Genomic DNA, 144,179 nt, shown 5'->3' on the forward strand with positions numbered 1-144,179 from the left:
CAATATCAAATGGACAAAATATCGAGTTAAAAATATCGAATATGATAAAATATCGATAACAAAAATATCGTTGTGAAAAATATCGAGTACAATAATGATAATAAAATATCGAGTACAAAAATATCGACTCAAAAATATCGACATGACAAAATATCGATTAATAGTCAAAGGAAAAAATATCGATATTATGTTGAAAAAAGGTAAAAAATATAAATAAATTTTAATAGTAATATAAATTGTAGTTAATGTTTAGGAGCGGGATGTTGGGTTAATAGGGGATAAGGGTGGGGAGTAATTTAAAATAAATAATTAATTTATATATGTTTGTAAATATTTTTATATTTTAATTAATTGGGAAAAAATAAATAATAATTAGTTATTTAATTACTATAAATATCCATAAATTTTTAAATAGTAATTAATTGGTAATTAAATAATATTAATTAGTTAATTGGAAAATACATAATATTAATTAGTTAATTAAATCATATAATTGGAAATTAAATATCAAGTAGTAATTAATTGGTAAGTAATTATTATTAATTAGTTACTTGGGAATAGAATATTGTTAATTAATTAATATAATTGGTAATATAATATTAATTAGTTAATTGGAAAATAAATAATATTAAATATTTAATTAAATCATATAATTGGAAATTAAATATCAAGTAGTAATTAATTGGTAAGTAATTATTATTAATTAGTTAATTGGAAATAGAATATTGTTAATTAATTAATATAATTGGTAATACAATTTTAAGTAGTCATTAATTGGTAATTAATTATTATTAATTAGTTAATTGGAAATTGAATAATATTATTTAGTTATTGAATTTATATAATTGGTAATAAAATTTTAAGTAGTAATTAATTGGTAATTATTTATTATTAATTAGTTAATTGGAAAATAAATATTCTTAATTAGTTAATTATTATAATTTTGTTTAAATTTTGTATTACTAATAAATTGATAAATAATTAATATCAATTAGTTAATTAAATTATTTAGAGTAATAGTTATATATATACAAGTTGTTATAGTTAGTTACATAATTGGGGGAAATTCATTAATAATTAAATAAAAAAAATTACAGTTAATGTGCTAAAATATTTTTATCCTTGTTATTGGTATAAATTGTACATAATGTTTGGAGCGGGATGTTGGGTTAATAGGGGATAAGGGTGGGGAGTAATTTAAAAATAAAAATTGATTATGATATGTTTCTGATAAATTTAAATTATCAATTATTTGGTTATCAATAAATATATTTTTAATAAAATCATATAATTTGGTACATATTTATCATTAGTAAATAATTAGTAATTAATTAATAATAATTAGTTAATTTTATTATTATTTATACAAATATGTTTTTTTATAATTTGTTATTATTAAATATTTGTTTGGGAATAAATATTATAAATAATTACATTCAATTAATTACAGATACTTTGCTAATATATTAACTTATTATTTTTTGTTAATAATACATTAATAGTTAATTACATAATATTATTTACATTTGGGTACAGGAGGAATTTTTGTTTTCAGGGTCAGTTTTCTCTCTTTAGGTAAAGGGTTTTTTTTATGTTTCAGGGTCAGTTTTCAGTTTTCTGGTAAAGGGGTATTTTAAGAGTTCAGGGTCAGTTTTCAGTTTGTAGGTAAAGTGGTATATTTAAGGGTCAGGGTCAGTTTTCAGTTTTTGGGTAAAAGGGTATTTTAAGGGTTCAGTGTTAGTTTTAAGTTTGTGGGTAAAGGGGTATATGTAAAGTTCAGGGTCAGTTTTCAGTTTTTGGGGGAAGGGGTATAATTAATGTTCAGGGTCAGTTTTCAGTTTTTGGGTAAAGGGGTATTTTTAGTGTTCAGGGTAAGTTTTCAGTTTGTGGGTAAAGGGGTATTTTTATGTTTCAGGGTCAGTTTTCAGTTTTATGGTAAAGGGGTATTTTAAGAGTTCAGGGTCAGTTTTCAGTTTGTGGGTAAAGTGGTATATTTAAGGGTCAGGGTCAGTTTTCAGTTTTTGGGTAAAAGGGTATTTTAAGGGTTCAGGGTTAGTTTTAAGTTTGTGGGTAAAGGGGTATATGTAATGTTCAGGGTCAGTTTTCAGTTTTTGGGGGAAGGGGTATAATTAATGTTCAGGGTCAGTTTTCAGTTTTTGGGTAAAGGGGTATTTTTAGTGTTCAGGGTAAGTTTTCAGTTTGTGGGTAAAGGGGTATATTTAAGGTTCTGGGTCAGTTTGCAGTTTTTGGGTAAAGGGGTATTTTTAGGGTTCAGGGTCAGTTTTCAGTTTGTGGGTAAAGGGGTATATTTAAGGTTCAGGGTTAGTTTTCAGTTTTTGGGTAAAGGGGTTTATTGAAGCTTCAGGGTCAGTTTTAAGTTTGTGGGTAAATGGGTATATTTTTAGGTTTAGGGTCAGTTTTCAGTTTTTGGGTAAAGGGGTATATTTAATGGGTCAGGGTCAGTTTTCAGTTTTTGGGTAAAGGGGTATTATTTTGGGTTCAGGGTCAGTTTTCAGTTCTTGGGTAAAGGGGTATATTTTGGGTTCAGGGTCAGTTTTTACTTTTTGGCTAAAGGGGAATTTTTAGGGTTCAGGGTCAGTTTTCTGTTTTTGGGTAAATGTGTATTTTTTAGGGTTCAGGGTCAGTTTTCAGTTTTTGGATAAAGGAGAATTTTTTGAGTTCAGGGTCAGTTTTTAGTTTTTGGCTAAAGGGGTATTTTTAGGGTTCAGGGTCAGTTTCCAGTTCTTGGGTAAAGGAGTATATTTTTGAGTTCATGGACAGTTTTTAGTTTTAGGTTAAAGGGGTATTTTTAGGGTTCAGGGTCTGTTTGGGTATATAAAGTGTGAGAAAAATTATTATAAATATTACAAATATTTGAAATTTTTGAGTGACAAATACTTGCTATTTTAAATGCTAATAATAATTTTTGGAACTATTCAGCAAAAAATATACAAAAAAAATATGTTTATAATATTTATACAATATATATAAATATTTGACAATTTTTACTCAATAACATTATACTAAAGTAGCTATTCTAATTTATACATGGTCAGTATTCAGCACCTTTCAAGATATTCTTTTCACTTGAGTAGGAATAGTAAATAATAATTGGTCAGTGTCCAGCAACTTCTCTGATAATACTTTGACTGGAGTAGGAATAGCAATTATTAATTGGTCAGTGTCCAGCACATTTGCATATAAATTTATTTAGTGTGTTATTATATTACAAGAAAATGCAAAATGGATGTTTTCACAAAACTTTATTAAAAGTTTTGTTATTTTTTCATGTGTAATACAATACAATCACTATCAAATATAACATAAAGATTTTTGGAAAGGTTGTATTTGCAGAATAACACATTATCATTTATGTACATGTTTTAATTTGTGACACAAAAATTTTTCACAACATTTTTTATGTCAAAACAAAATCTTATTATCAATCACTTTCTGTTACAAGTATTTATATTTAAATAAATAAAATACCTGTTTTTTTCTGTTTCTTCCATTTATATTTAATAATGTTAATATTAGATATTAATATTATTAAATATTTATTTTAAATATTTACATTTGTATAAAGTATCATGACAATTATTATATTTGCTCAAGATATGGAAATACTAATTAAGACATTTTTTTACACATATTTCTGACAATGTTGTTTTTAAATTATACATATAAATATATAATGTTGTTAACTTTATAACTGTAAAGGGGAATAATATGTATAATAATAATATCTGGTATTGGTAAAAGATTATTTATGCTATTATATACTTTTATAATACTTAGACATTATTATTTAAAATTTATAATTAATTAATAAAAATAATAACACATATAATTATTATTATTATTATTAATTAATAAACGTAAACATTTATCTTTTCTTTTCAGAAATACATACATTCAGAGAAATAAAAATACATTATTTAAGGCAATTATTTATATAGGAAATGGTTATAAATTTTATATTAATAATAATAAATAAGTTATATTATTTATTATTATTAATTATTAACAAAAAAATTAATCATGTTTAGTTATAAAGAAACACAAATTTGTTCCTATTAATGTACACAAAATTAAATTTTTTACATATATTATTTCAAGTGTTACATAATTATTTAATATTATTAATATATATTAATTACTATATATTAATTAATATTTTTTTTTTTTTTTAAACAGTTTAAATTATAATGAGTCTACTGTATTAATTTGTTACAATAACAATGTGTATGTATTATATTTTTAGACTATAACATTGTATTTTCTATGATACCTTCTCAAAATTGGTTTAAGGGGACTACTTTTTTACCGCGTAAGGTTATTGCGCTTCATTCAGGACTGGAGAAGCTCGCGGTTGGGTGTTGCTTCGTGTGGAGAGAGGTAAGGTAAATTTTATATACTATTTATGACTGAGTGGTAATGTGAGAGGGTATATTCGAACTGTGTAGTGTTTTTGAGTGTATGTATGAATTGTTTATGTAGCGTTTAGGTGTAATGTCGTCGTTATAGATGCGTCGTGTATGTTTTAGTTCTAGTGTTATTTGAATTGTTAGGAAATGTTTTCTTACATGGTTAATGTTAATTGTGAGTGTATTTAGAAATTTTAAAGGCTATTTGTGGGTGGGTTTCGTTATGTATGTTTTTTTACAGGTTCCGGTTCCTCGCATGAAAACTACATGGAAGGAAGCGTGTTTTTTTTGGGGAGATACTAATGTATGACTTATTATGGTTATATTTTAACGTGTATCTCCTATTTTTCGTGTTTGCCAGGAGCGGATTTTAATAATTTTTACCTTTATTTCGGGTTTTTTGAGGGTTTCGTATTGGATTGATACATTGGTATGCGTCAACGTTTTTTTAAAAGTTGTGTGTATATCACTTTAAATAATAAAGTGTCCACACTACAGTTTTCGGGATTTCCTGGAGCGTTTATTTTATTTTAACATTATTTTCGAGTTTTTGATCGTTTCTCATATTGGATTTCTCTTACTTTGTAATGGATTGTATGGATTGTATTTTGCTTCATTACGTCTCTGTCATCTACAAAAATAGTACGTAATTTTATATTTCTATTTATTGGGTGGGAAATGTCGATCTTTATGTAATGTGTATGTGTGAGGTAATTATAAATATTGCATATTTGTTCTGAAATAATGTCCAAAATTTTGATAAGTTTGTAAAACAAATATGTATTATTTATAATTGTTTAGAAATGTTTATGATTGTTATATGTACCATTATTGTAAGAAGATATTAGTATATTTTGTAGACATTTTTAAAGTAGGGTTTTAGCTATTATTGACAGATATTCTAATCCTCTAGTTGTAGGGTATAGTGTGACTTGACTTTGCAGTTGTCGGAACATTTGTTTAGTTTGTTTACTTAGTTTTGGACCAATTTGGGTCACTGATTGTTCCATTCTTAGTTCTTGATAGCTTTGTTCTTTTATCAAAGCTTCTAGTAGGTTAGGGAATGTGGGTCTTGTTCTGCTTGTGGTAGCTTGGAAAGCATTATGCCACCCTTCTACACTGTTGTTGGTTTTTGCCTCTTTGTTTAAAGTACTAAGATAGACATTCCACCAAGGGATTTGGAATTTGGGTTGGCGTCGATGTCCAGATCTGTGCAACCTTCCCACCCAAGTATCTTCGAAATAATCCAGTAATGGGGTTAGTTTATCTTCATTTCTCTTGTAATATGTGCTGTCAATTAATAAATTATAGTGTTCCGCTACATCGGTAACAGGAACGTAGGCCAGTGCTATCAATTTTTTAATTTGATAGGCAAAGGTGCTATCTGTTGAGTACAAAATACTTAAAGTTGATTTTTGGAGATGTCTCCATATGCTCTGATTGAAATGATAGTAACAACTCTGGATTGCTGTGTGGGGAAATATTTTCAAAATGCTATTTATCATAGCTAATTCGAAATCAATAATTATTTTTTCTGGAAAATAATTATTGATTTCATTTTTGAGAACATTTAATATTTCTGTGTAAGTGTTTTGCTGTTTGTTTGGTAGCAAACAGTAAATGAAAGGGATGTTATAGTTATGGTATAACCCGTGGATGGAATATAGTTGATAAAAAGGTTTTGGGCATGGTTTAAATGTTCCATCCATCATCCATTGGGGACACTGTTGGATTTTTCTTAAATTACTTGCAGTTGCAAACATTATGATTCTGTTTGTACTGCTTTCATTGTCAAAAAGGATAAATTTGTCTTTATTGTGTGTGATGGACATTTCTGGTGAAATAATAATTTCCTCAAAAGTAGTAGGGTTGGGTGGAGTTGTGGAAGTGCGTCTTTTAGTGTATGCAATTGTGCGTTTTAGTGAGTCAATAGAGGGTAGTTGACCTGAAGCATGGGCTGGGACTTTTAACAGTTCCTCTTTAAGGATTTGTGTTGTTGGTCTATCACTTTGTGTGCTAGCAGTCTTTAAACTTTCTAAAGCATCTCTTATTTCAATTTCTGTGACATTGGGGGGATGATTGTGTTCCCTGGTAAATAGCACATTAGTTTCCTCTGTAGTAGCCCTTCCATAACATTTGTTTGAGTAATATTTTGTACATTTCCAGAAAACTTTTCTACCACTTTGTCTTTCCTGACTATAAACATAACCCATATAACATAACAGTAATTTATTTTTCTGTGACATTACAAATTCTGCACCTTCTGTCATTTTGTTTTACTTGTTCTAGGAAAGAGTAGAAAGAAACCAAATCAAATTACATATATTTCACTTAGTGGTGCAAACATAATTAATGTTGTATTTATACTTACGTTTACTAAAAGTAGTAATCACAAATGCAGTACTGTATTTAGAAGGACTTTCTTGTATGTATTTCTTTATTAACTGTTGGTATGAAAATATAGAAATGCTAAGTTAATGTATATACATAACACACGTTTTTCCTAGGAGAAAGCAGTTTTTTAATTTGCTTAGTACTACATTTGATGTGAACATTACATATACTTACTTGTTTAAATAGTTGAGTTGTAGTATTTGGTGGAGTACATCAAGGTAGTCAAGTTTAGATCTGTAGAGAAGATAGAATAAATACATGTCACATATTATAAAAATTATTTTTAACGTTGGGAAATTGGAAATATTTAAAAGTATACTAACTTCTAAATATGTACTTTTCTTTGCTGTAGGTAGAATAGATGTATGATGTATTCACAATATCTGTAGAGGAAACATAAAATACATAACATGGTGTTAAGAACATAGTTCTTGTTTATTTCTGAAGTTTTACACTAATTGATGTATACTTACATTTTTTACAAGGGTAGTCTTGTCTTTTGGTATAGTTGATGTAGGATGTATTTATTTGATCTGTAGGGAAGATGTAATATGCAAGATATGTTGTTTAGAAACTAGCATTTTACATTTTGGTTGTTTAATAACAAAAACATATATACTTACATGTTTATTTAGTGTAGTTCTATACATTTGTAGTGTTGAAATCGGAAAATCGCTGAATATCTGTGAATAAAATGTTTTAAGTAAAGTATGAATCTTGTGAAATAGTGTTTAAAAACAGCTGTTGTTGTAGAACAGAGCATTAATATTTACTTACTATCTTATTTTGCAGGGGAAGAAATAGGAGCAGGTATTAGGATTTTGTTTGCAGTAGTTTCTATCAGAAAAGTAGGAGGAGATAAAAATTACATAAGTGGAAGAGTTAGGAGATATAAGTAAAATAGTAGACTACTAATTTAGATTTTTAAATAATGCAATGTAACTTACTTGAATGATTAGCTAGTGAGCTGGATCTTTAAAGATGTTTGTTCAGGAACAAAATCTTCATAGTGTTGGCATCTTCTTTCTATAGAGTTAGCAGCAGCAAATGGTAGAATGGATTTATCCTTTTTATAGTATGTGTATTTTGTGTGCTTGGATTTGATTGGTTGTAGGATGAAAGGAAGAATTGTATAGGCTAGTTTGAAATTTTTTTAAGTTAATTGGTGTGTTTGTTGATGTGAGAATGGTGGTATGTGGTGGTTTCCGCATTAAAGCAGGTTAGTTGTTAAATAAAATAGATGTGTAAGTATAAAAATATTATGAAAATTTTAGTTACATGTAAAGATTCTTTTTCAAATGATATAACCAATTTAATATAATGTATAGGAAATGATGATAAATAGTAATGTTATAAAAGTAACAGGTTTTATATGTAAAATGTTTTTTGTATAGAGCAATGACTTTTATAGATGAGTAATATGGTATTTTAGACATGAAAGGGTACAAAAAATAACTCGATATTTGTTTAGAAACGATATTTTTGTACTCTATATTTTAGTAGTCGATATTTTGGTAGTGTTAGGTGTAATTTCATGAACAACGATATATTAGTAGTCGATATTTAATAAGACAATATTTATGTACTCGATATTCTAAGTACTCGATATTTTGTAGTCGATATTTTTGTATTTTGTGTAATAAGTATACAAAGTCGATATTTTTGTAGTCGATAATTATTCAACGATATTATTGCTAGTCGATAATGTGACCGTCGATAATATTTCAGTGATCCGAAAATTACGTCAGGTTCCCCGCTGATCCCCTTAAACAGACCAATTTAGGAAAGTGCTTCCTGCTATCATGTCCCCCTTGGGGAAGGTAATAAACATGTCACTCACCACGGCAACCATGTCCAGAGCTTGGAAACAAGCCAAGGTGCTATCTCTGCTTAAAAAGCCCTTGCTGGACCCGGCCAAACCAGAAAACTATGCCCCCATTTCCTTACTCCCCTGGGTAGCTAAGATCACAGAGGCTTATGTCAACTCTCTCCTATCAGACTTTCTGATCAGGAACAGCACGTTGGACCCCTACCAGAATGACTTTCGACCTGGCCACAGCACAGAGTCTGCCTTCCTGGCTGTGACAGAACACCTCTGGCTCAGCATTGGATGCTACGCAAACGTCGGCCCTGATTCTTTTGGATCTCAGTGCCGCGTTTAACACAGTGTCTCGTGCCATTTTGTTACAATGCCTGGAGGAGGCAGGGAGTGCCGGTCCGGCCTTGGAGTGGCTCACCTTGTTCCTCAGTGAGAGGTTGTTTGTGGTTACTGTCCCTCTCTTTGCCTCGGGCATACATCCCATACAAAAAAGGGGTCCCATAGGGTTCCTCCCTGAGCCCCCTGGTATTTATTCTCTACGTTCAACCTTTGGCTGAGGGGGCTAGGAACAGGGGACTGACCATGGTCTTCTACGCTGATGATACTCAGTTGGTGGTAGCACTCTCAAATGACACCGAGAGGGATGTCCTGAAATTTCGGGGCGACCTGGCAGCAGTCGCCGAGTGGATTACCATCAACTGCCTCCAGCTGAATGCCAACAAGTCAGAGGTATTGTTGGTAGGGAAGGACCAGGGTCTGTGGAGTGAACTCTGGGGGCCGGAAAGGCTTGGTAGTACCCCCCCTCCCAAGCAGGGGGTGGCTTGACTCATCCCTGAGCTACCAAGTTCAAACCAAAAAATGTGTCAGGGATTGCTTCGGGCTTTTACTGGGGCTCAGACCACTATTGGGCTTCTTTGACCCACCCACACGTCAGACCATCATTCAGGCCTCAAAAATGACCAGATTGAACTATGCCTGCTCTTTGTATCTAGGGTCAAATAAGGCCAAAATTGTGAGGCTACAAAGGGCCCAGAACGCAGCAGCAAGAACCCTGCTTGGCCTGCTCGGGTCCTGCCCGGTGTCAGACACCATCCGCAGGCTGCATTGGGTGCAGGTGGCCAGGATAATTGAATTCAAGGCACTTTGAATCACTTTCAAAGCCATGAAATTGACCACCCCTAGTATCCTGGCCAACCTAGTTTCTCCCTACATCCCCGCACGTCACCTCCGCTCAATAGGTCAACCCCTAGGTTTCGGAGAGTGCGGGCGGGAGGCTGCTCCTTCCACAGTAGGACGCCCTACCTCTGGAACTGGCTGCCTATCCGGAATCTTAGCAACTAGTTAGAATTCAGGAAGGTCATTAAAACACACCTGTTTCCCGCAGTGTAGCCTGTGCCCCTACTCCACCCTATCGTGTCAATTGCTCTGCTGTCAGCGCTGGGATGCCCCCTTTGCTGGGGCAGCTGTTGCACTATACAAATTGTGGTAACATTAACATTAACAGTAGACGAGCCACAGCATCTTTGACTTTACATGCTTTCTCTATCCAAACCCCCTTCCCCCTGGAATTTACCACTGTGACATTGTCTCCTACCGTAAACTGAGCGCAAATCTCGTGAGGATTCAGGAACTAGCGCTGCCGCCCCATTGAAATCATCTGGGAGCTAGGTAGGTGGCCTATGACAATTGTGCTTGACCTTAATTCAATACAAATCAAGTGCAAGTAGTTGACGGCGGTTGGTGCTATTTTGACTTTTAAAAAATCACATCTTCTGTTTCCCTTATCAATGTTGGTGTCATTTTATTTATTAGAATCTACTATATATTTCTACATTCATTTGGGATTTTTCTTGGGTTGTGTTTTGACTTCATTACTGTTTTGGCACTGCATAAATACTTATTGTCCTGTGCCATAGATAACACAGAGGTTGAGTTCAGATTCATTTATTATCTTTAAAGGTTCACCATGACAAGGTTTATACTTAATATTTGACATAAGTACTCACCTCTCTCAAGTAATATCTACTTGTCTTATCCTTTCCATCTGTACTAATAATGTTATTGGCAACTTATGATCTAACTAGTGCACCCAGGGTGTCACCGTGAAGCTCACCCCCCACTTATCACATTGCCTTTATATATAGCTCTAAGTAGTCTACTAAAAAGTCTGCAAATTTCCAAGCAAGTCCGGCAAGTAATGCATTGTCTGCGATGCTAGTAAATCTCCTCTGTCGGTCTTTTATCTTGTCTTATAGCCTGCTTAGATGTTTCCTTAAAGTTCCTAACACCCCAGCATTCTTTGCAATATATTTAACCTGCATATTGTTTTTGAGTGCTTCCCATAGCATTCATACTACAATCTACTAACTCCTCAGTCAGCTTGAAGTATTCTATATTAGATAATTTCAAATCATCTTTTAAGAAGCTGTAAAATAAAGCTGTAGACAGGAAATATACTGAATGAAGATTAGACGGTCCCGCCAGCTTGAACCCACCCTTCACTGGAACATAATCTGATAATATTCATGCAAGTTTCCCTAATCTACCAACCCAAGCACTAAACTCCCTACTGGCAATATATAATCTAGTTGTAATAATGTACCATACAATGAGGAATGAAATGTATACTCTTTGTTGGTATTGTGTTTGCAACTCCACAACTGCTTCAATCTTCTAGGGCCTGATTCACAAAAGTAATCTGAGACATAATCCTAACTTTACGACTTTAGGTATTCATAAAAGGCATTTAGTAGTAGCAAAGTTAAGATTCCTAACTTTACCACTAATAAATGCCTTTTGTGAATACCAAAAGTTGTAAAGTTAGGATTTTTCTCAGTTTAGTAGTAGTAAAGTTGGGAATCCCAACTTTACTACTACTAAACCGAGAAAAATCCTAACTTTACAACTTTCGGCATGCACAATAGGCATTTAGTAGTACTAAAGTTAGGAATCCTAACTTTACTACTACTAAATGTCTTTTGTGAATACCAAAAGTCGTAAAGTTAGGATTTTGCCTTTGTTTAGTAGTAGTAATGTTAGGACTCCTAACTTTACTACTACTAAATGTCTTTTGTGAATACCGAAAGTCGTAAAGTTAGGATTTTGTCTCAGATTACTTTTGTGAATCAGGCCCCTAGTTATCACCATTAGATGCACAGCTGCCAAATGTCATTTATCCAGTTCCACAGTCACATGCAAACTGCCTGGTAGAATTCAGGTGTGTCATCAGTTGGACCGTAGATGTTTAAAATATGGGTGAGCTATAAACTTCCTTGAACTATCAACGTACACCGTTCTTTATCCACCACTCCCCAAAGAGGCCTAAAGGCAGTGGTTCATTTAATAATGGTTATCACCTCTCTTGTATACCTGGAGAATAAGAATCTATGGGTGTCCATCTGGTCACAAACACTTGCTCGCTGTTAATAGCCAGATGTGTTTTTTGTAAAAGAGCAATGGCAATGTAATGTCAACGAAGATATGCTAATAATTGTCTTGCCATTCATTGGTTATTTAAACTATAATATTCCAAGTAAGTATGCCGTATTTCCTTTCCATCTAAGGATTCTTTTGCACCACAGTTTGCATCTTACAACTGCCTAATTAGATTCTACATTACAACAGCAAACATAATATACATTTCTTATCTGCACTATGCACATGGTACACAATCTTGCACAGCACTAAAGTATTCACCCTGGTTCTCTCCTTAAACTACCTCACTATTTCCCTGATCTGTTTCATCTCCCTTCACATGTAGCATCACCCACAACATTCCCAACTTAAAGCCCAATTTAGCTCTGCTAACTATAAACTGTGAATTTAAGCGGTTTTTGTAGTTTGAAAATACATGTTTTAACTGAGATTTTTACCTAATATAAAATCTCTTTCTGCCACATGCATCAACATAAGGAATTGCGATTCCTAAATAGCGATTTTTAAGGAATCATAAGGAATTGCAATTCCTTATGCATGTAGGAATCACAAAATAAATTGCGATTCCTACACATTACCTATTAGCGATCCGCAAATTGTGAATTGCTATTAGGTAATGTCACTCCATTCATTGCCCATAGGAATGAATTGGAATGCATTTGCAAATTGTGATTACCAGATTGATAATCGCAAATTGCAAATCCAATTCGAAGGGTGCCAGGGGGTCTAAGGCCCCCCTGATGCACCCCCTAAAAAGGTAAGTGTGCACGCGTGGCGCATACATACACCCTAAGGGCATCTGTGTGCACCAGGTCACTTTGAAAAATGCACTTTTGTGATTTTTTCAAAGAATTTGCAAATTACCATCACATTGAAGTTTATGGTAATTAGCATGTCCTGAATGCACAGTTTGCATTTAGGGAAGTCTTGATGCATCGCAATTAGGGAATGGCAAATTGCGATTCTCTATATGCATTTGCAATTTATGTAATAGCAAATATTTGCAATTACCTAAGTTGTGAATGGAAAGCCTTTGTTGCATCAGAAAAAGCCTTTTTACCCTCGCAAACGGGACGATAGTGGCGAATCGGCCCATTTGCAAGGGCAAAAATGCTTGATGCATGTGGCCCTTCAGTACATTTCTAAGATTTTGTATAACATACCTAACTTTACTTTAAACTTAATTTCCTTTCAAAGACTTTCTAGTGTGTGAGTCACTCTCAATATATAAAAGGCAGGCCTATTAGCTCTGGCAAGGGTCGACTACATCAATAAACAAGACATGCCCATTGCTTTTGTTCTGGGATCATCACATCAATAGATAAAGGGAAGTCTGTTAGCGTTGAAATGAAGTCTGGACATCATTATTTATAGGTAAGACTGTATCAAAAGGTCTTTATCTTAAAAAATAACTTTGGCATTTTTTGCATCATCTTTAAAACGATTAAATTGCAAAATCTAAATCAAACACATTCATAATTAATATCAATGGATGCAAGGTTTGTCAAGAAACATTTAAATTAAGTATATGTATTCAAAACAACATTAAACATGTGTAAAAGTATTTATTTTACACTCCTCAGGCCACATAATGGAGTCACAAGAACAACCACATGAAACCAAAAGCTCTAGCTGTGAGAGAGCTTGAAAATAGCATAAACGTTTCCTGTGCTCATCTTCTATAGCCAGCAGGAAACATGGGGTTAATTTTTCAAACATTATCTCTTGGGGATTACTGCACAACCTGGAGCTCCGCAAAACACTGCCTGTGTGTGGTGGTAGTGGCCCTGCCCAGATTTGGGCACCAGAGCGCAAACACCTTATGGAAATAGCAGCCAGATTCATCGATGTCCCGTTTTGCGAGTCCTTAATAGCGATTATTAAGGAATCGCTATTAAAGACTCGCAAAACGGGATTCATGTAGAAATCGCAAAAAAAATTGTGATTTCTACAGCTTCCTTATTTGCGATTAGCAAATTGCTAATCGCAAATAAGGAATAACTCCCCATTCATTCCTATGGGCCTAAAGGAATGAATGGGGAGTTATTCCTTATTTGCGATTAGCAATTTGCTAATCGCAAATAAGGATGCGATTTCAAGGGTGCCAGGGGTGTCCAAAGGACACCCTGTAGCACCCCTGAAATGAAAAGGTAGACTGATGTTGCGCACACACATGTCCAAAGGACATGTGTGTGTGTAACATACAACTTAGAAAAATGCACTAAAGTTCTTTTTTCTAAGTTTTCGCTATTTACCACGAAGCCAGACTTTGCGGTAAATAGCGGCCAAAAATTGCGAATTTGCAATTCTGAAATGGTTCATGAATTGCATTTAAGGAATCTCAAATAGAGATTCCTTAAAAGCAATTCCTCGCAATATAGCGATTTCGCATTTTGCGAGTTTTGCATTTGGGATGATGAATCCCAAATGCAAAAATTGCGCTCGCAAAGGGCCAGATTCCCAGAATCTGGCCCTTTGCGAGCCGATTTTCCCTTGATGAATCTGGCTGTTGGTCTACAAAGGGCGTTATTGGGCATTCCTTTGCTGGAGTCATGAACAATAATTGAGCAGCTCTGACCACTCATTTGTCATTCATTTTGACAGACTCATGTCAATTTGTTTTTGGGAGGTGTCCCGGTCCCACCTAGGATACTCTCAGCTTCTTTTGTCTTTGAGGGCTAAAGGGGAAAGCACCAAGGCTTCTGTCGTGTCGTGATGCAGTCTAGTGGTTGGGGGGCGGAGCTAGGGAGGAGGAACAGGAATAGGAGGGACAAGGACGGAAGGATCAGTTATGAGCAGGCATGATAGAATAAAGGTCATGTTGCAACCTGCTCCTGGCTCCTGTAGTGATTAAGGGGAAGGCACGACAATGGCGACGAGGATGGGATAAGTACTGAAACCCACAGTGCCTATAAACCCCTGCCGCCTGTAAGCGGCCGTGAACAGAGAGCCTGCAGCCTGTGCCAGCGTGGCGCATGTGGAACGCGAAACCCGAAGGACTCACACGCTGCCCAAAGCGGTGTCCGGCGGACTCCACCAAGCTGCTTGCCTAAGTGAAGAAGACACCCGGCGTGCGACGCCTAAACCAGCCAGAAGTGTGTCCAAAGTGGAAATCCGCGCGGAAACGGCGCGAAAATCGGGAAGCACCCAACAAACAGCTGCACCGATTGCAAATGAGAGGGTAAGTCAGCCTGGTCCAAAGCTCCGTGGCTGGAAAGCTGCGTGGAGCGCTGAGGAACTCGCAAGATAGACAAGCGGTGCGATTAACACTGCAGCTGGAAAGAAGCCCTGTCCCGGGCACCAGCCAGGACGTGGTCACCGTCGTGACCCGTGTGCCCCACGAAGCCGCCGCCCATAGACTGAGGCCAGCTGTAAACGAGTAGCCCCACGATCAGGTGATCGTGTAGAGCCCCGCATGACCAGCGTGGCTGAGCGCTGCAACCATAGCCCGAGAGCGCTGGTTCGCGCCAAAACAGCGCGAGTGCACCGTGAATACCCCTGGAGGGTTTGAGGTCAAAGAGGAAACTGGGAGCCCAATCCAGCCCTCCTGAAGCGCCCTGAGGAGTGAGGGGAGTCCAGAGAAGCGAGGGACCCCTGTGGAGGCGCCGGAAGGAAAGCGCCGATTTGCCGACATCGGGGCTCACCCCTGATGCGTGAGGGACGGCACGTGGACAAAAGAAAGACGTCGGGAATCTTTCCCTGGCTTACCTGCAGGGTGGAAAGTGGCCAAAGATCGTGGACTGCGCTGGACAAGACCTGCTGGGCATGTAAGAAGCTCCCGGTGAGTGTCTGGTGTGACTCGGTGAGCTGGAGACTGAATGCATCTCAAATCTCGTGGAGAGTGAGATTTCTGGGCGGCCATCTTGGAGTCAGGCGGGTTTTGTCCCAAACCCTGTTAAGCATCCAGAGCAGCCATTTTGAGGTCAGGCAGGCTGAGGTGGAAACAAGCATTGGCAACTGTGAGGCAAATTGTGAAGCAACAAACCCAAGCAAATACAAGCCCTAAATGCAAACTTGAACACAAGAAGCACAAGTCAAAGACAACGCAACGCATCGAACACTGGCATAGGTAGATGAACGGACATTGACAAACGTACAATCTCAAGTGCAAGAATTACAACAAGACAAGTACAAGCAAATGCAAGGCGCAATTACCAACAACGCAGTTTAACACAAACTGGCTGAGTGACGACCAAGTTGATCTCAAGAAATCAAGTCCGTCTACTTGAAGCCTGCGTACCACACCATCATGCCTGTGAGGAAAGACACGCATAAACCCAACCCCTGCATTGGAGTACCTCCTCCAGTGGCACAGACCAGCGCCCACTGTTTAGGTCCTGAATGGTCAAGGTGGCTGGAGTCATTGGACGACTTCCTCACAACGACCGGTGAGCAGAGGGATAGCAGACGTCGACTACTACTGCTTCAGCTGGTGGGTCACGAAGGCCGACGTTTAATCAAAACATTTTTAGCAAAAGACACAGAGACATATAGAGGACTCAGAGAGACGCTGCTCGCTCATTTCTACGCGAAGGAAGACGTGGATCATGAACGCACTGCTTTCAACGCAGCACGGCAGGAACCATTCGAATCCTTACCAAGCTTCATTACCCGGCTGCAACGTCTAGTGAAATGTTGCCACTTCGACACCTTCACAAATGAAGATGCTATCCGACTGCGGGTGATTGAAGGCTGTTCAAAACCTGACACCAAGCGCAAGATCATTCAAGGGCGGTTCTCGCTAAAAGAGATCATCAGGAGAGCCGAAATTGGAGAGCGGGTCACAGCGAGGGAAGCGTCCAAAGAATTCCACCAGGACGCAGGAAACGACAAGAGAAGAAAAGAGTCATTCTCCATGTCCGCAAGGAAAGCTCAGGAGTCAAACAAAACCCGAGAGAAGGAGGGCGAAAGCGGACTAGAGGCAAGATGTCATGAGAGACAAAGTGACAAGGAAGCAGGAAACACAAAGAGAAGAAAGGAGACATCCAAGGAGACATCCTCCATGTCCGCGAGGAAGGCCCAGGAGAAGAACAAAACCCGAGAGAGGGAGGGCGAAGGCGGACCAGAGACAAGATACCATGAAAGACGAAGTGACAGGGCACTCCCTGAGTCACCAACACAAAGGACAATGGACAAGGGTGTACGAAAGACTGGGACAGCCAGGAACAACCGGATTGACATATCGCCGAGAAGTCACTCAACACACTACTCTGGAGACAACTACTCTGGAGACATATCAAATAGTGACACAGACCACACAGAGGAGACCGAGACCAGTCTACTCAATGGTCATGATGAAAATACCAAACACCGGCGAGGGGACAAGCCACGTTATATTCGGAAACTAACATACTACTCTGGAGAACCATCAAGCAGAGACACAGATCACACAGAGGAGACTGACGACAGTCGACTCAACGACTATGAGGAAAGGACCAAACACAGGCGAGGGGACAAGCCACACCACCCCCAGAAACCGATATACACATACACTCGAATGACTCAAGACGCAGACGCTCAAGCCATCTGTGATCAGGAGGAAACAGAGAAGAGTCGAATATTATCCCAAGACCAAACCAAGAAAGTAAATACGGAGCTAGCAAACAAACCCGTCACAGCAATAACACAAAAGACACTTCAAAAGATGCACCCAGAGGAATGTCTCCTCGATAACATCGACTCCAAGAGTGTGTCATCGCTTCAAGGGATGCACCCAGAGGAGTATCTCCTCGACAGCGTCGACTCTAGGAGTGCGTCATCGACCGATTCAGAAAGCATGTCCGGACAATCACTTAAATCAACAGAATCCTGGTACCGACAACGGTCACGGTGTCCACCACTTGAAAACACAGGGGAAGCAAAGACCGTCGTCCCAGTCCGAAACAACACTCCTCAGGCCAACAACCTGCAATGCCTGAACTCTCCACAAGACACCATGCCATGCCAGCCCCAGGAACATCATGACATGAAGAATATACCGTCACCGCTGAAGGGGTCAGCAAGGCTTACACAAAAGGGACACAAAAGAAGCACAGATGCCGGTGACTGTACTCACTGGGCGGGAAGGGACCACCCAGTCACCCTACCTAGAGGGGCCAACCCGTTGAGAAAGAGAGGTCACTATCATCAGTCAGAAGGGAAACGTGCACCTGGGTCGTCTGGTATGCCTGTCCACGGACAGGAAGACAGGGAGGCCCCTGACCGAATAAGACAACGAGAAATAGAAGTGCATGCAGGCACTCGGAAGAAAACGAAAACAACGGACACACGTGTAAGAGATCAATTGCCACTCAAACAAGAACCACAAAAGAAAACGGACAGCCGACATCTAGCGGAGCCATCAACAGCCACATCACAAGAAGCGACACCCCTGTCAAGACAGTCGGAAAGACACAATGAAGTACCTCCAACAGACTGCACCCTGCTGACACCTGAGAAACAGACCGAGTTTGAGTTTGTAATGGAGAGGTGTTTCATGACTCAAACAGACGGGCCGCAGCCCTGTGCAGCTGATCACGGAACTATAGACACTTTGAGAATCAACTTTATTTGTTAAAAAGGGGGGAGATGTCGTGTCGTGATGCAGTCTAGTGGTTGGGGGGCGGAGCTAGGGAGGAGGAACAGGAATAGGAGGGACAAGGACGGAAGGATCAGTTATGAGCAGGCATGATAGAATAAAGGTCATGTTGCAACCTGCTCCTGGCTCCTGTAGTGATTAAGGGGAAGGCACGACAGCTTCCATGCACCCGCTGGCTCCCCAGCCACCCCTAGTGGTGTGTGAGCTAGCTCGCACAAATCTTTTTTTGTTTTGGGATGCTGGGAGGGCTCATGGCCCCTGCTGCTCTGCCGGCTCCCCTGACAGCACCCTTCCATGGGTGCTGGTGGAATTTGCCTTCTCTTCTTTGCTCCAGCCCCAGAAGAGCAGCTCCTATTGGGCGGAAGCAATCCTCTGATCCTCGCCTGCCAGTGTGGGCAGGATGATGGATTTGTGCTCTCACTCGGAGCCTTTCTGCTTAGCCATTCCTTGGTGGCCCATTTTGAAAGATGCTTCAGGTGCCTCTGTCACTTTCCCCAGAGCCTGGAGGTTAATGACAGCAGGCACAGGAAGGTTTCAAGAGAGAGAGAAAGAGAGGGAGGGAGATGAAAGTTAGAGAGGAAGTGATCAGAATGGAAGAACGAGAAAAAGAATGGATTGATGAAAAGAAAGAGATAGCGCAAGGATACGGAGACAAAGCTAGCAGTAAACATTTGAGCATTCTTGGCAGTCTGTCTTTGGTTCCCTAGTCAGGCCCTGATCACTGTGTTGTGGATAGACTATGCCATTAATAGTGTTTAAAGGCATCTTGTGAAGAAGAAAATGTGGGTTTTAATACCAGGTCTAATATCAAAGGTAATGTGGCCGGTAAAAAGCGACATAAATTGCAGCTTTTGTGAGCTCACATGCGGCTTTTTGAATACCTCACTGGAGTTCTCATAAACTATACAGCAACAACATTCTTCTGTTGCATTTGACATACATTTTCAAGCTAACTACTGTTCATGTAATGGGTCTGACCTACTAGAAGGCTTGCAAAGCAGTGTTTTTTTAAGATAATAAAGCTAATTATTTGATATTTCCTCCTTGTAATATCCATATAATGGGTGCATTTGCAAAATACATTGAAAAATATGAAAGTCTAGTTAAGAAAGCTCAGTAATGTTACATGTTTGGAAAGCCTCAAAAAGCTCTTCTGTACTCTATTTTCAACGTGTCCTTGCGTTTTGTCCAATATGCCTTCTGTTCCGCAGCTCATATATTCAGAAACCTCATGTAATGCGTTTTCTGATTAGCATAATAGACATGTTTGAGTTTATTTTTTAATGTTATGAATCCTTTCCTTTGAGCAGAAAAGTAAGTTCTCTGTATAACTAATAATTTACAGACTGACACAGATTAAATTCTAAGAAATTGAATCTGCTTCAGTAGAGATAATCATGTTACTGAGTTTAGAAATGAAGCTTTTGGTTTTTGTCAAAAAGTATTATCTTAAGAAGACTAAAATGTCACTGACAAGTTCAATCTCCTGCCACCTCGAAATCCACAATGCAGCCAAACCATAACTGTTATTATTTTGGAAAATATGTCAATGTTTTTAACCCTTTTTCTGCCAAGCCTCCCCCGCCTCCATGCTAAGGCTTTTTTTGCTATTTGGGGTTGTTTGTACTTAGGCTTCCCTTAACCTTTTGTCTACCTAAGGTATCCAAGTCAAATTTGCTTCCTTTTTTTCCACAAGCTGAGTGATTTCTCTGGAGGAGCCTGAAAAATTAGCCAAATACAGCTAAAAAAAGTGCTGCAGAAGAAAGTGTCTGTTTTTTTCCCTGCAAATGGTATCAACGGAGTGTTTGTGGTGCTAAATTCACCATCTTTCCAGCTTTGAGGAACCGGCAGAGTATTTGTAAGAAAACCAAGACTTTTTACACAGTTTTGGCATTTTACTGGGACATAGCCGATTTTTCTTATTTTGTCACTTTCAACCTCCTTCCAGTTAGTGGTAGAAATGGGTATGAAATCAATAATGGATCCCAGAAAACTATACATTTTTAAAATGAAGACACGATTCTGTGAATTCATCATTTGTGTAGATCCTTCAAGGTTTTCCTATAAGTAGGAACGGTTGAAATAAAAGTTTTGAAACTTAGTTGAAAAAAACAGCCATTTGTGCCTCAGTTTTCAAAGCTATAAACTGTTACCTCTGCAGGACCCTTCTGGTTGCTTAGCTATATAGGACTTGTGGGTTCACCAAGAACCCAAGGCACCAGACCTAATAACTAGGCTGCGCTTTGCAATGGTTTTTCATTGTGTACCCAGTATACCTCAATTCATTTGGTAAAATATAAAGTGTGAAAAATAGGTATCAAGGAAGCCTATGAATTTCTGAAATGTGAACAACATATGGAGTTTAGAAGCAGTGGTTATTTGCACATCTCCGAATCTGTGGGCGCCCATACTAGCATGTGAATTAGAGGGCATTCTTCAAAAGGATTTCTTTTTTTGCACACTGACTTACATTTGGAAGGCAGAATTTCATTGAGAGTGCATTGGTAATAACACTTGTTCTACTAGTCTGTGTTCCCGTCAGTCTCCTGATAAGAATGGTAACTCACTTGTTTGGGTAGGCCTTGTGCCCGTGACAGGAAACGCGCTGAAACGGAACGTATACACACCACACTTGTCGAGTGAAAAGTGACCCTTTTTTGCAAGGTGCTTAGCTGTGGATTTCGGACCCTAGGTCATCCCGCACCAAGAGAAACCAGCAAACCCAGAGAGGCACTCAGAGAAATCCAGGATCTGGTGCCTTGAGTGGTTCTCATCATGTTCTGTTACCTAGAATCCCTTGCAAACCTAAAATTTGTCAAAAAAACAAATTTTTCACACATTTCTGTGACGGAAAGTTCAGGAATCTGCGTGAGCTACAAACTTCCACCTACCGAACATTACTCTAAGTCTCTTAATAAAAATGTACCTCAGTTGTGTGGGTAGGCCCAGTGCCTGTGACAGGAAATGCAGCAAAACGCATCATTGACACATCACATTTGCCCAGTGAAAACGAATTCTTTTTTTCACAATGTGCCTAGCTGTGAATTTTGGATTCTAGCTGAGCCGGCACCTAGGGAAACCTAGAAAACCTGCGCTGAGGAAGATGGCCCAAGTTGTTCCAGGCTCATTTGAAGTAGAGTTGTCCACTGGGGCTCAAAACCAGATTGTGCATGTTGGGAATTCTAGCTCAGACCCCGATGATCTGGCCATTTAAACTGACAAACCCTTTTCTTTGATGTCCCTCGTAATTACATTGGGCCACAATCAAAGTGCGTACAGCCATCAGTTACTGTTAATAACGTGCAGCACCATCAATTCCTAAACGCAAAAGAAAACAAATGCAGACTCCACTTACCCCCGAGGCTACTCTCTTATCTGCTTTGTTAGTAGGGTGTCCCTTATTTAAAAATTAATACGACTGAATTCCCAGATGACCTAATCCGTAAGGTCAAGCAATGGTGTTCAAGGTTTTCTGAGGAAGGGGCTAAAGCTGCATCATACGTTATTATGAGTCTGGGAGAAAAAAACGAGTAAAATCAAGACGTTTGGCTGTGACGGTGATGAAATAACCAGGGTCTCCTCATTTCCGAATCTTGGCGTCTTATTCGATAAGAGATGCTCTTGGGTTGCACAGAGGAGGGCAAAAAGAATAGCCATGGCTCGCTCCTCAGTCTCGATACTTGACTTCACACGAAGGGTAGGTGCTAAACCAATGAAGGCAATGTTAAACATATATAAATCTAAGTGTATAGCTATCGCTTGTTATGGCTCTGACATCTGGGGGTTCACAAATTGTCCAGAGATCCAAACTGTAGAAAATAAATTTCTAAGAAGCCTGCTTTCAGTTCCTCAGTCTACATCTTCATATATTATACATGAGGAACTGAGTGTTGGCTATGTGACTGATGTAATCAAAATGTCCCCTTTTATCAAGTGGATCTCTATATGGTGTAACCCAGAACTGGAGCTAAATCGCAAGATCATTAGAGATTGTATGCCACTGGATAGGGCCTGCTGCCTGTCTCTGATCATTGGCTGGGTGACAGCTCACTTTGTGCATGCCCTCTAGACAGCCACAAGCAAAGGGAGGCTGGGTGTGACTTCAAGCCTTTTCCTGGGAAGAAGGGAGGGCGGAGCTGGGCACAGCCTCACAATTACATCTAGATAGACTGGGACCTGTCACCATACAAAGAGCTGTATAGCCCCTTGCGGTGCGTCTGGAGCCAGGGCAGAAAGAAGGGACCTGTTTGCTCTTTTAAGACCATTCTTTGAAGCCACCCTCACTTCAAAGGCACAACTAGGTATAAATACTGGACCTCTCACTCTACCAACTCAGTAAACGTCTGGACCGGAACACCACTTGCCAAGAAGAAAAACTGTTGAACTACGGACTGCCACTCTACTGGACTGCTGCTCCGGAAGACTGCTGCCTTGCTGTGCTGCCCTGCTGCCTGGTGCTCTTTTTGACTGGACCTTCATTACTTGACCCAGAGTAATGCCGAAGGCTAGCTTATTAGCCTCCTCTTCCTAGAAGACTCAGTGGCATCAAAGTCTTCCATCCTGCTCCTGTGCCTACTTCATTAGAAGTGGACCCATGTGCTTGGTCCATCAGAACTGCTGCAACCTCTGATGTGAATGCAGAATCTGCCACATCAGAACCACTGCATTGTTGCAACCACGTAAGGATGGTCAACGCAGCCCACAGCCGCCGATATTCGGCGCAAATGGCCTCCATCTTACGAACCCTGGCCCGGACAGCCATCTCCTTCCGGGTGAGCTTTTTTGGTTGCGGAGCATCTATATGAAGAACGGAAGAAAAACACTGTAGCCAATAGTCTTTAACATTAAGTCAAAATAATTCAACAGAAAGTTGTCTCACAGTAACACTAGCAACTTGCAAGCACAGTATAACATTTTGCCATGTATCTTTCCGCCATCTTTGTAGGCCTGTGACATTAGTAGGAGTTTCAGGAATTCTACTAGCAGCACTGTATGGACTCACTACTACATATCCAAATAAACAAAAGGATTCTATCAAAGTGTGCTGGTGATAGATTTTAATTTTTGGGTTTTAGATTTTGGTGAATTTTAAGGTGTGGTGTTTTTGGCTCTCTCTCAGATTGGTGAGACAAAGGCACTATGTGCTTTTAAAATACCCCTCACACACTAAGAATCCCCTTAGTGTCATGCTTCATCATTGGGGTCTTCCCGTCCCTCTATGGGGCGGGGCGTGCTACGACCTACGAATTGCGCGGGAGCACTGTTGTTGTGACGAAAGGCTATGTGTTGGTGCAGTGTAGGTGATATCAGTGAGGTGTAGGGACCTATTTGTGTGAGTAAAAATATTAAAAATTCCCTGGCTAGTAGAAAAAATGATTTAATCGCTTCTCTGGCTGGGAATGTTAAAAAGGGGTTGTGTGGTAGAGCTGTTAGCTAGCTACAAGGTCGACATGTTTCACAGGCAGTCCCCTACTGCCTGCTCATCAGGACCTCTGGTGGTCCCTACTGAATGATACTCAGTTCTAAAGTTTGCCTAGCGTCCTACAAACTGGTAGCAAAAATAAGCTATTGGTTTGAGCTTCAGGGCATGAGTTGGCCCTAGGCCTCACTACTACATAGTCAGAGAGTCAGAGACTACACCAGTCTTCTTCTTTTTTCTCTTGTTTTGCAAAAGAAATTACTTGTACGTGAACTTGTGGTAGCCGGCATAATGCCAGCTCACTCCGCTTGCACCCAAGAAAAATAGACACAAGCCATGATGACGCAAACTCACATTACTTTAAGCAGTACATGCAGGTGGGGATAGGAAGCTCTTACTTTTCTATAGGGGTGGCACTGGCCATACTCGGTTACATCAAGGGCTACTGCTCAATGTTATTTATATTTCGCACTGCCCCCCCGGGCCTTGACTACTACAAAAGGAAAATGAAGATTATTCCTTTCTGATCATATATCCTGCTGGTCACATGATCTTTGCTTATATGATGGATGACTTTAGGTGCTTTGTTCTAATAGATTGAGTGAACAACAGCAATAGTCCACCCATGACACAGCTGAAAGAAAATTATTAACATAGGGAGTGAGTGTGGTACCCATAATTGCCGGAGGAAGGGACTTGACTTGATATAATGTCAACTATACAATACACACAATATGTGCTGTGCTTTCAAAGTAAACTACTGTACTGTTAGTCAAGGGAGTATTTACATTTTCTGAACAATCACAACTTCTAGTATTTGGATTTCCTCAGCTTTGCTATTCTGGCACGGACATGCTGTTCAAAGTAACACTGTTCATCACTGAGCGTCTGCTCTACTACATACACCTCTGCTATCTATGAGGAAGAAGAAGATACCATCCAGGCTTCCAAAGTAAATGTCTATCATTCTTCTTAATGTCTTAACTGTACCAAGTTTACTTTTTCTCAACAACCAACTAACACCCTTTTCATTTTATTTGGTAAACCACCGTCTTGACTTGAATTTGAGTTTGACCCAAATGATATATTGCAATGCACACCACACATGCATTTTGTGATTCACCCACAAAGGCAGTCATCTTTTCTTTCTCCTCCAACCATCCTTGCTTCAAGCAGCCATGCCTGATTTCTTCCCATCAGCCACCTCTGTCTGCATTCAAAAACACGTATCATTCTTTACACATAAATGTTACGACTCACTCGTCCTTCCTTTCACCCTTTTTTCCCTTTTCGTTCTTCATATCCCTCAAGTTCATCTGATATGACTTGGCTTCACGATAAAAGTTTCCCAGCTGAGTTGAAGTCAAATAGAGGGGGCCATTGCTTACCCGAGAACTACCGCCGCTAATGCTATTACTAAGTCAAGGTTGACTGTCTTCTCCGTGATTGGCAAAAATGTAGTTCTAAATTAGTAACTGTTCTTAACAGTACAGTGTACTTGTGCTAGTGTACTGTCTACTGTACAGTACATCATGCACTCCTTTGCGAGCCTACTCAAAAATGTCAATAAGTAAGGAGTATGATAACTTACCACCGTCCGCCGCCGCTGAGCCATCCCCCACAGCTCCTCCTGGTGGCACTTGTGGCGCCGCCGCATCACCCCCTGGAGTGGACCCCTCCGCACTGCTGGCCCCATCACTGGTGGTGTTAGGTGCCGCATCTGATGTTGTGATGCCTAAAAAAAACATGTTATATTTTTAGATGCCATACACCACCCCCATTTCGTCTCGTAATGGAAGAAAATGTTATTACATAACATAACCAATTTTTAATTATTGGGAATGAAAAAAAGTGACGGTTTTGGGGAGGGTGTTAACCTTTTATATGGTTAGCCATTAAATGCTACACTTTTTGGCACAACTGATGAATGCTTGATTTTTAACGTGCACCATTTGTCTAATTACAAACAGAAGATTCCATTGCCCTTCTGCCAACAGGAAAATTCACCACCTACTCCTCATCACCAGCAGTACTTTAAGTACTTTAAAGAAGGTGGGGGCTCCCACACAGTTATGTTATTCTAATAATTTGATGTGTTAACTGTTAAGTTGAAGTATATTTATTCAAGGGAATGTTGTTTAAACTTTAACGTCATCTATCACCAGTGTTCGCTCGGAATACTGCCCTAATAAAAATAAAGAAATAGTTTTTTATTTCTTATTTGAAAATAAAACTTTAAAACTAACAAACACTGTGTGGTTTTTGTTCACGAGTGAGTGAGCTGAAGGGTTTGAACTACTGCACTTTGCAGGCATGTTTCCGTGACTCTGATAGGTCGGGACTCGGCGGTAGTCTTCCTCTGTTCTTCTGGGTCGTAATCATTGGTCAGACACACTAGATAGTCGGTCAGGGGATTGGGGGTTCTGTTCGAACTGAGGTATGTGGAAAGTCGAACTGCACCTATCATCAACAATGTCATATTTCTCTTGTCCATACTTCTGTATGTGCAGAATAGTCCCTGAAACACTAGCGGTATGGTATGTGCTCCTATCAAATCAAAAAAGATAACTACTAGCTTTTTCTTGGTGGACACATTGACATTTTGTTGTTGAAAATTGTCAAAGCACTTACATTAAGAAGACCAGAATAGACAGCAAGGGCAACCCGGAGGACTGCACTCAGTGCTAGAGCTATTGCTGGATCACAGTTTTGTTTAACACCGACTGGGCAAGCTTAGCTACCTACACAGACTGACTCATAATAATAATAAATAGTAGTATCACAGAGAGTGATGGTAGAGGCAGGATACGAATGTAGAAACAGTCTAGAAGAAGGTCAAAGACTATTTTGTAAAAAAATAGAATTAGGAAACAGTTTGAATTGAATAGGAGCTGTAAAAGTTAGGGAAGTATAAGTATTAATATACCAATAGAACAACTTACTGGGGCCAGCAGAAGAGCCTGCAGAGGACCGATCCTGCTGCCCACCTTGTTCCGCCGGAGTCTCTATTGTGGAAGTCTCCTTGCCCATGGGAGGTGCTGATGATCATGAAATAAACACAACATGGATGATTGTTTTCTTGAAAAAGCCGCAAATTTGCACGAATTCGCGGATTATGCAGAACGCGAATTCGCGCATTTCGCCCATACTTAGTAATTGCCAAGGTGTAATAGTGGCAACTGGTGGTGTTTTGGTTAACAGCCCATCTAGATTTTGTCGCGCATTTCTGGATGCAATGTTAATGGAAATAAATAGTCATATTTATTTTCTTCTCAATGCACAGGAATTTCAAAATATAAAATTAGAGTTCCATAGGATTGCCAGCTATACACATTTGATTGGCTGTACAGATGTGCCTATCTGCCCACCATCTGAAATTGAGCATTTTTTCTGCAACAGTAAAAATACTAATTCGCTAAATGTTCAAGTGGGGTGTGGTGTGTGGTGCAAATGACTTGATTACTAATATTGTATCCTGATTTCCATGGACAACAAATGATTCTTTCATTTTATATCAATTGTGAGGTAAACAAAAAAAATATGTTTCAACTTTAATAAAACTATTCTAGGCTTGTGTTTGCCGCCATAACCAGATATTGTAAATTCTACATTTCCCAAACTCCATTGCAACTCCTGCTTCTTTGCAGACTCATACTATCTAGTGCATAAATACTGCTGACTGATGCTCACTTTGGCCTGCTCCTACTTGTGTGTCAATTGCAGTGTCTGGTGTTGGCAATGTTTCCAAAGTATTAGTAACATGACTGAGACCTTGAGCTACATCTCTGCTGCAGTGCCATATTTCAACTTGTAAGCTCAGAATGTGGCAGGACAAAGTGGATGTGGCATATTCGAGCCAGTTTATTGACATACTTAGTACTTACACCATCAACACTTGCTGATTAATGACATTCCCTATGTCTTTGACTCATGTTATCCTGATAGAATGATAAGTATCAACTCTTCATTATGCATCCATGGAATTGTGTTTTTTAGTAAAAGTATATGCAACGTTTTGTAAACTAGATGTTATGTTTTTCTCCATGGTTAACAGTTTCTGTTTGATTGGTTGGATTATGTGTTAAGAACATGGCGAGTGAATCAGGGGGGGCAAGGCTAGCCAAGATGGCTGAGCAGGCATGATCCACCATGGCTCCGCTATGGCTAACAGCAAAAGTTAAGGCAAATTGCAGTGATTCAACCCGAACCCCACTCAGAAGTCCACCACTTGTTGTTAATAGTTCTAAGTGTAACTCATTATGTTTATGCAGTTAAACCTACTAATGTGTACATGAGTACATCTATTGAATTAACAAGAGTCCCTGGAGAAAATAAAGACATTAAAGAACTAACAAGTAGTGGCTTAAACCGAGATAATTCAATGTATTACTTTTCATTAAATGTATTTTCCAAACTTTTGTATGAATATTTTGACACAATGGATGCAAGAAATAGTTATGTGTGCATGCAATTTCCTTCATCTCTGTTTGAAGGGGTGACCGACCATCACCTTCCTTTAACATATGGTATTTCTTGTAGTGTATTAACAAGTTTATTCTATGGGAAGGAGCAGTTTCAGTATTATTATTCCAATATTGACCTAGTGTTTTCTGAAATTTCTATTAACAAGAACTTGAATATTGTGGAAAGTGCGAAAAATGGTGAAGTAATGGGAGAATTTTTGTCATACTGTAAAGCCTATAGATATTGTACATGCACACAGAAAAAATGTATTGCGCATCTTACACAGTGTAGAAAAAGAATGTATTAATACTGCAGAAGATAGACAGGAAGAAATAAAAAGAAAAGCTGCTGAACAGAAAGTATGAATACCTCTGTGGATTCATAAAGAAGGTGATTATAAAAAGAGTGAGACTTACGCTGCTATGTCTCTGGATTGGCAACACAAGGGAAAGCCTTGCATACTAAGACAAAAGACGGAATCGAATAATACATGTATCGGTTCCAGTGAGTGTGAACACACCTTCCTATTAACAGGAAGTTGGGGATTCACCCCTTCCCTGCGCCGCGAATTCAGACGTGGCGCGGGGGGATAGGGGATGAGCACGGCGCTTCGGTGCTCATGATGGCTCCACGCCATCATGAGTCACAGGCTGCGTGTGCTCATGAAGGAGTGGTTCCTTTATGACCATGCCCGCTCATTCATTCACACGCAGCCCGTGGCTCATGACAGTGTGGAGCCTTCATGAGCATACAAGGGGCTAAAGCGTATCACTGACCAAGTGTTTCCGGGAGTATATTATGTGTGTGGGAGAAATGCTTATTATAAATTGCTGAAATGTTGGTATGGATATTGTTACATGGTAATTGTTGTTCCTAAAATATATCATTTTAAATGATCATCATGGAATCATTGTAAAGGAACTAACGTAATGAAAGGGGAATAAGTCCTGCAGAGATTATTGGTGATATATTTGGTGCAATGATATCATCAGTAGGGGTAGTATTGACCTCGCATAAAATTAGAAAACTATCTACAGTGGTTGATTATCAGCAGATACCGCTGGTGGGCTCTTAGTGATTGATACTGAAATGGTTGCTATTAGGTCTATGGTTTTGCAGAATCGACTTGCCTTAGATGTATTACTGGCAAAAGAAGGTGGAGTCTGTAGCATTTTGAAACTTCATCAATGTTGCACTTATATCCCTGATACAAGTAAGGTTTTGCGGGGATATATAAGTAACATAACTAACTTGAGCAATCATTTAACCAAACTAAAAGCTGATGGTGCATGGGAGAGAATTGGGAAAGGATTTTCCTCAGTGGTAAGTTGGATTGCAGCACTGGGGGATAGCTTGGTTGGGCAAATATTAACACCATTAATAGTTATTTCAATTGGCGTATTAGTACACGAACTGATATATATTGGCTTTTAAGGCAAAGTGGAAATAAAGGAAAATAGAGGTGGAAAGAGAAAAAGAGCTGAAAAAGAATTAGAAGATTAGAAAGTCTTTATTACAATGTTGTAAATGAAATGGAAGGTATTAGACTGAAACAAATGAAAACAAGTACATTCTTAGAATTATCAGATTGTTATCAGATTGTCAAACAAAGATTATGTGATGGCTTAATTTGCCATCACAGGGGGAATTGATGGAGTGTAATTATCTTGGAATCATTTGTCTTGATCAATTTCTGCTCAATGGATAGTGTGATAATAATACATACTTAAGAAACAAGACTAACAGTGTGATTTGTGAAACACATGGGAGTTCAGTCTGCATTGTAAAAGCATGCAGTGCAGTTGCAAACCAGTTCGATTTGAAACCTACTATGGAACTGCTTACAGCAAGATGTGAGAAGGAACTAAATCCGCCTAACAGCTTGATAAATGCCAACGATCTCACTGAACACTACACTAAATCAACGACGGATATTGTCAATTCCACCATGCCACTAAAACTAAAAGGAATATCTGAGAAGGATAAACATCCTTGGTTTCATGAGACACTGAACGAAGATAGGCGTAAATTAAGGCTGGCAGAAAGAAGATGGAGACAGCACCCATCATCCCCCCAGCTTATTACACTCAGAAAGATCAGAAACGAGTACAACAAAAAAGTACTCAATTCCAAGAAGGAATTTGTTAGATCTGAACTAGACAGCGCCAAAAACAGACCACGGAAACTATTTGAGATATTAAAGCAACAACCAAATAAGCTGGCCAAATCCTCAGAAGAAAATACTAAAACTCACCTGAGTTGCGAAGAATTCTCTACATTCTTCACTGACAAGGCTAACACGCTGGAAAGAGAGCTCAGGTTGGTAGCCAACAACCTGCCTAAGAACCTACCAACTCAAAACAACGACACCAGGACAATCGATCACGTTATGTTGAAAAAGAATGCACATTGGGCAACCTTCAAGTTATATGACCAGAATTCCATTGACAAATCTCTATCAAATATTAAACCCAACAATCACTACAATGACCCTCTTCCATCGAAATGTTTAAAAAGAATCAATCATATCATCATCCCAGTATGGACAAAGATAATAAATGCCTCAGTCTCTCAAGGGATCCTACCAGATTTCCTAAAAACAGGTCAAGTCCTCCCCATCATAAAAAAACCTACAGTGGACCCAGCAGAGCCGAACAACTTTCGACCAGTTTCCAATATCCCATTATTCGCCGAACTAATTGAGAAATGTGCACAAAATCAGCTGAGCAACCACATCGCCAAGTTCAAGCTGCTGGACGACTGCCAATCCGGATTCAGACCGGGCCACAGTACGGAATCAGCAATCCTACACAATGTGGATGATGCACTGCAGGCCCTAGACCACAATCAAACATGCCTATTAGTACTTCTTGATACAAAAGGGGATGATGGACGGAGCGTTTGAACAAATCAAACACTCACCCCCAGTCAACTGATCTGGGTTTAATCCATCACCATTCTTTAGTTCACTCAGCCACCCCAGTTCAGACATGGCTATATGCAAATCAGTCTGACCCTGTGCCTGATGGAACAGTCCAGCCCGAACTGCCAAGCCATGTCTTCCCTGGACCGGAAACAAGCATCCTGGGACCGGTTTCGGATTCATAATCCTCATCAGCCAGGCTATCTTGAATCCAGTGGCCAAGTGAACAAGGGACTCACGTCTGAGTATACCCTGCCACATTTAAGGCGAACAAAGCGATACAAAAGGGGATGATGGAAGGAGCGTTTGAACAAATCAAACACTCACCCCCAGTCAACTGATCTGGGTTTAATCCATCACCATTCTTTAGTTCACTCAGCCACCCCAGTTCAGACATGGCTATATGCAAATCAGTCTGACCCTGTGCCTGATGGGAACAGTCCAAACTGAGCTGGGGTGGCAGAGTGGGCTAAAGAACGGTGATGGATTAAACCCAGATCTTTTGACTGGGTGTGAGTGTTTGATTGATCCAGATGCTCCGTCCATCACCACCCCCTTTTGTACCGCTTTTGGCCACCACAAGTGTGGCAGGGTATGCTCAGACGTGAGTCCCTTGCTCACTTTGCCACTGGATTCAAGCAAGCCGGGCTGAAGACGGCTGGAATGCCAGAAACCGGTCCTCGGAAGCTTGTTTCCGGTCCAGGGAAGACATGGCTTGGCAGTTCGGGCTGGACTGTTCCCATGAGGCACAGGGTCAGACTGATTTGCATATAGCCATGTCTGAGCTGGGGTGGCAGAGTGGGCTAAAGAACGGTGATGGATTAAACCCAGATCTTTTGACTGGGTGTGAGTGTTTGATTGATTCAGATGCTCCGTCCATCACCACCCCCTTTTGTACCGCTTTTGGCCACCACAAGTGTGGCAGGGTATGCTCAGACGTGAGTCCCTTGCTCACTTTGCCACTGGATTCAAGCAAGCCGGGCTGAAGACGGCTGGAATGCCAGAAACCGGTCCTCGGAAGCTTGTTTCCGGTCCAGGGAAGACATGGCTTGGCAGTTCGGGCTGGACTGTTCCCATGAGGCACAGGGTCAGACTGATTTGCATATAGCCATGTCTGAGCTGGGGTGGCAGAGTGGGCTAAAGAACGGTGATGGATTAAACCCAGATCTTTTGACTGGGTGTGAGTGTTTGATTGATTCAGATGCTCCGTCCATCACCACCCCCTTTTGTACCGCTTTTGGCCACCACAAGTGTGGCAGGGTATGCTCAGACGTGAGTCCCTTGCTCACTTTGCCACTGGATTCAAGCAAGCCGGGCTGAAGAAGGCTGGAATGCCAGAAACCAGTCCTCGGAAGCTTGTTTCCGGTCCAGGGAAGACATGGCTTGGCAGTTCGGGCTGGACTGTTCCCATGAGGCACAGGGTCAGACTGATTTGAATATAGCCATGTCTGAGCTGGGGTGGCAGAGTGGGCTAAAGAACGGTGATGGATTAAACCCAGATCTTTTGACTGGGTGTGAGTGTTTGATTGATTCAGATGCTCCGTCCATCACCACCCCCTTTTGTACCGCTTTTGGCCACCACAAGTGTGGCAGGGTATGCTCAGACGTGAGTCCCTTGCTCACTTTGCCACTGGATTCAAGCAAGCCGGGCTGAAGAAGGCTGGAATGCCAGAAACCAGTCCTCGGAAGCTTGTTTCCGGTCCAGGGAAGACATGGCTTGGCAGTTCGGGCTGGACTGTTCCCATGAGGCACAGGGTCAGACTGATTTGCATATAGCCATGTCTGAGCTGGGGTGGCAGAGTGGGCTAAAGAACGGTGATGGATTAAACCCAGATCTTTTGACTGGGTGTGAGTGTTTGATTGATTCAGATGCTCCGTCCATCACCACCCCCTTTTGTACCGCTTTTGGCCACCACAAGTGTGGCAGGGTATGCTCAGACGTGAGTCCCTTGCTCACTTTGCCACTGGATTCAAGCAAGCCGGGCTGAAGACGGCTGGAATGCCAGAAACCGGTCCTCGGAAGCTTGTTTCCGGTCCAGGGAAGACATGGCTTGGCAGTTCGGGCTGGACTGTTCCCATGAGGCACAGGGTCAGACTGATTTGCATATAGCCATGTCTGAGCTGGGGTGGCAGAGTGGGCTAAAGAACAGTGATGGATTAAACCCAGATCTTTTGATTGGGTGTGAGTGTTTGATTGATTCAGATGCTCCGTCCATCACCACCCCCTTTTGTACCGCTTTTGGCCACCACAAGTGTGGCAGGGTATGCTCAGACGTGAGTCCCTTGCTCACTTTGCCACTGGATTCAAGCAAGCCGGGCTGAAGACGGCTGGAATGCCAGAAACCGGTCCTCGGAAGCTTGTTTCCGGTCCAGGGAAGACATGGCTTGGCAGTTCGGGCTGGACTGTTCCCATGAGGCACAGGGTCAGACTGATTTGCATATAGCCATGTCTGAGCTGGGGTGGCAGAGTGGGCTAAAGAACGGTGATGGTTTAAACCCAGATCTTTTGACTGGGTGTGAGTGTTTGATTGATTCAGATGCTCCGTCCATCACCACCCCCTTTTGTACCGCTTTTGGCCACCACAAGTGTGGCAGGGTATGCTCAGACGTGAGTCCCTTGCTCACTTTGCCACTGGATTCAAGCAAGCTAGGCTGAAGACGGCTGGAATGCCAGAAACCGGTCCTCGGAAGCTTGTTTCCGGTCCAGGGAAGACATGGCTTGGCAGTTCGGGCTGGACTGTTCCCATGAGGCACAGGGTCAGACTGATTTGCATATAGCCATGTCTGAGCTGGGGTGGCAGAGTGGGCTAAAGAACGGTGATGGTTTAAACCCAGATCTTTTGACTGGGTGTGAGTGTTTGATTAATTCAGATGCTCCGTCCATCACCACCCCCTTTTGTACCGCTTTTGGCCACCACAAGTGTGGCAGGGTATGCTCAGACGTGAGTCCCTTGCTCACTTTGCCACTGGATTCAAGCAAGCCGGGCTGAAGACGGCTGGAATGCCAGAAACCGGTCCTCGGAAGCTTGTTTCCGGTCCAGGGAAGACATGGCTTGGCAGTTCGGGCTGGACTGTTCCCATGAGGCACAGGGTCAGACTGATTTGCATATAGCCATGTCTGAGCTGGGGTGGCAGAGTGGGCTAAAGAACGGTGATGGATTAAACCCAGATCTTTTGACTGGGTGTGAGTGTTTGATTGATTCAGATGCTCCGTCCATCACCACCCCCTTTTGTACCGCTTTTGGCCACCACAAGTGTGGCAGGGTATGCTCAGACGTGAGTCCCTTGCTCACTTTGCCACTGGATTCAAGCAAGCCGGGCTGAAGACGGCTGGAATGCCAGAAACCGGTCCTCGGAAGCTTGTTTCCGGTCCAGGGAAGACATGGCTTGGCAGTTCGGGCTGGACTGTTCCCATGAGGCACAGGGTCAGACTGATTTGCATATAGCCATGTCTGAGCTGGGGTGGCAGAGTGGGCTAAAGAACGGTGATGGATTAAACCTAGATCTTTTGACTGGGTGTGAGTGTTTGATTGATTCAGCTGCTCCGTCCATCACCACCCCCTTTTGTACCGCTTTTGGCCACCACAAGTGTGGCAGGGTATGCTCAGACGTGAGTCCCTTGCTCACTTTGCCACTGGATTCAAGCAAGCCGGGCTGAAGACGGCTGGAATGCCAGAAACCGGTCCTCGGAAGCTTGTTTCCGGTCCAGGGAAGACATGGCTTGGCAGTTCGGGCTGGACTGTTCCCATGAGGCACAGGGTCAGACTGATTTGCATATAGCCATGTCTGAGCTGGGGTGGCAGAGTGGGCTAAAGAACGGTGATGGATTAAACCCAGATCTTTTGACTGGGTGTGAGTGTTTGATTGATTCAGATGCTCCGTCCATCACCACCCCCTTTTGTACCGCTTTTGGCCACCACAAGTGTGGCAGGGTATGCTCAGACGTGAGTCTCTTGCTCACTTTGCCACTGGATTCAAGCAAGCCGGGCTGAAGACGGCTGGAATGCCAGAAACTGGTCCTCGGAAGCTTGTTTCCGGTCCAGGGAAGACATGGCTTGGCAGTTCGGGCTGGACTGTTCCCATGAGGCACAGGGTCAGACTGATTTGAATATAGCCATGTCTGAGCTGGGGTGGCAGAGTGGGCTAAAGAACGGTGATGGATTAAACCCAGATCTTTTGACTGGGTGTGAGTGTTTGATTGATTCAGATGCTCCGTCCATCACCACCCCCTTTTGCACCGCTTTTGGCCACCACAAGTGTGGCAGGGTATGCTCAGACGTGAGTCCCTTGCTCACTTTGCCGCTGGATTCAAGCAAGCCGGGCTGAAGACGGCTGGAATGCCAGAAACCGGTCCTCGGAAGCTTGTTTCCGGTCCAGGGAAGACATGGCTTGGCAGTTTGGGCTGGACTGTTCCCATGAGGCACAGGGTCAGACTGATTTGCATATAGCCATGTCTGAGCTGGGGTGGCAGAGTGGGCTAAAGAACGGTGATGGATTAAACCCAGATCTTTTGACTGGGTGTGAGTGTTTGATTGATTCAGATGCTCCGTCCATCACCACCCCCTTTTGTACCGCTTTTGGCCACCACAAGTGTGGCAGGGTATGCTCAGACGTGAGTCCCTTGCTCACTTTGCCACTGGATTCAAGCAAGCCGGGCTGAAGACGGCTGGAATGCCAGAAACCGGTCCTCGGAAGCTTGTTTCCGGTCCAGGGAAGACATGGCTTGGCATTCCGGGCTGAACTGTTCCCATGAGGCACAGGGTCAGACTGATTTGCATATAGCCATGTCTGAGCTGGGGTGGCAGAGTGGGCTAAAGAACGGTGATGGATTAAACCCAGATCTTTTGACTGGGTGTGAGTGTTTGATTGATTCAGATGCTCCGTCCATCACCACCCCCTTTTGTACCATATTAGTACTTCTTGACCTCTCGTCTGCCTTTGACACAGTGAACCATTAAAAATTGCTCGCCTGGCTTCAAGACAGGATGGGACTAACTGGAGTGGTTCTGAAATGGTTTGAATCATTCCTACAAAACAGAACTCAAAGATTTATAGTCAACCAGACGCTTTCACCATCTTGCCCAAATTCAATTGGAGTCCCGCAAGGATCAACACTATCCCCTTTACTATTCAACCTATATGTCGAACCCCTCACAGAAATTCTCCGAGATGCTTGCATATCTTATCACATGTACGCTGATGACACTCACAATTACATCAAGATAACTTCAATAGACGACATAAAGAAAATGAATGAGGCCTTAAAGATGTCATTGCACTGGCTAACTAGTAACCATCTGAAACTAAACGCTCAAAAAACTGAATTTCCCTTAATATCACCTCCGAAGAAACCCACAGAAGTGAAAGAATGGACCAAAATTATCACAGCACTAAACTGCACCCCTACACTAGTGGAAACCGTAAAATCTCTGGGAATCACACTGGATCAGAACCTAGACATGAAAGCACACATCAAATCAATGACAAAATGTGCCCGGTTTCACCTGCACTATATTAGAAAAATGAAACCACTCATCACTACAGCGGACCTCAAGCTTGCAGTCCAGTCCTTAGTTATCTCAAGGATTGAATACGGTTGCACAACTCTAACAGGTCTATCAAAAATTTCCACAGCCCCACTAAAAGCATGTCTAAATGCGGCAGCAAGACTCGTTACTGGATCCAGAAAATATGACCATATCTCCCCCCATCTGAAAGCATTAAACTGGTTACCTTACGAAGCCAGAATTCAATTCAAGCTGGCATGTACCACTCATAAAGCGCTCCACTACAAAACACCAAGGTACCTAGCTCAGAAAATAGAGCTGTCATGGGGAAGCAGACCAGCTAGGAGTGCCAGAGATCTGCTGCTGAAACCACCCATCTTTCGAAAGAAGAAAACCCACGACAGAGCTTTCTCCGGAGCAGCCCCTAGAATCTGGAATTCACTCCCTCCAAACATCAGAAAAATCCCAAACATAGCAACATTTAAAAAGGAAGCGAGGGGCTTCCTAATGAGCAAGTCCCTTCAATAAGACTAGACTACCCTTTAACATGGAATTCCAACATCAATCATGAACCAGTCTTGTGGTAAAACCCACAGAAAGCTCTTCAGAACCTTGTATACAAAACACTGTTGTTCAGCTGAAAGGCATAAGAATATCTCGTACCGAAATGTTACTTGCTGAATCGGATAAGAATGTCTTGTACAGGAACATTTATATAGGAAGGCTGACATGTGTGGAAAATTATAACAAAATATTGTACAGAAAATGGTTTTATACGGCCAATCAAAAATGAATCACTAATGTTCAATATGCATCTGTGAAGTGCTCTGATACCCAAGGATCAAGTCCGCGCTATACAAAACTCTATAAATAAATAAAATAAATATATGCTATGAAAACCTATACAATGTTAAAATGTGTGACGTGATGACATAATTTTTAACGAAATGATTATAAAAAGTTGGAAAATGACTCATTTAGTAGAAAAAGTGGATTAACATAAGTTGTTGAAAAAAGGGAACAAGAAGTGACTTTTGTTAACAAAGCAGGATTATCATGAAAACCTGCAATTTCAAAATGTGGAGAGAAAATGTTTTCACTCACATAAATTATTTCACAAAATGAGCTAATACTTGATGGGCCACAAAATTTTGTTTGATTATCAATTTTTATAGAATATTTATGACAAATGAAACAGCTTTATCAATACTCAATTAAATGTTGGAAAAGTTAGTACCTTTTTCAATAAATAATAATGATTTAGTAGGTTTTCTTGAAGGCCTTAATAAGCATTTTCATTTTTTCCTTCGAATAAGCCTAGAATGTGCTGACATGACTTCACTACCAGTGGTGAGAACTTGTACTAAAGTTTCTTTTCTCTAGTTCTGAACAAAGGACCCTCCCTCCTCAAGTACAAACTGTGCCAACTTTGTTGCAAGCTCAGATGTGAGGGCTTGGAACGGACATGATATGATACAAATGAAATTCCTAGTTCCGAGGAGAAACTAAATGGAATTTTCAATAAAAGGATGCACATTGGACGAATGGTATTACTTATCATTTGTGGATCTTTTGGGTAAAAGTGATGATCACCACATGGACAGACAATAAACTTTGACTAATGGAAATCGTGCAAATTGCATAAAGGTTACTTTTGTGCGAAGGAACTATGCATAATTGGAAGTATAACTGCCCTTTGGATAAAGGGCCCTGCCCTTGGCTATCTTTGAAATTTCCTATATACCAGGCATGCTGTCGGCCTGAATTCTGATTTTCTCTGAATCGAATTTTCGTGACTACCTGCAGTTTGCCAGCTGGCGAAGTCGAACAGGCAAACGTTTAGGCTGAAGCATTGAATGACTCCAGCTATTGCACACTGAGCACTAGCATCTCTATAGGCTCACTTTGAGTCTCTGTATTCCTCACAATATGCAACTGATTCTTAGTTTGTATAATTCATATCATGTATTTCTAAAATTGCGTTTATGTTTCTCTCTCGCTCTCTCTCTCATTCTCACCAGGTATTTGAATTTAGAAGTATTTGACTCTGAAATGTGTTGTGATTTTACCTGTACTAAAAAGATAATTGAAACTACATGATTCTAAATGTATTTTTGTGTGCTTTGACCATTCAACCTGAAGTTTAGGTAAAGTTTTGCTTGTCATAATCATACACGTGTGCGTTATTTTTGTTTTGTCTAGTCTTTGAAAATGTTATAAGGTTTATGATTATTAGCAAGGCACTTCTTTATTCCAGGTCCTCAAAAGAAGTGGCCATTCATCTATGATTACCCGAGTCCCGATTAGCTTGATTATAAGACCTATCGGAGGACCTCTATGGTTTATGAAAATATAGACCTTAGTGTTGTAGAGTTTATATGGGCCAAACTCTGTGATATCGTAGTTTATGGTAGCTGAGGTGAATATAACATATATCAGTGATGAGTAGTTATTGAAGTAAGTAACCCGAACAAAATCGTTTTTATTTATATGTACTTCCGCTGCATCACAGTGGTCCACCAGATCAATCGTCATCACAAATGTTGTGTTAAACAGGACAGGAGATGGAAAGATGTGCATATATTCATGTATTAAGTGAAGAAGGGGCTGGGGCCAACACGTCCAATCTCCTCAGCAATGAACCAGTAACTGTCAGAAATGGAATACATGCGCTCACTCAACAATGACCTATTCACATTCCAACCTGTATCATAGCCAACCACAATGGCCCCAAATGTGTTTAAGTAAAAACACAGCAGCATGTTTCTACACATTCTGAGCTTCTGCAGGTTTCTTTTTTTTTCTAACATCTGGTTGCAGAAAATATATAACATGTTTTTGATGCATTTAATTTTGCACCAGCGGTTTTATTTTTATTTATCATGTCTGGAAACATGCTCGCTCTTTCATTTAATAGAGTTGTACATGCATCAAGGTTGTAAGTGGTTTGTGGGAAAGGTGGGGCTGTGACCATGTATTATGTGGGACATAAGTACAAGGTAAGAATACTGCAAGTTACCTCGGAGTTCCATTGCCTCATAAAGGAACTTGGCCTTCGGCCTTGTTCATCTATAATGGGTATGGAAATCCTCAGGGACAGATTTACAAGCCCCTTGCTCTGCCAGTATGTCACTTTTTTGTGACGCACTGGCAGCACATTTCTCTGCCCCATATTTACAAGGACAGAAACGTGGCTTTTCCTGTCCTTGTAAATACGGCCCCTTTACACGCAGTACTTTGCGTGAAAGGGGCATTCCATGTCTGTTGTTGTGGATGTTCCCACACAACACCCATGGAACAAGACACATTTTCAGATTCACGAGGAATCTAAAAACCTGGAAATGCGTCAGTATGCTACGCCACCCTAGGGGTGGGTAGCGAGGCGCAACAAGGAGAAATATTTTCGTTTCTCCTCGTTTTTTTCCTCTTTCAATGTGTGCTGCATTCACAGCATGCATTGAAAGAGGAAAATACCCGTAGTGACTGTTTTAGTGCAGGAAGTTGCCCCTTCCTGCACAAAAACAATCTTCCCATGACACAGGCATCCTCGCACCATGGTGCAAGGGTGCCTGTGCCGGCCCATGACAGCTGTTTGTGCGGCAGCGCAGGGGGAGAGCACAAGAATGCAACAAATTGTAAATATGTCTCATTCCTCTGATCTGAAAGTGCCGCAGCGTGGCACAGGAAAATGGTTTGCGGTGCCTCGCTGTGGCCCTTTTCTTGTAAATCTGCCCCTCAGTGACTTGCTATATGTGCAATGTGGGGCAGGGGATACTTGTTTCCCTAATATATTAAATCATATTCATTGTAGCATTTAACACATGGAAAAAGGAAGCCTAGCTTGAGATTCGTGTTTGAAGCGGGCATTTATGATGACTTCACGAGGTAATAAAGCATGTGTGTCACAGAACTGAATTAGGCCTGCGGGGACATGAAAGTCCAACCAATTCGATGCAAAACCTAGCAGCAAGCCTTCTAGTTCGGTCCGCAGATTCCTGGCACTGGCAATGAAAGAGCAGGAAGATAACGGCACGTTCTCAGGAGATACTGCACAAAAAGAAGAGAAATGCTTCAAAGACCCCATTGTCGGTGAACGTTTTTTTCCAGTGCCCCGGGCTAAAAAGTTGAATGACACGGACTTCGATTCCAAGAACAGTAACACAAAAGCTTGCAGTCATTTGACAGCTAAACTATGCAGCTCAACTCAGAGTGAAGCCTGAAAATGTATTCGCTCGAGAGGAACTCAAAGAAAGACCGAAAAAGCAGGGGAGCAGGACAAGACAGGGAGCTGAGCAGAGGCAAGACCCCTGATAATATTTCCTTGAAGGTTTTACAGCACAGGACGTACTGAGCAGAATGTTTGTATTCTAAGTCACGGCACTGCACCATGTGGATAGGGAAACACACACGTCAAATGATGAGCAGATTCGATGGAATGACTTATAGAAGACGTAAGAAATGCTGCTTTTAATGTGCAACCAAAAATAATAGTTTGTCTCATGGAGTAGGGTGCCTATTTGCAGGTAAGTTTTGGACACGTTTTACATTAAATAAACACAAAATAGTAAACAAAGAATATAAGCCCATTGCCACAATAATCCTTTTATTTTAGAAAATGAAAAAGTACTGGTTCTTTCTTTTCCTCTCTCACATTTGTACAATTTCTACTCACATCTTAGTATATATTGTCTGAGATACTATTGTTTTTATAAACTGAATGTTCAATGAAGCCAGCATTTAATAGTAGAGGTTCATGGATGCTGGGAGTGTACCGTGGCTAAGGTGAGCAGTACACTGCTGAAAATTGTGCCTAAAAGCCTTGTAATGCTATAGTAGCTGGGTGCAGAGGCTGGCCGCCTGTAAAGCCCTTCTATCATCCGCCTCTGTGCGCAGCTGAAGACCATGCACAGTCACAGGTGGACACATGGGCAGTTAGCTACATGGCTTGGCTGACGTGGCAGGTCCTGTACTCGACCCCAGTTGTATATGGCTGATGGTTTTGCACAACAGAGGTTGACCCCGGAGATGAAATTGAAATTGAAATTGAAATTAAAATATTTATAAAGCGCACATCCACCACGCGGTTTCTTGGCGCTAGGGACACAGACCATAGGGCAGCGGGAAGGACGAACTACTGTGTGGGAATGAATGTAATCACCCCAAACAACTCAAAGTCACAAGCTTTGAGATTGGGAAAGGGATGGTTAATTTTATATTTTAACACTAGAATCACAAAATATATCCATACAATAGATTTAACGCGAAGCTATGGTTGCAAAACATAACCTAATCCTGCAGAAATTGACACAGTATGTTTGGATGCGCAAACTGTATTTCATGCCAACAATACACTGATCATAACATCACATATGCTAAGCCTGATGACATGCTGGTATGTATATGCACGCATAGGTTTTACATATACATGCCTGTGATATTTTATGCTGATTGCATCCATGTATGAAGTGACTGTAGCATTTACATAGTAACAACAATAGAACCAGTATTGCATGTCTTTGGTGGAGGCGATGCGGAGTATAGCCCCTTTTCCATCCCCTTACCTCTTTCTGACATACAATCATCATATCACAACAAATGACAACAGGGCATTTACCTATGCAAAAGCCATCATTGAGCACCACTGAGCACACGAATATCATCCTCAACTCACACTTCAGATTTCCTCAGGAAGTAGAAGTAGTGTCCAAGATCAATATAGCGTTCATGTATACTTTATTTCTAACTACGGCCCCTCCCAGCTTATTTATTTCTGAAAGTGAAGGGTAAACATTTTGATATTTAAATAGAATTTGAATTTTTTTAATATTTAAGATTTTGTGTTTGAACTAGTTACATGAATAAAAATAAAGAGACGTATATTGTTCCCAAAAACAAGAGCTCATGCTCATTTTCACAATGGTAGCATACTGTTATAAGTGGGTATCTATGTTATTTTTTAACAGAACAGATCTTCACAGCGCATAGCAGTTGCCCATGCAACTTATATTATTGAAATTATGTGCCATCCTACACTTTAGGAAACAGTGGCTTCATCAACAGGCTCTTTGTCCCCTGGTGTTGCAAGGAAAGGAAAAATAACCTCTACTTTGCCATTAGACAGGTGAGAAAGGCACATTAACAAAAAGGGACAGATGAGACTTCAACAAAGACAAATGAGGAAATTACATTGGTATATCAGAATATCTGTTGTTTAATATATTCCCATGCATATGATGTTCACTTTTCGCCAACAGACCTTTTCAACATATCTAAGTGCATGTGTCTCCTGATGCAGCAGCTGGAGAAACGTGTAATGGCTACCGTTAGAACCCGGAAGGAAAGACTGAGAATACCTGTGATTGGGATGATAAGTTGTGTGATGCTGCTAAATATAAAAGAGGGACTGGCACATTGCTAGACAGACATTTGTTAGAAGTGATAAAGGGGGAATGAGATGCAAATGATTCTAAATAGCAGGATATATATATTATGATGATCAGACTTACATGACCAACAGATGGCAGATGACTGAATTCCTGCTTGCACAATGTCCCCTTTGTGGTGTATTCGGTGCAATATTATAGGAATGTTGTATTAATTAAATTGTGGAGAGTAATATAAAGAAAATCAAACACAAACAGTATAATGGAATGAGGGCATGTCAGTGCTAGGCAGTGATTAAACAGCGACAGAGTCATAACCTGGGTGACAACTGCTGAGGGATTGATGTCAGGAATAGTCAAATATTAACATAAATCTGAGAGAATGTTAGGTGCTATGACAAAGGACATGTCACTCTGTGATTAAATACAATGGAGGTGTGAGTGGGTGATTGAAAACATATATAAATAACAATGAAATAGCACAATTGAATGATTTATTTTATTAAACGGTTGTATGTTCTTACAACGCATTCAGTTGCAACGCATGCCTTTACCACGCATGCGTTACAACGGAATGAAATTTCTACGCATTAGCTTTTCATCGAATACTTGCGTGGTGACGTCATACGTCGTTAAGAGGAAACGGAAGTTTTTTTCCGTTTTCTCTTAAACGACGCTGATTATCTGCATATCCCGACGTGACTTCTGGTGAGTTTTTTTTCTTGGGGGGAGACCCCCCCAAGCCCCCCAATTTTTTTACTTTTTACCTTTACCACATATACCTTTACTACAAACCTCGCAGTAAAGGTATGCGTGGTAAAGGCTTTCGTGGTAACCACGCATGCGTTGTACTGCATGCGTGGTTAAGGTATTCGTGGAAACGGCCGCGTTGTAGTGGCCGTTTCCCTTATTAAACACACCAACATCTTATAAATCACCCTTTGCACCTATTGGTGAGACATTCCGATCACGGGGTTATTTCTGTGTTATAGAATGACATGTTGACCATCCTCACATCTATACAGAGTGAAATATGCATAAATAATTCACAACTGACATGGATTCTGACTTACCAGGCCTTGCCATTCACCTAGTCTCTGAGGTCAGTTCACATCTCGGCACAGTCAATGCAGCATCAGTGGAGGTGATGGCAGGTGAGGAACGGGATGATGAACTAGGAACTGCAAACGAAATAATTACATGATAAGGAAGAGCATATGTGAGGGCTATTTACTAACAATATAAGTATGTGATTAGTACATTGTCTCAGCATCTATATAATTCATTTAATAATGCTACGTTGAGCTCTGGCAATCGAAGATATACGTTTCTAAAGAATGAGGCTGTGATATTGACAGAAATAAGACATCTCTGGCTGGATGCCATGAGATGCTAGGCTGGGTTATCACCCACACACATGAGGGGCTGCTGCTGCTCCAGTTGTCGCAAGTAATTTACAAGAAATGGGAACAATAGAAAGGACAATTAAATGGTGTCAACATTACTATAATCAGTGTCCACTCTGAGGTAGGGAGTTGTGTTTGAGTGACACAAGGGACAAATGAACCTTTCTATGAATGGAGAACGATGAGAATGAATGTCTGAGAGGATAAGCTCATCAAAGGGGGTGAGACAGAGGTGTGATTTAGGTTTGCATCAAGGAAGAGCTTTGCCATTTATATCCTGGAAAGCTTTTATTTTACCCAGCCCCCCAATAATCCTGCCATGTTTATTTAATTTCCACACACTGTTTGCCTCAACCCAAAGTGCATTCACTTTGTTGGTGACCTCCTGCCATGTGGCTACTTTCTCCTTTCCATTGAGGTTGTGTGGAGGCTAACCATGTACTTCTTTTAGTGATCCACCACCAAGGAAACTAAGATGCCCCCTCTTCAAAGCTCCTCTTCCTCTGGAGTAGAATAGACTGCATTTTGAAGGCAAGAGCACATGTCTGTCATCCACAAGGAATATTGTACAAGGGGAGAAGGCAGAGCCCTGGTTGTGGGTTGTACATACGTTCTGCCAGGGTTATTATTTGTCCTGTGCGTCTGATTTTCCTCAGGTGAATGCTGGTTCCTTAATCCCTTCAATTTGTTCCTTTCCTGAGATTTCTTCCTAAATTGTGTAGAGCTACACTTACAGGCATTTCTAAAAATCCACCTGTGAATTATGGGTGTTCGTAACAGGCATAATTCTCCCTTGCGTATTTACTACAAATTTCTGCAAAACTAATTATGCATAATTATGTGAGAAGCATAATCAGGCATATATTGCTATTTTCTTGGTGCACCCTCACATCCAAATTTAGACACGAACAGTGGTAGCCAGCAGCCACCTTGGTTAATTGTTCCTTTGCTCCTGCTGTATAATTTCTGCACCCACATTACTCTTGATCACTCAAGGTGGTGTAATAGTGTAATTTCCAGTGGCAGCCGTTAAGTATTGGAGGGAGGGGGGGCGGACGGGTCATACATTCTTAAATGTGGCTTTTCTGTTCAGTGCCTATATAAGTATAGAATTGTTAGTGCCCTCTCTCTGTAGATTCCAAATGAATTAGATAGGAGTGAGTAACAAGTTCACAAATCATTTGCTATAGGAAAGCCTGTACAGCTGTGCAGAGTCATTGACCAATACAGACCCCCCAATGGGTCAGCAAGGGACGGGGCAGTCTGCCCTGGGCGGCTCGAGTTTTGGGGGTGGCAACCTCCCGCCGCTCTTACTTGCAGTTTCAGGACAGAGCCCCCACACTCCCACACTTCAATCGGCCACTGCAGGTGGCAAACAAACTGGAGATCTCACCAGCACCCCCCTCCCCCGCTCTTCACTCCGGCAGCGCAGGCGGCAAAATCATGGACCGCCACGGGCAACCATGGGTGCCGCTAGCTATGTCACTGAGAACCCCCAGGCCTGCTGTGGAATTTCGAAGTGAGAACCATGGAAAGCTAAGGCAACATTAAAAAACACGTATTTCTGTTTTAATGTCCAGAGAGTGAGAAAGTTCATCTTGTCAAATGAGAGGGACTTATTGATGTCCGTTATTCTGGTGTTAATGGTTCTGCATCTACAATTACAAATCCATACCTAAATGTAACACAGTGCAAAACAGACATGCGCAGGTCTGACAAACTGAGATGTCTGCTAGCTCTCCAACTTCAGAAAAATAAATAATGAGAGAATCCAACCAGTCATCCTGTTCCTCACTAAACAGTGTTTCATGATTTCCAGGAACACAGTCAACTTTAAGAATATCCTCATCTGCAGGCACATCTGTACGTCCTAATTAATGTTGATGCATCTTATAGAACTATTCGTAGACCGACCTTCTGCATCCACGACTGAGCTACAGCTGTTCACTGTTCTTTTGTTTCTTTTAGGAAGCATATCTACCACGATGAGCCGCTGGTATAATGATGGATATGTTTTTTTTTAGAGGTGAGCAAGCATGCATATTCATAGAGATAGCTCAGCCACAGCAACAATAAACCATTGAAAGATCTGGCACGTAAATCTTGGAAAATATTTCAAGACTTCTTCAAGTTTAAAAAGGCTAGTTCTTCAACATCTGTACGTGCTTCACATTAATACATTAAAATAGATCTCTAGTGTAACTAGAGTGACATTGAAAGTTATAGTTTCTGAACATGAGCTTGTAAACAGTCAAGGATATGTTCGGGCACTAATGACATTATCTTGAGCCAACCAACAAAAGTATTGGTTTGTCATGTGCCCATGCTCCCAATGTTGTTATTTGTGTAGCAACTTTATTGCCTTTTAAAGTAAACAGGAGTGACATTTTGTGTAGCGTCAATTCTGAAATAAAATTCTTAATGACGTTCTCAAATTGGTCATTCAAGGAACATGAGGCACTGTAAAGTGATTGGTCTAAGATCAAATAATTGGGCGAAGTGAGGAAGATGAGATTTAAGTCCAGGAGTCGAGGTTACACATTGTTCACTTCAGCCCGAGGATAGAAATGTCTTACATTCTCCTATTTAGCAACACATGATCCAGGGGCATATGTACAAACCCCTATTGCTACCATAAAGTCACCTATGGTGACGTTGTGGTGACGATAGGGGCTGTGCCTTATGTACAAGGCAGAGTTAAGCCACTTAACGTGGCTTAGTGCTGCCTTGTACATAAGGCACCCTTTCATTCTATGGTTAGCGTGAAAGGGGCATGCAGTGCGTGTTGTGGAGAGCGTTCCACTGCAGCAATCATTGTACTTTAAAAAAAAATTGTATTTTTTATTTTTATGCTTACCATTACCCATGATGGGCCATCTTATTTATTTATTTAAAATCTTTATTTTTGGTTTTACACATATATACATTAATAAACAATGCACATATCGGGTCAATGGCAAGGTGCATTTGTACATATAAGGTCATGAAAACATGAAAATGAAAAAGAACATAACGTGGAACTATCCCAGGTCTCTGAAACAGATGGGAATGATATGCAGGCAAGGCCACAGTGACTGTGAGCTATCATGAATGTTCTCGCCTCCTGGAACCATACCGCCACCCCTCCTAATGCAAGCCCAAATCAATAGCGACAGACGGTACATCACATAGGTAAAACCATTTCTAAAGAATACAAATATTGCAACCACATTTTCTGCCCACTCCTACGGGGACAATGCCTCTGGCAGCTTGAGTATATGTTTTGCTACGCCTACGGGCAATGTATGCTCTATATGGGCCCCAAATGTCCATCGGGCGGGAGGAGCTGGGGAAAAGAGTTGCATATTCCTCGCAGTTCACATTACAATACACCAGACTGAGGAAACAATCATTATATTTGACTTTGCCCCCTATGTACAAGGGTGGCGTACATAGGAGGTAGTGAAAAAAATTAAGACCACGAAAATCCTGGACTTAAAATGCAGCACACATGGAAAAAGCAAAATCCCATGGTTTGTTTACGTACAGTGACAGACTGGCATTGTTTATGTGCAGGAAGGGGCACCTTCCAACACATAACAAATCCTCCCCTGCACGCAGACACCCTTGCACACTTGTGCAAGGGTGCCTGTGTTGGCGCTCAGTTGTTAAACTTAGCGCCATCGCAGGGGGAAATGCAAGGCTGCACCACATTCTTGTAAATATGGTGCAGTCTTTCGTTTTGGAAGTGCCGGAGCATGTCGTAAAGCCACAAAGGCTAAAGATACGCTCCGCCACTTACTAGTACATATCCCCCTCAGTTTTGTGTTCAGTTCTTTCGTGAGCTAAATCAATATGTCATGTTCCTTAAGTGTCGAAATCACTTTATCTCAATCTGATACATATTTGTATATGTCCATGTGCATGCATCTGTATTATTGCTTTATGTTACTATCACTGCCTTGTGCTAACTTGAGAACAACAGACTAATTTTCGGACACTACTCAACACCTCAGTGATATCATTCAAAACAATTTGTCTTTTGTTAGGACAGTAGTCTAAGTTTTCAAAATATGCGGTATGGCTCATAGCTCTGTTTCCATTTTCTTCTGCAAATGAGCTTTGTTCACTCTTTAATTAATATGTATGCTTTAAGTGAGTGTCATTCATACCATTTCAGAGCACAGAAAGGTGGGTGGCTTGTCAGAGTGGAGAATTGCTCAGCATAGTGTCTGGGGTCTGAGTGGGGGTGCAGGAGAGGTGGAGTTTTCTGCATCCTAGATTAAAATACACAACGTGCTCTGAATTCAAATGTTCCCATATTCCTTGTCTTCCATTTTCATTGGGGAATAATGCAGAATTTCTTTGTTATATCTTTCTCATATTCCATAGGGAATAACATAGCATATATATCCTTCTGTTCTATAGTGAAAAATGCAGGCTCACCCTTTATCCTATTCCTGGTCAGTAGGGAATAATACATCTATCCCACCTGTCTGTTCTGTGGGGAACAAAGCAATCGTTCCCTACTCCTCATTACTCCTGTATAATAAGGAATAACTATGCCTTTCACTTTTAGTTTTTTTGGCATTGTAGGGAATAATACAGCCTCTTCTCATGTCACACTTCACAGCCACACTTTAGCAGTTCTCCCACATAAAAGAGATTGCTTGTATTAATGATACAAAGTGGTGAGCCTTAAGAACAGAACATTTCAATGTTGCTCCTACACAATGCATAGCATTTCTTCTTATTTGTACAGGAGTGCCCATACAATCTTCTCGGAGATCTTTGAAAGACGTTAGTCCAAAATACTCTTTTAGGGTTATATGTTAATTGTATGCTTATTTAACATCAGATTATTCAAGTGTGTTTTCCCTCTCACTTTGCACAGGCAATTGACCATTTTTGGGTGACTAGAACACATTTGTATTTCCACAAATTGCAGGATATCTACACAGATGAGTGCGGCCCCGGTGGTTATCATCTACTTTAAACTCTTTTAACATTGAGTTAACTGAAAAAAAGGCTCTAAATTATGCTACATATGAGATGCCACAAAAGTCTAAGGGCTTGATTATACGTTTGGGAGTCTTCATGCAGGCCGCCATGCCAGCGCCCTGAAGGAAGTCTGCCAAACTCATAGTCAGACTGCATGCAGGATTGCGAGTTATAACCTGGGGATGGTGCATAATGCGATGGTGCCTTTCTAAAGTTCAAAGGAGTGTCTTTGAAGCCACTGCTGTGGGAGCGCCACAGCACATCCCTGCACTGGAAGAAATGCACCATGGTGTGCATTTCTTCCCGTGCAAGAACCGGGGGTGATGAAATACAGGGGTACACACTATGTGCCACTCTGCATGCACCCCCATGCACAAAGGCAATTCGGGGCCCTTCTAGGCCTGATGGCCACCAGACCTCTGCTACACCAGGCATGCACAATCTTGCGGCGGTTGCAAAGCCTTCAGAGGAAGTAATATGCAGGGGGTGCTGCTGCAGCACATCTGAGCATATTATGAGTTTCCTCACCTCCCTCCTTTTCATGGAGGTAAGACCGCCGTGAAAAGGGTGGCAGCGAGGAAACTAAGGGAGCGCTATCAGATCTCCCTGTCACCTCTGCGCGTGGAAGACCCCTAAACTCATAATCAGGCCCTAAGAAAATAATGCATATTCGCATGACTTACAAGATAAAGGGCCAGATGCATCAAGCATCCATTTTGCGATTCCTTATTAGCGAAAAATAAGGAATCGCTAATAAGGAATAGCAAAATGGAATGCATCAAGCAATCACTACAAAAATAGCGATTCCTTAGAATTCCTTAATTGCGACTCACAAATTGGGAGTCGCAATTAATGAATACCTCCCCATACATTCCTATGGGCCTACAGGCCCATAGGAATGTATTGGAGATTGCATGAGCAATTAGCGAGTACCAGTAGGTACTCGCAAATTGCTCATGCAATTTCAAGGGTGCAAGGGTGTCAAAATGACACCCTGTTGCACCCCTGATTCTGATCTATGCACATATGTTGCGCACACACATGCCCTTAGGGCATGTGTGTGCGCAACATGAAACTTTGAAATATGCACAAAAGTGCATTTTTCAAAGTTTTTGCAAATTACCATGAAGTTGTACTTCGTGGTAATTTGCGTGCCCTATTAGCGAATTCGCTATTTTTGAAACTTTCATGCATTGCATTTAAGGAATCTCAATTTGAGATTCCTTAAATGCAAACAATCGCAATGTAGCGAATTCTCTATTTCCGATTTTTGCATTTGGGATGATGCATCCCAAATGCAAAAATACCGGTCGCAAAAGGGGCAGATTCTGAGAATCTGCCCCTTTGCGACCGGTTTTTTGCTTGATGCATCTGGCCCAAAATCTTGATGGATGCTTTTTCTACCTCACTCTTCTGTTCCTGCCACATAGGAACTTGTATCTTGCTTACTATGATCGCCTGCATAAGGACTCCTTGTTATGTATAATTCCACACATGGCTAATAAATGTGCAATCACAAGCATTCCATTGCTGCACAAAGAGAAAAATAATTAGTGGAAACATTGGTCACAACACCATAATATAAAAACCAGGCCTATTGACTTTACCAGGGAATCAGGCAGCAGATTAAAATATATAATGCAGACATTTTAGATTTGTCGAAGAGTCACCAAAATATTTTACCAATAATCATAAGCCAGAGGTCTACTAATTAATACTCACATGACAATGGTAAAAAAATAGTTTTTTCTATAATGTTTAAAATAAAGCATTCTTAATCCCAACAACCATAAACATGTGTTGGAGTCTTTTTTAACTCTCTTCATAAAACATTACAACGCTTTAAAATTCAGGAGGGAGAAGATTTACTAAGATAAGAATTTTTCACGTTTTCGAGAACATTTGATAATATTAGAAGGCAGAGACCAATAGACAATAGTATGTAGCTGCAAGAGTCCCAGCTGTAGGAGACAAGCTCAAAATAGAGGTCAGAGGTAGACACTGACCCTCAGGAAAGACTGAGAGGGGAAACGAATTTGTCAACACCCTCTTTCTCAATAGTAATAGATGAGTTGAATTTTTAAAGCGTGGGCAGGCACTAGAATTTCAGACCCAGGGGAGAGCCACCAAAAACTCTAAAATGAGAAAGAACCGGTGCAGAAAAAGACCCTAAAAAATACAACACAAACATCTACAAAACAGGCCTGGAGACTCAGGAAATAGAATGTAGACCTAATACAATAAATAATGTATCAAATGTTACCTTACCATGAGCTAAAGGACAAAAACTATCATTGGGATTGTCATTCTGCCCTGAAAAATCATTGAACTATGCACAGACAAGAGTTGATATCTTAATGGAAACTTAAACTCCAAAAACACCATTGCTTACGAACAACACAAAAGAAATAAGAGTGCGTAAGACTGATGATCAGTTAAAAGTATTAGACCTTGAACTAATGAAAGTACTGCAGGAATTTTATAATGATATCTTAGTCATAGCAGTAGAAGTGACAGAGGAAGGTCTAATTGAAAATCTGCAGCTGGATGTCTATGGTGAGCTTTGCACAAATTTCAAACCACCTTCGACATTTTGCCCAGTGATGCCATGGGATGCTATTGATGTTTATTCTCAGATAGTTATACAGGACATTATGGAACTCTATACCAAAATACCACTGAAATTCCTCAGCTACATTTAATAGAAGTAACCATAACTCGATATGCATAGTGGTGTCATCAATGATTTAATTTCAGATGTTATAATTGATGTTATCAATGATGTGATAGAAAATGTTATGAGTGACGTAATATGTGCGGTCATAAGCAGGGGATGTCCAGGGCAGCATTCTGAGATTTGTTTTACTGTAAAGTAACAATATAAAGAAATGTCATTTTAAGCAAGGCAGACCTACTGGACATTCCGATTTGCTTTATTAGGGAAACTGTCAGCACATCCACATATATAATTCAGATGTATTAGCTTTTTCAAAAGTCACCCCAAAAATTTAGCAATAGTCATAATTCAATGCGTTCCTGATCAATACTGACATGGGCAATGGTTAAAAATTAGTGTTTACTATAATTTTTAAAATAAAGTATTTTTAATCCCAACAATTGTATATATAAGGTGGCAGGCACCGTGCGGTGCCTGTCACGTTGTGCTTGCAAATGCACAACATGCATTTTTAACATTGCGGCGGGGGCTGCTTACAGCACCGCCTGCTGCAATGTTAAAAATGCAGGATGTGCATACTAATCTGAATGGCAGGACTGCCGCAACATGGGCTGTTGGTCCCATGCGCCAATGCGGTGGCGGGTGGACAAAGTTCGCCCACCATCGTAATAGGCCCCTAGATTATAAAATAGAAATTAAACCTTTGGCATGCATAAGTGTTGGAAATAATACGTCTTACTATAACCACATTAATCGATATACAATCAACTGTAAAGAGATAAGACACGCTGAGATTGACATGCCTGGGTTTGAAATCATAATCTGAAGATCTCAAAGATGTGAAATGTTTTTATTGTGATGTTATGTTGCTTTGTGTATGTTTTTGTGTTGTTTGGTTGTTTACTTTAGATCTGTCTACAAACACTGATATTTTGTCAGCCAACAGCTCACTGCTTGCATTATAATATGGATGGCGGTATCTTGCAGACACCGCCACCATATTATGGAGGCCTTCCGCACGGTCAATGAGTCGACCGGTGGAAAAGCAGCGGACGGTCTTTCTGCCCGCCTCGGACCCCCGGCCATCCTAATGTGGCGGGGGGTCATTCATGGCCCGGCAGCGGCGATCCGCCCTCCATCCTAATAGGCCCCCGAGTTACTATTAGTTATTCTACATACAAATAAATTATGCATTTCAAGTATTGTGCTCCTTCTTTGCCCATTAGTCTCAATAAAATGAGGCCCTTGATGACTCCTCAATTACCGTTTTCACATTCTACAGTATGAATTGGTATATTAAGTATATTTGTTCCAATTTATAGTAGCACATCCTTGTTGGCAATTTTATGGGCAAATAGGACTTTTGTCAATAACAAATGCAATCATTGCTACAGATAAAATGGACGATGAGTTTCTAGAAATAGTGGGTGAAACACTCAATTTTAGATGCAATTACACTGAGTTAAGTAAAAAGAAATTGTGCAATTTTAGTTGTATTTAAAAAGAAGACATAGTATAGTGCATTGTATTTCAGCACAGCTCCATGGGCTGTTCAGCTCCTTAGTGTCAAGCAAAGGAAAATACCCAGGGTTATTAAGAAATTGTGCTCTTAAAGCAATATCGATGAAAAAAGATAGGGGAGACAGAAGTGGAGAACTCTGGCTATAGGTTTGTGAATTTCAATTTGAAGTATTTAAACAGTACTACTGGAGTAATACTTTATGCAAATCCAAAATTTATTTTGTGAATTGGGTCCTCAATTCCTATTATAGGTTGTAGGGTTTGTTGGGGAAATGGGTGTGTAGTGACTTTTTAAAGATATGATATAATTATAGCTAATAAAAAAATGAAAATTAATAACTGCAAAATTATATGTTTTTTCAGTGCAAAAATAAGTTTTAATTTTATAACAGAGTGTAATACCTTTTGGTTAAGAGTCTGTGTTGTATGGGTGTGTTTATTTGACTGTTTTTTTTTAAAAACTTAAATAGTTTAAAAATGTGTTTTATAATTCTGATGAATTTCTAATTTCTAAATTATTTTAATGATGTTGTTAATATATATTTTAGAGAAACTTACATTTTGTTTTTACATTTCATACATACACATTAGTGGGTACTTTTATTATTTTAGTGTAGTGAAACAGATTCCACCTCCCCAATGTTTGTAAGACTGGGGTTATAACAGTAAAATTCCCCATCCAAATATACAATTACCACTATGTTTGTTTGTCTGCCTTTCTCAATGTATCCAGTTTTCTAATATTAGTAAGCTCATCCTCTCTCCCCAGTGTTTGTTTGACTGAGGTTAGAATAATAAATCTAGCCCTCAATATATGTTCTTTCACCAATGTTTCGTAAACTTGAATTAGAATAGTAAACCGCCTTCCTCCATATGCCTTTTCCCCAATATTTCATGGAGTGTAGTTAGAATAGTAATTATTACCCTGCCCCTTTGTATTCAGATCTCAATGGTTTTAGAAATTACATTTTATCTAGTGCTCCTAGGTTACTTTAATCTAAATGGTATGTCATCTATCTCTATTCTGAGTATTCTAACAAATGTATTAATATTTCTCTTGTTACATTTCTCACCTGCTGCACCCATCTTTTCTGTGCCTTCTTTGCCTCTCCCCCTTCATTCATACATTTCCATTGCCATAATCTAAGGAAATTTTCTTCTGCTGTCTTTTTTTTGTCCTCATTTATGCGATCTTAGTGGTTGTAGCAACAGTTTCACCTCTCACTTGACGCCTTTGGAGGTGAGGTAAGACCTTAACTTAAAACCAATAATTTCTTTGAGTTAACATGTCACTGTGCCACTGTGAATGAACTCATGAGGTTATGATCACGTTAGTTTAAATCATTGGACGTCCCTTACTACCCTACAGCATATATATATATATATATATATATATATATATATATATATTGCACAACGCTGAAACCCCCAAGTCATGGGTTTACAATGAGAGCACTCCAAGCCAATACGGCGTAGGTTCGCCAAGTCTTTTATTACTCAAAGACCTCCTCAGCAATCAGTCTACAAACGCGTTTCGGCGTTACCGCCTTCGTCAGTGTAAACTGACACTGTTTTCAAATTACATTTTAAACAGAAGCCGTGATTGTCATCAGTCACGTGTTCCAAAATGGACATAAACATAAAAGACGGTACTTGAAATAATTAATTCATTACTTTTGCGGCGGCCATCTTTCAATGATTAATCTATTCATTCTAATATATACATTTATAAGCAAAATCGGAGAGACAATTTATATTCAGCATACTTAAACATTCCATTCAATATTTGTCCCCTGTGCTTATTTCTTCACATGCATAGTTGGCACCTATACCGCAAGTACCTATGAATGTGACTTTGACGCCAAACTCATGGTCAAAATCACAATAAGTTCACCGAATTTTAAGTCACCTGGTGAATTAACACAGTTGAATTATTAACAATCTAGCCCTGGATGGGCAAAACGATCTAGTTATATACAGTTAAATCATTATTGTTCAATATGTCACTGTGCTTCATCAAAAAGAATACAAATTACATTCGTGGTGACGGGTCACACTACTCTGTGAATTGAAGGAACTATATACATGTCTATTCTCCAGATTTTTCAGAAAGAAGCTAAGGAAACTTGAAGGGATTATTTAGATGTGAGTCCACATCTCTTCTTCATTATTCATCCCTCCCGGGGTCTTGGTCTGTAACTGGATGATAAATCTTGACTCTAGTGTTCTAAGTCTCTTTATCCAGTTTCCCCCTCTTTCTGTTCTGACTAGTTGGTCCAAAATGAAATAAGTCAGTAAATTGCTATTGCTGTCATGTGCCTGCTCAAAATGGCGGGCTACTGGGTAATTCAGATCCTTTGACGAGATAGCCCTCATGTGTTCTAGGACCCTGAGTTTGGTGGGTTTCACTGTGCTCCCTATATACCTCTTCCCACAGGGACATGTCAAGCAATAGACTGTGTAGTCAGAATTACAATTCACCAATTTGGTTATTCTACCTTTCTTCTTCCTTCCTGGAATATAGTATTCCTTGACTTTTTGGGAATTTTTACAGGCCTTGCATTTCATACAAGGATAGAAGCCTGAAACAGTGATTTTCTTCTTTCTTCTTTTTTCAAAGTGGCTATTTACAAGGTGGTCTTTGAAAGAGTTCCCCTTTCTGTAAGTGATCAGAGGATAATCAGATAATGACTTCCCGATGACGGGATCTAATTTAAGAATCTTCCAGTTCTTACGCATTATGTTGAAGACTTCTGGAGATTTTTCCGAATAATCGGTAATTAGTCTGATCTTAGTATCTGAAGGCCTGGGTTTGTCAATCAACAGGTCCTTTCTTTCTACCAAATCACTTCTCACTTCTGCTTGTTTGAGAATTCCTTTCCCATAGCCTCTCTGAGAAAATCTTTTCTTAGACTGTTCCCTGGCTCTCTCAAACTCCTGTGGGGTTGAGCAATTGCGTTTGATTCGCAAAAATTCTCCCAAGGGGATATTGTTGATTACACTGCGGGGATGGTAACTACGTGAGTGCAATATAGTATTGCCCGCTGTGGGTTTTCTATAAACAGCGGTTTGAATTTTATTGTCTTCCACAAAGACCCGAAGGTCCAGGTAAAAAACCTCACTTGGACTTATGTTGCTCGTGAAGCTGAGATTCAAGTTGTTCTTATTCAACTCAAAAATGTATTTCTCAGCCTCATTCTGTGGACCCCGCCACACCAAAAACAAGTCATCGATGTAGCGGGTCCACAGAACAATATTGTCCATCCACCGCTCGTTCTCTCCCGCCCAGGCCACGTGCTTCTCCCACCAGCCCACGAAAAGATTCGCGTAGCTGGGGGCGAAGCACGTGCCCATCGCGGTCCCCTGCAGTTGTAAATACAATTTACCTGCAAATAAGAAAATGTTATTTCTTAAACAGAAATTTGTGAGTTCCAGTAACATCAAGTTGTGGCTTCGATATTTAATGGGTCTTAGTTCTAGGAAGTTTTTCATCGCCATGAGACCGTCTTCATGTTTAATAGACGTATATAAACTGGCAATGTCTAATGTTATTAGGATCATATCCTCTTCCCATGTCACATCCTGTATAATCCTCAAGAAGTCCTTCGTATCTTTGAGATACGAACTGAGGTCCTTCACGAATGGGGCAATGAAGCTATCGATATAGCTTGATGTTTTTTCCAGTAAGCTGTCTTTAGCAGACACGATCGGTCTACCAGGAGGCCAAATTTTGCTCTTGTGCACCTTCGGCAGGTGATAGAATGTTGCAATTTGAGGGAAATCGCAAAAAAAAAAAAAAAAATATATATATATATATATATATATATATATATATATATATATATATATATATATATATATATATATATATATATATCCCAAAGATCCCAGTGCTTCGTATGTTTATTTCCCCTCTGGACCTACCCAAATTCCTAAACTTTTCAACTGCCCGAACCAGATAGTCTACCTTTGGGGGGGGGGGGCGGGAGAATCCAATTTATGCATACCTCACGTCTAGCAAGCAACATGAATCTAAATAAGAGATATTTCCGATTTCTAGTTAAAATAATATTGGATACTTCGATATCCAAAATGCCTAAGATAATAATAAAGGCGCTTACCTTAATGCTCATATGTAAGCTCTTATCAACGATCTTCACTCCACCCACCTGAGCACCCATCTGATGAGGCACATGCCGAAACGCGTCATGCCACTTTTCTCCTGCGATAATAAATCTTCCTCCTGGCATTCCCCGCTGTGGCTCTCCGTTTCTCTTCTACAAGGAAACCTTCGTGATACATTACAGCGCTAGTCCTGGGCGCTTTGGAGAGTCCCGCTTCGTTTTGGGTTGGAGCCATAAGGACAGCTTTGGCGACAAAACTTTCACTTTCCAAGGTATTGGACGAGCTCTTTACCCGCCGCATCCAGTCCCAGCCAAGTGCCGCTGCATCATTCGCAGTCCGTGACTACACGGAGGGATTAGGATCACTGCATCCGTGGTCTCAGGCTGCAACTGAGATTGGACTCAATGCGGTTGAAGCGTTGGGGACCCGGGAGGACGGTTTACATCATCAACACCTGCCTGCCAAGCACCGCAACCCACGCTCATATTCAACTCAGGGCCCCCATGAGGACACAGGGTCGGAATGAAGCCACTTACCTGCTGGCCGAGAGTGGTGCATGCTGGTACTTGTAGTTTGCCGACGCAACTACAGTACTGTTTGAGACTTCACTCCCCCCACCTGAGCATCCACCAATGGGAGACCGAATGGGACTACTTTGCGATGCCTGTTGGGAGCTGTTGTTAAGGAGCAGGCATCTGATGAGGCACATGCCGAAACGCGTCATGCCACTTTTCTCCTGCGATAATAAATCTTCCTCCTGGCATTCCCCGCTGTGGCTCTCCGTTTCTCTTCTACAAGGAAACCTTCGTGATACATTACAGCGCTAGTCCTGGGCGCTTTGGAGAGTCCCGCTTCGTTTTGGGTTGGAGCCATAAGGACAGCTTCGGCGACAAAACTTTCACTTTCCAAGGTATTGGACGAGCTCTTTACCCGCCGCATCCAGTCCCAGCCAAGTGCCGCTGCATCATTCGCAGTCTGTGACTACACGGAGGGATTAGGATCACTGCATCCGTGGTCTCAGGCTGCAACTGAGATTGGACTCAATGCGGTTGAAGCGTTGGGGACCCGGGAGGACGGTTTACATCATCAACACCTGCCTGCCAAGCACCGCAACCCACGCTCATATTCAACTCAGGGCCCCCATGAGGACACAGGGTCGGAATGAAGCCACTTACCTGCTGGCCGAGAGTGGTGCATGCTGGTACTTGTAGTTTGCCGACGCAACTACAGTACTGTTTGAGACTTCACTCCACCCACCTGAGCATCCACCAATGGGAGACCGAATGGGACTACTTTGCGATGCCTGTTGGGAGCTGTTGTTAAGGAGCAGGCATCTGATGAGGCACATGCCGAAACGCGTCATGACACTTTTCTCCTGCGATAATAAATCTTCCTCCTGGCATTCCCCGCTGTGGCTCTCCGTTTCTCTTCTACAAGGAAACCTTCGTGATACATTACAGCGCTAGTCCTGGGCGCTTTGGAGAGTCCCGCTTCGTTTTGGGTTGGATCCATAAGGACAGCTTCGGCGACAAAACTTTCACTTTCCAAGGTATTGGACGAGCTCTTTACCCGCCGCATCCAGTCCCAGCCAAGTGCCGCTGCATCATTCGCAGTCCGTGACTACACGGAGGGATTAGGATCACTGCATCCGTGGTCTCAGGCTGCAACTGAGATTGGACTCAATGCGGTTGAAGCGTTGGGGACCCGGGAGGACGGTTTACATCATCAACACCTGCCTGCCAAGCACCGCAACCCACGCTCATATTCAACTCAGGGCCCCCATGAGGACACAGGGTCGGAATGAAGCCACTTACCTGCTGGCCGAGAGTGGTGCATGCTGGTACTTGTAGTTTGCCGATGCAACTACAGTACTGTTTGAGACTTCACTCCACCCACCTGAGCATCCACCAATGGGAGACCGAATAGGACTACTTTGCGATGCCTGTTGGGAGCTGTTGTTAATGAGCAGGCATCTGATGAGGCACATGCCGAAACGCGTCATGCCACTTTTCTCCTGCGATAATAAATCTTCCTCCTGGCATTCCCCGCTGTGGCTCTCCGTTTCTCTTCTACAAGGAAACCTTCGTGATACATTACAGCGCTAGTCCTGGGCGCTTTGGAGAGTCCCGCTTCGTTTTGGGTTGGAGCCATAAGGACAGCTTCGGCGACAAAACTTTCACTTTCCAAGGTATTGGACGAGCTCTTTACCCACCGCATCCAGTCCCAGCCAAGTGCCGCTGCATCATTCGCAGTCCGTGACTACACGGAGGGATTAGGATCACTGCATCCGTGGTCTCAGGCTGCAACTGAGATTGGACTCAATGCGGTTGAAGCGTTGGGGACCCGGGAGGACGGTTTACATCATCAACACCTGCCTGCCAAGCACCGCAACCCACGCTCATATTCAACTCAGGGCCCCCATGAGGACACAGGGTCGGAATGAAGCCACTTACCTGCTGGCCGAGAGTGGTGCATGCTGGTACTTGTAGTTTGCCGACGCAACTACAGTACTGTTTGAGACTTCACTCCACCCACCTGAGCATCCACCAATGGGAGACCGAATGGGACTACTTTGCGATGCCTGTTGGGAGCTGTTGTTAAGGAGCAGGCATCTGATGAGGCACATGCCGAAACGCGTCATGCCACTTTTCTCCTGCGATAATAAATCTTCCTCCTGGCATTCCCCGCTGTGGCTCTCCGTTTCTCTTCTACAAGGAAACCTTCGTGATATATATATATATATATATATATATATATATCCCAAAGATCCCAGTGCTTCGTATGTTTATTTCCCCTCTGGACCTAACCAAATTCCTAAACTTTTCAACTGCCCGAACCAGATAGTCTACCTTTGGGGGGGGGGAGGGAGAATCCAATTTATGCATACCTCACGTCTAGCAAGCAACATGAATCTAAATAAGAGATATTTCCGATTTCTAATTAAAATAATATTGGATACTTCGATATCCAAAATGCCTAAGATAATAATAAAGGCGCTTACCTTAATGCTCATATGTAAGCTCTTATCAACGATCTTACAGACTTCATTCCAAAATGCATCAAGGTGGGCACATGTATAAAACATATCAATATCATTTGCTTTCCTCCCGCCACATTTGGAACATTTTTTCTTCACCTGGTTATTCATTTTTGACAGCTTTTCGGGTGTCCAGTAGGATCTGTGTAAAGTAAACAAATGATTTTTCCTAAGGGATGCAGAAATTATAATATGCCATAAAAAAGTGCAGGATACTTGCCGGAGTTGTTGCAAGTCTTGCGCCGGAAAAATCTTCTTCCATATAAGGTCTGGAGTATCAAAGTTGGCCTCCTTCCTCTCCACCAGGTACGAGTACCACTTCGATATATATTTGCGCTCTGGATCTTTCTGAATTTCATCCTCTAGAGTCCCAATATGGTCTGTCAATGTCACTTGATCTCTAGACCAGCTGACCAACTGGTAATATTTAAACCTGGATATTTCATTGTTGGTTCTTTCCGCTAACTCGTCCCAAGATTTTAAGCTACCATTTTCCAAGAGATCTCCCCACTTGACGATTCCAGCTCTTTTCAGAGGAAATGCTAATGAGTCTTTCAAACATTCCAGAGTTCCGGGAGAATTCCATATCGGTGTATGGGGACTATTAAGTACTTTTGGTGGCCAAATTGACAAACGCAATGGTCATGATTGGTTACTGCTTTCCAGTAGGCGGAGTAAGACTCATGAGTTCGAAAAAGGTGCCTTACATTCTTAAAGTGGAAGGGTCCATGATTTTAATAAATTCCTCATCTCTTTGGTTTTTAACTCCAAATTTACCTGAGTAATTTCATCAATGTTTTTTTAAGAGTTGGGGCCAGATGTAGGAAGGCCTTTACCGGTCGGTAACGACCGAAAATCGGTATTTTCGGCCGTTACCGACCGGTATTGAGCTTTCGGGATGTAGGAAACCGAAAATCATCCGAATCAGTAACTTTACCGATTCGGAAATATTACCGAATCGGTAAATTTACCGAATCGCAAAGGTTTGCGATTCGGTAAATTTACAGATTCGGTAAATTTACCGATTCGGTAATTTTACCTATTCGGTAAAATACCGAATCGGTAAATAAGAAGTGGTAAAAATGGATATTGAGATGTAGGGAAGCTCTGAAATACCGAATTTGCTTGAAATTCGGTATTTAAGAGTCGGTATTTACCATGGATTGGAATCAGGTGGTAAACAGGTGCAACCTATAAAAATGGACCCAAAATGCAATTCTTCTTGCACAATGACGGCATTTTATGTCATTGCAAGACGGCTGCGGCTACAGGAGGAAGGAGAGAGGGAATGGCAGAGAGAGGAGCAGGTCTACAGACAGAGGATAACCCTGTTCATAATCACAGAGGCAGAGATACTCCAGAGGTACAGGTTGACCCCAGACACCATCACGGAACTCATCAGGGATCTTCACCCACTGTTAGAGCATACTACCCCAAGGGCACACGCCATTCCTCCCCACGTGCAGGTGCTGTGCAGCCTACACCTGCTTGCGTCTTGGAGTTACCAGAGTGTGGTTGCTGCGATAGGTGGGGTGACCCAGAGCAGCCTGTCAAGGTTTTTCCACAAATTCCTTGACGCCATGTTACAGAGGATGGAGCATTTTCTGCAACCCATGCTGAACTGGTCCAAACAAATCAGACTTCTACCAGATGGCACGTTTCCACAATATAATTGGCTGCATTGATGGCACGCACATTCCCATTTGTCCCCCTGCTGCCACCGAATATATATACAGGAATAGGAAGTCCACCCACACCATCAATGTGCAGGTGATCTGCAATGCAAAGTTCGCCATTACTGACCTTGTGGCGAAATTCTCTGGGAGTACCCACGACTCCTATATATTTCAAAACAGTGGCATCTATACACGGCTGACTGCAGGTGAATTTGGTGAAGGATACCTCCTAGGTAAGAGACAGTGTGCGACCCCTATAACACCTATTGCAGTAAGCAGTACATGTATGCATGTGAGTAAATTATACCCATTTCCTTTTAGGAGACAGTGCATATGCCCTCCGCTCCTTCATACTCACCCCCTACCTCAACCCCTCAACACCCAGCCAAAGGAGATATAACCGGGCACACAAGTGCACACGCAATGTTGTTGAGCGAACATTTGGTATCTGGAAAAGCAGGTTCAGATGCTTGCACAAGAGCGGAGGTGCAAGGTAGTATACCCCCATCACCTGCTGTAAGATCATTGCTGTCTGTGCCATTTTGCACAATCTTGCTGTGAAGAGGGGGACTGAGGTGGAGTGGTCAGACTATGAGGATCATGACGACGACATTGCTGTGCCTGAAACACAACCTGCTGGAGTGTCAACACCAAGTGATGGCAGATACAGACGTGAGGAAATAACACGCAACTATTTCTGAGTAAGTGATGACACTGAAACCTATATTGAAAGCACAAGCTTTTGTTTTATTTAGTATATTTCCAGGTATGTTAAAGAACAAAAGTGCAACAGTAAGCATTTCACAGCAATGCTCACAGTGAGCAAACCCACACAGACAGGTGTTGAATCCACCCACCGTAGTTGTATATTGTCACTAGGCAGGTTTAAATGGCACAAATGTGCAACTAAAACTTTTTGATCTATGATTATAATGTCCAATGGCAGTAGGCCATATTATCAACTGTTTATTTTCGGCCACGCTTTGCACTAGCAGGTGTATGTGGCTCAACCTGTTCACTGGGTGTTTGGCCTGTAGCCTCACCCTGTCGCCTGCTGCTCCTCCTTGTCTCTACGACATGGGGGCTTGCCGTGCTGCTCCTACTGGTGCTACCTTCAGTGTCCGGCACGTCAATCGCAGTAGTTTGTGCAGTTTGGGCATTGAGTAGAGCCTCCAGCGTACCGGTCATTCCGGCTATGCCCCTTGTCAGCTGATTGCTGTTATGAGTCAGGACTTCCTGACTATTCATGCTACGCCTGCAAAGCAGGGATGTGGCTGTTGCCAGGCGGTGGATAGATTTCTCAGTTCTCTCTGCACGCTGCTTCTCCCTGCGCCTTGATGTAATTTCAGAGTCCAGTTTTGTGCACAGTTGCTGCATGGATTGGGACATGTCATGTATGCCTGTTGCCATGCTGTTGTTAACTTCCACCAACTCCCTGATGCCCTTACCAATTTCCTGCATGTTGATGTTGAGGTTTCGCATTTGTCTTTGACAGGACATGATGCCCTTGCCCTGCATCCTCTGAATCCTGACCATGGATCCCTCCAGGCCTTGGAAGACACTGGACCCCTCCCCACGTGCACCTACACTCCTTCCTTGTACTGTGCGGCGTCTAGTGGTACTTGGTACAGGCTCTGTGCTGGGCTGCAGTGTGACAGAGATGGCAGCTTCCGCCAAGTTGTGTGACTCTTCACCCACCATTTCACCAGCAGCTGTCTCCATTTCCAGCAGTGGGGAAACGGCATGCCTCCTGCTAGGGTGTGCAGCAGGTGTTTCTATCTCAAAGGATGCTGGCATTTCGGGTGACGAAAGCAATAGTGGGGACTGTGTTGGTATTGGGGAGGCCTGCATTTCTTCACTGATGTCAGGTTCTTGGGAAGGTGGCTGCCCACTCGGAACACCTGTGTCCTGTGATGCACTGGGACCTGGCTCATGACTGTCATCCCTCTCGGGTGCCGTGCCTTCTGCCTCCTCAGACTGCCTTCTGGATGTGTGACCTGTGGACATATGAGCACATATCAGCTAGGTGCAAATGTTTCACAGCCACTACAGTTAAACATATGTAATAGCACTTAGTACATGCTGCCTGCCCTTCATTATATCTGCATTCATTTGAATAACTTGGTGGTTACAGTGCTGTGTGAAATGCTCTTTCATTAACTGACTACGTGTACCATGATGCATTGCTACAGTTTTGCACAGACACCCTGGGACTGAGGTAACTTAGCTGCAAGGGGTGAGGGATGGATGAGGGTGTGAGGGGATTGCTGTGCATGCATCTTACCTTTTTTAGTTGCAGCTTTCGCCGAGCTGTCCACTTCTCCCAGTCCATGGACGCTTTCAGGCTCCAGGGTTGTGGCTACCATCTCCTCCAGGTCGGTGAGCGGGGGGGTGCAGTGTTCTTTCATCACCTGTTTGGGAGGCCTGCTTGTGGTGGTCAGCCAATTTCTTTTTTGTGAGGCCCCTTAGGTCATAGAACCTCTTTTTTAAATCTTCAGTGACTCTGGAGGTCACTCCCACTGCATTTACTTTCTCTAGGATTTCCAGCCAAATCTTCCTTTTTGCTGATTCTGGCACAGTAAGGGACTGCTTTTCAAAAAGTCTGTGGTGAACCTTAACCACCTCCTCAACAAGGACCTGTAGCTCCATGCTGCTGAATTTGAGCTTTCTTTTCCTTTCAGTCTGCTCTGTGTCCTTGCTGCTTGCCATGTTTAAATTTGAAAAGAGCACAAACTCTGTTTGCTGCTGCTCCCAGTCTCTCTGCTTCAACTGCCTCTCCAGAACCTTCTAATTACTTGCAGCTGCCTGTGTAGCCACTTCCTTGTAGGAAGGGGGAGAGTGGTTGCACCTGATTGGCTGTTGTGTTAAGTTTCACTTTTGCTTGCTGTCCGATTCGGTATTTACCGAATCGGTATTTACCGATTCGGTATTTACCGAATCGGTATTTCCAATGCATTCCTATGGGCCTGCCAATTCGGTAAATACCGAATCGGTAAATACCTATTCGGTAATTTCCGAATGTCCAATACCGAATTTTACAGAATCGGTAAAAAATACCGATTTTCCCCCAACATCTCATTTACCGATTTTTTAATACCGAATCGGTAAAATTCGGTATTTAAGAATCGGTAAAATCAGATTACCTACATCTAGCCCTTGGATCCTAAGATATTTGGTTTTTTTGTATTCTATTAGTGGCACAGGCATGTTCCAATGCATAACCTCATTTTTTTGGTGATTAATTTGATTCCCGGAGATTTTTCCAAATTCTGTTAGTAAGCTGACTATACTGTTAAGCGACTCATTTAAGTTACTCATGTAAATCATTAATTTGTCAGCATATAATGCCACTTTTAAAATCCAGCTATTGAAGCTAAAGGGGATAAATTCTCTAGAGGTCCTGATCATGTTAGCTAAAGTTTCTATGTATAAATTAAAGGGGGAGAACATGGCGGCTGGCTGAACGCCTAGGTCGTGAGCTCAGCAATCGGGAGAGCAAGTATTCAAGCTAAAATCGGCTCGCACATGAAGTGCTTGGTCGCGAGTAAATGCTGAAATCCTGAAATTCCACTCACCGGGTAGTCACGGTCATGTTTTGGTGTGGAGTTGCTGCAGCAGTGGTGAGCACCGGCGGAGGTCTTGCTGGGTGGCGGCTTGATTTGGAGGCTGCTTGGTCTCGTCAGCATGGAGGGGGTGCGGAAACTGCGGTGCGCGGAAATGGAGCAAGAGCGGGAGCTCGAGGCGTGCTCTGCTCGGAGGCGGCCTGATAGTGGCATACAAGTAAGGAACAAGGAAGGAAATTTCTGGGCAGAGGCCGCTTACATATTTCAGCATTTACGTGGGGCATCAATTAGACTGAGTTTCAGGGGGCACCCTTCGAAATCCTCTCAATTCCCTCAGAAACTTTTAGGGGTTTTAGGGCTTGACACAACCCACTAGCGGCCCTCCGGGGGAGAAGATCAGAATAGGCAGAATAATAAAAATGAAATTGGATTTTATAATCAGCTTATAATCGTTGATAATGAAGTAAAAGTCATTGCCTGTATGAATTCAAATAAGAAAATAGGTAGAGGCAAAGGAAGGGGTCTTTCCATATCGAATATAACTTCTGGGGTTCCACCACAAGGGGATTTGTCGTGCCTGTTCAGGACAAGTTAGTTTCTTTGCCTGCTGAGGGCGAAAATAGTAATAATAGACCTACTGACCCTAATGGAATTTTCTGCACTTCAAAGAGTGAATACCCAAATTTGGACCCGGCTTCCCTAGCTACTGCTTTGACAGGAAAAGTGTTTGAAACACTTCAGGAACAACAAGAGAAGTTAATCACACCACAGGTAAGCGGCATAGCTAAGCATAACAACAAGAGACAAAGGGTTCAGAAAGCTAAAGGAGCAATAGCAGCAGTGGTCTCCACTAGAGCCGCAAAAACAGCAAATAAAGAGCAGTTAAATAAAGGACCTAATCCAAAAGTGACTCCTTCACTGCGTTCTTTTTTTAAAGTTCAATAGAAGCCAGCTCTGGGAGATGGGCCACTTAAAGTAGAGAGTAGTGTTGAGCATGATCAACCAACAGTGTCTTCGCCATCCCTAATAATAATGGAGTCACCAAATAAATATCAAGCCCTTATGACAAAAGAATCAGGAGAAGATGAAGATCTCATTGAAGGCACTGCAGTTGAGGAGACCCCACAATTCGAAGACCATTTACAACAAGGCGGGATGACCAACGCTCAAGGCTTAGCTACCTCTTGAAGTGCGACATCATCGACTTGGTAGGTTCACTCTTTAAGGAGATAAAACTCAGTTTTGCAAAAATTGAGAAAAACCAGGAGAAAATTCAGGCCACCTGTGACGCCTTAGAATTCAAGGTCAATGCATTAGTTGAAAGAGTTGTGGTGGTCGAAACAGCTTTGGAACAAATCAGGGACAAATCTGTTAGAGCGATTTTGATAAGTTATCACTCTCAGAAAGGGAACTCAGGGATAAAATTGAGATCTTGGAAAACAATTCTAGGAGAAATAATTTACGATTGTTAAATATACCTGAAGGCCAAGAAGGACAGAACATAAGGTATTTTGTAGTAAATCTCTAAAAAGATGTCATCCCTGAAATGGATGGAAACAACCTGGACGAAGATATACAAAGGATCCATAGAGACCCGTTTAGACTTAATAAAGACAGGCAAAATCTTAGCAGAGTGCTTGATAACTTCAAATCTCATACCGTAATATGATCTATTTTGAACAAGGCTTTGAACTCAGGTACCCTTACCAAAGTTTGATATAACTACAAAATTTGTTCTGATGTATCCAAGGCAACGGCAGATAGACAATTGCCCCTAGGAAAATATATGCAAGATTTGAGGGCTGAAGGGGCAACCGTTCAGATGAAATTCCCAGCCCTTCTACGAATAATGTGGTGTAACAAAACCTATAACATCAGAGACCCTGGAGAAGTGGAATCCCTCTTGGAGCGTATGAAAATAAATAGGGACAAGTAGTATTTTGAGCCTAATCTGTTAAATTAATCTCTCACGATTGAGGTCCTCACATTGGGGAACTAGGATTGCCCAATGATAGTAGGGAGGGTTCTCCAAGGTGGGGGTAAGCACAAGGTTTTCCTATCTTCTTTTGTTCACATTGAAAATTCCTTTGGGTGCTGGAGCATCTGGCAAAAAAAAAAATACATTTGTTCGATATGCAAATTTTATAGCAAACAGGGTCGAAGTAAAAAGCTGGGAAAAATAACTTAATTTCTATTGGCGATCTAAAAATTATGACTTGGAATGTGAATGGGCTAAGAGCTAGGGGAAGGCGGAAAACAATCTTTGAGTACCTTAAACTGTTGAACAGTGATATAATTATACTACAAGAAACTCATCTTCTTAGAGAAGAGTGGTTTGAAGTCATAAAACACAAGAAATGGGTTGGAGAGAGTGTCTGCACAAATCTATCTTGTAACATCAAGGGTGTTTCATTTATTCTTAAAAAATCACCTTATTTTACGTTAGTAGGACAAATTATAGATTTAAGAGGAAGATGTGCCAGAGCTAACATAAAAGTGCTAGATATTGTGTTGTACGTGATTGGATACTATGGCCCTAATATAGACAATCCTATACCTCTTCAATCCCTTTATACACAACTGATATCATTATCTACACCAATCATACTAGGTGAGGATTATAATAATCTATTAGACCCCAAAAAGACAGACACCCGCCTGGCAGAGTCTTAAATCTCCCTAGATTGCAAGAGTGTTTGAATAGGCTCAAAGATGATTTGGGCCTAGTCGACATTTGGAAACTTAGAGGAGACCAGACTAATAAATGCACCTATAGGAATCATAAATATGGCCACGATTCAAGAATAGACTTCTTCCTGATTGATAAACTTCTAAGTAACAGCGTTAGGAAAGTCCTTCATATGCCCACCCACCTCTCAAGTCACTCTTTAGTTCAGCTAGACATAGGCTTTAATACAGTGCGGGGAGAGAAAAGATGGACATTGGATCGGACTCTCCTGCTTGATCAACAAGTTATTGATAATATGAGACTAACAACAGTAAATTATTTTAAAGAAAATAGTGAGGGGGAAGTTTCCAACATGTTAGTTTGGGATGCTTTAAAGCAGTTCTTAGAGGAGTATTAACTGGTACATCAATAGGTAAAAATAAAGAGAAAAGACTTAGAATATCACAGCTAGAGGCGGACTTACTAGTAAAAATGAACAAATTCAGAAGCTGGAACGTTGGAGGAAAAACAAAATACTCTGAAGGATGATATATTAAAAAAGAAACAGGTGTTGGCATTATATTTGGAGGAAAGGATAAAGAAGAGTTGGCAATCCAGCTCTCTATCAAGTTATGAATTTGGTGAGAATAGTGGTAAGCTCTTAGCTTGTAAGCTCAAAACTGAGTCTAATAGAAACAAAATATTAGCTATCCAGAAGGGCAATGGTGGAGTAAAAGTAGAAGATAGAGCTGGCATCGAAAAAGCATTTGAAGAATTCTTCCACTTATTGTACGAGGAGGATCTCTCACCTTTACCTATATCAGTGGACCTATATCTAAATAAATCACCACTTTTGAAGTTAGATGTAGACTCTTGTGCAGCACTAAACGCAGCCATTACCCTGAGGGAGGTTCTGAAGGCAATTAATAGCTTGAAAAGAGGTAAGGCTCCTGTGGGGAACATACTCATCAATGGAAGTGTATCAAAAGGTTTTCAAATCAAAAGAGGCACCAGACAGGGGTGCCCGCTTTCTTCTGCTGTCTTGTATCTCTGAAGAGCACATCCTTCTCAGCAATTAATAGAAGAGGCAAGATTGACCCAACAATCCCTCATAACAATCCAATCCTTGAGCAAGAATATTTATACCTAGGGATGACCCAATGGCCCAAGGGGAAATGGTCAGGAACAAACAATAAACTAATCTAAAAAAAACAATATCAAAGACAAGGTTGCACATTCACCTGATCGAGACTATTACTTTGTCTGAAACATTACTTAACCTGCTTTTAATAGTCAGTTCAAATGTCCACAAACCTATTTGTATATGTGCAGTTTTCCCAATTATCACCTGTTATACCTGGCATCATTGGCATGAGTCTCTCCTCCATTTTTTTCTGTTTGCCTCCTCTGTTTACAATGTTTTTGCTGGTATATTGCTTTGGGCACTGTGCCACTGCTGATCAGTGCCACAGTGCAAGTGCTCCCTATGTGAAATTGCTGTATTGATTGAATTCCATGTTTGGCTTTTTTGGTTAAATCTCAGTCCCTAGTAGCGTGCACCAGGAGTGCCAGGGCTTGTAAATACAAATGCTGCTAGTGGGCTTGCAGCACGTGTTGTGCCACCCACAAGAGCGGCCTAGTAAAAGTATGTCTAAAGGTCTGCCATTGCTAGACCTACGTGCAGTCTTGTACTGTCACGCAGACTGCGCAAGTACACCTACTTGCCAGTCCCTAAACCTTCCCTTAACTTCATGTTAGTCACCCCTATGGTAGGCCCAAGGGCAGGGTGCATTGAAAGCATAAGGTAGGACAAGCCTGACAAGGTTGGCATGTCCTAATAGTGAATTACAGCCATATACGTTTTTCACTATTGTAAGGTTACCTGCTCTCCATCAGTTAGAATGGGCTGCCAGGATTATTAATGCTATAATCCTAGCGGGCTCGGGAAGCATGGTGCAATGTCGAGTTTGGTATCCCTGAACTCAGGGTTTAATAACGCATCCGTTTGGGTGGATGGTTTTTGGACTCTGTGTTTGAAAATAGCACTTTTAGAAAGTAGCTATTTTCTTGTCTAACTGTCTACCGGTCTCTGCTGGTTCTGGTGTGCGTGTGACAGGAGCTGGGTGGCTCCAGAGGTCTGAATGAGTCAGAGTGGGATGAGTGGGGCATTTGCATTGAGAGTAGGGGAAGAGTAGCTCTTGATAGCCTGCCCTGCCTGATACAATGCTGGCTCCGCCCCCCTGCCAGGCGACTGATGACTCTGTGCCTGCCAGGGACTTTCCTGGCCCACCTCCTACCGGGCAACTGATGGCCCTGCCCCTGCCAGTGACAATGCTGGCTCCGCTCCTGCTGGGCAGCTGAAGACTCTGCCCTGCACAGTGAATAGGCCAGGTGCCTCGGCATGGCAACACCCACAACAAACCCCAGATGGGGGGAAATTCACCTGCATGGACAAAGGGATCAAAGCCAAAAAGGGGTATAAGAGAAGGACCCCTGAACCAAGAATTTAGATCACTTCTGACAAGGAAACCTGAACCAAGGACAAGAAGCCTGCTGATCCAAGGACTGCCTACCCCTTCTGCCAGAGTGCTGTTTTTTGGGGGAATCCTGCAGTTGCTTCTTTATTTTTGCCAAGGAACCAGGAGAGAGGAACTGAGTGTGTACTCTCAAACTTGCTAAAGAAAATCTCCAAGGGTTGGAAGAGTGCCAGCCTCCTGTTGAAGTCACAGGGTCAAAGGACTTCATTTATTTGCTAACAGTGCTTGTTGCAGGAACCTGAAATCCAGCACCTCTGAAGAATCCAGCAATCTCGACGCCGACGGACGCCGCCGAATCCAGCTCGACATCGTGAGTAACGGCTCCAGTGTCCCGCACCTTCGCCGCCGGCCGCCGGGCCCGATCGACGCCAGTAGCGACGCCAGTGAGTAGCGAGTTCGGCTCCAGCTCCAAGTGACCCTGTGTCGACGCCGCCGCTGATCGCATCGACCTCGAGCCCTCTCGACGCCGTGAGCGCTGCTCACTCTTGCAACATCATCATCGACATCGACGACGACGCCTTATCCTGCTTCGCCTCGTGAGCGCTGCTCCTGCCTGACTTCGGTCGGCGCCGCTGCAGATCGCCCCGACTCCGAGGCCCGATCGACGCCGAAGACGCGACGCCGGACATCTCGATGCCGCTGATCATCGAGTGCTTCACTTTTCCAAGGTACTGTGTTGTGGGGGTCGGTGCGACTCCGGGCTCGACGTAGCGCTCCTCGCGGTCGACGCCGAACCTTTGGATTAACTTTGCCTCGCGTCGTGTGACTCCCATGTGGGTTACATTGTTGCCAAGAACTGTGTTTTAAAGAAGAAGAGTTGCTTTTGATACTAAAGACTTTGTGCTAAGAAGAAACTACGCTTGAACTATTATTTTTTCCTTCCAAGAGTATTTATTAAGATTGTGGTATATTTTTGTCGTTATTTGGTCTTGTGCTAAGCCTTATATAAAAATCCTTATTTTTATAATACTACTGTGTCGTGTCCATTTGTAGTGTATTCACTTTATTACTGTATGTGGTCATAAATGCTTAACGCACTGCCTCTGAGATAAGCCTGTCTGCTTTGCCAAGCTACCAAGGGGGTGAGTAGGGGTTATCTAAGTGTGTGATCCCCTTGCCCTGACTAGAAAAGGTGTGTCCCTATTTGTCAGAAGTGTATACCTCTGCCAACTAGAGACAGCCGCTTCTAACATTGGTGGGTCAGCGGTGAGGATTTGAACTTTGCATTTATGACCCATGTGCAGTGATTAGTGTGCGCTACATAGTGAAAGCAGACCATAGCGCATCCACAATCTGTTTTGGTAGGATATTCTATTTTTGTTCTCCGCTTTCCTGGAACTTGATTTTTGAAACTGCCAGTTTTGACTATGAGTGATGCTGGAAGCACTACCCCTGTTGTTGTGGAGGAATTTGATAGGAGTAAGATAAAGGATTACAAGTTAAAGGAGCTGAAATCCTTTTGCAAGCAGTTTAAAGTTCCTACCCCAGGCATCTCAAGGAAAGAAGATTATTTTAAAGCTTTGGAGGCCTGGTTAGAGGCCAGAGATCCTTCTAATGTGGTGGTGGTACCAACAGAAGAAGGGGAAGGGGAGGTGGAGGTGCCAGTGAATAAGCCCATATCCCCTCCTGGCAGCAGTGTTTCCTCCAAGGGTCTTTCTCCTGAAGAAAGAGAAGAAAGGGCGAAGGAGCGAGCATACAACATGGAAATGGCAAAACTTAAGATAGATGGGCAGTTGGAGATAGAGAATGCAAGAGGCAGGAGAGAAACTGATATGGAGATCAAAAGGTTGGAGTTTGAAAGAGAAAAGTTAGCTTTTGAGCGTGAGAGAATGGTGAGGGAAATGGAGCTCAAGGCTAAGAATTTAGAATTGAATCCCTCTGGTGGCAGCATCCCATCTGGGCCTGCAGAAAGTAGGTTTTATTTTCCCAAAGATGTGATCAAAGATTTTCAGAAGAATGAGGATATTGGTCAATGGTTTAAAGCCTATGAGTTAGCATTGTTGGCCCACCGGGTCCCTGAGAAGGATTGGGGAGCGGGGTTGTGGGGTCGCTTTGTGAATGAGGGAAGAGATACCCTGTTAGACATGCCTGTTGAGGATAGGATGTCTTATACTCATATGAAAGATGCTTTAATGTTAAGGTATGGCCTAACCCCAGAAAAGTACAGACAGGCCTTTAGAGAATGCAAGAAGTTGCCTGGTACTACGTGGGTGGAATATGTGTCATTTTTTTGCAGACTAGGTATAAAGTGTGCTACAGCAGTGTAGGCACATCCCTGTGTGGAGCACACTGGTGTGGTCCCAGGCACCCTGTGCCGTAGAGTTCCAATTAATGTTCAACAAGAAGAATAATTTTTCAAACGTAGGTTTATTCCATAGAGTTCATATTTTTTCATATGGTCTGTAGGAATGACGTTAATATCATGGTATTTATACAGTGCTCCGATGCATTTCGGACATTCAGTCCTTTCTCAAGGAGCTCTACAAGAGATGCAACAAAACATAGAGTCAAGAAAACAGCCTTCACGAGAAGAATAAAAAAAATGAAAAAAATGAAAAAAATGTGCACTTCTTTCCATGTCAGTATAGTAAAAGCGACCGCGTGCAGCCCAAGTTTAAAATGAAATTCAAAAACGTGACAATAGGAGTCTACAACAAGCCGTGTGAACACCGTGTTGTTTAAAATTAAATGATGCGATGTGCAGGAAAAGAAACCTAAAACGGGCGGATTGAATAAATGGTGAAATTCGCTAAGGTTGCAAGTTGCAACGTGCGTTGACGTTTAAACAGAGAAACCATCCATGCGGTACCACAGTATTATGAAAATGCCGGCTTAACAAACATGCGTGTAAGTTTGAAAACAGCGTGAATCAAGCGGGTGCTAGAGTAGCATAGCGGTACTTACTTCAATACCGGGACGTGTTGCGTGCAACGAGTCGGGGTCAGTTGTGTGGGTTCAGTGGGGGAAGTGTGTGATTGGTATATGAAAGTGGTGACAAAAATCAACAAAGGACTATACATAAGCGATGTGAATGATTGACTAGCTTGGTGATAACGGCGGCCATTTTTAAGAAGGTTAAAAAAGTGCAAAATCAAATGCAAACGTTTAAGATACAACAGCAGCAGAATGTCAGGGCAAAGCTGTGAATGAATCTTTACAGGTAACAGCTAAGTTCTGTACGATCGTTAAGACCAAGTGGTTTCTGGGATTGGAGCCTGTAAATCCACGATGTTTCACGTTGAAGCAAAGTCTTATTATTGTCTCTCCCTTCTGTTTTTGGAACCAACTCAAGGACTAGGTATTTGAGTTGGGCCACATTATGATTAGCCTCGTTGAAATGAGTGGCGACGTTGGATTTGGAGTTCTTAGTGCGGATATTAGACTTATGTTCATTAAGTCGGATTTTTATTTTTCTGCTGGTTTTTCCAACATAGATTTTTCCGCATGGACACTTCAAGAGGTAAATTAAATTGGATGAATCGCAGGTCGCATCCACATTTAATTTGATGTTAAATCCTCGCATTGGGTGTGTGATGTTGTTGCCTTTGATAATATTATTGCAGTTGTTGCAGTGGTAACAAGGGCGTGTCCCAGTGTGTTGCGTGGTGTCTTCTGTCAACGGTGGTTTCGAAAGGATTTCTTTGAGATTCTTTGGTCTAGTATATGCAAAGATAGGTGGTTCTTTGAACAAATCCTTAAAGTCAGGCTCTGAGGAGAGAATTCTCCAATGTCTTAAAATGATGTTTTTGTAGCGTTTACTTGAGGTGGAGTACCTCGACACAAGAACCATCCTATGGTCAGCTGATTTCACAGTTCTTTGTAAGGTTTTCTCGCGGGGAATTGCTGTGGTTCGCTGAACTGCGTCTTGTAAGATATCCTCAGGGTATCCTCTGTCTTTGAACCTGGTTTTCATGGTTTCAATTTGGGTCATCCTTGTAGCTGGGTCTGACACGATCCGTGTCACTCTAAGAAGTTGACTGAAAGGTAGGTGTCGCTTCAATGAATTTTGATGGAAACTACTAAAGAGTAAAGAGTTATTGCGGTCAGTGGGCTTACGGAACAGATCTGTTACGATGGACCCTCCATTTCGTCCGATTGTCCACTAGAGGCTCAATTTATGAACCCACTGGGAAATTTATAGACCGTTACCTCCAACCCATGGTCTTGCACCTACAAAGCTACATAAAAGATACGACTGAATTTTTGAACAAATTAAATTCAGTACAAGTTGGTGAGAACGAAAAATTATATCTGTGCACAGCTGACGTCAAAAGCTTATACACTTCGATTCCCCATGATGGGGGGATTAATGCCATCGAACAAGCGTTACTTTCAGCAGAGATGGATGAATCCTTGAAACCTTTCATATTGGAACTGATGATATACACTTTATATCACAGTTACTTCAAGTTTGATGACAAGTGGTACCTCCAGATGTCCGGGATGGCCATGGGCAATTGTGCAGCACCGACATACGCAAATCTTTATATGGGTAACTTTGAACTTTGTCACATTTACCAAAACGCCAACTGGATGAGCCATTTAAAACTTTATGTACGGTACATAGATGACCTGTTTCTTATTTGGAACGATTCTAAAGAAAACCTGGAATCAGCTCTCATTGAACTTAACATGAAAGACGACCGCATTGAGTTCACCTGGAACATCAGTGCCCAGGAGATAACCTATTTGGATGTTCTGATTAAACTCACCCCCCAAGGCATCGTAACAGATCTGTTCCGTAAGCCCACTGACCGCAATAACTCTTTACTCTTTAGTAGTTTCCATAAAAATTCATTGAAGCGACACCTACCTTTCAGTCAACTTCTTAGAGTGACACGGATCGTGTCAGACCCAGCTACAAGGATGACCCAAATTGAAACCATGAAAACCAGGTTCAAAGACAGAGGATACCCTGAGGATATCTTACAAGACGCAGTTCAGCGAACCACAGCAATTCCCCGCGAGAAAACCTTACAAAGAACTGTGAAATCAGCTGACCATAGGATGGTTCTTGTGTCGAGGTACTCCACCTCAAGTAAACGCTACAAAAACATCATTTTAAGACATTGGAGAATTCTCTCCTCAGAGCCTGACTTTAAGGATTTGTTCAAAGAACCACCTATCTTTGCATATACTAGACCAAAGAATCTCAAAGAAATCCTTTCGAAACCACCGTTGACAGAAGACACCACGCAACACACTGGGACACGCCCTTGTTACCACTGCAACAACTGCAATAATATTATCAAAGGCAACAACATCACACACCCAATGCGAGGATTTAACATCAAATTAAATGTGGATGCGACCTGCGATTCATCCAATTTAATTTACCTCTTGAAGTGTCCATGCGGAAAAATCTATGTTGGAAAAACCAGCAGAAAAATAAAAATCCGACTTAATGAACATAAGTCTAATATCCGCACTAAGAACTCCAAATCCAACGTCGCCACTCATTTCAACGAGGCTAATCATAATGTGGCCCAACTCAAATACCTAGTCCTTGAGTTGGTTCCAAAAACAGAAGGGAGAGACAATAATAAGACTTTGCTTCAACGTGAAACATCGTGGATTTACAGGCTCCAATCCCAGAAACCACTTGGTCTTAACGATCGTACAGAACTTAGCTGTTACCTGTAAAGATTCATTCACAGCTTTGCCCTGACATTCTGCTGCTGTTGTATCTTAAACGTTTGCATTTGATTTTGCACTTTTTTAACCTTCTTAAAAATGGCCGCCGTTATCACCAAGCTAGTCAATCATTCACATCGCTTATGTATAGTCCTTTGTTGATTTTTGTCACCACTTTCATATACCAATCACACACTTCCCCCACTGAACCCACACAACTGACCCCGACTCGTTGCACGCAACACGTCCCGGTATTGAAGTAAGTACCGCTATGCTACTCTAGCACCCGCTTGATTCACGCTGTTTTCAAACTTCCACGCATGTTTGTTAAGCCGGCATTTTCATAATACTGTGGTACCGCATGGATGGTTTCTCTGTTTAAACGTCAACGCACGTTGCAACTTGCAACCTTAGCGAATTTCACCATTTATTCAATCCGCCCGTTTTAGGTTTCTTTTCCTGCACATCGCATCATTTAATTTTAAACAACACGGTGTTCACACGGCTTGTTGTAGACTCCTATTGTCACGTTTTTGAATTTCATTTTAAACTTGGGCTGCACGCGGTCGCTTTTACTATACTGACATGGAAAGAAGTGCACATTTTTTTCATTTTTTTCATTTTTTTTATTCTTCTCGTGAAGGCTGTTTTCTTGACTCTATGTTTTGTTGCATCTCTTGTAGAGCTCCTTGAGAAAGGACTGAATGTCCGAAATGCATCGGAGCACTGTATAAATACCATGACATTAACGTCATTCCTACAGACCATATGAAAAAATATGAACTCTATGGAATAAACCTACGTTTGAAAAATTATTCTTCTTGTTGAACATTAATTGGAACTCTACGGCACAGGGTGCCTGAGACCACACCAGTGTGCTCCACACAGGGATGTGCCTACACTGCTGTAGCACACTTTATACCTAGTCATTCGAAGTCGCACTGAACGGATGCGACACCTGCGGAGCACCTGAAAAATAACTTTATCTGTGAAAACCACCCACCTTCGTCATAACCTTACTGTGCGCCAAGCCCCACTTCACATTGTCTCATTTTTTTGCAGAGCCATGGATGGTTGGGTAGAGGGCAGCAAAGTGGAAAGTTATGATGCTCTTTATGATTTGTTTGCTTGGGAGCACTTGTCTAATAACTGTTTTCCAGAGCTGCGCCAGCACCTTATTGATAGCAAGATATCTAACCCTAGAAAACTTGCTGAGGAGGCGGACCGCTGGGTCAGTACCAGGGTCCACAAGGGTCCAGTGGGAGACTCAGCCAAAGGTGGGCTGGGTCCCCAGCAGAAGAGTGGGGGGGACAAGGGTAAACAGAGGGAGTTCCAGAAAAGGCCCCAAAGTAATCCCCAAGGGAACCATGGGAAGGGTTCCCAGCCTCCCCCAGTGAAGAAATCAGAGGCCCGACAGGTAAACCTGGTCATAGGGGCCCAATGACCTGCTTCGCTTGTAAGCAGGTGGGACACCATTTTTATGATCCCCAGTGTCCCTTGAAGAACTCTAGTGCACCACCCCGTGCCGCCCCCCGTCAGTTGGCGAGTGTAGCCTGGGAGGGGAGGAGATGGTAGCCCATGGTGGGGAGGGTCCCGCAGAGATGTCCCTGGTCTCTTTAGGAGACATGGAAATGGTCCCTCCACCCCCTCTGCCTAGTAACACTAAGAAATATAGGCAGTGGGTGACCATTAATGGCCATAGAGTGGAAGCTCTCAGAGACACCGGAGCGAGTGTGACAGCTGTCAAGTGTCACTTGGTGTCCAGAGAGCAGGTTGTTCCCCACGCATTCTACCCTGTGATAGCTGCTGACAACTCCCAGAGAGAGTGTGAGGTAGTTCAGGTTTCCTTTGAATGGGGGGGAGTTTCAGGTACTCTTCAAGTTGCTGTAAGGCCCGCCATGCCTGTTGCTGTCTCCTGGGCAATGATTTGGAAGACTCCCCTTGGGCTAAGGTGGAGAGGGAGACACATTTGAAAATGTTGGGTGTGCCAGAGTGGGCGTGTGCAACCACTCGATCGATGACAGCAAGTAAGGGTGTTGATGGGGTTCTGGAGCCTGAAAGTATGGCCCAGGACCCAGCTGCGAAGAGAAGAGACAGGGGGCGCGGGAAACCGTCCCCCGTAGTTCCCGTGTTCCAGGAGGAGGCAGACCTTGAGGGGGATGCCCTGGAACCCACAGGTGAACAAATTGCTGAACTGGGAGACCTGCCCGAGCTGAACCACTGGCAGCAGGATGGTGGTCCCTCCAGGGAAGAATTGTGTGCAGAACAGAGAGTGTGCCCTTCTCTTGTGGGTATGAGGCAGCAGGCCTCAGCCCAAACAACAGGTGATCAGTCAGGATCACATTTGGTCTACTAGGAGAACTATCTCCTGTATAGCGAGCCTAAGGCTGCTGAGCCTGGGTCAGCCTGTGTGCTGGTGGTACCCCAGCGCTTCAGAGCCTTCCTACTGGATTTGGCTCATGACGTTCCGTTAGCTGGACATCTGGGGCAGGACAAGACCTATGACAGGCTTGTCACCCATTTTTATTGGCCTCAGATGAGAAGGGATACAGATATCCATTGCAAGACCTGTCAAACTTGCCAGGCAAGTGGGAAAAGCGGGCGGAAGCAGAAGGCTCCCCTCCAACCTTTTCCTGTGGTCAGTACCTCCTTTGACCGGGTGGGTATTGACATTGTTGGGCCCCTGGACCCCAAGACAGCCATGGGCAACAGGTTCATCCTGGTCTTGGTGGACCATGCCACACGGTACCCGGAAGCCATCCCTCTCAGAACAGTGACGGCCCCCGTGGTGGGACAGGCACTGATGGGTGTTTTCTCCCGGATGGGGTTCCCCAGAGAGGTGGTGTCAGACCGGGGCACCAACTTCATTTCCAACTATATGAAGTCTCTGTGGAAGGAGTGTGGGGTAACCTACAAGTTCACCACTCCTTACCACCCTCAAGGTAATGGGTTGGTTGAGAGATTCAACCGTACCCTTAAAGGCATGATTATGGGTCTTGAAGAACCAATGAGGCGTAAATGGGACGTCCTCTTGCCATGCCTGCTGTTTGCTTACCGTGAGGTGCCACAGAAGTCTCTAGGGTTCAGCCCCTTTGAGCTTTTGTATGGACACCCGGTAAGAGGACCTTTGAGTCTGGTCAAAGAAGGCTGGGAGCAATCTCCCAGGAAACCTCCCCAGGATGTATACAGTTACATGCTGGCCTTTAGGAACCAGACTAGGCGCTTCAGAGATCTTGCTCAGGCAAATCTGGAGGCCAGCCAGGAGGAGATTAAGCGGTGGTACGACCGGAATGCCACTCTGGTAGAGCTTCAGCCTGGACAGAAAGTTTGGGTCATGTCCCCTGTGGAACCTTGTGCGCTCAAGGACAGGTGGACTGGACCATTTAAGGTTGTGGAGAAAAAGAGCCATGTCACCTACATGGTGGACTTGGAGTCTCCCAGGAACCCCTTGCGGGTCCTGCATGTCAACCGTTTAAAGCCCCACTTAGAAAGGTCCGAAGTGGGCATGCTCCTAGCTACAGATGCTGGAATGGAGGAGGAGAGTGAGCCTCTTCCTGACCTCCTGTATGCAAAAGAGCAAGATGGGTCAGTGGATGGTGTTGTCCTCTCTGACACACTGACCCCTGAACAGCAGCAGGATTGTCGTCAACTGTTGGGACAATTCCCTGATCTGTTCTCCTTGATTCCTGGTGTCACTCAGTGGTGTGTCCATGATGTAGACACTGGGGACAGCACTCCTGTGAAGCACAAGGCTTACAGAGTGACTGACAAGGTCAGAGCATACATCAAGGAGGAGGTCTCCAAAATGTTTGCCTTAGGGGTGGTTGAGTCCTCTAGCAGTCCTTGGGCCAGCCCAGTGGTCTTGGTCCCAAAGGCTGCCGCGCCTGGTGCTTCACCGGAACTTCGGTTCTGTGTGGATTACCGAGGACTCAATTCAGTCACCAAGACTGACGCGCACCCCATCCCCAGAGCTGATGAGCTCATAGATCGGTTGGGGGCTGCCCGGTACCTTAGTACGTTTGAACTAACGTCTGGGTACTGGCAGAAAGCCTTGACCGATGGGGCAAAAGAGAGGTCCGCATTCTCCACACCAGACGGGCACTACCAGTTCCGGGTTATGCCCTTTAGGATGAAGAATGCCCCTGCCACCTTCCAGAGGTTGGTCAACCAGGTCTTGGCTGGACTGGAGGATTTCAGTGCCGCCTACCTGGACGGCATCGCAGTGTTCAGCGCCAGCTGGGAGGAACACTTGCGCCACCTCCAGGAAGTGTTGTTGGCCCTGCGCAGAGCAGGCCTCACAATCAAAGCCAGTAAGTGCCAGATTGGGCAGGGTTCAGTGGTGTACTTGGGGCACCAAAAAGGGAGTGGCAAGGTGGCCCCCCTGCAACCCAAGATTGATACCATCCTGGCATGGGCACCGCCCAAATCCCAGACTCAGGTGAGAGCCTTCTTGGGTCTCACGGGTTACTACAGGAGGTTCGTCAAGGATTATGGTAACATTGTGCACCCCTTGACTTCGCTGACTTCCAGGAAGCAGCCACGACTTGTGATCTGGACTGACGCCTGTCAGACGGCCTTTGACACCTTGAAAACTGCAATGTGCACAGCACCCATACTCCAGGCACCCGATTTTTCTAAAGAATTTGTTGTCCAGACGGACGCTTCAGAGCATGGCGTGGGGGCTGTTCTAGCTCAGATGAATGAAGAGGGCCGAGACTTACCTGTAGCCTTCATCAGTAGGAGGTTACTTCCCAGGGAACAGAGGTGGAGTGCGATAGAGAGAGAAGCATTTGCTGTGGTCTGGGCGCTGAAGAAGCTAAGACCCTACCTGTTTGGGACTCACTTCCGGGTTCAGACAGACCACAGACCCCTCAGATGGTTGATGCAGATGAGGGGTGAGAATCCAAAGCTGTTGAGGTGGTCCATTTCCCTACAGGGGATGGACTTCACGGTGGAACACCGCCCTGGCACAGATCAGGCCAATGCTGATGGTCTGTCCAGATTTTTCCGCCTTAGTGATGAGGACTCCCTCTCCCCACATTTCAGCTGGAGGGGACACGTGTTGGACCTGGCATCATTAGCATGAGTCTTTCCTCCATTTTTTTTCTGTTTGCCTCCTCTGTTTACGATGTTTTTTCTGGTATATTGCTTTGGGCACTGTGCCACTGCTGATCAGTGCCACAGTGCAAGTGCTCCCTATGTGAAATTGCTGTATTGATTGAATTCCATGTTTGGCTTATTTGGTTTACTGTCAGTCCCTAGTAGCGTGCACCAGGAGTGCCAGGGCTTGTAAATACAAATGCTGCTAGTGGGCTTGCAGCACGTGTTGTGCCACCCACAAGAGCGGCCTAGTAAAAGTATGTCTAAAGGTCTGCCATTGCTAGACCTACATGCAGTCTGGTACTGTCACGCAGACTGCGCAAGTACACCTACTTGCCAGTCCCTAAACCTTCCCTTAACTTCATGTTAGTCACCCCTATGGTAGGGCCAAGGGCAGGGTGCATTGTAAGCATAAGGTAGGACAAGCCTGACAAGGTTGGCATGTCCTAATAGTGAATTACACCATATTCGTTTTTCACTATTGTAAGGTTACCTGCTCTCCATCAGTTAGAATGGGCTGCCAGGATTATTAATGCTATAATCCTAGCGGGCTCGGGGAGCATGGTGCAATGTCGAGTTTGGTATCCCTGAACTCAGTGTTTAATAACGCATCCGTTTGGGTGGATGGTTTTTGGACTCTGTGTTTGAAAATAGCACTTTTAGAAAGTAGCTATTTTCTTGTCTAACTGTCTACCGGTCTCTGCTGGTTCTGGTGTGCGTGTGACAGGAGCTGGGTGGCTCCAGAGGTCTGAATGAGTCAGTGTGGGATGAGTGGGGCATTTGCATTGAGAGTAGGGGAAGAGTAGCTCCTGATAGCCTGCCCTGCCTGATACAATGCTGGCTGCGCCCCCCTGCCAGGCGACTGATGACTCTGTGCCTGCCAGGGACTTTCCTGGCCCACCTCCTGCCGGGCAACTGATGGCCCTGCCCCTGCCAGTGACAATGCTGGCTCCGCTCCTGCTGGGCGGCTGAAGACTCTGCCCTGCACAGTGAATAGGCCAGGTGCCTCGGCCTGGCAACACCCACAACAAACCCCAGATGGGGGGAAATTCCCCTGCATGGACAAAGGGATCAAAGCCAAAAAGGGGTATAAGAGAAGGACCCCTGAACCAAGAATTTAGATCACTTCTGACAAGGAAACCTGAACCAAGGACAAGAAGCCTGCTGATCCAAGGACTGCTTACCCCTTCTGCCAGAGTGCTGTATGTTGGGGGAATCCTGCAGTTGCTTCTTTATTTTTGCCAAGGAACCAGGAGAGAGGAACTGAGTGTGTACTCTCAAACTTGCTAAAGAAAATCTCCAAGGGTTGGAAGAGTGCCAGCCTCCTGTTGAAGTCACAGGGTCAAAGGAATTCATTTATTTGCTAACAGTGCTTGTTGCTGGAACCTGAAATCCAGCACCTCTGAAGAATCCAGCAATCTCGACGCCGACGGACGCCGCCGAATCCAGCTCGACATCGTGAGTAACGGCTCCAGTGTCCCGCACCTTCGCCGCCGGCCGCCGGGCCCGATCGACGCCAGTAGCGACGCCAGTGAGTAGCGAGTTCGGCTCCAGCTCCAAGTGACCCTGTGTCGACGCCGCCGCTGATCGCATCGACCTCGAGCCCTCTCGACGCCGTGAGCGCTGCTCACTCTTGCAACATCATCATCGACATCGACGACGACGCCTTATCCTGCTTCGCCTCGTGAGCGCTGCTCCTGCCTGACTTCGGTCGGCGCCGCTGCAGATCGCCCCGACTCCGAGGCCCGATCGACGCCGAAGACGCGACGCCGGACATCTCGACGCCGCTGATCATCGAGTGCTTCACTTTTCCAAGGTACTGTGTTGTGGGGGTCTGTGCGACTCCGGGCTCGACGTAGCGCTCCTCGCGGTCGACGCCGAACCTTTGGATTAACTTTGCCTCGCGTCGTGTGACTCCCATGTGGGTTACATTGTTGCCAAGAACTGTGTTTTAAAGAAGAAGAGTTGCTTTTGATACTAAAGACTTTGTGCTAAGAAGAAACTACGCTTGAACTATTATTTTTTCCTTCCAAGAGTATTTATTAAGATTGTGGTATATTTTTGTCGTTATTTGGTCTTGTGCTAAGCCTTATATAAAAATCCTTATTTTTATAATACTACTGTGTCGTGTCCATTTGTAGTGTATTCACTTTATTACTGTATGTGGTCATAAATGCTTAACGCACTGCCTCTGAGATAAGCCTGTCTGCTTTGCCAAGCTACCAAGGGGGTGAGCAGGGGTTATCTAAGTGTGTGATCCCCTTGCCCTGACTAGAAAAGGTGTGTCCCTATTTGTCAGAAGTGTATACCTCTGCCAACTAGAGACAGCCGCTTCTAACATCACCCAACGTAGGAGAGACAGCAAGAAAGAGGAGGGGGCACCCCAGGGATGCCGCAGTACTGGTAAGTGTTTTTTTATCTGTTTAATTATTGTCTAATTAAATTTTTTAAAGGGCGGTGTAGGCGGGGGCTGGCCAACTCTGCTCCGTGGCGGGCGGTGCAGAGATTTCCTGCCCCGCGTTCCATGGATAACAGGAGTAGGCAAGTCTCTGCACACTCCGCTGGCGGAGCGGAGTTCGTTGCCCGAGCCTATTGCAAACCATCCTTGAGTGACTCTGTTTGACTTAGTAAATCTGGAGTAACACGAGGCAGCACAAGTTGCAGCCTTGCATTGCTCTGCCCTGTTAAGGCATTCCATAGGTGATGCAAGGGTGTTCGACCAGCATCCATTCATGAATTGTGTTGCATTCCCGGAATTACTATGACTAGCAAACCTGGGAATGCGTCAAACTGTTTGGCCTTCCCAGGTGAGGTGTAAAATTAAGAAATATGTATATTTTGCCTTGCTTTTTTATCTTTCTCTGTGAGCTCTATTCTCCAGCACACAGAAAAAGAGGAAAAAGACTCACAGGATTGTTTTTGTGTAGGAAGGTGTCCCTTCCTTCACAAAAACATCCTGGTTGTAATGTAGGTGCTATGGCACCATGGCACATACCTGGGTTGGCGCTAGGCTGCACTCAATGAAACAGTAAAAAAAGAGACCAGGAGCCCACCATATCGAAGTAAAAAAGGCGTATTCCTGCCATCACCTAGTCATGCGAAATGGCGCATCAAGTTGTTTTGCTGTTTTGCGTTACATCTATTAAACATTTCTTTGGCCAGTCATTGCAGCGTTGCCGACAAGCAAGTGAGTAGCCTTGAGGCAAGAGGGATTACAGGCGTCCCTTCCCACATATGGTCTCATGTTACAATTAAGAGGCAACTAATATTTAATATTAATCTATTGAGATATTGACACCAATGGGTGCTGTATCCATTTATTTTTCACATACTTGTTTTTCCTTCTAACTATTAGTAGTTGTAAGAGTGGTATCAGGGAACTCACTAATCTTTTGTCCTCAACAATAGCTTTGGTGTAGGGCTAGAAACATGTCTAGCAACTGAATTAAGGCACATTATCTCCTTTAAGTTCCATTTTTTTCACCATATTTTAACCATACCGGACAGAGGTAATAGTATAGAATCTGTATGCCACCAAGGGGTAACCCTGGTGGATGAGGGTTATCTAAGGAAAACGCATTGTTTTCCAAACAAAACATCAAAGTGGAAAGAAAAAAACCCTTCTTGTAACAGAGGGGATTTCTATGATTAATATGTGTTAGAATTGGAGTAGAGCCCTCCTGTTTCTATTTTTCGTCTACCTCCCATTTTTGGGGGGAAATACTTGAAAAGATGGACATGCACTTCAATTTTTCATGTCTTGCAAGGCCTACTTCTTCCATATGATAACATTATTTTGCTTTATTATGTTTAATAAGTGGAAACTTTCAATTTGGAGCAAGTGGGAATAGTGAGGAATTGTGATTTAAACCCTCTTCAATGGTGATTTTGGAAAATGATACTTTTTAAAAGCTGGAATGTTCTTGTCCCAACCATTTGGGTAGTACTCCCAGGCTGTGAGACAAAGGGGGAGTAGGTGTTGGCACGGTGGGCCATCTCTGATTTGATAGGAAGAAGACCTGTCATCTACCACAGTTGCACATCACAAATACTGCCTCAGCACACTCACAAATGGTTTCACTCTAGTCTTTTGTGCCCCAGACATGGGGCCAGGGCAAAGAGGGAAAAAAAATCAGACACCTCTAGAAACATCTCCTACTTCAAAGCTGGCACCGATTATAAATAATTGCCCATCAGATCCAACTATTCAGTAAACAGCTGGTTCTGTAAAAGGCTCAAAAGAAGGATTGCTGTGCTGTTCTGATGCATTGACGACTGCCACTCTACTCCCTGCTACTTTGCTGCCCTGTTGCCCTGCTGCCTGAGTGAGGAGAACTAGACCTGCTTCTTGAACACAGGATCATCATAGTGACTCCAAGGGCTATTTGGCTGGCCTCCCGACCGGAGCCTCAGGGACAGAAAAGGCTCCACCGCCCTGAATCCTTCACCTGGACTCTTCCTGTTGTGTCCTAACCCCAAAGTAGTGCCATCCCAGCCCTGGACCCTTGGAAGTGGGAATGGGCTTGCCAGCCCAGTTGCGGTATTCACTAAATCTGGTGTGCAGCACAGAGGCCCCACAAAGCCTCACTGCAGAGGTGCGAGCTTAATCAGAACTGAATCCGAGTGACGCAGAGACCCACAGAGTTCAATTGCACAGTTACCAACCTCAACGAAATTGACACCGAGTGTCTCACAGCCTTGCCATGGCCCGCTGCCTAGCTGCCAGCTTCATTGGAATCAAAGTAATTTAAAGCAAAGTCTCACAGTATAGTTTCATAGGAACCAATACAGCACAAAGCAACCTGATGCAGGACCTCGCATTGCAGCACTTTCCTCCCCTCAGAACCAATGTCTGATGATGCAAAACCTCACAAAGCAATGCCATGCAAACTGCGCACTAGGGTTTAAAGAACTTTGATCAGCCAGCCTAACTTGGTCTCAGCATTGCACTCCATCGGGGTCAGCCTGAATTTGTGTCTTTGGGCGTGATTTAAAGCTTAATAATGGCGGTTTCCAGTACTCCCGCCTGCTGTATTTAGAAGTGCACTGGCTGAACCGATAAGGTCTTTTCTACTGTCAGGCCAGCTGTATTGTGCAGAGCACATTTTGATGTTCCCATTGTGCTGGTGGTGTCCTAGCGGCAATTTGCTGTCAGAATTCATCCCTGGTGGAGTGGAGACTGGTAAGTACCACTTATTAATGTGTCGACACACAATTGTGTCATGTGTGTATCAAAAACATGTGGGCAATGTGTTATGGTCTTTTGTCTTACATATTGCATGCCACACATACAGCATATGCACACTATGTAGTGCAAACCCACAGGCACCACAAGCACAACACCAACAACCACCAAAACAACAAATATTTTTTGTAAGTCTCAAATCAGGTGTGTTCAATTTACCTTGATAGATAGGAAAATGAACACTACTGCATTATACCTAAACAAAATATTGCATGTAAGAGCAATGCAAAATTACATGAAGCTACAGCAATTGTTAAAACACGATTCATAATGGGACAATTTTTCAAGTAGCTTACCTTGGATCCCAGTGCCAACTAAGGCATTTGACATCATGGTGGAGTTGGAAAAGCAAAGGGGGGACATGGGTGATGGGGTCCAAGATGGAAAAGGAAGTGGGAAGCAGTAAAAAGACAAGTTATTACCTCATTACCTTCGATTCCACCTACTCAAAGTAGGAGGGATTCCTGCCACAGTTGTCTCAAAGCAAAGGCATCTCGTAATTAGCTCAGAGGTACTCTGGGCTGGAGCTCCGCCAACAGTTGCTTCTGTCTATGACGCTGTCAGTGTGGGAGAAGATTCCTTGCGACACAACTCTGGCGGCCTTTTTCCCATGGACCCGCGAACATCTAATTAGGACGGGCAGACCCCCAAGAAGGAGGTCAGTGAATCTGTCAAAAACATGGCAGTGGGGCCTTTAGGGACAAAATCTAAATAAGTCCTTTTTGTCTTGGTCCGGTGTGAGCACATTACCAAAATAGCCGCATTGTGCCTTTTAGTACAATATTTGCCTACATCTTTAAATTTGAATGCTTCCTGTTCTATTAATTGCATTTTTGTTGATTTGGTCTCAAATAATTTATTAAATTTTACTCTATTTTTTAAATTGGTGTGGGATTTTCCTTTATTACTGCTTGTGTGCTGTATAAATAATTTACACATTGCCCCTATGTTAAGCCAGTCAGCTTTTGTGCCATGCTACCAAAGGGTTAAGCACAGGTTAATTTGGGGTTTGCTTGTGTTTCTCCCTGAAAAGAATTGTTGATGCTGCTATTGTAGAGTTTCACCCCCCTCAACCAGTAACTTAAATTTCTGCAATTGCTACTCAACTTCCCATTTTCTTAAGTTGATGATGCATTGAATCTACCATTAAATATTAGCACTTTATCTCTTCTACTCTCATGGCCCTGCTATCACGTTTACCCACTTTGACTGGATAATATAGTACTTAGGACCCTGCTCCTACAGCTGTCTGTTTCCAAAGTGCATTACTTTGCATACTTTCTGCATTTCATCTTATTGGCTATCATCTCCTTCTCAAGAATATTGAAACCTGATTTCATTGGTTTATAGTACATAGTCAGGTATTAGCATTATTATTTTATATGTAGTATCATTCTCTACAAGAGGACAAACCTCTCCATTAGCACTCCAGCAGTACTACTTGTGAATGCTTTGATGAAAACCCATGTCCAAGAACTTGTTCAATGTATATGATACTAGGTTCTCCCTAGCCTATCAGTTTTTTAATCTTTTTTTCCAGTGGTAACTCACCTTTGTTGTGTTGAATTGCAAGGTTTGTGCTGGTCCTTTGGAGATGTTTGAAGTCAAAATGTTTGTAAGTCACAGGTGTTTGCAGTATGTAAGGAAGAGCACACTTTGACACAGCAGAGGGCTCCTAGACCCATAGCTTAACAGGAGGTTTGCCAACTGACCCTAGGAGTACACCTCTTTGTCATGGGTACAAGTGGGAGCTGTTCCAGATTTCCAGATCTTCTCACAGGTCTAAATGGTAGGTGCTGTTCTTTTGTCTTCTAAATGTCCAGTAGTGCTCTGAAGAGGGTGCCTAAGGGTACCACATTTTTGCCTGGCAGTAGCCTAGGTGTGTGGCTGTCTCCTGGCCCCTACCTAGTCTATAGGGAAAGAGTTCTAAGGGTTACCCTATCCATTTGTACTGCAGTTTTTTTGTGTCATACTGCAAACAATCTTACATTGCCCCTCACTACCTAAAACTAAGATGGTAGAACCTTTCTTCTCCTGGTGGGCTATGGAAATGATCAATCCCCTCATCTCTAGTCACTCTAAACCACTTCTGTGGGCAGCCCCTCTCCCCCTGGGTTTGGGGCCTGGCTGATTGGGGGGGGGGGGGCAAAGGGAAGAGGCAAGCCAAGGTGTTAGCTACATCTGACACAGTAGGCCTCTTTGAAGTTCTTGGGCCCAGTCCACAGGCCATTCTAACAACAGAAAAACAAGACCTCCCCACATCCAAAGCCTTTTGTCCCTGCTCTGGGAGCAGAAACATACACCATCAGGGCTAATCAGCTGGCAGGTGATAATTGGGACTCTTGCAAATAGGCATTTTAGGGAGGAAATGTAAAACCTTTTAAAAGTACTTTTCACAAAATATGTATTACAAATCCAACTTTGACAGTGAATTGGGCTAATAATACATATTTCAACATGTCTTATAACACCCACGATAACTATGAGAGTAGGAATTTGTATCCTGTCTTCCTCCTTGTATTAGAAATTTAGAACACTGATTTTAAAAAGAAAGTAGAAGAGAGCCTGGTGAAAAGACTGAAAGACAAAGAAAAAAATACCAATTGCCTCCAGATATTGACTAGGAAATACTGTGTGTAGTACTTATTGAATAGGTAAGTGTAGTAAGTTAACAGCTAGGCCTCATTATTACAGCGGGAAAAGGGGACCTATGGACAGTGTCTTGATTGGCAATTTGTATTTTATCCCAGAGGGTACCTCCACATATAATATATTGGAAGTAGAGTTTGATTTTATGGAAGTAAAGAATACTGGGGACATAAAGAAGGCTACACATTAAAGGTAATGGATTGCACTGGGAGTGGTTTACTAGGTGGTGCGATTGTAACCACAAACATGAGTGACATACAGATGATGTTACTTTATTTTAGAATATAACATATCCCGGAAGTTCTCCCGGAACAAACATGCATACTTTGGATAACAACTAACAGGTATCCCAATAGATTATGATTATATGTGAGGGTCGATATAGATTATAAATGTGTAGGACTCCATTCTAATAAAGGAAAAAAGAACATAATTGGGTGGTTTGCAGTGAATCATAATAAAACACTAACTCCAAAATGATGGGCGTATTGTTTAGTCCATCTGTTCTTTAATTGGAATAGCGCTTGAAACAAATAGTACAAATGAAGACATGTAGTAGTGAGTAGAAGTCAGCAAGAATGTATGTATGAACGAGAGGCAAGATGGCGGCTGTCAGCTCAGATGTGTGAGCTGGTTGCTCCTGTGCTCCTACACCCATGAGGAAGATGGTGCATTGTAGGACAGCGACAGGACGTGAGGGCGAAGACAGGCCTTGAATGCTTACCGAGACAGTTGGAATCACAGCCTTCGTACTACCAGCATGCTCAGTTTTGCCGCGACGGTCTTTTTCTCTCATCTCAGTAGAATCCGCATTGGATACATTCTATCAACAAGGGGCCGAGCATGGACGGGGGCCGCGTAGTGGCAACTGTTGCAGCCAAAAGTATTGGAGAACTGAGACCAGGAATTTACAGAACGCCGACAATGCCCCCTAAAGGTGCAAGAGGGAAATCCCGCTGCTGCTGGTGCTGCAGGAAAATCCGTGGAGACTCCAAGCAGTTAGAAAGCCCTTAATCTTATTCACAAACCTACTAAGGGCAAGAGCAGCGCCGGCCCCAATGTTAAGGTCAGCCCTGCTAAGCGTACTATCCTGCAACTGTTTTTACAAGGCAGGGGTGGGAAAAAAGATATTCAGAGCGCCAGAATCCCCAAATGGATAGACTTTCAGGGTCACTGAGTTCTGAGGCTGTCACTGAACTCTCGGGGCACCAGGAAGCAATGGAGGAGAGCTCAGGTGCACAGCAACCTATCCAGTATACCGTTGTGGAAGAGGATAACCCTATATCTGGCAGTAATATCGATTTGGTTAATGGCCTGGGTTTAGAGGGTGGACTCAACTGCACAGGAGTGAATAATAATGAGCGGGAATCCCCTGAGTCGGTAACCCATGATATTGAAATAGCTGCATCCCAGGAATTTAGCACTGGTATTGAGGAAAGAAGCAAGACTGGCTCGGCTGGAGCTCCTAACGGTGTAGAGACACTCAGTTTTGACTCGCTTACGAAGGAGGCATCGTTGGTGGATCTTGTAGAAATGTTTTTCTCATTATCGGATCGTTCAGATGTGTCTAGTGAGGAGGTGATGAGAAATGGGAAGGTTCTTATGGTTCATCAAGGGGATGAGTTGAGCGAGCATAGTAGTACACCCCCTGAGGACACGGGAGAGGACTCATCGGAGGACACTGCGTGAGAAAAGGGCTATGACAGAGAACTGCTTGGCAATTCTCCTTCACCGGCGCAAAAGACAGGGGCTAGACCTTCTGATGGGATAGATAAGGCAGATTCTGTGGTACAAGGAATGGTAGAGCCAACAGAAGATGTATCCCTGAGTCTCATATATCAGACAATAATGACCCATAGGGAGGAAACACGACTAGAGAGCCAGAGGACACAGAACGTCTGTCCTAAATTACACAATTCAGTGCGACGCCAAGACATGCTCAGAGTTTCCCACAAGAATCACTGAGGCAGAAGCGCGTATTTCATGTCTGGAGGATGAACTGGCTGCGCAAAAAACGGTGAATGAGACCTTACGTGCAGGGAAGGTCGATATGTTATGGAAACGTACTGATTTTGAGAACAGAGCTCGTCGGAATAATCTGCAAGTCCTTCAAAGTCCTGAGAGGCTCGATGGACAGGATCCACGTACATTTATTATTGAATTGTTTACCCAGGCATTCCCAGAATTAACCCAATGGGACTGGCAGACAGAGGTGCAGAGGGCTCTTTGCTTTTCCTTCACTATCCGGGCTCCGCTAGGCCAGACAGCAGAAGTGAGTAAATCAAGGGCTATATTGATTTTGTTTAACAACTTTTTGACACGAGTAGCTGTTTCTGATCTGGCCCGTCCCGACTAAAAAAGAGCTGGCTAGGGGGTCACATTTTTTGTTAGACCTGATTACTGCCATCAGACGGTAGAAAAACACTGGCCATTACGTCAACTTAGTCTACCATTCCAAGCTAAGGGGGCCCATGCTTTTTTTACTGCAACCAGCCAAACTAAAAATTGTGCATGAAGGGAATACTAGGTTCTTTACTTCTGAAATCCTTGCGAAAGAATGTTTGCAAACCCTCGAAGGTGGATAAGGAGGGATTAGGCTTAAAGAGATTATTGGGCTTTAGAGTCTCCCTTTGTGCTCATATATTTAAATATTTGTATATCTATTGCATATGTAGTTTTATATAAGCATGGGCGCAAAATCCGTTCCGCTTGCGGATTTTTCGGATTTTCGGCAAATTCGCAATCCGCGAACTCTCGCGGATGTAGCGAAAATACGCAAATCCGCGCGCTGCGGATTTTTTGCTTCTGTTCGCACTGCTCGCGGTCCGCGGCGCGGGCAGCAACAATCTCGCACTCGCGAAATTACAAAAATTACAATTGGGGAGGGGTGAAGGAAGTGTCTCCAACTTCCTGTTCCTGTCCAGCAAGCTCCTCCCATTGCTTAGTCCATTTCCTGGCCACTTTGAATTCGATCTTGACTGGGAAGGATTACTTTTTGTGGATGCTGCTGGAGATTTGGCTTTGAGGCCTTTTGGATTACTTTTGGATTCGAAATTTGATTTCACAAGTAAGTTGATAAGTTGATGTTGTTTGTTTGTGGTGATTTTTGTGTGTGTTTTTCGACTTTTTGGGGTGGGGTTGGGGGCTGGCTATGTTGGTGGGAGGCCATTTTGAGGCATGGTCCTGCAGGTCCTGACCATGTGGATGGGGTCAAGCGGACATTTTGAAGTCAGGCAGTGTGTTTTGTGCCCTAGGGCTACCCAGTCTGCTCTGATTGTTTTCATTATGCCCAGGCGAAAATCGGATTTTTAAAAAAAAAATTTGCCTGTGTTCGCACTGCTCGTGTCCCGCGCAGCAACAATCTCGCACTCGCGAAATTGTAAAAATTACAATTCTGCACATGAGTTGGAAACTACCAGGCTTAGTTATGGGTGCATGCATGATACAACTGTTTTGTTGAATTTTAACATGATTCTGGCCAGGGCATGGATGGCATTGGATTGTGGTGATATTTGTATGTTTTACGACTTTTTGGGGTGGTGTTGGGGGCTTGCTATGTGGGTGGGGGCCATTTTATTGCCTGCTCCCGTGTGGGTGGGGGTCTAGGGGCCATTTTTAAGCCAGTTTGTGTGCTTTAGGCCATAGGCCTGCACCCAGTGTGCTGTGATTTTATCATGCCCAGGGGGCCCAGAATCGGTCTGTTCGCGGATTTTGCTGGTTTTTCGCCACGTTCGCGTCGTGAAGCAACAACCTCGCACTCGCGAAATTGCAAAAATTGCAATTCTGCACCAGAAAACCACAAGCAGGCAGCATAAACCTTCTGAAACTTGATGGATGGCATTGGATTGTGGTGATTTGATTGGTGTTGTGTTTTTTGACTTTTTGGAGTAGGGGTTGGGGGCTGGCTATGTTGGTGGGGGCCATTTTGAGGCATGGTCCTGGCCATGTGGATGGGGGTCAAGTAGCCATTTTGAAGGCAGGCAGTGAGCTTTGTGCCATAGGCTTGCACCCATTTTGCCTTGCTTTCACCCATTGTGCCCAGGGGGAGTCAGTGGTACATGAAACTATAACCCTTTGCGTGTGTGCTATCTTGGATCAATGTTAAATTCCTGTTTCCCAAAAATTTAGCAATTCTTAATTTTGAAATGTCCATATTGTGTGGTGTGCACGTGTGTATTCATAAATGCCTACTTGCAAACTATTTACTGAAGCGCTACATATGCAACATATATTTACTGATGTTCCTCTGTCTTCGTTTGCTTTTAGGTGCACAAATTCAATAACTCCGCATCATCGTTGAGCATCAGTGCCAGGAAGAAGTCCTGCTGCGGCCTGCTGTTCCGACATCTGAAGAAGATGGCTCCAAAAAGAGGTGCCCGTAGCTCCTCTAGCAAGAAAGATGTCTCTACTAAGGAGAAGAAGAAGCAAGTGGCACCACTTACCAAGGAGACTGGTGGCTCGACCACTAAATTTTTGTGGAAAAAACAAAGGCCCACCATGAGTGCTGCACAGGTAGCCTGTTTAGTGGTTCAATCACCAACGACCAGTGATGTTGGCTCATCGCAAGAAAGTAGCAGCACACCATCAACACAGGTTGTAACTCATCTCACAAGTACTATTCAACAACCAAAGCCGCAACAACAACTGCATGGGCTACTAGTACAAGCACAAGTACATGCGCAAGGAGCTATCCGAGAAGGAGCTGTCCGAGAAGGAGCTGTCCGAGAAGGAGCTGTCCGAGAAGGAGCTGGCCGAGAAGGAGCTGTCCGAGAAGGAGAAGGTCGAGAAGGAGCTGGTCGAGAAGGAGAAGGTCGAGAAGGAGAAGGTCGAGAAGGAGAAGGCCGAGAAGGAGAAGGCCGAGAAGGAGAAGGCCGAGAAGGAGAAGGCCGAGAAGGAAAAGGCCGAGAAGGAGAAGGCCGAGAAGGAGAAGGTCGAGAAAGAGAAGGTCGAGAAAGAGAAGGCCGAGAAGGAGAAGGCCGAGAAGGAGAAGGCCGAGAAGGAGAGGTCCATGGAGAGTTGCAAGTAGAGGTCAGTGAAGAGGCCCATGTAGCGGCGCATGGAGCGGTGCAAGTGCCCACAATGGTTCTTCTTCCAGGAGTAGGGGCACAGGAGGAAATTGACTTTGGAGCCGGGGTATCATGTCAGGAAGACGAAGGCACTCCTCCTGATGATTCATTTTCTCCCACCTCCCCAGCAAGGAAAAGATCAAGGAGTGTGTGTAGAAGTTCCTCTTCAAGCCCCGCCTCATCAGATGATCTGGATCTAGATTGGCAACCATCTCCGACGTCTGAGAGGGAGGCACACCACTCGCTGCGAAAGTTATCAAATGTTAAAAGGAAGGGCCCCGGAAAGCTCATACTTATGGATCCGAACGCCGGACTTGATGAAGTGGTTCATTCTGATGTTGATGAACAGGATGACAGCAATGACCTAGTCATCACACACGTCATTCCAGCCACACCGGCCATGCAGCAGACAGACATTTATACCCTATCCCGACGTCATGCTGAGCGTGACCCTGGCGACGTGGCACTGGTAGCACCACCAACGCAGTCAAGTAGTACAACAAGTTCAACAAAACCTACAGCTCCCATATTTTCTCCCCAGAGGGGGACTCCATCCAGCTCGACTCCCTCAAGTAGGGTTGCTGCAATAATTGCACAACCCAGTAGATGTCTGCAAGGCTCATCCACCCCTGCTTCATCTGGCATTGGCAGTATCATCTCATGCGGCAAAACCAGAAGTTTCCAGTCCCCAGTTTGGAACTTTTTTAGTGTCCATGCAAAGTATGATAACATAGCCGTTTGTTGCATTTGTAAGACTAGAGTTAGCCGTGGTAAGACTGGTACCAACTATGGAACCGGAGGCCAGATAGGTCATCTTAAAAGAAGGCACGCTGTCGAATGGTTTGCGCACCTAGCAAACATCAAGGGAAAGCAATCCCAAAGGGCAAGTGGCCAAAATATACCCATACTAGGTGTTTCATCTGAAGATGACGGGGAGGTAGAAGAAGCATCAGACATTTGTCCGGTTGCACCCAGTACCCCTGGCAGCACCACACCCTCCGGAACACATAGGAGGCACACTGAGAGTCTGGGAGACACACCAATGCGGAAAATGTCAACACTGAGCAGAAGTGGGTCGAAGAAGGCATCCGCATCATCCAGTAAATTTGTCCAGCGCACCATTACAAAAATGTTCTCCTCAGATGCGCAATTTCAACGCAACCACCCAATTGTACGCCTGTATAACACTAAGCTGGCTAAAATGCTAGCGGTGGACCTTCTCCCTTTTTCGTTTGTCGAAAATGTAGGTTTTCTTGAACTCGTGGCAACACTGGCCCCTAAATGGAAGGTTCCTAGCCGGTTCTATTTTGCCAGGGTTGCTGTTCCAGCATTACATAAAGAGGTGCTTGAGTTGGTTGGGGCAGCTTTGAAGAAGAGTGCTGTTCACACTATACACCTGACAACAGACATGTGGACCAGTTGCCAAGCCCTTGATTACATGTGCATCACTGCACACTGAGTCTCTTTTTCAGGGGTTGCACAACAGATAAATGCAGGTGGTGACTTGGTCGAGATTTTTAAGGGTGCTTGTAAACATGCAACATTAGCCATGTTTGGCATGGAGAAAAATCATACTGCAGCCAACATTTTGGATGACTTTAACAAAAAGGTCTCGCAATGGCTGCTCCCAAGAAATTGCAAGGTTGGTTATGTTTCTACTGATAATGGCAGCAATGTAGTTAAGGCCATGGAGAACGGTTACTATTTCAGAGTGCCGTGTTTGGCGCACTGTATGAACCTTGTCTTGCAAAAGTTCTTGAAAAAAGAACTTGCAGTCGACAAAATACTGACCATCTGCAGAAGAATATGCACACATTTCAACCATTCTTTTAAGGCCCGGAAGGAGCTGAGGCGCCAGCAAAATGTACGTAGAATGCCAGTGAAAGCACTTTTCCAGGAGGTGGCAACACGTTGGAACTCAACCTTCTACATGCTTGAGCGTCTGCATGAGCTGTTTCCAGTAGTCAATGAGTATTTCTACAACCTGGGTGGTGATACGACAGAAATGATGCTAGCGGTGGAGCAATGGCAGCTAGTTAAAAGCCTGACAGACATGCTTCGTCCTTTTGAAGTCTTCACGCGTGACGTCAGCAGGGAGGACTGTTCTTTGAGCAAAGCTATCCCATTGTTGCTGAAGCTCGAGCACCAAGTCAATGTGGTGTCTTCAGAATTAAAAGATGCTGGAAAGAATGAAGCATATGAGTTGGCGCAGAGATTATTACAACGCCTAGTTAGCAATAAACGGCTTGTAAATATCAAGAAACAACAGCACTACATTTGTGCTACTATTCTGGATCCACGTTACAAAAAGCCATTGTTTGGCAAAGTAATAATTCCTTTTGAAACATCAGATGTTACAGAGTACAAAGGTTGGCTAGCTCAGTCAGCCATTCGCTTTGAAAGAGAGCGGAAGGAAACTGTAGGAGAACTTGAAGACAGTACTACTAGTGAATCAGCAGGCCATCAGGCGTCCCAAAAAACACTTCTGCATCTGTGCCTGTGACAGAAGTGAGTGACTTTTCCTCTGAGCCATTAACCACACCAGCAACCGTATCATCTGCACCAGTCACAGGCGATATGTCTGAAGCGGATTGGCTAAGTGAGCTAGGGTTTCCTTGTCCCAGAAAGGACACAGAAGTGCAAAGTACAGGAATCCGGGAGAACATTGTTTCAATGGTGCAGGCCTATCTGGATGACTCAACAGCGGTCAATATTACTGAGGACCCATTGGCGTATTGGCATGGGAAAAGAAAGATATGGCGAGAGCTCACCAACCTGGCTATCAATTACTTGTCTTGCCCACTCGCAAGCGTGTCTTCAGAACGTGTTTTTAGTTCTGCTGGTGGCATTGTGACTTGCAAAAGGTCCCGCCTCTTGCCTGCAAATGTGGAGCGGCTCACCATGATAAAGATGAACCAGCACTTCATACCATCAGATTACAAAGTACGAGAATGCACGCAGGAAGAAGAGGACACCGACCTACCTGAGGGAAGTTTTCATCAGTTACCAGAAGTACTACCGACTCAATTTGCAGAGTTTGAGGATGAGCTCTGCTTCCCTGACAGCGAGTTCTGAAAATGAGTCAATGATTCATTATTTCGTCCTTATTCACTTTTATTCCTGTGTGTCTGTCTTTCTTTGTTTAGCAAGTGCTTCATCACATTCACAACAAAACTGTAATCACCCAATCAAACAACAAGCCCATCAGCAGAACTGTCTTGATTTTGATGCCGCAGCATTCCTCAGGTTCACAACAGTTAGTTGACAACTCAGTCCTGGTCGTCTATCCTCCTCCTCCAGACTCACCCTATCCATTTGTTTCCCGTAATGCTGATGCCTGGATTCTGCACAATGAAGAAACTTACGTTGACGAGTCCCCTAAAGAGGGACTGGAAGTAGTGAGTCCTCCTTTAAATACATTTTGCTAAGTGTGACTTTTTTTCCCCGATTTGCTTTTTGGCTGTTTGGGGGGTGTCAAACTTGTTTGCGCTTGGGTTTACGGGTTTTGGCTGGGCCATTGCTGGCAAGGTCTATTAAGGGATGAAATTGGTTAGGCATTTACTTTGGAAAACATTTGGTCATTTACACGTGAATGTTTAGGCGTTAATATTGCTCGCTTGCCTGTCTTAGGGGTGCTGTCTGTGGGGCCTGTAGGTTTTTGGTGTCTGTGAGCACCGCTGCCACATTTATAATGTTGATTGCTTTTGTTTTGCAGAAAATCCACGCCGGGAAACTCCAGTTGGGGCCCTGCTGCAGAACGCTTTAGGACAATGTGAATTCCAGGTGGAGCCAGCCCTCAAACACAAATTACAGGTAAGATAAGCGTTTGGATGGGAGGTAGTATAATGGAGTATTAGGAGAGGCGAGAGAGTGACAGTGGTACTAGTAGTAAAGTCCTAGGACTCTTGAATTAACAAACTCTGTGAAAGGCATTTACTTTGGAAAACATTTGGTCATTTACACGTGAAATTTTAGGCGTTATTATTGCTCGCTTGCCTGTCTTAGGGGTGCTGTCTGTGGGACTTGTAGGTTTTTGGGGTCTGTGAGCACCGCTGCCACATTTACAATGTTGTTTGCTTTTGTTTTGCAGAAAATCCAAGCCGGGAAACTCCAGTTGGGGCCCTGCTGCAGAACGCTTTAGGACAATGTGAATTCCAGGTGGAGCCAGCCCTCAAACACAAATTACAGGTAAGATAAGCGTTTGGATGGGAGGTAGTATAATGGAGTATTAGGAGAGGCGATAGAGTGACAGTGGTACTAGTAGTAAAGTCCTAGGACTCTTGAATTAACAAACTCTGTGAAAGGCATTTACTTTGGAAAACATTTGGCCAATTACACGTGAACCAACACGATGACAGTGTTCAGTAAAACGAACTTACTGCAAACCCACCACCCACCAGGCTCAAAAGTAGTAAAAAACAAGTATGCTCAGATAAAGTTTGAAAAAGTGCATTTTTATATCCCTAACAAAATAAACTCCTGCAAGACCCTCCCTAACCCCAACAAATAAATAGTCCTTCAAAAGTCCCCAAAAACCCCAACTCCCAATTCCCACCCCCCAAAAGTCACTAAAAAAAGGGCAAGGGACACTCTAGGGATGCATGGTGTTGATTTTGGCCTCCAGGGCATCATGCCTTAGGGCCAGGGCATCGTACTGCTCCCGGAGGGTGGCGTGATCTAAACGGAGGCCCTCCACCAAATTTTGGTACTCTTTCAATTTGCGGACCTCCGCCTCCAGGTCGCACACTCGGTGGATTGCACGGCGCAAGCGAGCCTTTACAGTACTATGAGGGGCAGCCTTTGCTGCTCGGCTGTGGCGTCTGACAGCACGGCTCCGTTTCGCCGGAGCACTGCGATGACCGGCAGAACGTGGGGTCACAGAGGAGGATGCAGATGTCCCATTTGATGTACTCGACTGGGTGTTGTCCCCCTCCAGTTCCACCAGCCGCCGATATTGGGCAACAGTAGCATCCAGCCTCCGTTGCCGGGCCAGTACAGCCTGCATACTCCTTGTAGGTTTTGTTTTTCTAGTATGACCAACTATATGAAGAAAGAAAGACATAATCTGTAACCAATGCTCTTTAAGAATATGATTAACACAAAATGATTCAGCAGGAAGTTGTGTCACAGTACAACTAGCAACTAGCCAGCGCAGTACAAAACTATTCAGGCCAGTATCATGGGCGTCCGCAGAGAGGGGCATGAGTTCAACCTCATGGTCATAGTTTCTTTTGTTGCTCTAGATCCACCCCCCTCCCCCACTGACCCTGCCCCCTTCGGTGCGGCCCTTGGCCACAAACCACACTGTCAATTTGGCCCAGAGAGAAAGTTTGTGAGGACCCATGCTCTATAACAACATCCTCCTGATTTAGATTGAATTGTTTTTTTCTGGCAATTGTTTAATTTTCCCTCTGTTTTAATGTAGTTGCCAGGTCGTCTGCTGTGGTGCCGCACAAGATTTTTCTCTTCTCCCTATGGGGTTCTTTGTTTATTTAAGCTCTATGTCGTGTTAGATTTAAAAAAATGCATTTAATACTTGTGCTCAATCATGTCAGGAGTAGGACTCAGGAGATGGTGATGATGTTGCACCCCCCCCTGGAAACATTTCATAGTATGTTCGTAGTTCATCCAGTGACCGTCTACTCTCTGTAGATACACATCATATGCTATCTAAGAGTCAGATAGTACCATGATCCAGCTTACCTGTACCCGCCACCACCACTGTCTCCTTCCTCACAGTCTGTACTTCTTGGTCCTCTTGCGCCGCCTCCTCCCCAGAGTGGTCCTCGGACTCCGAGTCGATCACCACCACCACATCAGAGCTGGCCCCGCCACCAGATGTTCCACCTACAAAGTAGATTTAAGAATGTTAGATTACACGACTCACTAGTATTTGGTCTAGGAATGAAGAATGTGAAAACAACAGAAAAAGTAATTGACTGTCTACTCTAGTCTAAAGTAAAAATGTCCCTCCTTCCAAGGAAGGCTGTTGTCTTGCTGCACTTTTTTGTCACAATTGATGAATGCTTGCTTAATTTTAACACACACCATTTTTCTCTGAACAGACAGAAACTGGACTTCTAAGGACAAGAGCAACATCAACTTCAAACCAGGTGAAAGCTCGGCTCGACCACAAGAAATGTGTTCCATTACTCATCAACTCAGCACCAAGCACTTTTCCATTTCCAGCTAACTTTATTTTAATATATGTGTTTACTTTAACTTTTAATAAAGCTTTTAAACTTGAATAGACTCTGTGGTTTTTGGTCCTCCAGACTAGAGTGACTGAGCGAAAAGTTTTGCAATTTTTGCAAGGAGGAGTCCGTGCCGCTGACACTACCAGGTTTATACAGTGTGCCAAACACGCCACTCTGAAATATTATTACTCTGGTCTTTGGTGTCCATAGTTCGGTTTGTGGAGAATTGTCCCTGCAACAGTAGTATTATGGATTTTGCTCTTATCTAAACACTATTTCGAAAAAATTAAATTAAGAACGCTTGGACAACAATAGATCCTCTATATTTAAATGAAAACTTACTGGGGCCAGCAAAGGAGCACTCGCCGCCCTGGCCTACATCCTCCTCCTTTGGAGCCACAGCATCCTCTTTTTCCGTCCGCTTGCCCCTGGGCGGACCTGACATACAACATGAAAGAAAGAACAGAAAACATTGATGGTTGCTGCTTGTCGATGTCCTTGTCAACCAAATCAAACATTTAGAAAGAACAAGACCCAAGTATTTCAGCCAAAAAGAGGGCTACAAAAGAAGGACTGCACCTGAGCCTCTACTCTAGGGGCAGATTTACAAACCCCTTGCAGCTCTTTTGCTCCATTCTTGCGTCACTTTTGTGAGGCAGCGCCACAACAAGAGAGGCGCCATGGTGTGGCGTATATTAACAACGTGACGCATATGGGAGATGCATCCCATTCTAAAGCCCTGCGCCATAAGGGAGCGTTCCAACGCAAGGGAGGGCGTTCCTGCGTAGGAACGCATGCTAAAAGTGGCTATGGGGAATATATAAAATTTCAATCAGTCATTTAGGACAATGATGCATCACTGAAACCCTGCGCCTGCATGAAGCAGACGTACGGCTTGACGCAGCATTGCTGGAGCTGCGCCATCGTTGCAACGCAACTCCATCAATGAGCCGCCTTTACGGCACCGATGCGTAACGCTTCGGTGACGTTTTGGGACCATGGTGTGCCGCATTGTAAATACGGCGCACCATGGGTGGTGCTGCCGTGCCGCACACTTTGCAGGGATGCGCAGGTAATTGCTAATCTGACACTTAGGGGCATACTTACGAGTTCTGGGCTGCACACCTCCAGAGGTGCACCAGAAGAAATGCTTAACGCAAAACTAACCTTGCGTCACGGCAGATGCGCTGCAATTACAATGCGGCAAACCCTGGCGCAAGGGTAGGCAGATGCGTGACGCATCTCGTGACGAAAGAGGGGCGCATCTCTAGAGTTGCGTCGCAGGCGCGATGCAACTCTAGCAATGCTCAGGGCTGCCCAATACTCAACATACCGCATCAGTCCTTACGCCTGCTTCAAGCAAGCAGGCATAAAGAATTGACGTAGCAGCGTCGCGGAAGTGCCTGCGTTAAATCTTGTAGATTTCACGCAGGCACTTTTGCGAGGCGCACAGCTGCCTGACCCCCACCTCCCACCCCCCCACCCCCCTGCGTGGGAACGCACCCATTGTGGCGCAGGCCCAGGCCTTAACGTGGCGCATCTCCCTAGATGCATCACGTTGTACATGACTCGCAGGGATGCGCCACGTTTACGTCGCTGTGCGTCAGGTAAGGCAGCGTAAACGTGGCGCAAGGGGCTTGTAAATCTGCCCCTTTGTGTCTAGCATTACGCAGTTCTGTAAAGTACACTCATACATTACTCAGCCCAATAAAATGAACACAAAATAGAAAACAAATAAGCAGTGGCACCGCCACAGAGAAGGAGAGCAGTGCACCTGAAATGCACAGAAGATTTTGAAATATTAATTTACCTCTCCTATCAATGTAATCGGCAGCATTATTGCTCTTTGTAAAAAAGTTAAAGCAAACATTTGCAATATAACACACAGAGCAGGAGAAAAAACAGAGTAGTGAGTGATTAAAAAATTGTTACTACTACTCACCAAGCCCGGGGACCTCCACTCCCAGCACGTCGAGCAGGTCGCGCTCTCGGTCCAGGATATCGGTCCAGCGGTGGGTCACCTGATTATAGGTGCGCTGGACCCCCGAGATGTGAAACAGGGCCCGGCACACCTGCTCCCACCGCTTCCGTCGCTCCTGGCGGTTGGTGTAGCCACCAGCGATCCTGCCGCCTGCCGCCTGCCGCGATGGTCTTGGGGAGGCGGCGCTGTACATAAAAAACGAGTGCGCCCACCTCCTCAGGGCTGAAGATCTCCCTGGGCACCACCATTTCCGCCCTCAACCGGCCACACGGGAGCCGGGCACGGGCTGCGGGGCCCGTCTTGGGCAGCTTCACAGCTGTCTTCACCATGGTCTGGGCAGGTGTTAGGAACAAGGAGACAAAATGAAAAAGAATAAAACTAGGGAAGAAGAAAAAAAAAGTTTAAAAAAGTAGTTAAAAAGTAAACAAAAGTAGCCTAAAACACAAAATTTTAGACCTAAAAAAGTAGAGGGATAGAAAAAAAGTTAAATAGATCAAAAAAAATATAAAAACAAGCAAAAGATGGCAGAGATATAGAGGATAGAAACACCATGCCCAGACACATAGGAATGAATGAAAAACAAGATGGCGGCCCGATCACGTGCGCGTAAGTAAGTTCGCACGCAATTTCTCTCGCGAACTCGTGCGAACTTGCATTCGCAAGGCGCTCATTCCGCGAGATTACACATAGCGGGCGGAAATGGAAATACGTCACGCAAACAAAATGGCGGCGCCCGTACTCAACCTTGGGGTAACTCGCACGAGTTCGCGTCTTACACGGTCGAGTTCGCACGACGCCGCGCCTCGCGAATAGGGCGAAATTACCGAAAAACGAGTTTTGCAAAAGCAAAACCAACGAGCAGGTGCAAAAGTTCGAGCTCATCATTTGTAACCATTTCCCTGTAATGCTTCCTGAAGGGGCCCTCCAGAATCCGGTTGCCTACTTGCAACTATTCTGTGACCCTGCTCTGACAGTCACAGAATAGTTACAAGTATGCCATTGCATCCTGTTAAAAAAAATGTACATTGCAACAAAAAGGAAAGGGAGCAGACAAGCAGGTGCCAGCCTTCATTAATGTCAGTTGGGGCAGGGCAGGTGTTGTTGTTTGCAAAACTTAAAGCACTTAGCAGGTGTGCTTTGCTTTGCCACAATAATGTACACTCACTTGTCAATCAGAGGGTGCTGTGATGACACCGAGGGTGGCATGGGTGTGCCAGCCAGAGGGTGGCATGGGTGAACCAGAGTGCCAGTGTTGACAGAGGATGGCAGTGCTTTGCTTTGCCCCAATAATGTACACTGGTGAACCAGAGGGTGCTGTGATGACACAGAGGGTGACATGGGTGAGCCAGAGGGTGGCATGGGTGAACAAAGAGAGTGCCAGTGGTGACAGAGGATGGCAGTGATGAAGAAAGCCTTGCAAACAGGCTGGGCACATAGAAACAACAAGTTCGCAAAACTGGCGACCCGACAAGTAAGTTTGCAATTTGCGAAATTGTACAAAACCCTCGCGAACTTGCAGAAACCCGTGCGAACACACACCCCAAAAAAATCCGCAAAATCCACGAGAATTTGCAGATTTTGCGGATGTTCGCAATCCGCAAATCCGCAAATTCCCAGATTGCGAATCCGCAAAATCCGCCCATGCTTAGTTTTATACCCCTATTGGTAGCATTATGTTATGTTATGGGGGAAGAGAATAAGTGTGGAATATTGTGTGTTGTTTATTAACTTGTAGGTTCTTCTCCTTGTCTCTCTTGTCCTTTTTTATCTCCGCTTGTGCTCGTGGGGTTAATATGAGTAAAAAATGTGTTTTTTTTATAGTTTACTATTGCTGGAGCATTTCACGGGTGTGGGAGACACTTTTGGGGGTAGGGAGCATGCCATCGCTAGGACTAGTAGTCCTAAAGCCTCGATGTAGAGGGGGTGGGGGGTGGTGCAGCGGGGGAAGGGTGGTGGAGGCAAGAATGAGGAGGGTGGGAGGGGTAAAAGAAAAAGAAAAAGGAAGATCCATAGCAGCAAGAAAAGGTACAGAGGTTTAAAAATGTTTGTGTATAGTCCTGTAGGAATATCAATTTTGAATCTAGGGCAAATTTGGGCCTTCAAATATGCACACTGAATGTGTGCGGGTTAAATAATTATAATAAAAGGCAGAGGGTGGCTAGAGAGCATTGGGTGATTCAGCCCTATGTAGTGTGTCTGCAGGAGATGCATATCCTGTGATCAAAACTTAAGATCTTGGCAGAATTAGGATATACAGTATTGGTAACTTCAAGGCAGTCAAGTATGATAAGAGGGGTGGCCATTTTAGCAAGACCTTTTATTCAAACTACTGGGCGTATATTGGCGGCTATGTTTGGGCGAAGGGCTATTGTGGAATGTAGAACAGGGGGAGTAATATTTACCCTCTGCACAATATATGGCTCTAACTTTGATGAAGCCCCGATATTGGAATATTTGAATGGGGAGCTAGCTACATGGCCCACTCCGCTATTCTTGTGTGGGGATTTTAATATAAATTTGACTAATGAAGATTTTCAAAATTGTGGACAGAACTACAAAGGTAGGAAACCTAGGGTAAGCAAGGCTCTCTTTCAACTGTTTACTGACCATGGGTTATTGGATGTTTGGAGTAACCTGCATAGGCAAGACCCAGGATATACATTTTACTCACACCCCCACAATCGGCTTGTACGCCTTGATTACTGTTTTTCATCTACAATATTGTTTACTGGGCTTAAAATTTGTGTGTACCCAAGGATGACCTCGGATCATGCACCAGTGGTAGTCGAAATTCCGTCTCTTGGGAGGTGTGCAGTCCCGAGAACTTTTACATTTGACAGGAAGCATTTGATGGATGAAAAGTTTATTGAGCATATGAAGGCCTGGATAAAGGAATTTTTTCAGATTAATCGACACTCTGCGTTTTAAAGGATTGTATGGGATACATTTAAAGCTAGATTTAGAGGGGAAACACAGAGTTTTGGGATTTTAAAACTTAAATTAGCAAAGCAGGCATTGCAGGTTTTATATAATGAGCTTAAGATCGCTGAAGAGGAGCTGGCTAATGGGTTAGCAGCAGGATATAACACTACAGTACTTCAGAATAATCTAGCTAGATGTAAGTCTAAAATAGATTTAGAATGGAGTAAAGAGATTGTGTCAGAGCCTCTATTGATTCTTACCACTGGCGAGGCTTGCGCAGGAGCAGAAGCAGCTTGTTCCCAACTCCCCCTCAACGTTCCCCCAGAGCCCGTTTTGGGGTAAACTTGGCTCCAGGAAACCCTCGAGGGGGAAAGGGGAGTGGATAAAATAATAAACGACAAGAGAGACTGCTCTGGCGTCTTCTTCTTGCTTCTCTTGGGAGGTCCGACCCGCAGACTTCATATTCAGAGAAACCTAAAGCACAATGACAAGAATTAATCCAAAACCCTACTCTACTCTAGTTCCTTATGTTACACTCTCTTTCTAATTTCCTTACCTGTTTTAACCAGAGCTTGTGCTTCTCTCCTAGTTGTCTTTTCTTATTCTTACAGCCTTCCAACTAGATGGTTTTCTGCATTTTCAAAGGGAATAAATGTTTAGTTTAACTTAGTACTGCCCCAATACCTCAGCTAATGGCCTTGTTCTAATTATTTATTTCCTTACCATGAGGTTCCGTGAGAATCATTACGACGTTTTGGGCATGCTCGGATATGGACGAGTTTGGTATCTATGAACCGTAAATGATGAGATTAGTAGGTGTACGCGTTTTCGCTACACTACCCAGAAGGGTTCGTCTCATTTACGGGTTTTTCCATCTGAACCCTCGGGTTCCATTTTAGATACAGCATCCATTTTGTTTCTTGCCCTCACGTAGCCAGCGAAGGGACAATGTCCGCTTCGTGACCCTGGGATTCCCAAGCTCTGGCGGAAGATGAATATTCTTTGGGGTCGTCTTTACGACCGGGGGAATGACACGGCAAAGCCAGATGGCTCAGCTTGAGGCTCATTCTGCCGTGTTGGTCTATTGTTTCAGCTTTACATATGTTAGGTTTGAGTCCTTTGATCCTGTGATCACGCTTCCGATATTGCCCCCACACTCTTCTGTTACTGTTGTCTCTCTTCCTTGCACCTGTTCCTGTCTCTTTCTTTCTCCTGTTTACAACTAGAGTGGAATGTGACTTATGGCGAAATGATGTGCTTTTACAGTTGGGAACCGGCAAATGTTACTGTAATCATGTTCCGGGCTTCTGAAAACATGAATGCAATCCTTTTGAAGTTTACTGTGGGAACTGAGTTGTAACCTTTTGTTCGCTATGTCGAGCAATGACGAAAATGTGTATAAAAGGAGCGATTCCCTTTTGCAATTTGAAGCAGACTCTCAGAACCTACACTATGTTGTACTTCTTGCGATTTCTGTATCCCTGCAGTAATAAACGCTGATCTTTGACGCCGAAGGAAGTGTCCCGTGTCTCTGTCACTTGTACGCCAGAGCAGGTAACCCACGAAGGTTTCAGGTGTTGTTCCCTGGCACCGCTGGGCCTTAAAGAACCCAGTCCTTCAGTTGGCGCCCAACGTGGGGCGACATCAGCGGTACCGGTCCAGAACCTGACGATCGTGAGGAACTTCGTGTGAAATCTCCGAGGAAAGGTGCACCCCGCTTCATCGATCCTGTTGTCGAAATAAGTGGTCCGAAGACTTTTCCTGCGAAGCTCCCCGCCTCCTGACGGTTGCAACGGACCGATGCTCTGACTGTCGACCTGTTTTGGCGCCTGGCGTAGTCCTTTGTACGGCGAGACGATAGACGGGCCTTCCTGGTGATGCCATTGAATTCTCAGTTAAGTATTTGTGGGTCGCTCCCAGTATCCTTGGTTGTTGTTGGTGCTTAGTCGTTTTGCATGGTTCCATTGCATTTGTGGTTCTTAGTTGTTGGTTCTTAGTTGTTATTTGACAGTTGCAATTGCCAAAAACCGAGGGTTTTGTATTTCACGAAGATTTTGTACTTCGATAACCCTTGAAGTTTGATACTAGGTTAGCGTGCAAGATGCCTGGCCATAGTGGTTTCCTTGGTTTTTTTAAATGTTACAGTATGGATTCCCGGTTGGAGGACTCATGTCCGATACCTCCAGTTGGAACTCCGATATATGAGCTCTATAGTCGACATGGTGTGGGCCCTATTATATAATGAACATTGGATTCGTTATACGAAAAATGATGATGACCTTAGTTGGCCACCACATGGAAGTTTCGACACTAAAATTTTAGATAATCTCGAAGCAAAACTGTTTAAAAGAAAATCTAGGCCGGCTATGTTCGATTCCTTTCGGTTATGGCGCAAAGAGGCCAGGCAGAAAGAAATCAAACAGCTTAAGAAAAATAAGAAAGAAAGTAGTATCATTACGATAATGCAAGATGCAGAACGTCATCATCAAGATAAAGCAGATAAAGAAACGGAAGTTTCAGTTAGACTGCATCCAGTGCTTAATTTGTGCCGGAGCTTTCCGGTGCTTAGCACCGGCACTTAATTCTCAGCTCCGGGTCTACACGCTGGTTGAGTCCACATACATTAGGAATAACAATTGTATTGGCTGCGCACTGCTCAGAGTAGGTGCCACTGACTGTTCAAGTCTTCTCCTCCCGCACCCCATGAAGAGTTGATATCGCACGTTAATGCGGGCGCCTAAAAGATTTCAAATTTAATTCCACCTAAATACGACACACACACATTACGATTACCGCCAGAAATTAAAGCTGCGTCGGTCCCTGCCTCGCGTAGGTCACCAACCCCCATTTCCATTTTGCAAGTCATTCATTGGTAGTGCCGCTCGCGCTAGCATAGCGCACTACCAATAAACAATTGCAAAACATGTTAGTAGGCTGGCCCCGTCCCTACTTGTCGAATCATCAAGTTTGTGCCCCGAATCGGACCAATTAGAAGTGTTTTCACCCGTTGGCGCCCAGCATGCAGCTGCCGCCTTAATCATTATCCGACGTCAGAGGCAATCAGCATGTCTTGCAGCAGGCCTCCTTCCTCGCAGATTAATTAAAAGGAAAAAGGCCATCCCACAGTGCCAGTAAGTAATGCCTTTTACCACCGTGATATTTGACTGCAATGTTATCTTGAAATGTATCATCATGCTAAAACAAGTTTTATAGTGTGGGACCCGTGGCTGCAGCTCTTCCTCCACTGCTGCTGGCTTTTAACTTTTGCAGCGAAGTCTTTTTTTGAAAAGTTAAAGCCAGCTGCAGTGGCAGAAGAACAGCAACTGTGGGCCCCACACAATAAAATGTTATTTTGCAAGATAAGCAATGGGAATGCTTTGTAGTCACATTGGCGTGGGCAGGCAGCCCATCCGGTGCCTCCGTGTGATGCCAACGGTTTCGTTTCTGAAGAGGAGCAACAGGCCGCAGCAGGCCTGGGGGCAAGAGGAGGGTCGGAGTTAACTGAGAGCCCGGTACTGCCTCTCACCTTAAAGCAGCTGTGCGCTGTTCCTGCCTGTGCTGTCCTGATTAAGCGGTGCCCGAGTCATGCTTGCTCTGTTTGTGCTGTGCGGCCTGTGTTTATCTAGCTTGCACTCTGCCTTCTGTCTAGTTGCTGTGCCAGCTCTGTCTGTGGTGTCATATCGTTCTGCCTGCACTGCACTTTTTCTGCCAAGGTTGTGCCTGCTCTGTCAAGACAGTGCCTCTAGGGGCAGGCCTGCGTCTGCCCTGCATGCTCTGGGCATATGCCCTCTCTGCTCTCTTCATCTCCTAGCTGCACGTTGCCTTCGTGTGCCCTGCCTGCCCTCTCGATCTGCCCTACACCTGCACTATGCCCAGTGCTTAATTTGTATAATTAGCGTTTGTTTGGTTCCACGGGCACAATGATTTTGTGGTTTTTGTTATAGCCACATAATCAGGACCACTGGCCATATTTTACGCAAACACAGGACCGGAAGCCTTATATTTACTATGGGTAGCGCTGGTACTTGTGTGCGCTGCACAATTTTGCGCTGCTCTTGCGTGCTTTTTAATTATAAGTATATCGACACATTTTGCATTGCTTTTCGCACCGTGACTGCCTGTGCAAAACCTTAGTAAATACGAGCCCACCCTCAAAGAGTGGTGACTTTGCATACCCTAGAAACACCAGCACGAGTACTTTATATTACAGGGTAAAATTTGGGGAGATTTGTTATCACCTTTTGATGAACTCTGGACGTTGGATTTGTCTTTCCCTGTTAAAGGACTGATTATTTCACTGTTCTGATTGACTGCATCTGTTTTTCAAACCACTACCGGAGGAAAAAACAATCCACAACAATAGATTTTGCAGGTTGCCTCCATGTGGCCTGCCTGCCCTCTGGATCTGCCCTACACCTGCACTATGCCTGCTCACACAGTTTGCCCCACTTACGCTACAACTGTCCGGACTGCTCTGTCCGGGTGTTAATGCTGCTGCTGTGCCTGCTTTGGCCGTGCTATACCAGTCGTGCCTGTCCCGACCCACTCTGCTTGTAATATGCCTGCCATGTCTGTGCTGTGTCTCCCCTGCCTGATCCTTGCTCTGGATGCTCCCCCCACAGCTTTTTCAAAGTCCCTACAGAAAGGAAGTATTTTATTCGTTAAAAAAAATGTTAATAAAAATGCAGTTGGGCTGGACTTCTAACCAAGGGCCTCTCAATAACCCTCGGGCTCTTACCAAGCACCTCATTGCTGATCTAGAGGAGCCGCTCTGCTCACTAAGTCTCAGGCTGCCAAGCACGCACTCTAGGATGCAATGGAGAAGACACTCCCATTTAAAAAAATAACTCTACCCCTGAGTTGCAGGAGCAGCACCTGAGAGAACAGCTTACCTTTTCAAGGATGGTGCTTGATGTTGGGCAAGTGCTCTTGACTCTGCTCAGAAGCGCGATTTTCGTCGCTATAGGTCTGGTCTTCTTGGTGTGAATCGGTGTTGGTGTGAGCCCTGAGTACTGGCTGCAAAAAATTGCCTTGAGTGGCAAGTTTAAGTAACCTTGTTTTTCTCTAATCAGCTGTGTGCCAGTGTTCAGTGTTATATTTGTCTACAAAGCATTCAAGTGGCTGACTATTCTAAAAAACATTTTATAGTATGTGGTGCTCACGGCTGCAGCTCTTCCTCCACTGCTGCCGGCTTTTAACTTTTGCGGCGAAAGACATATTTTTTTCAAGTTAAAAGCAGGTAGCAGTGGCGGAAGAACTGCAGCTGTGAGCCCCACACACTATAAAACATTACTTAGCATACTAAGCCATTTGAATGCTTTGTAGACAGATATAACACTGGCACGTTCAGGTAGACTTGGTTTTCTTGTTTTTTTACCACCAACTGTGTACTAGTGTTCAGTGTTATATTTGTCTGCAAAGCATAGAAATGGCTCATTATGTTAGATTATGATTAAATTACTTTTTATAGCGTGGGCCCACGGATGCAGTTATTCCTCCACTGCTGCTGGCTTTATGGGTCCATTGGCCGTTATTCAGAACAGCCCAGCAACCTAGCCGTACCATAATGCTGCAACATAGACTACACAGGCAGTTGTCACTAGAGTTTCACCTTCCTGCATAGCAGCTCGCATCCATTGGTGTGCTTAACTGAGTGTCGGGGAGTGGTTTTGGAAGTGGTGAGCTGCCAACTGGGAGTGTCTTGTGCAACTGCTTCCTCTACCAGTCTTTAATTGTTAGCCAATACCACTTTGGATGCAGGGAAATAGGTGGGTGGAGCCAGTGGAATAAATGGGTGGAGCCAGCAGAGGAAGTGGGCGGAGCCAGGGGCATGGGTGTGGCCTCCTACAAAAATTTGAGCACCTGGACTTAATATTTTACAAATTAAGCACTGACTGTGTGTGGGCGGATAAATGTTATCCGGTGTTATCGTCAAATCTTGATAAAAAGGAAGAAGACTCGAAAGAGGATTCTTTGTTAGCGTATTTAATGAAATCACCACCTCCTTATGCACAGGGTGCTACGGCTCCTGTAATTCCTCCTGTTCCCCCTTCTGTTGTTTTGGCGGCTGCTGGACAGCCTGTTGTTGGTCCTGTTCTTGTCCCTCTACCTGCTCCTCTTCCTACTGTTTCTTTGCCTGTACCTTCTCAGTCTATTGTTCCTGCTACCCCCACTGATCCTACAACCACTTCTAATGCTGTTGCTCCTGTTCTTTTTTCCTCTTCTCCTTCTGTTCGTAATCGTATCCCTAACTCTGTTGCTACCCTCTACTCCCCGCATTCCGGATCGTTGCTTCACCCCGATGTCTCTGAAACTCCCCAGAGACGAAGTCTAATCCCTGGTGGAAGGGAGAGAGCGACGTTAGAAACTATGGCGCGTAGATGGATTAGACACCCTGCTAAATACACCTCACGCATAGTTTTTGATACATTTTCTCAGTTCAATGAGCCGACACAGAGATTCGTGTTTGAAGAAATGTGCAACTCCTTGAGAGAAGAGTGGGATAATGATGACTTAGATGATGTACCGCCCGAGATGACCGAACTTCAGAGTCGTTTTTTAAATGGTATGATCGTAGGTGAAGATGTACGACGTGCATTAGAGCGATTATTAGCCTTTAGGTCCACAGTGCCTTCTCGGGTGTTGTTTGATGACGATTCCGATATTCCAAAAGCGAACTCCGGTCAATATCCCATGAGAGAGGTTCCGCCAGTTTGGATGCCAGGGGATGCAAACGCTAATCCTGTGGTTCTGCCGTATTTCCAAAGGGTTTGGATACACCTCCCATGGAAACGATCAGAAGTCCTCCAGGTGAAGCAATCCTTGCCTGATCCACGCAAAAATCCGGCAGGTTATTATAAGGAGTTATCCCAGCTGGTGGATGCTTCTATTATGAACCTTGCTGACATCGACATGTTGTTTGGTAATATTGTACCGCAACCGATTTGGGCAAAAATCCGCCAAGAGAATCATTTAGCTGAGTTGGGTGGTGATTGGGCTACGCTATTAGCGGCCGATGGACGACAAATTGGTGGGGCTAAGCCCGAGCAGTTAATTACGGATTTGCCCCAAAGAATCATTACGCTCATGAAAACGCTTATGCCAGCGAAGAGGGTGAATTGGGACAAATTGTCGGCTTGTAAGCAAAAGAAAGACGAGAGTGTCTCCGATTTCTTTACTAGATTTGAGGAAGCATTCATTGATCATAGTGGTAAGGACATGAGTACGGAGGGAGGACAGCGGTTATTTGTTGATAAGTTTGTGTTAAATTTATTGCCTGAACTATGTAACAAATTGAAAAATTCAGAAAGTGCATGGGCCGTTTCAACCACTGCCCAAATACTAGCAACGGCCCAATACTATGAAAATAGGGAAAAAGAAGAAAGTGATCGTTCAGATAAGAAAACGAAAGAGCTTAAAACGAAGGTTTTGTTGCAACAAGCGTATCCTCCGCGTTCGAATCAAAATGATTCGCAACAGCAGTATCGGCCACAGGCACAGTTTTCTAGGATGCAGTCATGTTCTGACTCCTCTGACTATAGATCTATGCTCGGATATAATCAGTGTGCATATTGTAGAGGAGAGGGACATATCAAATTTAATTGTCCCGCTTTGCGTGATCGCTATAATCATGTTTTGGCTCGAGGGGGACGTGGTGGTCCCCAACAGGCATTTCGAGGTAGAGGTCGTGGTAACTCTCAAAGTCAGAATGAGCGCTCTCCTACTTCGTTGGATGCGAATAATTGTTTTGATCAGCGAAATACGAGGTCCGATAGATCGGCAGAGTACCATGTGGACGATTATTACGTTGGACATGAGATTGAGGCAGGTGACCGTTACTAGGACAGCCACCGACAAAGAGAGGGAGTAGTGTCAGTTCCGGTTGATCAGAGAGGGCCTTACGTCGCAGTTGCTACATCTGGCGTAGTTGAGCCTTTTCTGTTGGACACTGGTGCAGCAAAAAGTTCCATCATGCATTCAAAACTCCCTGGCGCACCTTTGTCTGGCTTAACGAATGTTTCCATTGGATTCTCTGGCGCCCCTGTTAGCAATCCTGTCTCCAGCCCTTTGTCCCTTACAATTGGTCCTCGTGAGCTGGAGGCTCCATTGATTCTATCCACTGGTTGTGGCGAGAATCTTTTGGGTTTGGATTTGTTAAAACGGTTATATGCGACTTTGTACTGCTCTCCTGCGGGAGTGGAGCTTACATTAGGTCAGAGAATAATCTCTCCTATGTACTTATCGATCGATAAGTTCCCACCGGAACTGAGTTCCCTTCCTGCGTCACTATGGGCCACGGGCCCTAATGATGTGGGTCTGTTGGACATCCCATCTTATGTGGTCCAGTTGAAATCAAATGTGCGATTACCGCGTATACCTCAGTATCGTATTTCTCTTGATGGTGAGCGAGCGCTATTAGCGATCGTTTATGACCTGATCGAAAAGGATGTCATTGAAGAAACTTGGTGAAATGTGTGTAATAGTCCTGTGTTACCCATCCTGAAACGAACTGATCCATCTAAACCTCCTGTGTACCGTTTTGTAATTGATTTAAGGGAAGTGAATAAAATCCTGATTCCACAATTTCCTGTGGTGCCAGATATCACGGCCTTATTGACCTTAATTCCAGCTTCTGCCTCCTGGTTCACTGTGATCGACCTAAAGAATGCTTTCTTTAGTATTCCGATTGCTGAGGAAAGCAGAGATCTATTCGGATTCTCATTAGGTGGTCGCAGTTTTAGATTTAAACGCGCACCACAGGGTTATTGTGAGAGTCCATCGATCTACAGTCAAGCCCTTAAAAGTCAACTGGATGCATTTGTATTACCGACGGGTGCAGCTTTGATTCAGTACGTTGATGACTTATTAGTGGCTGCTGATACCGAGGTTATTTGCAGAACTACTACAGTATTGTTGTTGCAGCATTTATGTGACTTACATCACAAGGTGTCACCTTCTAAGCTGCAATATTGTTGTCAAGAAGTAACCTATTTGGGTCACTTATTGTCAAAAGAAGGGAGAAGGTTGACCCCAGAAAGAATTGCAGCGATTGTGCGAATGACTGTGCCAAAAACTCAGAGAGATGTGCGTGCCTTTTTAGGTATTACATCATACTGCAGACAATGGATTCCAAATTTTTCATTATTAGCGAAGCCATTGTTAGCTCTCACGTGCAAGGATGTTTCGACTCCTTTGCCTTGGACTGAAGAGTGTCAGCGAAGTTTTTCGGAATTACGTGATGCGTTGTGTTCGGCTCCTGTGTTAGGGACTCCCGATTACAGTAAGCCGTTCACACTGTACGTTCACGAAAGGGATGGTTGTGCGTTGAGCGTCCTGACACAACAATTTGGCGACAAACAACGCCCATGTGCGTATTTCTCTTCGACCTTAGACCCAGTAGCTAGAGCATTGCCGAGTTGTTTGAAAGCAACAGCGGCAGCTGCGGTGTCCATTCGACAGTCCGCAGGTTTGGTCATGGATAATATGCTTACGGTTATGGTTCCGCATGCAGTTGACACTCTTCTGAACCAAACAAAAACTCAACACCTGACGAGCGCAAGGTTGTCTGGGTATGAGCTGACACTGTTGGCAAGTTATATACGGATAAAGCGTTTTAATGTGTTGAACCCAGCAACATTGTTGCCGGTCAACATGGAATCAGATGATGTAGCACCACATGATTGTTACTTAAGAACTGAAGAAGAGAGGAAGGGTCGCATTGACCTGAAAAAACGACTGCGTATGCTGTAGTGACGTTAAGTACGGTTGTGGAAACTGCGAGATTGAGTCAGAATTCGGCCCAAGCAGCTGAATTGATCGCGTTGACGAGAGCGTGTGTGTTGTCTAGAGGAAAGCGGGTGAATGTGTTTACCGATAGTCAGTATGCATTTGGCGTAGCGCACAGTTTTGGTCGATTGTGGAGAGAACGTGGGTTCTTTACGTCGCATGGCACAAAGATACAGCATGGACAACTTGTGAATGACCTTTTGGATGCACTTACATTGCCTAAACAGGTGGCAATAATCAAATGCAGTGCACATCGGAAAGTGACAGATGATGTTGGCCGCGGTAATGCGTTTGCGGATGAGATTGCTAAGGAGACAGCTAGAGATCTGACAAATCGAATGTACGTTACGAATTCAGTAAGATGGCCAGCGGAGACTGGTATGTGTGAAGACACAGTTGAGAGTGTGAAAGAGATACAGAATGAGGCTACCGAGATGGAAAAAACTCAGTGGAAAGAAAGCACGGGGAAGTTAGATGAGAATGGATGTTGGGTTGATTTGTCAGAAAGGCAGAGATGGATGTTACCGGATGCATATGTGCTTGCCGTTGTTACCATGGCTCATGGCACGTCACATATTAGCGCAAAAGGCATATGTAAGTTGTTGTCCCCAGTATGGAAGAATGAGGGAATTACTAAATGTGTGGAGAGAGTGGTTAAGAATTGCATGATGTGTTTGATGTATAATCCTGGCAAGGGCACCCCTACTCCACCTGGTCATTTTGCCCCTCCTACATGTCCCTTTGAAATTATTTAGTTGGATTTCATCCACATGGAGAGATGCAACAACCTGAAGTATGTCTTGGTTGTAGTTTGTGCATTCTCTAGATGGATTGAGGCTTACCCCCTTAAAGATAATACTGCCCTATCTACAGCAAAAGTGTTGCTCAAAGAGTATTTCCCTAGGTATGGCATGCCACAGATTGTATGGTCGGATAACGGAAGTGAGTTTGTGGGAAGTGTGATGAAAAGTGTATGCAGTGGCCTTGGTATTCATCAAAAATACCATAGTGCTAATCATCCTCAGTCGGCGGGTTTGGTGGAAGGATACAATGGTACCCTGAAACTAAAACTTGCCAAAATCCAGGCCACGACTGGTTTATCATGGCCAGATGCTTTGCCTCTAGCCCTCTTATCAACCAGAGCGACTGTGCACTCTCGAGTAGGGCTTAGCCCATATGAGATTGTGTTCGGCCGTCCTGCGAACATTTGGGGAGTTCCGAGGCCTAAGGAATTTAACAGACTTGAATATCCAATGTTGATTGACTATCTTCATGATCTGACTGCTAAATTGAGTTTGATTCATCAACAGGTTTACGAGGCTCTACCGGCACAAACAGAAGGTCCTGGTCATCGGCTCCAACCTGGCGATTGGGTCGTTACCCGAAATTTTGGACGAAAACGCAATCTTGAGCCAAGATTCGTGGGACCCCACCAGGTGTTACTGACGACGAGGACTGCAGTTCGGCTGGAAGGAAGAAAGCACTGAAGTGCATGCCACCCACACCAAGAAGGTTCCGCTTCCTTTGCCAGTAGATACATGGATAAAGAAAGGAGTCGCCTCGACTGAAACAGAGACCCCCTTGCGCTATGTCCCATTTAGTGATGCCCAGCCTGTAGGGAACGATTTAGTTCAGTCAGACATCCCTGTTGAATCATCGAAAGCGATACCGTTGTCATCTGCATTGAAGAGTTCAAGTTCTGAACTGTTACCTGAACAATCGAACACTGTTTTGCCATTGGAACCGTTATTTGAAGAGCAAACTCGACCTGGAAGATATCGTTATTTTCTTCGATCACGAAATAAAGACTAATGCATTTGTTTATTTTTGAATTCACGTTACCCCTTACAGTTGCCATGAATATTTTGATTTTGCATATTGTATGCGTACCTTTTCCCTTGCAGCTAGGAGACTTAAGTTAATTAAAAGATAAATTGATTAGACCTACCATCTGGGTTGGCCGTAGGGCCGTGCGGGTACCTCCTTCTGTTTAGCAGGTTTCTGACACTAGGTCGATTGCCTTTTGTCAATTTCTGGGAACTCCTGGGAATTGATAATCGCTACTCAGAACGAAGTGCGTCAAGAACGTCACGGACGGTTTTAGAGGATGGAGTTTTCTAAGCTGTCGGAAATAGAGAAAATTGCGGTGCAAAGATCCAAATTGCATAAGATGTTTCGAACAAAATGTTTTTTGTTTCAGGTTTTTATGTTGTTCCTGACTGTTTCTATGCTACTAGTGGGTGGAGTGTACTTTGGGATCCAATTATTATTGCCTTCCATTTCACCTGTTTCTTTTTCACTTGATCTAAATTCTGTTTCCACTATTTCACCACATTCCTTTCATCTTCTGCCTCAACATGAACAGGCCAGAAGTGCGGAATTTATGAACAATTCCTTTGTCCAACTCCTGCATCAGCATCAGTTGGTGATGAATACTACCAATTGTTGGGTGTGTGGGTTAATGCCACATACTATGGATAAGGGTATTCCGTATTTGGTTCTTCCTTACAGCTCCCAGGGGTCAGCTCGAGCATTCCAAACTATGTTTCGTAGTGCACTAGATTCCTACCCCCGTCGAGAACCTCGCTCCACAGACCTTAGTCCCGGCCCGTACCACAAGCCTTTGGCGATAGCGATTGCTGATTTATATAAAGATATTTTTGATGCAACAATTATCCCAGAGGAGGAGGTGCGAGCTTTTAAGGATCTGAGTGAGGTTGAGTATAGTATGTCAGTAAGTGATAGACAGCTTAAGAGCTCGTCTCCAATTTGGATCGTACCTCATCTCGGCCATTTCTGTCTGCAAGGCCTTGGTCGAAATCCGAAAGCCCAGCTTGGGAAGAGTGCTTGTACTGAGACGTATGTTTTACCAATGCTCTCTTCCCCTGTCTTCCTGACTGCCAAGGGTACTTATTTTGTGTGTTACGATCGTGCTTATACGTGGTTGCCTTGTGACTTTTCAGGCACCTGCTATATCGCGAATCTTTTACCACCGACTTTTACGGTTGCCTCAAACTATCACAAGACCAGAGTTGTGAGAGGTGTCGTTAGTAAAGAGGACACTGCCAGTCAAGAGGCAGGAGACTTCTTTAAGGGTTTCCTACCGTTTTGGGGTCCTATGGTTAATAGTAGGAACTTGAGACAGTTGACTCGTGTGGTGGAATTGACTGCTAATATCACTGCAAGTGCCCTTGGTAACCTGACAGCAGAGCTTCAAGCGGATAGACTTATGACGCTACAGAACCGGATGGTTCTAGACGTTGTACTTGCAGATAGAGGTGGTGTGTGCAAGGTAATCCATTCGAGCTGCTGCATTTTCATCCCTGATAATGCTCCAACTGTTTATCAAGCCATCTCAAAGTTGCATATAATCTCGGAGTCCATACACGTGGACGAGGGAGATTGGACGCTTCTAGGATGGTTTTGGGGTCTGATGTCGACTTGGGGTTGGAAGCTTCTGATGATCATAGGAGTCGTTGTAGCGTTTCTGTTCACGTGTTGTCTTTGTGTGCAGTGTGGTCCTGCCTTATGTGGCCTTTGTGCTACAACGTGTATAAGAAGGCCATCTGTTACCAAAGAGACATTGATGGATAGGATGATGTTTCAACAACACCTGAATGATCTGATGAATATCGAAATTGATTCTGATTTCGACTAGTGCTTGCCTACCTGAGGGCAAAAGGAGCGTCTGAGGTTCCGTGAGAATCATTACGACGTTTTGGGCATGCTCGGATATGGACGAGTTTGGTGTCTATGAACCGTAAATGATGAGATTAGTAGGTGTACGCGTTTTCGCTACACTACCCAGAAGGGTTCGTCTCATTTACGGGTTTTTCCATCTGAACCCTCGGGTTCCATTTTAGATACGGCATCCATTTTGTTTCTTGCCCTCACGTAGCCAGCGAAGGGACAATGTCCGCTTCGTGACCCTGGGATTCCCAAGCTCTGGCGGAAGATGAATATTCTTTGGGGTCGTCTTTACGACCGGGGGAATGACACGGCAAAGGCAGATGGCTCAGCTTGAGGCTCATTCTGCAGTGTTGGTCTATTGTTTCAGCTTTACATATGTTAGGTTTGAGTCCTTTGATCCTGTGATCACGCTTCCGATATTGCCCCCACACTCTTCTGTTACTGTTGTCTGTCTTCCTTGCACCTGTTCCTGTCTCTTTCTTTCTCCTGTTTACAACTAGAGTGGAATGTGCCTTATGGCGAAATGATGTGCTTTTACAGTTGGAAACCGGCAAATGTTACTGTAATCATGTTCCGGGCTTCTGAAAACATGAATGCAATCCTTTTGAAGTTTACTGTGGGAACTGAGTTGTAACCTTTTGTTCGCTATGTCGAGCAATGACGAAAATGTGTATAAAAGGAGCGATTCCCTTTTGCAATTTGAAGCAGACTCTCAGAACCTACACTATGTTGTACTTCTTGCGATTTCTGTATCCCTGCAGTAATAAACGCTGATCTTTGACGCCGAAGGAAGTGTCCCGTGTCTCTGTCACTTGTACGCCAGAGCAGGTAACCCACGAAGGTTTCAGGTGTTGTTCCCTGGCACCGCTGGGCCTTAAAGAACCCAGTCCTTCAGTCATTCACCATTAGTTGCAGACTTTGTCCTTTCTTCCTCTTTGATATTTAATGCACAAAGCTAAACTAAAGATTGAAAACTATGTGTGCCTATGAGTAACCTACCTAAGACTGAAAACTCTTATTAAATGTATTCTAACTAAATAGTATTTTTTAGCCCTTGCTAAATGCTACAAGTAAGCTCTTGCTAAATGCTAACAAATAATCATCTTCTTTATCTTCTTTTTCATGACGTTGCATTCAGGGAAACATTCGTCTCTTTATCAGTACAAGTCCTTGAACAATATTCTGTCGAGTTATCTTAAACGTGCTATAAACGTAAATCTGTCACTTATCTCCTCTTTATTCCTGCAAGCCTTGACCTCGACGAACTCCGGTTCAAGTTTTCTTCCGTTGGAGGCCTCTTTGACGCTCAGGAATGCTGTTAATGCTGAGGAGGAATTAATCTGCTCGAATTCCGCCTCGTTCGTCATTCACTTCAGACTCGCTAAATTAACTCTCTTCAGAAACGCGGAAAGCGTTTACAAGAAACTGCTCTGATTTCACTAAAGCAGAGCACTGGAAACTACGACTGACCACGGCGAATTCTCAGGTGAAGTGCGCAGTGTATTGGGAGAGCGCGCTTCACCTCAATCTGGAACACCTGCGATTCTGCACAAGACTATACTGCTGACCCAAAAACGGATCTAGCGGCCATCTTGGAATTCCGCAATTGCACAAACCTACTCCAGTTGTTGCTAGCTGGGTAACTTGAGAGAGAACGGATTGGTAACATCCCTGTTAACGCTGAAATGACATGGCTTCTCAGGTTTGGGGTTCTGACAGTACCCCCCAACAAAGCAGGTCCTTCCCTCTAGGGTTTAGTTGGGAACTTTTGGTGGAAGGCTTTCACTAATTTGGGTGCATGGACATCTAAACAACTCTCCCATGAGCTTTCCTCTGCACCATACCCCTTCCAGTCTACCAAATAGTATAATTGTCCTTTCATCTTCTTGGAATCTAAGATTTCCTTCACTTCATATTCAAGACCAGATTCAAATTGGATTGGTTTTGGAGGTAATTCCTTCCGCAGATTTGGTGAAGTCTTCTTTAGCAGTGACACATGAAAAACAGGATGGATTTTCCATGTGTCAGGCAATTGCAATTTGTAAGTTACAGGATTGATTTGTTTTTCTATTGGATAGGGTCCTATAAACCTGGGCATGAATTTTCTGTTTCCTTTTAGCCTCAAATTTTTTGTATTTAACCATACCTTGTCTCCCAGTTGCAAACTTGGCTTACTCTACGCTTTCTGTCTGCATAATTTTTATATTTCTTCTTTGCTTGTTCTAAATTGCGTACTGCTACCTCATGTGTTTCTTTTAAATGGTTCACCAAGTCTTTTACCGCCGGGACTGGAATATCAGCCTCAATTAATGTGGAATTCGGATGTCTACCATAGTTCAAATTAAATGGCGTGTAGCCAGTTGATACATTGATGGCATTGTTATGTGCAAACTCCGCTGCCCATAAAAGATCTGACCAATTCCCTCCTGGTTTTAGAAGGAATAATCTTAGGTACTGCTCTAATTTCTGATTCACTCTCTCTGTTTGACCATCTGTTTCAGGATGGTAACTGGTGGAGTATCTAGCCTCAACTCCCAATCCCAACAGAAAGGCCTTCCAAAAATGTGAAAGGAACTGGGACCCCCTATCAGAAATGACTACTTTTGGTATTCCGTGAAGCTTAACTATGTGTGTACTAAAATGATGAGCAAGCTGTTTGGCAGTTGGGACACCTTTTAATGCTACAAAATGGGCCATCTTGGAAAATGAAACCCCCACAACCAAAATGGTGTTATAACCCTGGCTTAAGGGCAAATCCACTATAAGATCTAGTGTAATAGTGTGCCAAGGACCTGGAGGGGTGGGTAAAGGCTGTAACAAACCCTTTGGAGCCTGTCTCTCAGATTTTCCCTGTGCGCAGATTTCACAAGATTTTACATAATTCTCAATGTCAGTAGTCATCCCTGGCCACCAATAACGCCTCTTAAACAGCTCTTCAGTCTTGGCTTCTCCTTTGTGTCCAGCAAGGGGGTTATCGTGACTTTCATACAATATCTGTTGTTGCAACTCCTTCGTGGGTAAATACAACGCCTCCTTATGATATGGTAAGTGGTGTTGAATCTGTGGATCTTCCTTAACTCACTCATGCATCTCCCCCTGACTCATAGCTTGAGCAATTTGTTCATTCACATTCCCGGGCACCAAAGCTCCAATAATCTTGGATTCTGGAATGATAAACTGAACTTCTTCCAAGGTTCTGTGCGATTTGATTCCAATTCTTGATAAAGCATCAGCTTTTCTGTTCTGTGCCCCGGGTCGGAATGTAATTACAAAATCATATTCTGCAAAATACAATGACCATCTTAAGTGTATTGGCGTCAAAGTTATGGCAGATTTCAAAAACTTTAAATTCCGGTGGTCAGTAACCCCTTCAGCGCGGATGACAAAGCCAGCTCGTCATGGGCGTTACCTGCGCTACACGCATGACGAGCTGGCTTTGTCACGTAACGCAGGTTTTTTTAAAACCCAGCGCGCAGCGGGAAAACCCGCTAGCGCGCATGCGCGTAAATACAGTCACCTGATGTTGTGCCCCCATCAAGTAATGTCGCCACTCTTGGAACGCATCTTTTATTGCCAACGGTTCTTTATCGGTGATGGTATAATTAATGTCGGCCGGAGTTAGTTTTCGGGATCGATAAGCTACAGGGTGCAGCTGGCCAGTCCTTTTATGCCGTTGTGAGAGTATTCCACCCACCGCCTGATCCGATACATCAGTCTCCACATAGAAGGACTCCACTGGGTCAGCATGAAGCAGGATAGGAGCTGTGGTGAAGCTTCTTTTTAGCAATTGAAAGGCTTCTTCAGCCTCGGTTGTCCATTAAAAAGGTACTCCCTTCTTTAGCAACTTGGTGAGGGGTAAAATTTTCCGCGAGAATTCACAGATAAATCTTCTGTAGAAATTAGCGAATCCAATAAACCCCTGAACTTCTTTCACATTGGCTGGAGATTTCCAATTCACAACAGCTTGAATCTTAAGTTCATCCATCTTCATTCTAGAAGGCGAGAGGATAAATCCTAGAAAATCGACTTCAGATACTCCAAAGGCACATTTCACAAATAAACGGTGTTCTCTAAGTTTTTGTAAGACTCCTTTAACTTGGTCTGGATGCTTACTCTTTTCTTCAGAATAAATAAGAATGTCGTCGATATAGACTATCGCACATTGGTCGATAAATTCTCTGAGAACCTCGTTGATAAAATGTTGAAAGGCAGCCGGGGCATTTCACAAACCGTACGGCATTACCTGGTATTCATACAGACCAAACTTTGTTCGGAAAGCTGTTTTCCATTCGTCACCCTCCTTCATTCAGACCAGGTGGTAAGCTCCTCTCAGGTGCAATTTAGTATAAATGTGCGCTCCCTTCACTTGATCTAACAACACCGAAATAAGAGGGAGAGGGTAACGATTTTTCTTGGTGATTTTATTGATGGCACGATAATCGATACACATTCTCAAGTCCCCTTCCTTCTTCGGTATAAAGAACAAAGGAGACGAGACCGGGGATTGTGATGGTCTCATGAAGCCATTAGCCAAGTACTTGTCCAAATATTCCCTCAAATGGAGATGCTCCTTTTCTGTCAATGCATACACTCGGCTACATGGCAAATTAGCGCCCGGCTCAAGTTCAATGGAACAATCATAGACTCGGTGAGGCGGTAACTGCTCAGCTTCTTTTTCATTAAAGACATCAGCAAATTCTCTATACTCAGGTGTTATTTCTTGGGAGTTTATGACACAAACGGACACATTAGCCATGTATAAAGAGATTGCTGGATTGTCCTCACAATTTTTCTCACACCCACCAAAACAATTCTCCTTACAATAGACTGAATTCATGGTGATGGTTCGTGTGCTCCAGTTTATGGTAGGGTTATGCTCCATTAACCATGGTAAACCTAAAATTAGTTGAAACTGTGGGGCATCAATCAGGTTAAATTGAATCATTTCCTCACGCCCATCTATGGATATTATATGCACTGGCTCCGTGTGACTTACTATAGGTCCTGAAGAAAGACTGGTGCCATCAACAGCCCGAACAGGTTCACTCTTAATCTTCTGTATGGCTTTTAACCCAATTTTTGCAGCAAATTTTAAATCACAGAAGTTTCCTGTTGCCCCGGAGTCTACCATTACGGAAACTTCTATTAACGTAGTTGCTTGAAATGTTATAGTCACTGATAGATTCAGATGCGGAGATGATGACTGCAGAGTATTCGCCAACTGATGCTCTTGTGGAGTTGCATTAAAACTCACATCCACCCGTTCAACTCCTTCTACAGGTGGTGCTGCAAGTTTTCCTTCGGCTTGAAAGGCGTCTTAGGTTTTCTTGGGCAATATCTAACAAAGTGACCATCAGAGCCACAATACATACATACATTTCCGGCGCTCCTTTTTTCCTTTTCTTCTTTTGTTAATGGCCCTCGGATTGTTCAGATCTGCATGAGTTCTGGATTCGACACTCCATCCGACGTCCGAGTATTTTCAACTCTTGCTCTGTCAAATCTTGGAACGGCTGGCCGAAAATCTCTTCTTTTCTCTCCCTTGCTTTCTCCCTGACGAAAATCAATCACCAATACCAAATCAATTAACTCGAAGATGGCGGTGGGTCTATTTGGAATTTGCGCCAATACATCTTTCAGCTCATCTCGTAACCCTCGATAGAACACTGCGGCTCTCTTGCTTTCTGGACAGTTGGTCTCCACTACCAATTTGTTGAACTGGACTAAATGCGCAACTAAATCGCGATTCCCTTGACGCAGCTCCAGTAGTTCATTATCCACTGCTTGTGAGATTCGTAGTCGATCAAAAATTCGTAAAAACTCTTTATTGAATTCATCATAGTTTTGTAATATGGGGTCATCTCAGGAGACCAATGGCATTGACCAGGATGCTGCGTCTCCACTTAAATAGGATAAAGCAAACGCTACTCTAGACTGCGCATCAGGTAAAATCGTAGGACGGCACATGAAATGAAGAGAACATTGCGTCAAGAATATTTGGTCCTTTTGTGGGTCCCCACTAAACCTCTCTAGAGGGGCCAAAGGAATAACTGGGGATGAAGAGTGAATTACTTGAGTGGTCACCCTACTTGTTCCTTCTGCATTGGCACTCTCCCTACTAGAACCCACAGACTGTCCCATTCTCTGTACAAATTTTGTAGTTTCTTTTCTAGCTTTTAACATTTCTTGCCGAAGATTCTGATTATCTTCTCTGACAGCTACCAACTCTTTTTGAATTGCCTCTAATATTGTTCTTAGAGTCTGTAAATTTAATCCCTCTGCCATGTTCTGCTTGGGCACAAGAATTACAACGTGGGCACTTCACTCTGTCAGAGCCTCTGTTGATTCTTACCACTGGCGAGGCTTGCGCAGGAGCAGAAGTAGCTTGTTCCCAACTCCCCCTCAAAGTTCCCCCGAGCCCATTTTGGGGTAAACTTGGCTCCAGGAAACCCTCGAGGGGGAGAGGGGAGTGGATAAAATAATAAACGACAAGAGAGACTGCTCTGGCATTTTCTTCTTGCTTCTCTTGGGAGGTCCGACCCTCAGACTTCGTATTCAGAGAAACCTGAAGCACAATTACAAGAATTAATCCAAAACCCTACTCTACTCTAGTTCCTTATGCTACACTCTCTAATTTCCTTACTGTGAGAAGTTGGCCTGGTATATGATGCTCACTAGTTCTAGTGATCACCTTGTACCATGCCAAGCAACCCTTATGATGATTGGTTGTAAGTCAACCTTATAGACCAGCTATCCTAGTAGCGTGGACAAAACAGTCTTAGGCTAAACTCTGTAAAGGCATGTGAAGCAAGCTGTTTTACCATACACAATCCCCTTGAATACCAAATGAAAGGACACCACACAGATATAGATTGAAAATATATATATATTTATTTACTACAAATATCCCCTATACTCTTTATGAGCACAGAAGCAAATGCGTTAAAACAAAACACAGTTTAAATACACAAAAGTTGCACAATATGGATGAGCCCTAGGGGCCACTTAAACCATATACTAAAATAGTGGCATAAGAACCACCAATGGGAAAGGAAATAGGCCTAGGGCCTGGGGAATCGCTGGAGCTGTTCGGGACTAACAGTGAAGAAGTCGGGAAAGGCCCGCGGTACTCGGGTGCAGTGCTTAAAGTGCACGCATGCACCACTGCAAAGTCAATGGTGCGTAAAAGTTACAAAGTTACTGCAAAAGGAGTCTTCCGACTGGACTAGGACTACCAAACTTTAGAGTTAGGCACTAGAGTTGTGTACCAGTGTAAGAACACCGGCGCTAGTAAGTTACCTCACCCACAGGAAGCGGGTGCACAGGTGCCAAAGTGTGTCGGGTTTCGTCACGCAGTCTGCTGGTGCCTGAGGATGAAGATGCTGCAGGCGTCCAGGCGAGAAGTGTCCGGTGTGATCCAAGGGTGGATCAAAGATGTGAAGACCTGAAAGCAGTGGGGACAATGTTCAGAAGTCACTAGCCAGTGACTGGCGAGGAACCAGGATGGAACCAGGCAATGTCGGGTGCAAACAGGCGATGAGGTGCAGCTTGTCTCCGCAGCCACGTGGACATGAAGAGGTCTAGGACGTCGAGGAGTCGATCACGAGCTGTCCCACGAAGGCTCTAGCTGATGGCGGTGTCGGCAACTTGATTGGAGCAAACAGGCCTTGGCTAATGCAGCCACGCAGGAAGTGAAGAAAGCTTAACTCTCGGACCAGCAAGGTCAGAGGTGCTGCTCCTTTTTACAGATGCGAGAGCCAGTCTGGAGCAACCAGACCAGCTGTTTAGATTGTAGATTTCGTCGCCAAGATGGCCACTAGCTGCGTGGCAAGTGACCGGGATGACGCGTCAAGTGGCAAAGTGCAAAAGGGCCCCACGCAGATTGTGGAGATGCTGTGGGGCTGATCTTCGGTGCAAATGCTGCTCAGTGGTGGGGCTTCTTAAACCCCAAAGCACAGCATCGAGGGTGCCTTGGGTGCTGCGCAGTCAGCTTCTCGGGGGTCTTTCAAGATGGCCTGTCCCACGTCTCTCGATGCCTCCACGGGTCTTTTCTTTTCAGGGACTGTGGATCAGGCTCTAAGATGTCTGGGAATCCAGGTCTTGTCAGGCTCTGGGCTCGGGCTCCGGCGGGAGGTGGCGGAAAAGCAGATGTCGAGTTGCTGGTTGGTGCCTGTATTCACAGGGTGGTCACTCCTTGGCCACAAGGGAGATTCTCTTCATTCTTCTGTGCAGCAGAATGTCGAAGTCCAGTTTTCTTCTTAGTTTCAAGTCGAGTTTAGGATGATCTGAAGTCTTGGGACACAGCTCCTACTCTTATTCCAAATCTAGGGGCCGGATTACCTGCTAGGTCCCTCCTCTGGGTGGGACCAGGAAGGGGGGTGGTTACACCCCCTTTCCTTTGTCCAGTTTCGTGCCAGGACTGGGGCTGGAGAGCCCCAGGACCGGTTTGAACTGGCCAATGCACAGGGACACCTTGTGTGCCCCAGGCATGTCTCATTCTATTCAGCCCTGTCCTACCCAGTACACAAAATCCTGTCTGGGGTGGTGCTAGCACCTCCCAAGGCAGGAAACCCTTTGTCCAAGCCTCCCTCGCTGGAAGGACTCCCAGCAGCAGGAGGTCAGACTTGCGTCTGTGGTGGCAGCATCCATTTTGTGATGCTGAGGCTCTAGTTTAACTTTAACCGGGGTTGAGGTTATGTACATGTCGTGTCCCTCTAGAAGGGTGGAATGCTACCCCCGTCGCCAGAACTGGCGAGGGGGTAGTATTCCAATTCGTATGACACCTTACTCGACATGTTTTGATAAAGCCAAACCAAAGATAGCATTTAACCGCGAGGTTCATAATGCACTTAAGAGTATATGGTATGGCAATATCATGGAACAGCTAAGGGACGTGGTTCCGAAAGCTGCAGACAGGCTCAGCTCATGCTAGAGCACCATCTCACATATTTCCAAGCACTCTGCCTCCAGGATTGATGAGGCCTTCCATAGGAGTGGCTGATAGGAACATATGTGTCCATTTTAAATTAGATATAGGCATACTATACCTAAGTAATGGGTGATTACACCGACTTACCCCAGCTGAGTGATCAGCCAGTTGTGTCAAATATGGAGGCCAGGCCAGGGGTGGCACAATACGTGCTGCAGCCCCTGGTAGGCCTTGGAAGCACCTATGCCCTGGGTACCTGGGGTACACTGTTACAGGGGCCAATAAGGTGAACCAGTTCCAATTTCGTAATGCACTTAATGTGCATTGGTATTAATTTAGAGAGAGAGCAGCAGGCTGTGGGTCTGATTAGCAGGCCCACAGCCACATTAAGTCATAAACCAGTGAAGCAAAAAGCTAAAATTTGTGGTGACCATAGGATAGCAGACCCTACTCTCCTACACAACCCCCCCCCAAACGCAGGGACATTAGACTAACCTTGACCAGTTGTGTCTTCATATTCTAAGTGGAAGTACTTGGAGAGACCATCTGCATTACCATGGTCAGTCCCTGGGCGGTGCTCCACTGTAAAGTCCATCCCCTGTGGGGAAATGGACCACCTGAGCAGTTTGGGGTTTTTACCCTTCATCTGATTAAGCCATAAGAGGGGCTTATGGTCGGTCTGAATCTTGAAGTGAGTGCCAAACAAGTATGGTCTCAACTTCTTCGGGGCCCACACCACAGCAAAGGCCTCCCTCTCAATGGCTGACCAACGTTTCTCTCTGGGGGTCAGCCTTCTGCTAATAAAAGCAATGGGCTGGTCTTGACCATCTACATTAAGTTGTGAAAGCACAGCTCCCACTCCCAACTCAGAAGCATATGTTTGGACAATGAACTCTCTTGAGTAGTCAGGACTCTTCAGGATAGGTGCAGAGCACATGGCCTTCTTCAGGTCATTAAATGCCTTTTGACAGTTTACTGTCCACTGAACCTTTTTGGGCATCTTCTTGGATGTCGGATCATTAAGAGGAGTCACAATGGACCCATAGTTCTTAACAAACTTCCTGTAGTACCCAGTCAGGCCCAAGAAAGCTCTGACCTGAGTCTGGGTAGTTGGAGGGGACCAGTCCTTTATGGTCTGGATCTTTCTCTCCAGGGGTTGAACTTGGCCTCCACCTACAAGGTGGCCCAAGTATACAACTTTACTCTGCCCTATCTGGCACTTGGTGGCCTTGATAGTGAGGCCTGCCTTTTGCAGGGCCTCTAGCACTTCCTTCAGGTGGACCAGGTGATCCTCCCAGGTGGAGCTGAAGACAGCAATATCATCCAGATATGCTGCGCAAAAGTCATCCAACCCAGTAAAGACTTGATTCACCAACCTTTGGAAGGTGGCAGGTGCATTTTTAAAACCAAAGGGCATCACCACAAATTGGTAATGCCCACCTGGGGTAGAAAATGCTGTCTTGGCTTTAGACTCCTCAGCTAACCTGATTTGCCAGTAGCCAGCTGTCAAGTCAAATGTGCTCAAATACTTGGAGAAGCCAATTTGTCTATATCTGCCCTTGGAATAGGGGGTGCATCTGTCCTGGTGACAGCATTGAGTCCTCTGTAATCCACACAGAACCTCATCTCTCTCTTTCCATCTTTTGTGTGAGGTTTGGGGACCAGAACCACTGGGCTAGCCCATGGGCTCTCTGAAGACTCAATAACACCTAATTCCAGCATCTTTTGCACCTCAGTCTTGATACAAACCCTGACATGGTCAGGTTGCCTGTAAATCTTGTTTTTCACAGGAAGACTGTCACCAGTATCCACCACATGGGTACACCAGTTAGTCTGACTGGGTGTCAGGGAGAACAAATGTCTATATGACTGCAAAACTTGTCTACAGTCATTTTGCTGATGTTCAGTGAGGCTGCCATCTAAGGCCACACCATCAACTGAGCCATCCTCAGGGCTCTGAGTCAGCAGGTCTGGGAGAGGGTCACTCTCTTCCTCCTGCCCCTCATCTGTAGCCATGAGCAAGCCCATGTCTGCCCTGTCAACATATGCGTTCAGCCTGTTAACATGGAGCACCCTGTGGGGGCTCCTGGGAGTTCCGAGGTCCACCAAGTAGGTAACCTCTCCCTTCTTTTCAATGATAGTATGGGGTCCAGACCATTTGTCTTGGAGTGCTGCTGGGGCCACTGGCTCCAACACCCATACTTTCTGTCCAGGTTGGTACTCAGTCAAGACAGCCTTTTGGTCATCAAGACCTAAATTTAAAAAGGGTCAAGGGGATATATTTAACGACCTGTCATTTTGTTTCCCTTATCTAGACATTATACACAAAAAGGAAAAGACCGGTCTCATATATGTTGCTGTACTACTGCCTGAGAAGAAAGGAAATCATGCAGAAAGAGTTACAGCTGGCTGAGATATTCCCATCAGACCACCCTTTGGCGGAGTCTCATCATATGGGGTATTTGTATTACATCCAATCAGCCGCCCAAACCATCAGATGATGGTGCGGATATGGATATAAGGTAGAAACTCTAGCCAAACTGTTACTCAGAGGGTAGTGCTCAAGGTGTGTAGTGCAGTGCTGTGGTGAAAACTTAAAATTAACGACTCAGACAGAAAACAATTATTTATTAGGATTTGTCTAAGTGTCAAAGTTAAAATCACGCCAGGCAATCTAAATATATAACTGCACTGTGGCGCTGTGCAGGATGGTCAACATGTTTCAGCCAAATTGGAGATATTTATCCGGCTTTCGTCAGGATCCAATAAATGAGCTACTGCAACAAGATAATAGTGAAAGTGCTTAAGTGTAAAGAGATTAAGTGCCAAAAAATATATATGTAAGAATACTTATATCTGCCTGGAACCTGGAGCCCCAATGTTCACAAGGAATAGGTGCATTCTATGTTAATCCTAAAGAAAAAAAGCACAAGAAAAATACATATTTGCATGTATAACCCAGTATCCACAGGAAACTGTACAGACAACATATAAAACTGAAGTGAATTATACTCTGTTTATTCAAAAAGTGAACTCACTTATTCACAGTGAAAAGGATCATTTAACTGTGAATACTCACCGCGCTCTGCGTGGGAGATGACCTCACCTCGCCCGGCATCCGCTCGGGAATATGAGGTCCCGCTCTAAGGTGCATAAAGAGAAAGGGCATACCATTTCAAAATTTCAATGCCCTAAGCTTCTAGCTATAGCATCCTGATATCCAGATCTCTAATTGCAGACCATGCCAACAGACACAAGGGAGACACAATAGGGATGTACCAGTGATGAAATGCACACCATAATAGGTTTTCTAAACTTTAAACATTATTATAAAAAGCCATCCAAAAAACCATCCAAAAAACTCTTATAGAATTGTCCGTGTACTAGCTAGGAGGGAGCCTTACCTGTCCGTTGGTACCTCTCTCTGTCGTCCGAGACGAAGTGGAGGTACCGACCGGGACAGGCACCTCCTTTTTATATTGCAGTTGATTGGTCAATTGACGCTGAAAATACCCGCCAAAAAACGGGTAATTGGTAATTGGTAGTGTTTATCTAAAAACGCATGAGCACGTACCCCAGCAGGTTTGTGAAAACATTGCTGGGACATTGCACCAATCTCTCACGCATGCGCACAACAGTGCAAACGTAATGCGTCATGCGCTAGTCTACTGCGCATGCGCGCAACACGTTACACTGATCTTTTGCGAAGCCTCCCTGGCTCGCTCCAGCGGTAGTGCTGTATTCCAAAAGTAGATCGATGTTGAAGACACAGAGAAGCAATTTGATAATTTCTCTAGTCCTATGTTTAATCATTTGTCAATGCGCTTAGCGATAAAGTCCAGCTCACTGCAGTGTAATTAACAAAATGAGCCCGACTCTGGACTCTGATAGTTAAACTGATGCTGACAAAAAGGAAAGACTGGTAGAGGAAAAACCACCGCTAGCTGTGCGGGGCAGGAGTGAAAGTTAGGATCTCACTTATGTTTCAAGTAAAGAGACCTAATAGAACGACTGGATGTTAATAGTCAGAACGCTAGTACCTCTACTGGTGAGAAATGTAAGGGATATTACATATGTTTTGTATTCATAGAGCCATTAGGACATAACCAAATTGGAGGAAAGATGAATCTTTCTAAAATATGTAACATCCAGCATACTTCTAAAAAGGCTGCCCCATGTATTCTTAGTAGTGTGATCATATGTGCAACATTTCAGCATGAATGCATTACAATTGGGTCAACTAGTATTGAAACCAGAAAACCATGTCAGAACAGATGTCCGACATTCAGATTGAAACCCACGGAATGGAATCGTTTAATCCTCTGCTGTCACTATGAAGCTTGAAGATCCATTTTTGCTCTTTAACAAATAAGAATTTGGTTTTATCACTGATATGTGGTGGAATATAAGGGTGTTCTAAAATCACCCACTTCAAATCTTCTGCTTGGTGATTCATAGTCAAGAAGTGGTTGGTAAGGCAGGTGGATTGCTTATGGCAGCGAATTGTACTGTTGTGTTCGCTGATGCGGACCTTCATTTTCCGCGTGGTATGGCCAATATACTGGAGAGAACACGGGCAGGTAATCATGTAAATTACTCCCTCAGTATTACAATTGGTATGTTTGCGGAGTAGCCATGGTTTACCTGTACCTATGTCAACTTGGTCTGTTTTATATGTCTGAGCACATGCACTACAAGAACCACATGGGAAATGCCCACGTACAGGTTGAGTGTTCCAAAGTGTATTCAATACCTCTGTTGTTTTAACTCTTGGTCTAGTGTGGACCAGACTATCTCGTAGACTATGAGCCTTTTTGAAGGAAAACAGAGGCAGGGGGATATTTGTTTGGGCTATATTCAAAATTTCCCAATGTTTTCGCACTGTCTTTTGAATTTGATTGGAGAGAACATTAAAAGTACTAACAAAGGTAAGTCTATCCAAAGACGCCTTTTCAGTTTTTCTCTCTAGCAGTGCCTCTCTGTTGTTATTGGAGGCACGTTTTCAGGCCTTCCGTACCAGATGACTAGGATATTGCCGATCCTCCGGTTGTCTAGAGAGGATACGGGCGTGTTTGTTAAAGAGTGGTTTAGAAGAACAGTTTCTGCGAACTCTCAGAAACTGTCCTACGGGTATGTTCTCCCGCAAGGCCCTAGGGTGGTGACTGGTAATGGCCAAGAGGGAGTTTCTAGACATAGGTTTTTTGTAAAGCTTGCATTCCAATTTCCCATCCTTTGGAAAAATAAGGATGTCCAAAAAAGGTAGTTCCGTCTGACTGAACTCGATGGTGAATTTCAGATATTGGTTTTGGTGGTTCAGCCAGTTGTGAAATAGCTGGACCTCCGATGGTGTACCTCGCCAAACCAAAAAGATGTCATCTATGTATCTCTTCCACAGCACCACCTGATGGAAGTAGGGGTTGCTGTGGTTGAGTACATGATGCTGTTCAAACAGGTGAACATAAAGGTTGGCGAGGCTGGGGGCAAAAATACTCCCCATAGATGTTCCTGAGGTTTGTAGATAAATTTGATCTTCGAATTTAAAGTAGTTTTCCCTCGTTGCCAACCTGGCACATTCCATAATGAAATTCACTGGAGTGATGCTTTGGAGGTCACATGTGACAAGAAGAGATCTGATAGCTTCCAGAGTTTCTTCCTGTGGTATACAGGTATAAAACGATTCGACATCGAAACTGACCAAAAGGTCAGTCCCGGTGTCGAATCCCACCTCTGGTAAAAGTCTTAGAACATCGGCCGTATCCTGCAGATACGTAGGCATTTCTTTTACAAGGGGCCTTAGGAAAAGATCCACAAAAGTGGACAAAGGCTCCAATAAAGAGCCTATGCCCGAGATAATCGGGCGTCCTGGGGGGGCGAGCAGGTTTATGAATCTTTGGCAAACAGTAAAACCCAAGCATAACTGGTTTATTGGTAACCAAAAATTTCGCTTCGTGAGGAGTAATCCATCCTTCTGTGCTCCCTTCTTCCACCAGAGTTTTGATCTCTGTAAGGAGGCGAGGGGTCGGATCGCTGGATAGACGTTGGTAAGAGCTTGTGTTTTCTAATTGTCTTTGACATTGTTGGCGATAAGTGGCCATGTCCTGAATAACAATGGCACCACCCTTGTCCGCCGACTTGATAATGATGGACTGATCAGTAGATAGGTGGGCCAAGGCGATTTTTTCTTTGGTGGATAAGTTTTGAAAGGTTCGTCTTTGGATAGACTTACCTTTGTTAGTACTTTTAATGTTCTCTCCAATCAAATTCAAAAGACAGTGCGAAAACATTGGGAAATTTTGAATATAGCCCAAACAAATATCCCCCTGCCTCTGTTTTCCTTCAAAAAGGCTCATAGTCTACGAGATAGTCTGGTCCACACTAGACCAAGAGTTAAAACAACAGAGGTATTGAATACACTTTGGAACACTCAACCTGTACGTGGGCATTTCCCATGTGGTTCTTGTAGTGCATGTGCTCAGACATATAAAACAGACCAAGTTGACATAGGTACAGGTAAACCATGGCTACTCCGCAAACATACCAATTGTAATACTGAGGGAGTAATTTACATGATTACCTGCCCGTGTTCTCTCCAGTATATTGGCCATACCACGCGGAAAATGAAGGTCCGCATCAGCGAACACAACAGTACAATTCGCTGCCATAAGCAATCCACCTGCCTTACCAACCACTTCTTGACTATGAATCACCAAGCAGAAGATTTGAAGTGGGTGATTTTAGAACACCCTTATATTCCACCACATATCAGTGATAAAACCAAATTCTTATTTGTTAAGGAGCAAAAACTGGATCTTCAAGCTTCATAGTGACAGCAGAGGATTAAACGATTCCATTCCGTGGGTTTCAATCTGAATGTCGGACATCTGTTCTGACATGGTTTTCTGGTTTCAATACTAGTTGACCCAATTGTAATGCATTCATGCTGAAATGTTGCACATATGATCACACTACTAAGAATACATGGGGCAGCCTTTTTAGAAGTATGCTGGATGTTACATATTTTAGAAAGATTCATCTTTCCTCCAATTTGGTTATGTCCTAATGGCTCTATGAATACAAAACATATGTAATATCCCTTACATTTCTCACCAGTAGAGGTACTAGCGTTCTGACTATTAACATCCAGTCGTTCTGTTAGGTCTCTTTACTTGAAACATAAGTGAGATCCTAACTTTCACTCCTGCCCCGCACAGCTAGCGGTGGTTTTTCCTCTACCAGTCTTTCCTTTTTGTCAGCATCAGTTTAACTATCAGAGTCCAGAGTCGGGCTCATTTTGTTAATTACACTGCAGTGAGCTGGACTTTATCGCTAAGCGCATTGACAAATGATTAAATATAGGACTAGAGAAATTATCAAATTGCTTCTCTGTGTCTTCAACATCGATCTACTTTTGGAATACAGCACTACCGCTGGAGCAAGCCAGGGAGGCTTCGCAAAAGATCAGTGTAACGTGTTGCGCGCATGCGCAGTAGACTAGCGCATGACGCATTACGTTTGCACCGTCGTGCGCATGCGTGAGAGATTGGTGCAATGTCCCAGCAATGTTTTCACAAACCTGCTGGGGTACGTGCTCATGCGCTTTTAGATAAACGCTACCAATTACCAATTACCCGTTTTTCGGCGGGTATTTTCAGCGTCAATTGACTGATCAACTGCAATATAAAAAGGAGGAGCCTGTCCCGGTCGGTACCTCCACTTCCTCTCGGACGACAGAGAGAGGTACCGACGGACAGGTAAGGCTCCCTCCTAGCTAGTACACGGACAATTCTATAAGAGTTTTTTGGATGGTTTTTTGTATGGCTTTTTATAATAATGTTTAAAGTTTAGAAAACCTATTATGGTGTGCATTTCATCACTGGTACATCCCTATGGTGTCTCCCTTGTGTCTGTTGGCATGGTCTGCAATTAGAGATCTGGATATAAGGATGCTATAGCTAGAAGCTTGGGGGATTGAAATTTTGAAATGGAATGCCCTTTCTCTTTATGCACCTTAGAGCGGGACCTCATATTCCCGAGCGGATGCCGGGTGAGGTGAGGGCATTTCCCACGCAGAGCGCGGTGAGTATTCACAGTTAAATTATCCTTTTCACTGTGAATAAGTGAGTTCACTTTTTGAATAAACAGAGTATAATTCACTTCTGTTTTATATGTTGTCTGTACAGTTTCCTGTGGATACTGGGTTATACATGCACATATGTATTTTTCTTGTGCTTTTTTTCTTTAGGATTAAAATAGAATGCACCTCTTGCTTGTGAACATTGGGGCTCCAGGTTCCAGGCAGATATAAGTATTCTTACATATATATTTTTTGGCACTTAATCTCTTTACACTTAAGCACTTTCACTATTATCTTGTTGCAGTAGCTCATTGATTGGGTCCTGACGAAAGCCGGATAAATATCTCCAATTTGGCTGAAACATGTTGACCATCCTGCACAGCGCCACAGTGCAGTTATATATTTAGACTGCCTGGCGTGATTTTAACTTTGACACTTAGACAAATCCTAAGAAATAAAAAAAAATTCTGTATGAGTCGTTATTTTTAAGTTTTCACCACAGCACTACACTACACACCTTGAGCACTACCCTCTGAGTAACAGTTTGGCTAGAGTTTCTACCTTATATCCATATCCGCACCATCATCTGATGGTTTGGGCGGCTGATTGGATGTAATTAAGCATGAGCGCAAAATCCGCTCCGATCGCGGATTTTGCGGATTTTCGGTAAATCCGCGATCCGCGAACTCTCGCGAATTTACCGAGAATCCGCAATCCGCGATCGGAGCGGATTTTGCGGTCAAAAGTTCAAGCCTAATGCATAATTTACGATGGCGCCGGCAAGCTGCCAGCGCCATCCTCAAATGGTTACTTAATTAGCTTCGACAGGAAGCTCTAACAGATAAGATAAAGCAGGGGCTCGAGCGCCTGCTTTATTTTATCAGTTGGAGCTTCCTGTTGAAGCTAATTAAGTAACTTTTGCAGGATGGCGCTGGCAGCTTGCCGGCGCCATCGTAAATTATTTACATGGTGTTTTCTTGAATAAATATGAAGGGCAGGGTTCATTCTGGCACGACGGTCCTGGCACAAAAAATAAACCTCAACAGGAAACACTTGCAGATATCAATAACGCATGTGCCCTAGTTGAAGCTTAAATTCAGTGACTCATTCATCAGCCCAAAAATAATCGTGAGCGTTGTGGAGGCTGGGCAGGTGTGCCTTGTTCCCAAATATACCATCGAAAATCCGCTGTGATGCTGGTCTCTGACCTTTTATACACACAAGAGGCATGTGCGCTCGCATGGAAGCCCCGTCCGTTTGGCCCCGCCCACACACTCGAGGTGTGCACCGTCTTCCAGCCATTTACCCACTATGATGGACATTTCACTCAAGGGACCCCTGCGCACTTCGGCGCGATTGCATAGTAACACACACTTGGTCGCTGGAACTAGTTGAAGCGCAAATGCAGTGACTCATTCATCAGCCCAAAAAAAATCGTGAGCGTTGGGAGGCTGGGCAGATGTGCCTTCTTCCCAAATATACCATCGAAAATCCGCTGTGATGCTGGCCAGAGGCATTTGCATCTTTGACTTTTACGAGCGCAATCCCCGTGCTGTTCCTGTGACCAGGGGCTTCTGTCTCTTAATCTGCTGCTCTGATCGGTCTCTGACCTTTTATACACACAAGAGGCATGTGCGCTCGCATGGAAGCCCCGTCCGTTTGGCCCCGCCCACACACTCGAGGAAGCCCCGCCCCCAAATCCGCAGATCCGCTAAATCCGCGGATTTTGCGGATCCACGATCCGTGAATCCGCAAATTCGTGAATCGTGGATCCGCAAAATCCGCCCATGCTTAGATGTAATACAAATACCCCATATGATGAGACTCTGTCAAAGGGTGGTCTGATGGGAATATCTCAGCCAGCTGTAACTCTTTCTGCATGATTTCCTTTCTTCTCAGGCACTGGTACAGCAACATATATGAGACCGGTCTTTTCCTATTTGTGTATAAAGCCTTTTGGTCATGCCAAGCTTTCTGTAATTCTTGACTAGCCTCAAGGTTTTTTGATGCCTTCTCCATGTACTCAGCCATCCTGGAGCGGAGACCAAGTACATAGTCCACTATGTCTTGCTTGGGCTTTTCTGAGAGGTAACTTCCATCCTTCCCTCACCAAACACAGGGGTCCTCTTACAGGGTGCCCAAACAACAATTCAATGGGGCTGAAGCCAACCCCCTTTTGTGGAACCTCTCTGTAAGCAAACAGAAGGCAGGGTAGAAGGATGTCCCATCTTCGCCTGAGCTTTTCTGGTAATCCTTTGATCATACCCTTTAGGGTCTTGTTAAATCTTTCAACAAGCCCATTGCATTGTGGATGATAGGGAGTGGTGAGCTTGTAGTTGACACCACATTCTTTCCACATAGCTGTTAAGTATCCTGACATGAAGTTGGCACCTCTATCAGATACTACCTCTCTAGGAAACCCCACTCTCGAGAAAACTCCAAGTAAGGCCCTGGCCACAACAGGAGCTGTTGTGGTCCTAAGTGGAATTGCCTCTGGGTACCTGGTGGCATGGTCCACCACCACCAGTATGAATCTGTGCCCAGATGCTGTAGGGGGATCCATTGGACCTACAATATCAATCCCCACTCTTTCAAAGGGCACCCCCACCACAGGTAGTGATATCAGGGGGGCCTTTGTGGTACCATCTGCTTTGCCACTGGCTTGGCAGGTTACACAGGAGCGACAAAACTCCTTGGTATCTTCAGACATGTGAGGCCAGTGAAAGTGAGAGACAAGCCTGTCCCAAGCCTTATTCTGGCCTAGGTGTCCTGCTAAGGGAATATCATGGGCCAAGGTTAGAAGAAAGCCCCTAAATTGCAGAGGTATAACCAACCTCCTGGTTGTACCAGGCTTGGGGTCTTTACCCTCTGAATAAAGGAGCCCATCATCCCAATATACTTTATGGGTACCTTGAGCATTCCCAGCAGCCTCAGCAGCAGCCTGCTGTCTGAGGGGTTCAAGAGAAGGACAGATTAACTGAGCCTGTCCCAAGTCTGCCCTAGAAGGTCCCCCTGTCCCCAGAAACTCAACCTGATCAGGTTCAAGCTCTTCAGGGACAGTTCCTTCAAGGGTCTCAAGATCATCTCCCTGTGAAGGCTGATCCTCACTTGTAGGCAGTTGGGAAGGCACAGCCTTTACCCTCCTGTTATTCTTCTTGGAAGGTGCTTGGTCCATTGTTCCAGGATCCAAGACCTGAGGTTCAGAGAGGCACTTTTTGGCCTGTGACCTGGTCACAGCAAGGACATGTGATGATATCCCTAACATCTCTGCATGAGTCCTGTACTCCACTTCTGACCATAGAGATTTCTTCAGGTCATTGCCCAACAAACATTCTGCTGGGAGATCAGCACTAACCACAACTCTTTTTAGGCCAATTACCCCTCCCCAGGAAAAGTTAACAAGTGCCACAATATATGTAGTAGTGACATTGCCGGCATTGGTCACCAGGTAATTATCACCTGGCATGTATTGTCCAGGGTCCACAAAGCTAGGTGTCACCATGGTGACACTGGCACATGTGTCCCTGTATTCTTGAGCTACTTTTTCATTAATCAAAGGCGTCTGCCTGTACTTGCCCAGATTACTGGGACTGACAGTAGTGGACAAATCTATGTCCACATCACAAATCAGAATAGCCAGGGTAGGGGTTCTGACTAGGCCAGAATCTCCCTCAGTTCCCAAGGTGATACCTACTACCCCCTTAGTTTGTGGACCAACACTGCTGACTGTACTATTGGGTGCAGGTGCCTTAGGGGCTGCAGTGTTGGGGGCTCCACCCTTTTTACACTCACTTGTCCAGTGAGAGGTGTTTTTACATGTACTACACCAGCGTTTTCTTTGACCTTCTTTCTTCTTCTTCTTGGAAGTTTGGGACCCACCCTCAGTATTAGTTTGGGGCCCTGTTGAAGACTTCTGGTCTTTAGCTTTCTACTCCCCACCCTTCTGGTCTGTTTTCTTTTGGTCACCACCCTGGTTCTGGTTCTGGTTCTTTTGCCTAACTCTGGTTCTAACCCATTTGTCTGCCCTCTTTCCCAATTCTTGGGGAGAGGTCAGATCTGAGTCAACCAAATGTTGATACAACTGCTGGTTCTGACAATTATTTAAAATTTGTTCTCTCATAAGCAAATTGTACAATCCTTCATAGTCTGTAACCTTACTTCCCAGCAACCATTCCTCCAGAGCCTTAGTGGCACATTCAACAAATTCAGACCAGTCCTGAGTCTGTGTCTTCTGGGTGTCTCTGAACATTAACCTGTACTGTTCAGTGGTTAAGCCTAACCCATCAATCAGAGCACTCTTCAGGACCAGGTAGTTTCTAGAATCCCCATCACTAACTGTGAGGAGTCTGTCTCTGCCTCTACCTTCAAAGGAGAGCCACAAGATTGCTGCCCACTGCTCCTGAGGGATCTGATGTACTCTGCAGGCCCTCTCAAGTGCAGTCATCCATTTGTGGATATCATCCCCAGCTTTGTAGGGGGGCACAATCTTACTCAGGTTTCTATTGTCATAGGACCTGTCTTTATCCTTTTGGATATTGCTGCCACCAGTGGATCCTAATCCACCCTCTCTAGGCTGTCTTGCTCTAGCAAGTTTCCCTTTGGCCAGGGCAACTTCTAATTCTTGCTTCTGGATCTTAAGCTCAGCCTCTCTCATTTTGGCCTCATGCTCCCTTCTCTGAGGGCTAGTCAACCCCCTTCTGGAGTGACCATGAGAACCTCTAGAAGCTTGGGAGGTATTGGGCTCACCTGAGTGATTCCTCCTCCTCCTTTGCTCCTGGTTAAGTCCACTTGGGGGTCTGAATGGGTTGGACCCACTTTCAGTCCCAAATAGGCTTAAGTTAGCCTGGTTAAGCCTGCTGACTAACACCTGGCTATTTCTACCATCATCAGAATCACTTCCTTCCTCCTCCTCTTCCTCTTCTTCCTCATCCTCAGGCTGATTATCTCCAGTGTTCTGGTTTTCCTCATCTATCTGGATGACAGGGACAGGGGTGTCAGTGTTATCATCTTCAGTAGGAGTGCCTCCATCTCCATTCCCGTAGGGGCCTGGTTTGGAGGTCTTTAGAGCTTCAGACTGGTCTAAAAGCTCTCAGAGGTGTGCTGTGGTAGGGGCTGGACCCGTCTTGAGACCTCTTAAGGTACACAGCTGCCTCATTTCTTTAAAATTAAGCATAGCAAATTTGGATGGTGCCCTTGGAGGGTCACTCTCAACAGGGACAGGTCCAGTGGACCCCTCTGCTCCAGACATTGCTCTAGTGTGGGTGGATATGTTGCAATCTACCTACACTGGTGTTTACCTACTTAACCTATCTAGTAGTTGTAGTCAGGGTGTGCTACTACCTATCCTCTACAACAACTAAGTTCAGTAGAACTTAAGTATACTATTCTTGTTTTATATGTACCTAACAGGTACCTGTATGATCTTTCAAATGATACTCTCCAAAGATTGTAATGGTAAAACAACAGCAAGCTCAAATCCCAACCGCTGCTCACCAATGTGAGAAGTTGGCCTGGTATATGATGCTCACTAGTTCTAGTGATCACCTTGTACCATGCCAAGCAACCCTTATGATGATTGGTTGTTAGTCAACCTTATAGACCAGTGATCCTAGTAGCGTGGACAAAGCAGTCTTAGGCTAAACTCTGTAAAGGCATGTGAAGCAAGCTGTTTTACCATACACAATCCCCTTGAATACCAAATGAAAGGACACCACACAGATATAGATTGAAAATATATATATATTTATTTACTACAAATATCCCCTATACTCTTCATGAGCACAGAAGCAAATGCGTTAAAACAAAACACAGTTTAAATACACAAAAGTTGCACAATATGGATGAGCCCTAGGGGCCACTTAAACCATATGCTAAAATAGTGGTATGGGAAAGGAAATAGGCCTAGGGCCTGGGGAATCGCTGGAGCTGTTCGGGACTAACAGTGAAGAAGTCGGGACTCGGGTGCAGTGCTTAAAGTGCACGCATGCACCAATGCAACGTCAATGGTGCGTAAAAGTTACAAAGTTACTGCAAAAGGAGTCTTCCGACTGGACTAGGACTACCAAACTTTAGAGTTAGGCACTAGAGGTGTGTACCAGTGTAAGAACACCGGCGCTAGTAAGTTACCTCACCCACAGGAAGCGGGTGCACAGGTGCCAAAGTGTGTCGGGTTTCGTCACGCAGTCTGCTGGTGCCTGAGGATGAAGATGCTGCAGGCGTCCAGACGAGAAGTGTCCGGTGTGATCCAAGGTGGATCGAAGATGTGAAGACCTGAAAGCAGAGGGGACAATGTTCAGAAGTCACTAGCCAGTGACTGGCGATGAACCAGGATGGAACCAGGCAATGTCGGGTGCAAACAGGCGATGAGGGGCAGCTTGTCTCCGCAGCCTCGTGGACACTAAGAGGTCTAGGACGTCGAGGAGTCGATCACGAGCTGTCCCACAAAGGCTCTAGCTGATGGCGGTGTCGGCAACTTGATTGGAGCAAACAGGCCTTGGCTAATGCAAGCCACGCAGGAAGTGAAGAAAGCTTAACTCTCGGACCAGCAAGGTCAGAGGTGCTGCACCTTTTTACAGGAGCGAGGGCCAGTCTGGAGCAACCAGACCAGCTGTTTAGATCATAGATTTCGTTGCCAAGAGGGCCACTAGCCGCGTGGCAAGTGACCGGGATGACACGTCAAGTGGCAAAGTGCAAAAGGGCCCCACGCAGATCGTGGAGATGCTGGGGGGCTGATCTTCGGTGCAAATGCTGCTCGGTGGTGGGGCTTCTTAAACCCCAAAGCACAGCATCCAGGGTGCCTTGGGTGCTGCGCAGTCAGCTTCTCGGGGATCTTTCAAGATGGCCAGTCCCACATCTCTCGATGCCTCCACGGGTCTCTTTTTTTCAGGGACTGTGATCGGGCTGTGAGATGTCTGGGAATCCAGGTCTTGTCAGGCTCTGGGCTCGGGCTCCGGCGGGAGGCGGCGGCAAAGCAGACCTTGAGTTGCTGGTTGGTGCCTGTATTCACAGGGTGGTCACTCCTTGGCCACAAGGGAGATTCTCTTCAGTCTTCTGTGCAGCAGAATGTCGAAGTCCAGTTTTCTTCTTAGTTTCAAGTCGAGTTCAGGATGATCTGAAGTCTTGGGATACAGCTCCTACTCTTATTCCAAATCTAGGGGCCCGATTACCTGCTAGGTCCCTCCTCTGGGTGGGACCAGGAAGGGGGGTGGTTACACCCCCTTTCCTGTGTCCAGTTTCGCACCAGGACTGGGGCTGGAGAGCCCCAGGACCGGTTTGAACTGGCCTATGCACAGGGACACCTTGTGTGCCCCAGGCATGTCTCATTCTATTCAGCCCTGTCCTACCCAATACACAAAATCCTGTCTGGGG

The sequence above is a fragment of the Lissotriton helveticus genome, chromosome 5_1 (assembly GCF_964261635.1).
Source record: "Lissotriton helveticus chromosome 5_1, aLisHel1.1, whole genome shotgun sequence".
NCBI lineage: Eukaryota > Metazoa > Chordata > Amphibia > Caudata > Salamandridae > Lissotriton > Lissotriton helveticus.